A 124,153-nucleotide genomic window follows, 5' to 3' on the forward strand; every position below is an offset into this window, starting at 1 on the left:
GGGACAAAAAATGACTTAGAATAAAAAAACTCAACTACAAAGTTGTAGATCGAGTCGAGGGCTACAAGTTTGATATAAAGTTTTTCTTCATTAGAGTTCACATGAAAAAGTTATGAATTATTTTTAAATATAAAGTCTTTAGACTGTCTTATTTGACCCAGATGATATTCAAATCCAAGTTTAGGGACCGGGGTAACACAACTGAACAAGTTGGAGGACCTAAACGAGTGATCTGCAAGTTTAGGGACCGGGGTGACACAGTCGAATAAGTTTGAGGACCTGAACGGTCGATTTGCGAGTTTAGGAACCGGGATGACACAACGGTACAAGTTTAGGGACCGGTGATGGACTTTACTCTAACTAAAATTATATTTGTAAATTCAATTGATATGACATGTAAGCGCACTGAAATTTCGATAACAATGTTGTGTGAGTAAATATCTATTTGTTATTTTCTTTAATATATATAATTACAATCCTATATAACTAAAATTACATTTGTAAATTCAGTTGATATGACATGTAAGTGCATTGTAATTATGATAAAAGTATTGTGTAACTAAATATGTATTTTTATTTTCTTTTGTAGTCTGTTGGATGTAAATTTAAGGGTAGAAAAAATCTAGGTGATTTTTTCAAAGAAATCACCCGACAAATAGATCATGTTGTGCATATCCCCGCAGTCTGGACATGATCCAATTATCACAGTGAGCTCGGCCCAACTAAACTTGGGCTGACTTGGGCAGCTATCCATATTTTCATGGGCTGACTTGGGCTTACAAAAATCTCCAAAAACGATGCCCAAAGCTTTAATGGACCATAAAGTGGCGATCCAGTTGAGCACGAATAAATCGCGTGGTTGAGGTTCGGAGTTTAATTCTCCGACCCCTGTCTATGCAAAACATTTCCATTGTTTGTTTCAAAAAAAAAAAACATTTCCATTGTTTGGAGGCAATAAGAAGAGCTCCATGATACAAATGATTTCTTTTTTTTTTGAGAAACACAGTATAAACGCAGGCGCTCACAACGTGCCGGCATATCTTGAGATTGACGAAGTCACCACAGCGAGCACCCGTGTCAAATCTAGGAGGCTGTCGACGGGTACGTCGCCTAACTAGGAGGCTGTCGACGGGTACGTCGTCTACCACTGAAAGAATAATTAGCCGTAAATGCGAGCACCCGTGTCAAATCTAGGATTTGAACCCAGGTGGGCTGGTTCCACCACAAGGAACCTAACCAGTTGAGCTATACTCACTTCGCATGATACAAATGATTTCATCTGAGCACGTAAGGTTGCTTCTACATAAGGTTTTGTGTTACCATCACACTATATCTCACGAAAGCAAATTCAAGTTGATATAAAACTTCATTTGCTGAAAACATCTGAAAAATGTAAGCGTGGTACTGCAGGTCTGCACCTGCCATCGGCCATATTCGAATGAACACATTGCAGTTGTAATCCTCGGCGATGTTGTTGTATGTATGATCTGCCGTGGTGATATTAATGGTTTCTTCTGTTGAGATTATAGACATATAATGATTTAATCTATTCCATAAATAAATCATGACATTACAGATGAAAACTAGCATGAACACACCATTAGATCTACACATGTAAACTACACAGTATAACATGAACAGATCAAATATGCGCAACATATTGAACACGTACCGAGGTGACGGAAAGACCGGCTGCTTGGTCGAAACTTTTCGCAGGTGTCTACGAAGGCACGAAACACGCGAGCGAAGAGGAAGGCGAGCCGTCGCGAACGAACAAGGAGCAGTCGCGCGAAGCGCTTCCCAAAAACCTTATTGCCGCCTTCTCCCGGTGCAGGACGTCGAAGGCAGAGGTTCCAGAGACCTGCTCTCCCGATCGCCGGTGCACGCCGGCAAGCGGGATGGAGTAGTCTACGAGCGACGGCGCAGTACAGAGTAGGAGGCAAACCCTAGATTGATTTCGCGTGTGTTGCGTGAAGACGGCAGGTCGGTTTATATAGAGAAGGGTCGCTTGATCAGGGCGCCTGCACGATCTCTACTGCGCGTAACCGAACCGGATAAGTCGCGCGTAACTTATCCGGACTCCACGCCGTTTGCACGCACCGGATTTTTCGGAACGTTTCCAAAACAAAAACGAATCCGAATTTGCAGCAAAACAAAACTGCAAAAGGAGGCTGCATCTGCGTAAGGGTGAGGAGCCAATTTTTCGGACCATTCGACGCGTACGTCGTGCACGCGCGCCGCCTGCCCGGCCAGGCGAGGCGAGCGAGCGCGCGCGTGTGTTTCCCCTCTTCTCTCCACCACACATGCTTCAAGTGACTAGGAGGGCATCCTCCCTTTTAAGGAGGTCCCCCTCTCCTAGAATAAGCAAGGTGGTACTAAACTCCACATGCATGCCATCCCATGAGGTGGGCTTTTGTGATTTTCCAAAGAATTAATCTTCGAGTGGGCTAAGGCCCATTCATTAATTCCAACAATCCCCCACCAAATCTCAAAATCCCACTGAGATTTGCCTTTTCCAATATACTGTTTATATACCAGCGGTTCGATGGAGACCAATTAAGGTTGAGCATCCACCTAGAACTCCAAGCTACACTTACTCACAACTTGAACAATGGACTACGCCTTGAATTGCAAGTCTTGTGCAAGCAAGTTTCACTCAAAGTCTTACCTGGTACTAGACCGTCTGTAGACTACCCCTCGGGTGGAGCGTATAAGTCATACTCCTAGGTCTTTAGTAAGCTTCCTAGAAGATTCACCCAAAATCTTTATAGACTGCGACCAACAGTCAAGCTCACAAAGGTGAGTTCTTTCAAGAATGCTCTGCAGGACAACATCTTCGCTAATTAAAACCAACAGAACTCATTAAGGCATAGCCAACCTGCCTTGCAGCTCACGAGAGTATATGCATCTTCACTTGGAGAGGGTATATATATTGGTACTCTCCTCTAGTTTATTAATGGTTTGTTCTTCCCAGGATCTAATTCACGGGATCTCCGATCACATAGACTGGGTTACCACCATAGTATAACTCACATGGGTCTCAAACCCATCTCCTTCGATGCATTGTCTATCACATTTCGTGATAGTCCCTTCGTGAAGGGATCTGCCAGATTTCTCGCTGTTTGGATGTAATCCAACGTTATAACTCCTGAGTTTCTTAATTTCCTGACAGACTTCAATCGTCTTTTCACATGTCTAGACGATTTCATATTATCCTTAGAACTATTCACTTTGACAATTACCGTTTGATTGTCACAGTTCATAAGGATAGCCGGCACCGGTTTTTCAACAACAGGCAGATCCATTAATAGATCACGCAGCCATTCTGCCTCAACAGTAGCAGTATCCAGTGCCGTTAGCTTTGCTTCCATGGTTGACCTCGTCAAAATGGTCTGTTTGCAAGACCTCCATGAAACAGCACCACCACCCAGTGTGAAAACATATCCACTAGTGGCTTTGATCTCATCCACATCAGAGATCCAGTTAGAATCACTATAACCCTCCAGTACCGCAGGATACCCAGTATAGTGAAGCCCCAATTCCACAGTACCTTTCAGATAGCGCATTACTCGCTCAAGCGCACGCCAGTGATCATCTCCCGGATTAGAGGTAAATCGGCTCAACTTGCTTACAGCAAAGGAGATATCAGGCCTAGTTGCACTAGCCAGGTACATCAACGAGCCAATGATTTGGGAGTATTCCAGTTGATTCCTAGCAATTCTCTTGTTCTTGCGAAGCAACAAGCTAGGATCATAAGGTGTTGGAGAAGGCTTACTATCAATGTAGCCAAAGCGATTCAAGATCTTCTCCACATAATGGGACTGCAAGAGTGTAATCCCATTCTCACCTCTAATTAGCTTAATGTTTAAGATAACATCAGCTACTCCCAAATCCTTCATATCAAAATTTTGAGACAAGAATGATTTAACCTCATTTATCACCTCAAGATTTGTCCCAAATATCAGTATGTCGTCAACATACAAGCACAAAATAACTCCCTCACCCCCACCATGGCGATAGTACACACATTTATCTGCCTCATTGACTGCAAAGCCTGCAGATGTCAATGTTTTGTCAAATTTCTCATGCCATTGCTTAGGAGCTTGTTTCAGACCATACAAAGACTTCAACAATTTGCACACTTTGCCTTCTTGACCTTCAACTACAAACCCATCAGGTTGATCCATATAGATCTCCTCATCCAGCTCTCCATTAAGAAAAGCTGTCTTAACGTCCATTTGATGAACGAGAAGACCATGTGAGGCTGCTAGGGAAAGTAGCACACGAATTGTGGTCAATCTAGCAACAGGTGAGTAAGTATCAAAGAAATCTTCGCCTTCTTTCTGAGTATAGCCCTTAGCAACAAGCCGAGCCTTGTACTTTTCAATAGTACCGTCAGGCCTAAGCTTCTTCTTGAACACCCACTTGCACCCCACAGGTTTACACCCATAGGGTCGCTCTGTCACCTCCCAAGTCCCGTTAGCGATAATGGAATCCATTTCACTACGGACAGCCTCCTTCCAGTAGTTTGCATCAGGAGATGCATATGCTTCTGAAATTGACTTAGGAGTGTCATCCACGAGGTACACAGTGAAATCATCACCAAAAGACTTAGCCGTCCTTTGTCTCTTACTCCTTCGAGGAGCTTCACTGACATCCTCCTCAGAGACAAGTTCATGTGTATGTTCAGTTTGTTCTGGTGGTGTGATTGAACTGGGAATTATTTCAGAGGGTTGGTTCGAACCACTATGTGTATCCTTCATTGGGAAAAAGCTCTCAAAGAAGGTAGCATCACGAGACTCCATAATTGTACCAACATGCATGTCCGGTACCTCGGATTTAACTATTAAAAATCTATAGGCAATGCTATGATGAGCATATCCCAGAAAAACACAGTCCACAGTTTTAGGTCCAAGTTTGCGCTTCTTCGTTATTGGTACATTGACTTTCGCCAAGCACCCCCATGTGCGCAAATAAGAAAGTGATGGTTTTCTACCAATCCATATCTCATATGGTGTTTTGTCCTTATTTCTGTTAGGAACTCTATTTAACACATGATTTGAGGTCAACAATGCCTCCCCCCACCATGCCTTAGGCAGTCCCGCGGTGTCCAACATGGCATTCACCAAGTCAGTCAGTGTGCGATTCTTCCTTTCAGCAATCCCATTAGACTCGGGAGAATAGGGAGGCGTCCTCTCATGTATGATGCCATGTTCCTCACAGAATAAGTCAAACTCGTTCGAGAAAAACTCTCCACCACGATCAGACCTAAGCCTTTTTATCTTTCTGTCAAGTTGATTTTCAACTTCTGCCTTATAAATTTTAAAATAGTCTAGAGCCTCGTCTTTCGTTTTCAACAAGTAAACATAGCAAAATCTAGTAGCATCATCAATCAATGTCATGAAATATCGTTTTCCACCCTTCGTCAACATCCCATTCATTTCACAAAGATCTGAATGTAGGAGTTCTAATGGTGCTAAGTTTCTCTCCTCGGCAGCCTTGTGAGGCTTGCGAGGTTGCTTCGATTGCACACAACTATGGCACTTAGAACCTTTGACAATGGAAAACTTAGGAATTAAACACATGCTGGAAAGCCGAGACATCAAGCCAAAATTAATATGACATAAACGTGAATGCCAAACATTAGCCTCATTATCCATACTGCCACAAATATGGTTCACAGACTTATTGCAGAAATCAGAAAGGGAAAAGCGGAACAGGCCTCCGCACTCATAACCTTTACCAATAAAATATCCATGTTTAGACACGACTACTTTATTAGACTCAAAAACCAACTTAAATCCGTCTCTAGTCAGACGGGAGCCACTAACAAGATTCCTGTCGATAGAAGGGACATGCTGCACGTTCTTCAGCTGCACGATCTTTCCCGAAGTAAACTTCAGATCTACCATGCCAACACCATGAACAGAAGCATGTGACCCATTCCCCATTAGGACGGTGGAACCCCGTGCGACCTGATAAGAAGAAAACAATGAGATGTCAGCACAAACATGTACATTGGCCCCAGTATCAACCCACCAATTAGTAGATTGATTAACTGAGAAAACAGTAGGTAAATTACCATACCCGCTTCCATCTCCAGTGTTGCCAATGGTCACATTAGCAGACTTAGAAGTCTGCCCTGCAGGTGCCTTCATCCCCTTGCGCTGTGGACACTTCCTAGCCAGATGACCAACTTGGCCACACACAAAGCAAGTCCTCTCATCCTGATTAGGATTGTTGTTGTTCTTCTTCTGCTTCTTGAAGTTGGTGGTCTGCTGAGCTTTGTATTTCCCCTTGCTCTTGTTCTGGGCCTTGTGCACAACATTGGCACTGGACTGCCCACCATCGCCCTTAGACGCGGCATCTTTTTCCCGAGCTTTCTCCTCAACATCAAGAGACGCTATCAACCCCTCAACGGAGTATTCCTGTCTCTTGTGTTTGAGTGCAGTACCGAAACTTCTCCAAGATGGAGGTAGTTTTGCAATAATGCACCCGGCCACAAATTTGTCGGGTAAGACACACTTAAGGAGTTCGAGTTCCTTAGCCATGGTTTGTATCTCATGAGCCTGTTCGACTACAGAACGGTTGTCAGCCATTTTGTAGTCATGAAACTGCTCCATGATATACAGATCATTGCTAGCATCAGTAGCACCGAATTTAGTATTCAGTGCATCCCACAACTCCTTAGCGTCGGTCATATGCATATACACCTCGACCAGACGATCGCCAAGAACGCTAAGAATGCATCCCACAAAGAGAGTAGTGGCTTCCTCGAATTGCTTCTGCTGTTCAGCAGTAAGAACTCCTTCAGGTTTGCCAGTACTCACCCAGAAGCATTTCATAGCTGTCAGCCACAGAGTGACCCTGATCTGCCATCTCTTAAAATGCACACCGGTGAATTTATCCGGCCTCAGTGCATCGGCAAAACCAGCCATAGTAAAATCACAGTACCTATAATAAGGTTTTTGGATTGTTGAGATTATAGACATATAATGATTTAATCTATTCCATAAATAAATCATGACATTACAGATGAAAACTAGCATGAACGCACCATTAGATCTACACATGTAAACTACACAGTATAACAAGAACAGATCAAATATGCGCAACATATTGAACACGTACCGAGGTGACGGAAAGACCGGCTGCTTGGTCGAAACTTTTCGCAGGTGTCTACGAAGGCACGAAACACGCGAGCGAAGAGGAAGGCGAGCCGTCGCGAACGAACAGGGAGCAGTCGCGCGAAGCGCTTCCCAAAAACCTTATTGCCGCCTTCTCCCGGTGCAGGACGTCGAAGGCAGAGGTTCCGGAGACCTGCTCTCCCGATCGCCGGTGCACGCCGGCGAGCGGGATGGAGTAGTCTACGAGCGACGGCGCAGTACAGAGTAGGAGGCAAACCCTAGATTGATTTCGCGTGTGTTGCGTGAAGACGGCAGGTCGGTTTATATAGAGAAGGGTCGCTTGATCAGGGCGCCCGCACGATCTCTACTGCGCGTAACCGAACCGGATAAGTCGCGCGTAACTTATCCGGACTCCACGCCGTTTGCACGCACCGGATTTTTCGGAACGTTTCCAAAACAAAAACGAATCTGCGCAAGGGTGAGGAGCCAATTTTTCGGACCATTCGACGCGTACGTCATGCACGCGCGCCGCCTGCCCGGCCCGGCGAGGCGAGCGAGCGCGTGTGTTTCCCCTCTTCTCTCCACCACACATGCTTCAAGTGACTAGGAGGGCATCCTCCCTTTTAAGGAGGTCCCCCTCTCCTAGAATAAGCAAGGTGGTACTAAACTCCACATGCATGCCATCCCATGAGGTGGGCTTTTGTGATTTTCCAAAGAATTAATCTTCGAGTGGGCTAAGGCCGATTCATTAATTCCAACATCTTCTACCTTAGCTATGATGTTCAGACAACTTTGAATAGCAGACTCGCTGATAAGCACAGCAGCAGTCAACAGTTGATGACGGAGATAATGAAGCCTCACCTAGCCGTCGTCACCCACTAGAGCTCAGCTATCTCGGGGCCTTACAGGAGAGAGGGAAACTGTGGTGGCGGCCGTGTTTTTTTTTTACCTTTTCCACATGACTTTTTTTTATTTTTTTAGAGAAGGGTATTTTTTACCCGGCCTCTACATCCAACCGGATATATGCGGTCGTACCTTTTCCACATGACTAATATGAGAGCCCTACTGTTTTTCTTTTTTTTTTTAACGGAAAACAGCACTAGATGCCTTTTCACTTAATAGAGTAGGAGAAAATACAACCCCTAGGAGCAAAGAAAAAAGGAGTATGGTTTTTCTGATTTTTTATTAGAATATATGATTGCTACATAAACGTCACATAGTATGTGTGTAGACAAAGTCAAAATAATAAGTTAAATGAGACCGCTCAAAAGAACCACCGAGAGAGAGTTAATTTGCACTGATTTTGATAATTAGTGTGTTATACCTAGTTTTATAATTGAGGGATACTAATCGATCTCAGCTTATAGGTTGAGGGACGCAAACACTTATGCCAATAGTTGTTGCCATATCGCGCACTTGATACTTAATAAACATATTAGTTTTTTAATCATTTGTTATGAATTAAATAAAACCCACTAAGAGCATATATGCTCTTGAAACTTGAAAGAAAGAATACTACTTAGCTCTTTTCCTCTTTTTAGGATTTTTATGGTACATTGTACTGCAAGTATATACTGCCATTATATTTGATCTAACGGTGTAAATTAATCTGATCTTCTTCCTAATTATCCTGCAGTATAAAATTGAATAGGGTATATTTGTCTTTTCATCTATTTATATAGGGGGTAATTTTGTAAATTCGCATTTTCTCAGTTAGATCCGGTCGATAGGCGTCCAGTCAAAGCAGCCGCTGCCGGCGCGCAGCTGCGGCAGCTCGCAGCGGCAAGGGCAGCCGGCAGGTGGCCGAAGCAGCAGTGCGGCATGCAGCAGCAGCAGGGCAGGGAAGCCCCGCGGCGGCATGCGACAACAGCAATTTTAAAAAAGTGAAGAAGAATTTTATAAAAAAAACATATGTACCGATTCACAAGTGTTTGTAGAGAATTAGACTTGTTAATTAACTTAATTATTGCTTGTATCCATTGTTATTGAAGCGGATGAAGCCTGAATCATCAAACAAGTCTGATGCAAACATGCAGTAGTTATATATTATCACGGGCTCAGGCTTTTAATACTCAAGAACTTATATCGCTAGAGAGACTGACGGAAGCAAGTTCCTGGAAGCGGACGGCTGCTGCTGGGCCCGACGGCGGCGATAGTGCTGCGCACGAGAATGGCAGTATGTTGGCTTTGCTCCCGGCGGAGGCTGTATCGCTTCCGGCGATCGGCAGCGGCGGCGGCGGTGACGGCATCATTGCGTACGACAGCGGCTGGGCGGCGCTTGTGGGACTGTGGGAGCCACACGCGAGACAACGTACGGCTGCCGGCGACCCGACGTACCGCGTACGAGGTAGACTGAATTGGTATCACGAACGGATGACGAGATCCGAAAAAATACCACCGATGGAAAAAATGATCTCAATTAAAAATGGCTAAGCAATCCTTTTTAGATTTTTAACAAATACCAAATCTACCCTTTCATATACTGCAAGTATATACTTTAAGTAGAATGTACTGTAAAAGTCCTCTTTTTTTCGCCCCCCATGTAGTTAAGCTGGCAATTAATCGTTTTTTTGTTCATACTTCATTTGAAATGTGTAGGATCAACAAAACACACACACTTGTGAATCGACAAACGCAACCTGCAGGTGCTAGGCATGCACCGTGAATTATTGTATATTAATCTGTCAAAGACTCAAAGAGCAGCAAAGGAAATGTCTCATAGCCTTGTTAAACATAACTTTGCCAGGAGATCTGTATGTTTTGATGCACACAAGCTGTTATGAGGGTTGCTAGTTGCTACTCACTTGCTCTTACATGCACTTCTGCTGGCATAAGATGATAGTCTGGTAGAGGTTCTGTTGTTGAGCCCTGGAAGTCTGGAACACAGCCGGTGCTCAGAAGAATTTCATATCACTACGGCGTATCAGGATTTGATAGAGCAATTTGGTATGTTCGGTGAAAGTCATACACATTTGAGCGATTGTACAGTACTCAGAAATTGGTGTTTTATATCCTCTGGTAGTTGTGGATCACTGTATTGAGGAATCAACCTGACGTATAATTGCCGGGTCTGTAATTTTGTATATGTGGAGACTGGTGTGTATACCAATTTTCTGCTGGAATGTCATGCAATGAGGCATGGGCAAATTCTCTTGTAGGGCTTTCATCGTTCATTGAGTTTAACATAGCTATAACAGTACTGTTTTATATGACAAAATAACAGTACTATTTTCTATGACAAAATTTGTGATTAAACTGTGTTCACGATTTCTTTTGGTTGTGCAGAAAACAATGAACTGATAAAACATCCTAGAGTTAGTGAATTTTGTGCTGGTGTAACTGATTCTGAAAGCTTGGCAGCAAGAGTTGTCAATTTTGCTAATCAAGTTAAACTTGTGCTCGGGTGTACAAACCTGACAAGCATTATGCTTGTGATTAACTGATAAGTAATGTAGGCATGTAGCTATGCATATAGTTTTTCGGGTGAGTTGGTGGTGGTATGTTTGGTTTAGAACTGACTCGGTGGAACATTTTCAGACGTCGCATCAGCTGTGCGTTTGTTGGGCCGTACATTGACGTACTTGGGCCGTGGGCCGTGGGCTGATCTGTGGAGAGAACATCCTGGTCACGTCTATCTCTTCCCCCTCGGCCAACACCGAGTTTTTTTAAAGAGAAGGGTATTTTTTATCCGGTCTCTACATCTAACCGGATATATACGACCATTGAAATAGGAAACTTATCCCCACAAACAACCCAATCTGAAATTCGCGGGAGCTAACAACGAGATGCAGGGGCCGGGGTTGGAGCTCGGTGGTGACGGGGTACACGTCCATGGCGCAAGCTCAAATTCAGCGGCAAGCAACTCGTCGTTGATGATCTGGTACGTACGCCACACCGCCTCCTTTGAGATTGACTGCTCCGGTATCCGGGAGGGAGGTGCGGACGTAGCAGGGGGAGAGGCGAAGAAGGTGGAGTGGACTGAGTCGTCATTGCAGCCCGATTGAGCCGCCGTGGTAGAGCAGCCATGGCGATCGATCGCCGGCCGGGAGCGATACATGCATGATAGTCCCTCCGTTTCTAAATATTCGACCCCGTTGATTTTTTTTGAAGTATGTTTGACCGTTCGTCTTATTTAAAAAATTTAAGTAAGTATTAATTCTTTTCTGGAAAGCTATGTTACTTCCTTGCTGGAAATTAAACAGTGCCCCCGAGCGAATACAGAGAAAGGAAAACATGTGGTCCACTTAGTTTCTAATAAGTCCAAACTAGCTAAGAAGAATCAAGGGTGCAGCCCTCGTCGCTGGGAGAAACCACACGCGGGGTGGATGAAGCTGAATGTGGATGGATCCTTTGACTTGAATTCAGGTTCAGGTGGTTTAGGTGTGATGCTAAGGAATAGTTCTGTCAAATCTATTTTTTCTGCTTCCGGATTCATTGAGCGCTGCAGCAGCCCATTGGAAGCTGAACTGATAGCCTGCAAAGAGGGCATTATTATGGCCCTTCAGTGGACCTTGTTGCCCATCATTGTGGAGTCTGGTTGCTTGGTGGCGGTGAATATGATCCAGGCTGCGAAAGAGGAGAGGTCTCAGTTTGCTCATCTGATCCGGGACATAGGGAATTTGATCTCAGGAGACAGGGAAGTCTTAATCCAGAAAATTTATCGCACTCAGAACTGCATTAGCCATTTCCTAGCAAATAAGGCCCGTGCTAAACTCTGTACAGAGTTTTGGCCGGATGAAACTTGTAATATCATCTCACAATTTGTTTGTGAGGAGGCTGCTTCTGAGTAATATATTTCCCTTTCCCTGCAAAAAAAAATATACTTATATGTATACATATAGTTTTACATATTTCACAAAAAAAATTTGAATAAGACGAACGGTCAAACATGTGCTAAAAAGTCAATGGTGTCAAATATTTAGAAACGGAGGAAGTATGTCATATGTGTGCCGCTATTAACACCTGTTGTTGCAATCGATCGCATACACTGTTACTATCGCGTAGGTTGGTTGGATCATATTCCTACGTCGGCGCAGACATGGGCGCCGCGCGACTGTTAGGGTGTGTTTGGTTCCCGGTCAAGGTTGGATGGGATATGGCGGTCCATATTTTGCTGGATATGGCGATCTAGTTTTTTGTTTAGTGGAGTGAATATGACGATCTAGTTTTTTGTTTGGTTGTAGGGATGAAAGTGGATATGGTGATCCATTTTTTTGTTTGGTTGGGGGAGTGGGATGGATAAGTGGTTGCAATCACCCTTTCATTAGAGGTGGTGAGTATACCCCTCCAAATTCTCACCAAAAAAATATCAATATACTAAAAAATCTAAATAGAAATAAAAAAGCAGAAAGGAATAAAAGGGAAAGGAGACAAAAAAAAAAGAAAAGGTCGCCGCCGCCTGAAGGTCTCCGCCCTCGCCTGAAGGTCTCTGCCGCCGCCCCTCGCCTCCTCTCTCGCCGGCAACCCTGTCGCCGCGCCTCCTCTCTCTCACCTCGCCACCTCGTATCCTCTCTCCCCGGCCGCCGTCGCTCGCTCTCGCCGGTGCCCTCCCAGATCCGGTCGTCGCCGGCTCATCTCCTTTCTCGTCGCCGAGCTCGTCTCCTCTCCCGTCGCCGAGCTCGTCTCCTCTCTCGTCGCCGGCTTGCCCTAGCCGCCGAGCTCGCGTCACCCTAGCCGCCGCCGTCGAGCTCGCCTCCATGGCGTCGCCTTGCCTGGCCGCCGAGCTCGCCTCGTGGTGAGAGGGGTGACGCGACCCACATGTCGTTCGCCCCTGCTCGCCCGAGCGCTCGGGCGGCTGCATCCGGCCGAATCGGCCGGATCCCCCCATCCGGCATCTAGGGGGAATATTCCCCTCCGGGCCGCCCTATCCCACCTCCGCTCAGGAACCAAACACCCAAAAAAAAATGGGCTGCCAAGTTGAGGATTGCGGATTGCGGTCAGGAGATGGGACCCACCATCCAAACACAGTTGAGGATTGCGGTCGGCGGCCTCGAGATGGGACCCATATGCAAGTGAGCGCCACCTTCTTCCTCCACACCCACCCCTCTCTCTCTCTCTCTAGTCTCTAGGTGTGTGATTAATAAAGTCATTAAACCGACATGCTAAGGGGCCATCTGGGAATTGGGACACAGGACTACTATCAAATGGTCCAATTTGGCCTTATTCTATATATACTCTTCTCACTAAACAAACGCGAGTACTGTATACAAAAGAAGACTAAAAATGATGTTTTTCTTATTTAATTTTGTCTACCAATTTGTGCTCTGCTGACCTGGCCTGAGTGTGACGTTGAAGCTTGTTTGACAACGACCATGCATTCTGATCGATCTCTTTGTGATGGGGTAACATTAATGTGATGCTTCTAATGTCCCTTAATTTACCAATCGTGGGCGCCGCGCGACTGTTAGGGTGTGTTTGGTTCCCGGTCAAGGTTGGATGGGATATGGCGGTCCATATTTTGCTGGATATGGCGATCTAGTTTTTTGTTTAGTGGAGTGAATATGACGATCTAGTTTTTTGTTTGGTTGTAGGGATGAAAGTGGATATGGTGATCCATTTTTTTGTTTGGTTGGGGGAGTGGGATGGATAAGTGGTTGCAATCACCCTTTCATTAGAGGTGGTGAGTATACCCCTCCAAATTCTCACCAAAAAAATATCAATATACTAAAAAATCTAAATAGAAATAAAAAAGCAGAAAGGAATAAAAGGGAAAGGAGACAAAAAAAAAAGAAAAGGTCGCCGCCGCCTGAAGGTCTCCGCCCTCGCCTGAAGGTCTCTGCCGCCGCCCCTCGCCTCCTCTCTCGCCGGCAACCCTGTCGCCGCGCCTCCTCTCTCTCACCTCGCCACCTCGTATCCTCTCTCCCCGGCCGCCGTCGCTCGCTCTCGCCGGTGCCCTCCCAGATCCGGTCGTCGCCGGCTCATCTCCTTTCTCGTCGCCGAGCTCGTCTCCTCTCCCGTCGCCGAGCTCGTCTCCTCTCTCGTCGCCGGCTTGCCCTAGCCGCCGAGCTCGCGTCACCCTAGCCGCCGCCGTCGAGCTCGCCTCCATGGCGTCGCCTTGCCTGGCCGCCGAGCTCGCCTCGTGGTGAGAGGGGTGACGCGACCCACATGTCGTTCGCCCCTGCTCGCCCGAGCGCTCGGGCGGCTGCATCCGGCCGAATCGGCCGGATCCCCCCATCCGGCATCTAGGGGGAATATTCCCCTCCGGGCCGCCCTATCCCACCTCCGCTCAGGAACCAAACACCCAAAAAAAAATGGGCTGCCAAGTTGAGGATTGCGGATTGCGGTCAGGAGATGGGACCCACCATCCAAACACAGTTGAGGATTGCGGTCGGCGGCCTCGAGATGGGACCCATATGCAAGTGAGCGCCACCTTCTTCCTCCACACCCACCCCTCTCTCTCTCTCTAGTCTCTAGGTGTGTGATTAATAAAGTCATTAAACCGACATGCTAAGGGGCCATCTGGGAATTGGGACACAGGACTACTATCAAATGGTCCAATTTGGCCTTATTCTATATATACTCTTCTCACTAAACAAACGCGAGTACTGTATACAAAAGAAGACTAAAAATGATGTTTTTCTTATTTAATTTTGTCTACCAATTTGTGCTCTGCTGACCTGGCCTGAGTGTGACGTTGAAGCTTGTTTGACAACGACCATGCATTCTGATCGATCTCTTTGTGATGGGGTAACATTAATGTGATGCTTCTAATGTCCCTTAATTTACCAATCGTGATAGCGCTCGGCCGCTGGCAACAGTATTCCTGAAGTTTTTCGCCAATCAGGTGGTGATGACCTTGATCTGGTGTCCCTTGTGTTGGTCTAACAATCCATTTGTCGTATACAAAGGCTCGTTTGTCAACTCGGCTTTGCATATCTTTATGCGTGGGATGTTTCCAGGAGTGCATGCATTTGCATCGTACTTGACGTAATAGATCTCCCTGATGATTATTGTACTGCTAATATAGTGGTAGTTGCAATGTCCCGTGGTGTCATGGTGAGACCGTGAGAGAGAAAGATCTACGGATTTTTTATGTTTAAGTCTTTTAAGAAAATATATTTTATAAATTGACCATTACAAAACTTATACTAGTAGATATGGGATATCCCAGGCCAAATATGCTGGCGCCGAACCTCATCGCTAGTCATTTTTGGTGTCAACCTCTCCCACATAAGAAAAACTCGTTTTTCCTTCAAAATCTTCAGTCCTAATTCATTTCCGGTAGATTTTATTTTTAAAATATCTAGATGAGGATATGATGTGGGTCCCTAGCTCTTTCCCATCGCAATTTTATTGATTTTTTTAATCAGATTTTGATTTAGAAAAGATAATTGAATTAGGACACATGATTTGTAATTCTTTTCAAAAAGTTTGACAGAATTTGGGTGCAAGGAGTGAGAGGGGGATCGTACACCGTTATCCCAGATTAAGATTTTATAAATATTACTCCCTCTGTTTCATATTATAAGTTGTTTGACTTTTTTTCTAGTCAAATTTTGTTAAATTTGATTAAGTTTATAGAAAATTTTAGCAACATATAAAATATTAATTTATTTTCATTAAATCTAACATTGAATATATTTTGATATATGTTTGTTTTGTGTTGATAATACTACTATATTTTTTCTATAAATTTGATCAAACTTGAATAGTTTAAGTAGAAAAAAAGTCGAACAACTTATAATATGTAACGAAGGGAGTACAATATATTGATTTACCAGTTTTTCTAAAATTTGACATCAAATCAATAGGAGGGGTTGGCACTAAACCGATTGGCGCCTCGGCACGAAGCATATTTGGCGCGTCGTAGACATCCCACCTCCGTGCCAACGTCCTTAGCGCTGGGTACATATTTGCAATAAGTTTTCTAGATAATTTCTTTGTAAAATATGTTTCTTAAAAGGGCTAAAATGTGAAGAAAATCAGACAAGATCTAGCTAGAGAGCTGATACGTGAGTAATGCATTACAGTTGCAATTGCGAAATCGCAAGTTGTAATATGTTTCGTTGCGGCCCTAAAACGTGTACCTAAAACGCTTAGATAAACAATTAGATAAACGCTAGATAATCGACGTAATAATGAGGGTTCAACTGGATGGAACTGGGCAGTGGGCACTTAAAAAATTGTTTGATTAGGACGGTGGGCCCTGTTCAAACTAGTATCATGTGTAGTACAAGTAGGAAGCTTCCTAGTACTCCGATGCATTGATGATTTTTTAGATAACGGCATTGATGATTTGATGTGATAGTGGCAGTCTAAATGCCTAAAAATCATTCTTTTTTTTAAAAAAATAGCTTTGCATATCATATTCGAGTTGGATTGTCGTTGAAAAGCTGAGATAAACCGGTGTTGCACATCTCTGGTTGCCTATATATACCCCAGTAACCCAGTTGGTGTTTCGTCATGAGCAACGAAAACCCCAATTAAACAAGTGCAAACCTGTCTTCTGTCCTCCACCTTAGATTTTCCGGCCAGATTCGACGAACTGATCGATGGACGCCGCCGCCGCTGCCGAGATCGCAGCCAAGCTGCGCGTACTCGGCGTCTGCGCAGCCTCGACGGCGATCACCTTGGCCGCCGCAGCCGCCGCCGCCGCCACATGCGAGCCGCCGCGCTGTGCCCTCGGCAACAGCATGTGGTACTACTACTACCTCGTGCTCTCGGGGACATTCCTCGCAGGGATGATCCTGATCGGCGCTTCCGTCTGGGTGTCCGACGACGACCCACGACGGCGGCGGGGTTGCGCCGGCAGCAAGTTGCTGTACGCCGCCGCCCCGCCGCTCATCGTCGCCGTCGTCGGCCTATCCTTGTGGCAGCTCTACACTGCCGCTGCTGGTAACTTCTGATCCCGTACGTCTCGTCGGCCCGCGCCCTACATCACTGCCGCGCCCGCCGCTTCCTCCATCAGCCCATCGGAGACAACACAAATAGCTAGCCTAGTAGTTTGTTTCGTGCTGATTGGAATGTTTTCTTTGCTAGTTGGCCTACGTTGTTTTTTTTAATGAATCGGTGAGCCGCCATTTTCATTGCATAGAGGAGAAGTAAATTTTACAAGTATGAAGGAAAACTTTACTTCTTCTCTATTCAATGTAGAAATTGATGGCTTGTTCATTCGTTAAAAAAAAACAGCATCTACGTTGTGCTAGAGTATACGAATAGAATAGAATCGAATTGTATCCGGTTTGTTATGTTAAGATAGTATTAGTTTTCTTATCTATCTCTCTGAGTTTGCTAGAGATCCGATGTATGTAACCTATATAAATTGGTCCCTGAGGCTCAATATAATGTGTGTAAATATATATTTACAGTATTTTCTCTCTTCCTATACTACTCAAACGTGTTGCGCTTGTGTGTATCACCATATATCCATTTGAATATTTGGCTATATTAATTCCAGCTGCTCAAGCACATTTGGGAAGAATTAAAGGGAGTTTTTTTTTTTGTTTTTTCTGATTCAGCCGGCCGGGTGATAGGTTTTCATTATTTTGTTTCTATGAGAGAGAAGCAAATTAAAGGGAGGTTACCTTACCATTTCATGGCGGCAGAAGCAGAAGTATTGGTCGTTGCAGCACGCCCGGAAGCGTGGGCCGGCGCTCCGGCGGCCAATCGGCGACGGCGGCTGCGGAAAGTCGCGTCCCACGGGACAACACCTCCGAAGAATGTGTTTTCCGGGGCAGAAGATGGTGGACATGACTGGAACGTGGCTGCTAGTGTTTCGGCCTTGGAGAAGAGAGAAGACTGGGCGGCGAGCTCCGGTGGCGAACGTGATAAGGTGAGCGCGTCAAAACGTGTTCCCGGATGAGAAGGTTCCATTTTTGTGGTTAGTTGATAGAGACGAAGCACGATAGGAGCTCGACACAGGTACGGGGAGAAGGGGAAAAAATAAGGGGTAGCCTCACTGTCTGGAAGAGGCTGGGTGGCGCGAGGAGACGACGAGCGATAACCAACGGCGGCGACGGATCGGCTTCACAGTCGGCCTTGGCTGCGGCTAGAGAAATTCTTGGGATGGAAACGAGTTTAGCGTTTGGATGTCTTGCAGAGAAATAGAGAAGGTGATTTATTTAGGCTCCTCTGCTCATTCACTTTGAAGGGGAGGAGGACTAGAGGTGGGGAAACAAATGGCACTGTTTGGTGGAGCTTGTCCCAGCTACAGCTTTTCCCAAAAGCTGCTTCTACTAGAAGCTGCCCCAAACAGTCCACAGCTTCTGAGAATCTGTAGTTATATATTCTGAAAAATGAACTAAGAAGCCAGAAGCTGAAGAAGCTGGGTTTCAGAGCTTTTCCAGATTCTCAGAAGCTGAACCCAGAGCTTTTCCAGATTCTCAGAAGCTGTCTATCAAACAACTGCTTCTCAGAATCTAAAACTCCCCAAACAGGCGGGATGGCTATGAGTAAATGCATGGCTGTTTCGGAGGCGGCTCGGGTGGGCACATGGATGGAGCAGCGCAGCGAGGCAACACGCGGCTATCGCGCGGCTGCCTCAGCTGGGCCAACAACAGCTGTGGGCCGGCACGGCCCAAACAGAGGGAGATGGTTGGAGGAAGTGAAAAGAAAGGGTGATGGGCTGGGTTGAGGTAGATTTCAGCCAAGGGAGAGAGAGTGATCCATTTGAATTTTTCACGAAATTTTTGAATAGATCTTTGGTAGGATATTTTCAAATAGTAATGGATGGGATTTGGTATCTTGGAATATTTGCATGATGACTCTGGGCTAACTTCAAATAAACACAAACTCTTCTGATGGTTTTGAAAATTTAATCTGTGATATCTCGGATTTGGTTTGGAGAGGGAAACTAAAAGAAGTTATGCGCAGGGTGGAAACTTAGAGGGAACAAAAGGAATATAAGAATTGGGAGGCTCCAATTCGGAAGAATGAAGAACAACGAATTTAAAGAATTTCGCAAAAAAATTACCCTGAAAATTCTAGTATGTTACAGTATTCTAGTTTTTTTATTTTATATTGGTATGTCTGGGATAAATTAAAAATGAATTCATCTTGCAACGGAGGGAATATTATGCTATTTTCTTTTAAAAAAAGTTGCAAAAGGATAAATCATATTAAAAATAAGTGGTGGTTAGGGGAAATAAACTAGTACGGAAGATATGTGAAGGGCGTCCACCAAAGTGGAGCTCAAGGCGTCGGCGACCTGCAACACAAGGTCTCCTTGCTTAGCTCTCCAATGGTGGCGTAGGTCGCAAGGACATCGAGCGGTGGCAAGGTTGCTTGGAGGCATGTAGAGAAAAAGAGAAGGAAGATGTGATGTTATTGATATATCAACTACGCGGAGCTTGTCAGCGAGAGAGTGAGCCATGCGGAGGCATGCGCATAGGGCGGAGAGGCACGTGAACTCCACCGCCAGTACCGAGTCGCCGTCACCGTGCGATTGCTCGCGGGAGGTGGCCAGCGTGGGCTCGGCCACGGACCCAACCCCTTACTCGAGCACGAGGCCAGGGAAGCAGAGCAGCGGGAGGCCTTGCAGTCATGGTGGGTCACCGTGCAATGTCCAAGATGGCAACGACGCTCTTGGACTTCCTTCGAGCCCTGGGCGGATCTAGAATATAACAAGTGGGGGGCCTTGGTCCCCGTTCAATTTTGCAGTAAGCGAGGGCAACACTTTTTACTTCCTTAATCCACCTGATCGGTAGATCCTTGGCCTCCACTCATGCTACTTTCTGCCTCCGCCGGCCGTTTCGCCACTTTCGACCGCGTCATCCAGCGGTCCATCATATCTCGCTAGTCGCATACGTTGCCGCCTGTGAGGAGAGAGAGGGAGAGGTGGGAATGTAGGACCCACCACGTATTTCTTTTCATATCTCACTGACATGCAGGTTTTATTTGTGGAAACCACTTACCAGACCACTAAAAGAGTCTATTTGCACCGGTTTTCGAAGAGGGAAAGCGCTATATGGAGGAAACTATGGATCGGTCGCCCGATCCCTCTAAACAAATTTGAGTGGTCAAATATTGCAGTTGACCAACAAATGAAACATTAAGTTATATACGGTAAACAAAAACAAAATCAACAACTGAAATATTTTAAAAAAATGTGAAACACGGTAAAAATACACGTTGAAACATGTCGCTATCACGTATAAAACAAAATATAGTCATGCGTTTTTCTTTCATCAAAATATAGTCATGCGATATCTTATTGTAAATATTTAATTATAATGAATACAACGATGTGATCGGATCATAGATTGGGTAAGTAGTTTAAGAGAAAAATCATTTCGAAGATTACTAAAATGCATAACTGATGGAGTGTAGATAGATGAGAAAGAGTAGTGTCATGTACTTCTATGAATTTTGTGGAACACACTGAAAACACTCCCTGAAACATATGATTATAATGTATGAAACATTCTGTTTTAACGGTTTGAAACAAATATCTTTATTTTATGAGAATATAATTATATGATATCTTGTTGGAAAGATTTAATTATAGCAAATGCAACCGTGTGATCGAATATAAATAGTTTAGGAGAAAAAATATTTAAAGAGAGGAGAAAAGAAGAAAAAGAAACTACTTCTTTCGTTTCACAATATAAGTCATTCTAACATTTCCCACATTCATATTGATGCTAATGAATCTAGATAGATATATATGTATAGTACCGGTTGTTAAAATTAGGTCCGCTTGCCTAGGACTTGATCTTGGTTTGGTACCAATCCATAACGATCAAAGTCGAATCGCGAGCCTGAAGCAAATTCAATGAAACAACAACCATATAGAAAGGGCCATAAACAGGATAGTCTTGACCAATTTGAAAAATCATTTGGTGTAGTTGAAATAACAGAATTGGAAGTTGTTCGGTCAAGTATAGGAAATTAATATAAGAATGGATAACTTTCTCAATGGTTTATTTTCTTTCTTTTATTTATCTTAATATTCATTCCATTTAGGCCATTCCAATGCTCGCAAGCAAGCACGAAAAAGCTTATATTTCTAAACGGAAACGCCCAATACATCGAAACTCATTACCCATGGCCAGTCGAGAAAAAAAATAAAACAAACATGGTTTAGCGTATTCGGATTGTAACCAAGCATCCTGGGTTCTATACCATATTCAACACTAGAGCATGTAGCCGATCCTGGATACAGAACTATATAAAGTGTGCAGTGAGGGATCTTTATTGGTAGCCAGTCTTTCACTTCCGCCTCTCCACTCCCATGTCTTTCTTGGTCGGACCAACCCAACCGGCGATTTTTGAGCATCAATATAAATGTGGGAAATGCTAAAATGACTTACATTGTGAAACGGAGGGAGTAGCTATCCTATACTTGCATGCATAGGGGAGTAGGTAGAGGGGCGGTTTTTATTTAGCCAATCGGGCGACTGAGCCTGAGCCATCTCTGCGTTATACGTGGTTTTAATGTTGAGGGATACGATTAAAATCAGGAGCAATATATAAGGGATAAATTCTCTTATCTTTAGAGATAGCCAAACAGGTTCGCTCTAGCAGAGGGTGAACCATCGTGTGGGCTGCGGCCCAATATAGACGTCGTCGGGTGGCCCAATATAGGCATGTTAGCTAAATAAAGCTTCAGTTTTATATGCGGTTAAACATTGGCCTTTGGTCTGCGGTGCGCACGCACCAGCATCACAAATCCTCTGCCTATGCCTTTCGTTTTCGATCACATAGCTTGTCTTATGCTCATCAGCTGATCATGATCATGGCTTTGAGATTTGAGGTGCGTCTTTTTTCTTATATATGGCTTTCCATTAATTAATTCCCCTGTTCCTATTGTTCCAACCGTGCTCTCTTTCACAGAGCGACACCTGGTCTTAAGCTGAATCACCGAATTGTCCATCACAAATGTCCAGCCTCGCTTTGACAACGTGACAATACAGGCATCAAGCGTCCTGATTTGTTAATATAAGCTTTTTTTGACGTGCGGCTTCTAATTAAGTCGAGGCGTATCATCTAAGCAACGGAAATCATCTAAAGTGAATTTTAGTTGACTAATCCCTCATTTACTATTAGCACACTTTTTAAACTGCTAATTTAAACAAATATTTTATATTAAGGACGTGTTTGATCCCTGTCGAGGAAACGAAAAAATTGAAGAAAAAAAAAAGGAGTAATCAAGTCACCATGCTGATGTGGACTTGTGGAGTAGCTATATGTTCTTTTCAGCAGAAGTTCCCTAGCTAGGAATACTTATTTCCTTTGAGTTTTCAATTTGCGTCCTATATATGGATACTTTTGGTTTCCCTTGATTGCTTAATTAAGGTCTTGTTTAGTTCCTAAATTTTTTTTTTCCAAAAACTTCACATCAAATCTTTGAACACATGCATAGAGCATTAAATATAGATAAAATAAAAAACTAATTGCACAGTTTGCATGGAAATCGCGAGATGAATCATTTGAGCCTAATTAGTCCATGATTAGCTATAAGTGTTACAGTAACCCATATGTGCTAATGACGGATTAATTAGGCTTAATAAATTCGTCTCGCGGTTTCCAGGTGAGTTATGAAATTAGTTTTTTCATTTGTGTCCGAAAACCTCTTTCGACATTCGGTCAAACGTTTGATGTGACACCTAAAAATTTTCTTTTCTCGAACTAAACAAGGCCTAAATAACCTAGGGAACATTTTAAACTCTATGGAACCCGTTGAATTCTAGTAGTGTTGGCTGACGTGCCTCCTCATCACCTAAAATGACACGATAGTTAATTAAGTTTATGACCTAGCTTACAGCAGCTTGCCTTTTGATATATGATGCCTTGCTCCAAAGAAAAGGAAACGTGTTAGTGGAAACTGATCGAAAAGATTGGAAGGAAAGCAACACGTACGATCGATCGAGCATCCATTCCCACCATGAAAGGCCTGAATAATTCCATAACGCATATGCAATGCAATGTACGTAGCTACAGCATCCAAATTAAATGAACATAATCCTAATTAGCATCACCTTGTGCATAAAGCAGGTTCAGTCCATTAATATATATATATATATATATATATATATATATATATATATATATATATATATATATATATATATATATATATATATATATATATATATATATATATATATATATATATATATATATATATATATATATATATATATATATATATATATATATATATATATATATATATATATATATATATATATATATATATATATATATATATATATATATATATATATATTAATCATCTCCACGCCATCGAGTTCATGGGAACGTTTGAGATCTACCGGGAGAGTGTTTTAAACTCTTGGGGGAATGAGTTCTCTCGTTTAATTTGTTCAAACGTCATCTAAATAATCGTTAAAAATCTCCAAAATAATGATAACGTTTATACAAAAACTACTTAATTAAGAAATCAAGTCAAAACTCAACTCACACACTAAAAAAATAAAAAAAAAACCAGAAGTGAACAGTATTGGTACTATCCACGTATGAATTGGTCTTTTTCATGTCTGAATGTGCAAATCAAATTTAGACATGATTTTTGGCGGAGTAGTAGAAGTTGATATACTCTATATTGCCAAATTTGTTTAGATTTTTTTACATCTATTTGCATTAAATTTGAAAGAGAAAGTTACACGATAGTCCACCTCAAGTGATCAGAATCGTCCCCTGAGATCTACCCATTGTATATATCACGGGTCTGGATCCCCTAGAGTTGGGTATTATTCTATGGGGAGGAGTTGGCCGAATCTATGCCATGTGTTATTTCCTACGGTTGAGATCATGCCTCGTCAATTTTACCTAATAAATTAACTCCTTAAATTAATGGTTAAGTCTTCAGAGAAAAAAAAGTTTTTTCATGTGTTTCCTTTATAATAGTGATTTGATTAAGTTCTAAAAGAAATTAACACAACAGTTTTTTTTGTTTTTAAGCAACACATACAGTCGATCAACTCTAAGCGACATTGTATACCAAGATAGTGCTTTCACATATATGCAACAGTGAACGATATATTAATGCATGATTTATATACAATAGATGAAGCATGAAATTTATGTGCTAATTCTTCTACAGTAAAAATTATCTTGTGACATTGTTGGTGCAAGTTTATTTATTGAATGTTTAGTTACTGGTTTTTAAGTAGTACAAATTAAGGTGGCTTAATCCCAACCCTTGAAGTATACTACGGAATGACACGGATCATGACAACTCCACCTGGTAGAGTTGTAGTCAACTCTAGGGGATCTGGACCCATATTTCACACACGAACAACTGTAGCTAAGCTTTTGTAAATTAAACAGTATTTCACATCAGAAAAATCTTTGGTGCATTCTAAAGTATTTCAAACATACTGATCCTGAAGAAAATGAAATGGTACAATTTTAGCATCTAGGTAGGTGGGTTTTTTTTTAAAAAAAAACACACGTCTAGGTAGGTTTACTTTACTCTTAATTAGAGGCTGTAAAATACTAATACTAGTTTTTAAAACGACGCAGTATAGTTAGATTAATATCAAATACATAAAAGGTTAAACCAGCGAGATTCGAGCCACCGGTAGTGGCCTGTGTGACAAAGCGGTGATAATGCTCAAGATGCATGTTGTCGTTGAAATTGGGGAAAGAAAAACACCCATAATGTAGCAGCACCAAAAAGAAACAGTAAAGCTGTATTAAGTTAATGCCTGCGTTAGGTATCTTCCTATAGTAGTATTCAGAGAAGATTGCCAAGTGACAACTTCATCTCTCAAGTTTTCAGAAAACCTCTCGGATGAGTAGAAACAGAGAGGGCACGAGATGACTTTAATAACTAAGATGGATATTCATCCGTTTATTACACGCCAACTAAATAGTTATAAAAAATATTTATGTAATATATATCACTTCACAAATTCAATTTCCATAAATTATAAATATTTAACAAATTTAACTGTGAATATATATACTATTAATTAGAGTTTGATATAAAATAAAAGGGTGGATGTTCACCTAGATAACTAGTGATTTGATAAAATAAAATATTTCCCCATTACTAGTGACTAATAGTACATCAGCTCTTGCATGCGGCCGCCGGGTACAAAAGAGGGGAACGGCCGATCCCGTGAATACGTATGGGGATTATTTAATGGTAGGACGCGCAAGCAGGGTGTTTAATTGGACATAGTGACTTGCATTACTAGAAAAAGTGTTTTTCTAGGCGACCCAATCACATTTTCGCAGGCGGGCAAGCCATCCCCTGCATCTCAACGCCTACGAAAATAGTTGATTTTCGCAGGCATGCAACAGGTCCGCTTGCGAAAATAGCTTGGAGCGCTAAAAAAACTGGCATCCACCGCCATTTCCGATGGTAGCTTCCCATTCCCAATCCAGTTCCCACCCATTCCCAATCCAATCCAGTGAATCTATATTCAACAGAGAAATCACCAGTTCATCCAAAATCACTTAATCAATTCTAGCAAAGAAAGCAAATAAAATCATTCCTAAAATCACGGCCGCCGCCCTGTTGTTGTCCGCCGCCGCACGGCCGCGCTGCGCCGTCGTCCGCCGCCGCCACCGCGCGCACGGCCGCGCCCCGCTGTCGTCCGCGCCGCCGCCGCACAGCCTTGCCCCGCTCCCCTTCGGCCAGATTTGGGAGGAAGGGGCCGGGAGCCGCCGCCACCCCTCAACCCCCCTCGCCGTCGTGGCCGGGAGCCGCGCCGCCTCAACCCCCGCCGCCACCCCTCAACCCCCCTCGCCGCCATGGCCGGGAGCCGCGCCGCCTCGACCCTCCTCGCCGCTGCCGCCATCCACCGCCACCGCCGGTATAGCCGCCGCCGCCTCCGGCCAGGGAGAGGAGTAGAGAGGAGAGGTGTAGAGGCGAGAGGTGTAGAGGGGAGAGGGGAGGGGAGGGGAGGGGAGGGGAGAGGCCGTGGTGAGGTGTGGAGAGGTGTAGAGGGGAGGAGTATGAGACTTATAAAAAATCTAGTTTTCGTAAGTCTATTTATATTCAAGTCTATTTTAGCAGGTGGACCACCTAAGCGGCGTCTGCATTCGTAGGCGCCGTTTAAGTGGTCCACCCGTGAAAATATATTTTCGCAGGCGAACAGCAAATTTCACCTTGATTTATATTTTTGTAGGCGGTCATTTGGCTCTAAAGGACATGTTCGCCTGCGAAAATAAGACACCCACATCAAGAAAAATGCTTAGTGAGGCATTCTATAATAATTCCCAGGTTCATTGACCGGTGAAGTCTTCTCGCGACCTATATATGGGTACGACATACATTTCCGCGTGAATGAACGTCGCCGCCTCGTCGGTCAGTATGGTTGGTATTATGACTAAGCAAATCCATCGATCGATTTCTTGGATAATGGATAGATCGGACCATATATATATTAACTCTTTTGCTTACGTAATGCTCCACTTTCAACCAAGGCTGATGATATATCGTTCCCAGCGCCTTTTGCAATGTTGATCCTTTTTTTTCTTCTTTCTAATATATATAGTGATCAATCAAGTAGCCAATTAACTCAGTACAGTAACTCACAGTCTCACACATGCATGTACATCTCGTATGAACCACCATTTCAGACAGATAAAATCTTACTAATTATGTATCATACCTTAAATATAAACCCTTCTTAATTAACTAAAAATAGTTGCAGTGCTATAGCACATATTCCAAGCACTGGATAAATTAAGATATCGATCCCAAGAGCACCGCATGAAGGCATGAGAATCAGATTTAGAATAGCACATGTGAGCACAGGTAGCTAGTTTGCACTTTGCAGTTTGCATGGACAGGGGTAAGTGAATTCATCCCTCAAGCGAATATCTCTTTGTTTCGTACATATCACACAAATAGTCACTAAAAAATATAAAAAAATTTTGGCAACATAGATTAATATGAAATATATCACTCCACAAACATGCAAGTTTAAATTTAACTTATACAAGTTGTAACAAAAATAATAAATATAGTTGTGAATGTGCGATAACTATTTTTAATTTAATTTATTATTATTGTTGCAACTTATAGAATTTGAATTTGGCCTTGCATGTTTGTAGAGTGATATATTTTGTATTAATCTATGTTGTCAATTTTTTTAAATTTTTTTGCTAACTATTTAGATGACATGCAAACAACGAGGGGATATCCCCTCTAAAGATGAAAATCCACATCCGGATGGACAGCAAAACGAGTGAGACAAAGTTCAGAAAAGTGGTAAGGGTTTGCCAAAGTTGCCCCTGCGCAAGAGCTAGTGGGAAGACTTCTATATAATAAGATTAATGGTTGTCTCAACCTCACAGTACCGAAGCATTTGAGATCAGGTGGTGATTAGTTCGGCCAGTACGTGAGCTGACTATGATGCAGGTCGGTAGAGACAATCTGGAGATGCTGCAGCAGGTCGGTAGCTACAGTCTTGAGATCGGCGCCGCCGAAGCCGCCGGAGTCGCTGGCGAAGAGTACCGCTCCGGCACGCCGCCGCCGGGGCAGTTCGTGAAGGAGCTCTTGGGAGTGGGCTCCCTCACCCTCGCCATGGCTGCAGGTACGCTTGTTTACAAGCCACCTCATGGCCTTCTCTTCCAGCGCCACGTGCTTGCCTACTACCTCACGCTCGTGGGGATCTTCCTCGCCGGAGTGGCGGAGGTCTGGACGGCGTTCTGGTTGTCCGAAGCGGCCGGTGACGGCCGCCGCCGCCGTCGCCGCGCGTTGGGGAGGGCCGTGCTCTGGGCCTCCGTCGTGCCGCTCGCTGCCATCGCCGGGATCGGCGGCTACACCGTCCTGGTAAATATGTTCAACTGATATGTTAGAGTATATGGTAGTTAGAGTCAGCCTACAACGACATTGTCCGACATCGCCGTCTGCCCGTCATCACCGAGGTCTTCGCGCCGTGGTCACCATAGTGTTTTTTTTTCAATTTCTTTTTTTTTCTTTTGGTCGTCGTGTTTGTTGGCTTCTCGCCTGCACCCGCGCACTCTCGCGCCTGGCGCCGCGATCTCTGCCACGAACCGCAACCGCACACTATTGGGTGACTTGTGCTGCATTGATATCGGCGACGACTGGCTGCTACGACTACGACAACTTCATCTCGACTACATCGACTACGGCACAAAGGGCTACCATCCGTATTGAGCACTCTTGCCGGTTTCTTCTCCAGTCCAAGTGTCCGCGTTGCTCACGCTTGGACTGCGGGGGGATGTTAGAGTATATGGTAGTTAGAGTCATATTAGGATAGGATTGGTTTGTTTGGATTCCTTCCATATCTGTAATCCTTCCTTATCTCCTCCCCATGTACTCCTATATATACCGCCCCCTGAGGCTTAATACAATGTGTCCCATGTTACGCAGTATATCTCTTCTATACTATCCAACATGATATATAGGAGGAGTTCTCTCTGCTCTATATCCGCCGGCCGCCGCCGTATATAAGAGGCATGGCGGCGCCGTACGTCGGCGGCACGGGGTATATATATTGAATATATTGATTAATGTGCTAGCTCTACCGCTTGGTCATCTTGTGTTGTTGTTGTGTGGCCATTATTTCTAAATATATAAAAGTTGGTGTACCCGTGATGTTAATCTCGCTCGCCATTATAACTTCGTTAGTTTGCTAATTAACCCATATATATGTTATATGGGCTGCTATCAGTTTGATTATCGATATTGTGAACATTATATGAAGATGTCTGATGTTTCTTGTTCGTCGTGAGTTGTTAATTTATCTTTACTTGATTACAAATTATTTGATGCAGTTTCACTCATGGAACCGAAGAAATATCTCCCTAACTAGCTTGGAAAGGACCACACAGAAATTCAAAGTAAAGCATGATGGCTACTTATAACATGGCCCGATTAATAAACCTACAGTGCAATATGATAATGGTTCAATTAATTAAGACTTAAGAGTTGATCATGCATGTGAGCATCTAATCTTAGTGCTAGCTGTGACGAAAATATATTTATAGCAGGAATATTGCTTCTGCTGGGTAACATACTAACATATGCCCGGATTCGATCGCTTAGAAAATGAAACTATATAAACGTCATCGTCCCAGTTTTTGGTCATGCACATCATCGACGGCAGTCAGCAAGACACTGGACATGCTCCTCCACATTTTGTCATGATTTAACTGATTCAAATTCGAATTAATTAACAAACATGACTTTGCACTCGCCTTGATCGAGCTCTTCAATTTAACATTTTATGTACACATATAAGTTTAATTAATTTGTAGATGATGCCGAATTGGCGAATTGCCGAAAGCAGAAGTGCAGAGAACACAATAGAGATCCTCCCCCCCCCCCCCCTTTTTTTTTGCGCTAAGAACATATAGATTAGTAATTGACGGAATATATACATACTTAATATTGCATGTGACGACCAGGTGAAATCGAAATTATAGCCCGTTTAATATACCTACTCCCTCCGTTTGAGGCTATAAGACGTTTTGATTTTGGTCAAAGTCTAACTGTTTTAAGTTTGACTAGTTTTATAGACAAATATAGTAATATTTTTAATACTAAATTAGTTTCATCAAATTAATAATTAAATATATTTTTCATAATAAATTTGTCTTGGGCTGATTGCAATTTTTTATACGCGTTTATGGAAAAAAAAGATATAAATCGAATCAAAGTCTATCCTTCCACCATTCTCTCTCTCGTCTCCATCTCCTCAGGTAGCTAGTAGGTTTGGTTTTCTCAAATATACCCTCCGTCGCCATGGCACAACTCTCTCGTGAGAATGATGACCTCGATCTCGTCGACGGCGGCGCTGACTGGAGCCACGGCCCAATTAATGGATATAAAAGAGGCCCAACTCCGCTCCTCGGCTCCGCCTCTCCGAAAGCCTGGCTAAAAACAGGGCCCATCTTTTGTTGATCGGCCCATTACGGGTGAAACTACGGGCCCCCGCCCAATCTGCATGCCATTGCAACTTTGCAAGGCTTCTGTCACATACGATCGTATCTCCCCGATATGCATGATTCAATTATTCACGAGTTAATTAATGTGTGTAGCTGTGATTAATCCATTATTAATTCCAATCTACCGCTCCGATCAGGTATGTGACGGTGCGAACTGCACGGCTCCCGTCCGTCAAGCCTTCAGCTGCGTTACACTAAAAAAACAAAATCAAAAAACACACATACAGATCAAAGAGAAAAAAAAAAACTCTACCAAAGAATAATAAATAAATAGCTTAAGAAAAGAGAGAAGTATCAAGTGGAGAAGAAGAAAGAATAGAATGTGCTTTTAGCGGTTGGTAGTAATTCACATCGGTAAAATCTGTGTGCTGTTAAAAAGGCTAGGTTAAATTAATTCGCAGTTATCATTGCCCATGTGCATGTGAGATGCATGAGCACAGAGGCAATGCCAGCCACCGATAGTGCTACCTCCTGGCCTTTGTTCAAAAGCAGTCATTAAGGTTTGGAGATACATACTACCTCCGTTTTTTAAATAGATAACGCCGTTAATTTTTTTATCACATGTTTGACCATTAGTTTTATTTAAAAAATTTACGTAATTATAATTTATTTTTTATGAGTTGTTTTATCACTCATAATACTTTAAGTGTAATTTATATCTTATACATTTGAATAAAATTTTTAAATAAGACGAATGGTAAACACGTGATAAAAGGTCAACGGCGTCATCTATTAAAAAAAACGGAGGGAGTACATGTCTAATTTCCTTGAAACTATATGGGAGCAAATAATTATTAAATCTCTAATGTGGTTCTCCTGTTGCTGGTGCTGAAAAGTAGAAGGTACTCCAACGAATAAAGTTTAGCTCACATATAGGTGGAAAGGAACTGATCCCGGCCGGTAATATAAGGATAGGAGTTGGACGGACATCGATCATATTCTGAATTCCAAAACTCAAACAACCGTTGAAATGAAATCATTCCATATGCTCGTGACCTGCCTGTACAGATACATCTGTGTGAACGGCCCAGCTGCAGCTGTCATTATGCCTGCCTATGTTATTAAAACTTTCATTGGACAATTTAATTACTTTGTGTAATGCTAATAAGTACTCCATATGAATTAGTACTACTTAATGGCCGAACAAATTAAACGAAAGGTCGTTACAGTACAGAGTACAGACATACAGAGAGATGGACAGTGCGGCATTGAACCTCGAACTCATAGTAGTTGGATGCTGTAGCACAAATCGGGAGCAGTGGACAAAATCTATCAAATAAAAGAGCATCGCATGCATGAGAATTGAGAATCAGGTCTAAAGCACAGGTAGTTTCTGCAGGGACGGCGAAACGAGGAAATTAAAAGGCACAATCTCGCAAAGGTGGGAACGCAGATTCGATACAACAAGCACAAGGGCATCGATTCAGAGCCAAACAAAAGAGTTCAGAAAAATGGAAGATTGGTTAATTAATTCGCTCAAATTGGCCCAGCAGAGGTGGCATTTGGATTCTCCTGAACCACAAGATCACCATATGTCTAATCGCGCGCCTATATATATATATATATATATATATATATATATATATATAATCCGTCTCTCTCTCTCGTTAACCTCACACTAAACTACTAGAGCATTAATTTGGAATTCCAAATAGATATCGAGAGTGATCGATCGACCACCAATTCGTCAGCTGCGACGATCGATGCTGCAGGTCGATAGAGCCAACCTGCAGGCGACGATGCAGGCCGACAGCAACAATCTTGAGATTGGCGCAGCGGACGAAGCCCAAGACGCCGGCGAAGAGGAGCTCGGCTCCGTGAGGAAGAAGCTCAATGGAGTGGGCTTCGTCACTCTCGCCATGGCTGTAAGTACACTTGTTCACAAGCCAGCTGATCATGGCGAGCTCTTCCAGGGCCACGCAATCGCCTACTACCTTACGCTCATGGTTATCTTCCTCGCCGGAGTGGTGGAGGTCTGGACCGCATTGTGGGTGTCCAACGCCGGCGAATCCGGCCGCCGCCGCCGGGCGTTTGGGAGGGTCGTGCTCTGCGCCTCCGTCGTGCCCCTCGCTGCTGTCGCCGGAATCGGCGGCTACACCGTAATAGTAAATATGTTCTGAAAGTGTGGGAATGATTGATTGTATTCCACAAGTGTCAAGGGATTACATATAGGGGCAGCTGGGGTGGCACTCAGGCCCACCGCACGGGCCCAATTACATCCACAATCAAGGCCTAATTACATTAGTCTAACACTCCCCCTCAGTCTAATCGGGAGCGTCGCTAATGGTTAGACTGGTCCTAAACTCCTGAAACAGCGAGGTGGGAAGACCCTTGGTGAAGACGTCGGCGTACTGTGAAGTCGTAGGAACGTGAAGTACCCGAACATGTCCCAAGGCAACCTTCTCCCGAACAAAGTGAAGATCGATCTCAACATGCTTCGTCCGTTGGTGCTGTACCGGGTTGCTGGAAAGATACATTGCACTGACATTGTCGCAATAGACAACTGTAGCTGTGCGAGGTGGTCGGTGAAGCTCCATCAGCAGCTGTCGCAGCCAAGTCGCCTCTGCAACGCCATTCGCCACGGCGCGGTACTCAGCTTCAGCACTGGAGCGTGATACCGTGTGCTGCCGCTTAGAGGACCAGGATACGAGGTTATCGCCAAGAAACACTGCGTACCCAGAAGTAGAGCGACGTGTGTCCGGACAGCCCGCCCAATCTGCATCGGTGTATACAACAAGATCTGTCGGTGGTGAGCGGCGCATGGTCAAACCGAGAGACAGGGTGCCTTGTATGTAGCGCAGAATCCTCTTGAGAGCAGCCAAATGGGGTTCCCTGGGATCATGCATATAAAGACACACTTGTTGAACAGCAAATGCAATATCGGGGCGAGTGAATGTCAAATACTGGAGAGCGCCAGCAAGACTGCGATACTGTGTGGAATCAGCAACTGGAGGTCCATCTGCAGACAATTTGGAGTGCACATCAACAGGAGTGCTGCAAGGTTTACACTCACCCATCCCGGCTCGCTCCAAAATGTCCTGAGAGTACTGACGTTGAGACAAAAATAATCCACTGGCAAAACGCGTGACGGTGATGCCCAAAAAGTGATGAAGGGGACCCATATCTGTCATAGCGAACTCACGCTGAAGAGCAGCGATCACCTGCTGCAGAAGACTGGCAGATGAAGCAGTGAGAACGATATCGTCAACATAGAGCAGCAACAAGACCGTGTCGTTCCCGCGCCGATGGATAAACAGGGAAGAATCTGATTGTGCTTCAATAAATCCAAGGGAGATGAGGTGAGAAGCAAACCGATGATGCCAGGCACGTGGAGCTTGCTTCAGGCCATATAGCGACTTGTTGAGGCGACAGACAAGATCAGCATGAGATGGGTCCGCAAAGCCAGTTGGCTGAATGCAATAAACTGTCTCCGAGAGAGTACCGTGAAGAAAAGCATTCTTGACGTCAAGCTGATGGATGGGCCAGTCCTGAGAGAGTGCCAGTGAGAGAACAACTCGAACAGTTGCTGGTTTGACCACTGGGCTGAAGGTCTCATCATAATCAACACCAGGTCGCTGAGTAAAACCCCGGAGAACCCAACGAGCCTTGTACCTGTCAAGAGACCCATCAGAGTGAAGCTTGTGACGAAAAATCCACTTCCCGGTGACCAGGTTAACACCGCGGGGGCGAGGAACGAGGCTCCAGGTGTCATTGGCGAGCAGTGCATCAAACTCAGCTTGCATAGCAGCACGCCAATTGGGATCTGACAAGGCTTCACGGACAGAGCGAGGCACGGGGGACAGGGGCGCCGCGTGGAGATTGAGACGATCCACGGGCTGCGCCATGCCAGCCTTGCCACGTGTGCGCATAGAGTGCGCGTTGTCGACGGGGGCGATGGAGACCGGCCGGGTGGCCAGTGTACGCCCGGTGGCCGCGGTACTACTGGCAGCTACCTCCGCTCGGGGCGGAGGGGCAGCAGTACCGGCCAGAGGAGAGAGCGACGGGGTCGTGCCGCTGGTCGCAGCACGAGGCGCGCTGGTCACAGCGCGAGTAGTGCTGGTCGCAGCGCTGGGCGCGGCCGTGCGAGCAGGACTGATCGCGCCAGGCTGGCTGGTCGCAGCTCCAGCCGGAGACCCGCCGTGTGGCCCGGCCTCTGGTCCAGCAAGGGTAGCCGGGGACCGAGGCCCGATGCTCGACGGCGCGGGAGGGGGCGTGGAGGGCTCAACAGCCCCACGCGCGGCGGAGGAGGTACCTGCATGCACAAACTTTGCTCGAGGGGGTTGAGCGGTGAGTTCATTATCATCAAGAAAAATATCCAAGGCGGAGGATGCCATGGGTGATGTAGACATGTCGGCGAAGGGAAAAAAGGACTCATCAAAAACGACATGTCGGGAGGTGATGATGCGGTTCGACCCAAGCTCAAGGCACCGGTAGCCCTTGTGTTCCGAAGAATACCCGAGGAAAACACATAGGGATGACCGAGGAGCGAGTTTGTGGGGGGCAGTGGATGACATATTAGGATAGCAAGCACACCCAAACACGCGTAGATGGTCATAGGTGGGCTGGGTCGAATATAGGTGGAAGTAGGGGGTGGAAGAGGACAGTGTCTTGGTGGGGATCCGGTTAACAAGGAGGGTGGCGGTGTGAAGGGCCTCGACCCAGTAGACCGGAGGAAGACATGCTTGAAATAAGAGAGAGCGCAAGATATTGTTGAGTGTGCGGAGAGAGCGCTCGGCCCTGCCATTTTGCTGGGACGTGTAGGGACACGACATGCGAAACGCAACACCGTGAGAGAGGAAGAACGTGCGGGCAGGGGAATTGTCAAACTCCCGGCCGTTATCGCACTGAACGCTCTTAATGGTGGTGCCGAATTGCGTTTTAACATGGGCAAAGAAATTGGCAATGGTGGAAAAAGTATCGGATTTTAGGCGTAGTGGAAACGTCCAAATGTAGTGTGAGCAATCATCTAAAATGACAAGATAATATTTATAGCCTGACACACTGACAATGGGAGATGTCCACAGATCACAGTGTATTAAATCAAAATTATTGGAAGCTCGAGAACTAGAAGAACTGAAAGGAAGTCTAGTGTGATGACCGAGCTGACAAGCATGACATAAATGAGGCAAATCATCTTTAGTACATGAAATGACACTGGATCTAATGAGCTTGGACAAAGCTTCACGCCCAAGATGACCGAGACGACGATGCCAAAGCGAGGTGGGTGCGGCGAGGAGGGCATGAGTGCTGGTGGCTGGTGGGTAGAACGGGTAGAGGTCGCCAGAGCTATTGCACCTGGCGATCACGTTCCTGGTTTCCAAATCCTTCACAGAAAGACCAAACGGATCAAACTCAATAGAGGCTCAAGTGAAAGTGTGGGAATGATTGATTGTATTCCACAAGTGTCAAGGGATTACATATAGGGGCAGCTGGGGTGGCACTCAGGCCCACCGCACGGGCCCAATTACATCCACAATCAAGGCCTAATTACATTAGTCTAACATGTTCAGCTGAGCAGAGATTTGCTTGCACTACTGTTCGCCTTGGTCTTCGTCATAATGTTGTATAATTATGCTGTGTAGTGGCCATTCTGAGTATAATTCGATGTATACGTGGGCATTATGCTTTGAGTATGGTCACTAGTCGTTTACCCATACTATGTACAGTACAGGCTATATATCATTATTGATACTGTGAACATACTTTACGAAAAGCAGTGACTTTTTGTTTCTTATATATCTGTAAATTCGTAGCTTTTGTAAGCATACCTGATTAATAGCAGATTAGACTACTTGATTAGAAACTATTTGAAGCTATTTAATCTCAAGCATGGAACCAAAGAAATCCTGATTCTCTCGTTTAGTTACCTGGTATCCACTATCCAGCACTCGTGCAAGCAAACCACCACTTTATAAGCCCAGCTACGCTCCTGGGCCCAATCAGCCCAGTAGATATTTGGATCGTAGGCCTACTTGGGCTCCACCCTCTGATCCGAGTGCACGGCTCAGTAAATCTGAGGCCCAATCTGTGGAAGGTCCTGGTTAAGTAGCCCACTGCAGCTCCCTTCTCTTTAATCACTGCGGCCATCACCACGGCATGAAACCAGTCACAGTTTCATGCTTCCGAACTCTCCACGAAATGTAATTAATTGAACTGAAAATTAATGCTACCAAGGCCATTCCCAACCCAAGACACTAGACATAGTTTCCATAATCTCCACATCATTAAGAAACTAGCACTAGACACTACTCTTCCAATGCAAACACTACTATTCCATACTTAAATTTAATGATACTTGTCTAACATAATGTCTTGGATGTTGTGTAGAAACCATGTCTCATGCAAGACATGGTTTTCTTCTCTTTTTTCATTTATTCACTTGCCACATCATTTTTCATTCTAGGTGGCAGCTTATTTAATGCTATGGACACCATCCTATTTATTGCGTTGGGAATGGCCTAAGCACAATGTACTAGTATAAAACACTCGTCGATTAAACCGGCCAATAATCGAACAACATGACAGCCATAAAAACAGTAAACGTACGTATTTGATAGTGATACACACACAATTAATGTACTACTATAAGAATTAAGGAGTACTAGTACATACTCCAAGACACGACAACGACGCAGCAAGCGAACAACAGAATCGAACATGCGATCGATCCAAATGGAAGAAAAGGGTACATATATCTTCATTGATGAGAACACAAACAGCAGCAAGCTAGGGACGCCGGCAATATATATTATTATCGTTGGCTCCGATCATATATAGGTTTTGATGCGACCGGCCATTATTGGGCACAACGAAGCTTGTGATGAGACTTACCAGAGCAGCGCCGCCACCGATAGACCGACGACGGTGGCGAGTGGCGACTAGCGGCGGGATGGCGGCGTAGAGGAGCTTCTTCCCGGCGGCACGGCGGCGGGCAGCCGGTTTGTCGGACACCCACACTAAAGCGCCGATCAGGGTCACCCCGGCAAGGAAGGTCACTGCCAGGGCGAGGTTGTAGTAGGTGTTGGCGGCGAATCCACCCGTCACCGCCGGCTCGAACGCTGCAGCCAAAGCGGTGGCCGTGGAGACGGCGGCCAGGCCGAGTGTTCCCAACGCCGCCGCGATCTTCGACTCGGCGGCGCCGTCGCCGGCCTCCGCTTCCCGGGGAGCAGCGGCACCCACCAGTAGTAGATTATTTGCGGCCATTAATGTATCTCCCTTTTGGTGATCTCTATATCTCTCACTTCGATGATCGTCCTCTCTTTCAAAGAGAGATCAGAGCCGATAAAAAAAAAAGGAAGGATTATTAGAGAGATCGTCGAGGAGTGGGGGACTGGCCGGTGACCCGGTGTACAGTGCGAGTCTTCACTTCCGTCGGAGCACAACTGCGTAAGTATATATAAGGGGCTTTATGACGTCATATGAATTAATTCGAATGAGATGTTGGAGTAAAAATTAAATAAATCAAGGAGGGAGTGGTCGTCGTCATATGAGCTAGCTGAGGAAGCCATACGCTGGGTGCACCGTTCACACTGTACACTGCAGGGTGCAGAAATTGTGGAACCATATATGTCAGGTAGAAACGTAGGGTCAGGCGTCAGCACGGGTACGTAACCCTAATTTAACTGGGCCCCGCATGTCATTGGCGTGCTGGAAATTCAGGGGATGACGTCTTTGGTCAGGAAATTTCATTCACTAAAAGGACACTAAAAAGGAAGCTAAGCTAGTGCCGCGTGTGCAGCTTACGTCATCCATTCTGTTATGTCTCGGGTAGCCAAAGAAGTGGAGTACTTGTCATCTGCGTGGAGTACTTGTCACTGTCAACGTGGAGTACTTTATCACGCGTTACTTAACTTGTCCCCACTGCAGTAATTTCCTGTTTATGATATCCAATTACTCCTAATGTTGTCGTTCATGGAGTATTTACCTGTATTTTTGCACTTCTCCCGCACCCTAAATTCGCCAAAATAATTTGGTTTGGATTGACTTTTGGGTTACAAATACACACTCACACTTAGGGGTGAAAACGGTACGGAAACGGACGGAAACAACCTTTATCGTTTTTGTTTTCATATTTTTTTCGGAATCGGAATCGAAATCGGAAACCCCGGAAATGAAAACGAAAACGAATATTATCGAAACCGAAAACGGAGCGAAAACGAACCGGTGCGGATACGGTAACGAAAAATTATCGGAACACAGAAACCCCTCAAACTGAGCTTCACAGCAAAATATAGTCTTCTATAACTTCATATAATTTGCATAACAAATATTTAAAAAACTTACAGCAAGACACTGGTACAAGGTATAGACTTATTCAGTGCTTTCACTCCATCATCAGTACATACTACATAGTTCATCAATTATCACAGAACAACAACACATATCAATCCATCAATATTTCAGTACTTAGTTCAATCTCATAACACATCACTCCATCAGTATTCATCAGTCATCACAAAACAAAGTTCAAATCACAAATCTGTATGATAAAAGAAATCAAATCAACGGTTTAGGCTCAAGAACACCGTCTGTCTTTAGCTGGACATACTAGCAGTCTGTCTTTATTGGAGTGCTTGGTGAATGGCAATAGAACATATTAATAATACAGTTCTCTTCTACAAAATTAACAGAACATAATATAAGCAGAAGCAGGAACACCTGCTGCCACTGGGCTACTGGCTGCTGCTGCCTGCAAGGCGAGGCGTCGTCGGCATCGGCGGTGTGGCCAGTGGCCGGCGTCATCCGCGTCGGCGGCGGCGTCGTCGGTCCTGTGGCTGTGGCCGGCATCGGCAGTGTGGTGTTGTGGCCGGCGTCGGCGGTGTGGCCAGTGGCCGGCGTCGTCGGCGTCATCCGCGTCGACGGCGTCATCGTCGGTGGTGGCGGCGGCGAAAATGAGCGAGAGAGGAAGGGCGACGAGACGGCGGGGGCGAGGTCGCGACTCGCGAGGAGTCGACTAGCCAAGGACGGCGGCCAGCGGTGGCGTGCTCGACTCAACCCCCTGGTTGCGCTGCCTCTCTCCTAGGGTTAGCCTCTCTCCTCGGTTAGTAGGGACTTGGGTTGGGCTGGGAACTTGGGAAGGAATTATGGACTATTTGGATGGGCCTTTTTAACTTCGGAAATTCCGACAAACTTTCCGGAATTTTTCCGACCGATTCCGAGTTCCGACGGAAACTGCTATTATCATATTCGATTCCGTTTCCGAAAAAATATTTCCGTTTTCGATTCCGTTTCCGAGAAATTCCGAAAAAATTCCGACCGGCTGATTCCGTTTCCGAAAACAGGTCCGGAATCCGGAAAAATTCCGAACCGTTTTCACCCCTACTCACACTAGCTAGGGCACCACATGCATGCACTTCTTTAATTTATTTTCGAAACGAGACCTATGTTATGTGCATATAATAATAAAAAATGACAAGAGAACAAATTTAAAGCATAATAGCTAACCCAAAAGGAAATATATCTTATTTCGGTAGAAATTTTATTATTAAAGTGGATGCAAGCCATGAACCCAGGGCATGTTTAGATTACTACCAAAATCAATCTTACCAAAATTTGTCAATGCCAAACTTTTAACTTTTAGCAAGTTGGCAGAATTGCCAAATTTTAATTTTCCTAACCATATATTTGTCAATTTCACCAAATAATGGTACGATTTAAAATGACACGAATCTAAACACGCGCCCCCACTTATAAACTAATTAGTAAGTAAACCGTATATCAATCCACGATTTAGTTACTAATTTTATCAATAAGTGAGTTTCCGAGTCAACCCACTTACATCCCCACGTGCCGTGCTATTGTTGCGCTTGTGTATTGCGGGCCCAACAGCAACTTCGCCCACTGGCCCATCAATGGTGCTCGCGGTCCATACCAGCCCATTAATTGCTTGGCTCACTTAAACAGGCCCATTTGTGGATATCGTAATTCTTTTCGGCCTATTGAGCTGTGAGAGCAGCAGATCCGTCCTGCCCTCTCGCCCGCTTTACCGGAAAGTTGAAAATAACAATGTCTATCAAAGTGAAAAATAACCAGAACGCTAGTGCTCTCTCCGTTCCAAAAAAAAAAAACAATGGTTTCCGTATCCAACGTTTGACCGTCCGTCTTATTTGAAAAAAATATAAAAAAAATTAAAAAGATAAGTCACGCATAAAATATTAATCATGTTTTATCATCTAACAAGAATGAAAATACGAATTATAAAAAAAATTCATATAAGATGGACAGTTAAAGTTGGACACGGAAACCAGGGTTTGTTTTTTTTTTTGACGGAGGGAGTAGACTTTATCGTCTTCGACCTTGCATGTACACCTCTGACCCTGAGCCTGAGGAAGCTTCCTGTAATCGTAGGAGGAGCACGCATGGAGGGAGAGTCACATCGATCCATCTGAGTCACATCGATAATCCATCTGCTCATGGATCGATTCCGGCCGTCCATTTGCTAACACGCCTCGTCATTACCTAATCTGCATAACCGAAATGCACGCGCGCGTCACTCTCGATAGCCACGATCCTGAATCCTCCTAATGTTAGCATCCTAGCGCAATCCAGCGTTTAGCTCATTGTCGCGTCCAACTGTTGATGATTATATATGAATTTATGATGCATGCTTGCTAAAAATGGGAAAAAGAAAATAACACAGTTTATGTCTTTATCGTATGGATATTTGTCCCTGACGTGTGTTAGTGTAAGGGTGGAAAATTCCCTTGTTGCTCGTGCACGCTTTCCGCACTGATAAATGGTGCATTTTTTTTAAAAAAATATAGAAATGTTACTTTTAAAAGTATATAATCTATTTTTCAATTTAAAATAATTAATATTCAATTAAAAATACGCTAACGACTCATCTCGTTTTTATGTATATTGTCGATAATTTATTTTCCCACACTGGGTCGATCCGCGAACTCACTTATCCCTTATTTATATAAAGCTAATGTCCACTGAATATCTAAAGCTCAACATGTAAACATAGTATTTATTAGCACTGTGAGCGAATTTTTCAAGATTTATCGGCGTTGTGCTTTCAGTGGTAGGCGACGTACCCGTCGATAGCGAGACGCCTGTGGTGACTTCGTTAATCTCTCCAGGATTTGCCGGCTCAGTTTTCAAAGATGCTCATAGAGGTAGGGTTTGCGTGTGTGTTCATTGGGGTGTGTGCGCGTGCATTGTGAGTGTCTGCGTTCTACTGCGTATTCTCAAAAAAAAAACCTACATACAAGCATGTCACATCAATTCATTAAGCACACAAAGCTCAACATGCAAGCATATAGTAATTATATCTATAATTTATTTAATTCTAAAACTAAATATACATATGCTAAATGTTCATTCTCAAATCATTTTCATAATATTTCTTGTCTAAATCATTTCATCATTTCTCCAATATCAAACATATATCCCGCAGTAAAGCGTGGGGCATCATCTCTAGTTTATACTATAAGTAGGTTCAAGACCCACTTACACCTTTACATGCATGAGATCAGTGTTTCATTTCCACCATCACGTACCAGGTATGTTTTTTTTAATAAAAAGAATGGCTCAGAGAGTCCGGCTTTTTACTGAATGCGTAAAGAGTTTTTGGTTCGATACAAAATGCTGGGGTGTAACTCTCCAGCTTTTCCAAGACCGCTCACAGCCCACACCGAGACTCAGGCCGCAGGCCAACAGACAGGAAAACACACTACAAAGAAGGCAAAACACACACACACACACACAGATAGGTTATCCTGCTTGCAACCAATCGTTCGTCTTGTGTGAGCCCCGCAGCAAGACCCCACTCTTCATCCAATCCCGTCCTCTGATTGAAGTAGACGAATTCTTGCATCGAGCAAGCCTCTGCAGTTTTCCATTTGCTCCACCATCTTCCCCGGCACCAACGTCTTCCACTGTAGCAAAAACAGCAACATCTTGTGAGGTGATATTGATCGAATCACATTACTTAAAAGTTCAGTTCCTAGTTTACCAAATAGCTAGCCCAGGCATCCACCACAAAAACTGTGAGGTTGATTAGGTTAGATTTATCGCCCACCACTCCTAACACTTCCATTAGGTCGTTACAAGAACCCTTTCATCACTAGCCATCCAAAAATCTTTATCTTTAAAGACGCAGGGACCTTCCACATCTCCATCTGTCTCAGCCTCTCAGGTCAATGACACCTCTAAATGTTAGTTATTGGTACATGGATCTCGGAGTATACTGACCGCTCTTTTCAAGTTTCCAAGTCATTATGTACATCTCTCCCCTCAGTTAGTTGCACTTCTCCCAACCTCTCCATGAGCTCATCCCACTCCACTTCCTCTATGGAGAGGGTCCTTCTTAAGGGTATCTCTCCCATTCTCCATTCCTAAAGCTCCTCCTTACTGTCACCGGCCCAGGGTTGAGAGTGATATGCTAAAGATGTAAGGATAAATCACTCACCAGATATGATTCAGTTTCTATGGAGTCATTAGTGAGATCTATCTACGTACCCAATGTAGCACTTTTGTAGTGTTGGAAGTACTCAATTACTTCTCACTTCACTCAAGCATTGATTTCACCCTCTGAGTCTTGACTTATGGCCCCTTATATTCTTTTCTCTCAGTGACACCAACTATTAGGGCACCCACAATGGTTATCTATAGGCTCTCTACAAGAGATCCATGTCAGCATATTTTCCTACATGGAAGATATTAAATGAAGAGAAAGAACAAAGCTATCTACTAACTTAGAGATAGTCTATAGAGAAAAACAAGGCAATGCATGAGAGAGCTATAGATACCTATGTAGACATACTATTGAGGCGGTTTACTATTAATCTAGTCTATTGCTGAGATGTACATGTTTTATATATAGCACCTTACTTTACCATTGCGGGTGCTCTTAGTGGATGGGATAGGGGTTCGGAACAATAAAGTGGTGCCACTGGGACCGACGAGAAGCCTGGAAGAAATTCTTGTACAAACAAAATGATGACTGATAGTTTGATCAGGAATTGGGACCAGAGAGCATGATTTTGTGAAATCATGTGATGATTTAATCGATGTGATGAATAATTGTCAAAGGTAAATGTTTGTTGAGAAAATAATGAATAGTGTTTTCGGTCGGTGAACAGTGCAGTTGGCACTGGGTGACTAGTCAGACCAAAGGTATCCGGGCAATTTGACCAGGTATCCACGGCGGCGCCGGATCTGCCGCCTCCGGGGTCGCCGCCGCCACCTTCCACGGGAGAGAGAGGGAGAGGGAGAGAGCGGCCAGATCTGCCGCCTCCAGCCACCGGACGATGACGACGACTGCCGTCTCCGCCCCGTGCGCGCTCGCCGTCGGTTGCCTCTGCCCCGGATCTACCGCTCCGGCCACCAGACGACGACGACGACGACAACTGCCGCCTCCGCCCCGTGCACTCGATTCGGGGGCGGTGGCGGCGGCGGGAGAGAGAGGGAGAGGGGGGGCGAGCAGAGGCGGAAGGCAACGGCGAGAGAGAGAGGGAAGCAAGCGGCGGCGGGAGCGGCGGGGAGAGAGAGGGAAGCAGGCGGCAAGTGGAACAACGGGCGGAGGGAGAGAGGAACGCCAGTGCGGTCGTGCGGAGGGAGAAAGAGAGAGAGAGAGAGGGGGAAGAGAGGGGTAGGATAGGAAAGAAAGGAAGAGAAGAGAAATGAGCTTTTTTGGGTTGGAACATTCATTAGGCTATTCAAACATGGTCTGCATTGTAGAGGTGAGTACCCCTAGAGTCCCTCAGTTATTGAGGGCATCCTAGGAATGGCTCACATTGCTATGCCCTAATGGAAGAAGAAAGTAGCTGCGTATCGTGTTTCTCTTTTATGTACCCTGTTCATTTTTTCCCCTACGAAAGAGGTGTGATGTTAGCTGTAGTCCTTTTCTAGGAGGAGATGCTTTGTATACCTAGCAGGCTAGCACTCTGGATCGAACCTTTTTAGTAAATCCTGTTTTTTAGAAAAAAGGGACTTCATATAACCTAAACAAAAGCATGGGAGCTTCCAAATCGAGGCTACTGTTTTATTACAGTTACGCAGATGCATACTATATACTTTATAATACATCCCTTTACTTATATATATAGTACATATATATACTACCAGGCTGCTAGCTCTTGCTCGCTCAAAATAAAACTGCAACTTCAGTGTGAGCTAGGGCCCATTTAATTAGGTACAAGTAGATCAGTAGATGGCGATACCACCGGCACTGGCTCGGCGAGAATCGGAGCACGACGGTGCTGCGTCGTCCAACATCCCGGCGGTGCTGTTGGTGCTCGGCGTCGCCACCGTCTCCGTGGCTATTAATAACACCGCCGCGGCTGCCACCAACTACCACTGCTCCCTCGCCTTCGCCATCTCTCTCGCTGGGGGCATTCCTCTCCGGCATGGCCATGATCGGCGCTTCCGTCTGGGTGTCCGGCGACCCACGGGGCCGCACTGCCGCTGGTAAGAAGATCATCTACGCGTCCATGGCACCGCTCGTGCTGGCCGCCGCCGGCCTAGCGGTGGTGATGGCGCACTCTTCTGCAGGTAACTAGCTCTAATATGTACTCCCTCCGTCATTAAAAAAAAGACAATCAATTTTCTTATAGTGCAATGAATCTGGATATATGGTTGTCTAGATTCGTTGTATTTTTGAGGGATCATATCCTTTTTAGATTGTTCTTTTTTTAGAATGGAGGGAGTATGGTCTTGACGCTGACGACGCACTAGCTAGGTTTACGTATGTCGCCTCTGCCGTCGGGCCGGCCAACCGCGAGCGCCGATGAAATAAATGAATAAACAGATCATGTAGTACGCACCTAGATCTAGCTGCGCGCGTGTGTGTATATATATATATATATATATATATATATAACATTGTAAATTAATGGATATTTGTACTTTTTATTGGAGATCTCCATTTACAAGTCTATTGCTTGTAATTAATCTTTCATGGCGCAATTTGGAAAAGGAAAAGAAAAGATACGAAAAGGGAAGCTTGACGGGATGGGGAGAAGTGCGTGTAGGCGTGGCGCTGCTGCCGACCTGCGGCGAGCGTACTGACCATCGTGAGCTGCGGCACTGCGGCTGCGCCCCCCACCGGCTGTCCGGTGACCGAAATGATGATACTGGTTTGATTGGGGCTAACTCATGCATGCACCGTATGCTCGATCGGGACAACTACAGAGTTAGTGAATTTTCTAAAGTTAAGAGAGATTTCATTAATGACTAAACATTAGATTACATTCTTGGTTCAGAAGTTCAAGGATTTCTGCACGAGCACATAATCTCCACTCCGTATCAATTCGTGAACCCATTACCATTTGAGACAAAGCATGAGCTATCTCATTTGAATCTCTCCTTATCTTATGTAGTGTCAAACACTACATGGCCGCTTTAATTTCTGAAATTATGCCACCCCATTCTGCTCTTGAGGCCGAGTTATATTAGTGATATTTGATATGCGTTCATTAGTACTCTCTTACCGTGTTCTCAAATTTTAACTGTGCACTTGTTTACTGTGTACTCCGTATAATATACTCCAATGCGTATCGGTCGCCAGCTAGGCAAATCGAGTAGCACCTAGCTAGCGCGTGGGGCTAGAAAGACTCTGTGCTTTTTATAACGTCAGTGCTCCCGTCTACCGCTGGTCCGCTGCGTAGCCTGCGGTTATCAGCTAAAGCGATGACGTGGAGAGCCGAGAGCGACGTCGCCGCCGGTGCGCTACGTACGCCGATGCCGACCGAACCGCGCTCCTGATGACTCAGCTTACATCCTCTTCTTTTCGTTTATGTTATACTCCCTCTATCTCTAAATTTCTTATTAAAAAATTTTTATAAAATATGTAAAACCATATATATATATATACACACACACCAATTGCTTAAATTTTTTAGAATAAGACAAACGGACAAACATGTTTAAAAAAATCAACGGCGTCAAATATTTAGGGACGCAGGGAGTACTTATTAGTCAAAACTTAAATTTTCAACCTAAAATTTAAAGTTAATTTTGATTTTATTTATAAAAGTTTATTTTTCATCATTTGCTTTTAGATCGTTAAGAACACGTATATAAAAGTTTTATTCGTAAATTATTTTTGGTTTGCAAATAAAACGTAAGCAATGGGACCATTAATTAGCTCAACCAAACGAACAATGAGCCTCGCAAGACGTTTAGAGCCATCGATCGTTCGATTGCCTAACGAGCCGATCAAAATTTTAATTTTAGAACTTAATTTTGAAATTTATTTTAAGATACTATTTTTAACGCGCGCTACTCCTCGCCCGCGACCCATATATGCAGCATTCCGAGTCTCCGACGATCTTAAGGACGACCTCGTGGACGGCGGCGCTGGCATTTGGATCGTAGGCCCAGGAAGCGATCGTAGGCCTGCTTGGGCTCCGCCCTCTCTCCCAAGGAAAAAGTCCACTTAGACTCCTTAAATGTTCACCGAATCTAATTCGCAACCCTTAACTAGAAAACCGGGTAGGACGACTCCCCGAATTATTGAAACTAGTGCAATTTGACTCCTCTAGCGGTTTTGGAGGGCGGTTTTGCTGACGTGGCGCTGACGTGGCGGTGCTAACCTGGTCTTCATCCCACGTGGCGCTTATGTGGCATTAGAATTAAAAAAAATATTTGTGGACCCATCTGTCATTCGCACACTCTTTCTCCATCCCTTCTCCTTCCTCTCTCTCTCTCCCTTCTCTCTCTTTTCTCTCCTCCTTCGGACGCACGCGAGGAGGAGCCGGATCGGCGACGGCGGCGTGCAGGCGAGGGCTGGAGCGACGTCATGCTCCTTGAGATGCTCAGGGGGCAGACTACAGAGGGTGTGCGACTGGGTGGCGACGGCGGCGGCCGACGGGGCCTGGGATCTCCAGCGGCTGGCCGCGTGGCTCAAGGAGAAGATGAAGCGCAACGATGACAACGACGAGGTGTCAACGTGGCTGGAGGAGTCGTGGATGCACCGCTACGCAGTGATTTCAACCATGTGCAAGCGGCCGCGATGCTGGAGCTGTCCGTTTCTTGCGTGGACGGTGAACCAAACAGGAGGCCAAGCATGAACGCTGTTGCGCAGAAGCTCGAGGGTCAGCCTTCTCGAGGGGCTTGGAGCAGGGCTTGCCGCACGAGTGCGGCGTGAGGAAAGATCGTTGGGTGGCTCGCGGCGGTGCCCGCAGAAGCAGGTGTAGGCGAGCTCGCGCGCGGGGACGGCGTGCACGGACTGGCACCCGGGGCAGCGCCAGGAGGAGTCCAGGTCAGGCGCGTCGGCGACGGACGCCGGGGAGCACGCCCACGCCCAACGTAACGACTACCAACACGACGACGACCACTACCACGACGACCACCACGGTGGCCGCCGAGATCGGGGCCCACCAGCACCACCCACCACGGCCCGGTGTTCGTCGGACGCCACTCGATCCGCGTCCGACCATGGCCACACCCGGACCCGACGAGCTGCTCAAGTCGCACCACATCCTCGCCAAACGCAGGGAGATACGGAAGCGGGAGATGGAGGGTGTCGTGGTGTTCGCCGACGAGAACAGCATCCTCCGGACGGAGCTGTTCGACGAGGTGCAGAAGGTGAAGTCAGTGGGCGCCATGCCTGTCGGCGTCCTTGGCGAGGACGAAGGCACCAACGAGATGTTCCTCCAGGCGCCGCCGGGCTGCTTGCCCTTGACAGCGGGCTGCTACGCGTCATCGCCGGTGATCGCCTCCGGCGAACCCGAGTTCGCTCCGGCCCCCTTCTGCCGCTGCCCCTCCGACCCCCGCCCGCCACCGCCACCGTCGCCGTCAATCCGGTCTCTGCTCCCCCGCGCAGGTCTGAAGGGGAACAGAAAGGGGGAGAAAAGCGAGAGAAGGGAGAGAGAGAGAGAGGGAGGAGGAAGAAGGGAAAGGAGATATGACACGTGGGACCCATATGTCAGTGGGTCCCATAATTCCATGTAAGGGACATGTCGACGCCACGTGGAACGAAGACCGAGTCAACACCGCCACGTCAGCCAAAACCGCTTACAAAACCACTCAGGGAGTCAAATTGTACCGGTTTTAATAGTTCCGGGAGCCATCTTATCCAATTTTCTTATTAAGGGGTACGAATTATCTGCGACCCAATCTGTATGACTAGTTAAGCCCACTGCAGCTCCGTTCTGTTTAATCACCGCGGTCATCGCACGAAATCAGTCACAGTTTCATGCTTCCGAATTCTGATCAGTCCAGACAGAGAAAACGATCGGTGACGAAGATTCAATTCAATAATAGATAAATTCAAATATAACATGAATCTACAAGTACAAATGCATGAATGGCAGGGGAAATAAAGAAAGAAAGAAGGTAGATTAATTGCTAGAACACAGCTAAGTAAATTGGAGCAAGCAGGCTTTGACTATTGACTCAGCTCAGTTCTTTTTTTTTTTTGGGCACTATCAGCTCAATTCTTGAGATGGCGACGGCTACCAGGAAGGCAACACCTGGCTATCCTCCTCCCTCTGTCGAATTGAATCGTTGGAGAGTTTGTCGACACCACTGAAAAATGAGAATGACGATTCCATCTTCTCCCTGCCGACAAATATAGCTGTTTGGGCATATGACGAAGGCCTGCTTTGGTGATCACGCCTCTTGATTTGTTCAGGCCCCTCTTTTAATTTGGTCGTGCGATTAAAAAAAAAAGAGCGGGTAGCAGAACATAATTTGGTCGTGCGATTAAAAAAGAAGAACGGGTTGCGGAACAGAGTGAATGTAAGGCGGTTCTGAGCTCTGATCCTTGTGGAGTTTGTGGGTGCTGTGTGACTCTGACTGACTGTGTGATCTGTCTTGCTTCCAAATTAAGTGTTGTTATTATTCCCTAGGGGATGCGTCTGGCAATCAACAACTTTATAAAAGTTGATTTTTCAAATATAACTAATAAAATTAACCGAAAATCCATCTTATTCATAAATTTTATCCCCCCAAGTTAGCATTGGCTCTAAGGATAAATTAATTCATAACAACATAAATGATAATTACATAATTTTTTAATAAGACGAATGGCCAGACACATTTTAAAAAGTTAACGTCATCATATATTTTTAGAAAAAAAAGTAGTATACTAATTTATTAATATAATAGATAATTGTTCTTCCACATGATCACATGTTTTCATCCAATTCTAACCCCAGCAGCAAAGATAAGCATGGCATGAAAAATCAAAGCCAGGGATAGAGAAAAATATGCTAGGGGGCAAACAAAAGAATAACTATCAATCGGGTCAATTTTGGCTGCTACTCCCTTCGTTTCATATTATATGTTTATTTTTTAAAAAAGTTATTTATGTTTGATCAAATTTATAGAAAAAACTTAGCAACATCTACATCACTATATCAGTTTCATTAAATTAATGAACATTAATTATATTTTGATAATATGTTTTTTATACTGTAAATGTTAATATATTTTACTATAAACTTTATTAAAAATAAAAAGTTTGATAAGAAAATAGTCAATCGATTTATATTATGGAATGGAGGGAGTTTTTTTTAAGAGTAAATTTCACAAAACTACATGTAACATCTGGTCCAAATTGCAGAAAACCACACGCACTTTGACACTTGGCACTTGAGTAAATATATTTTGGTTGTTTAGTTTCACAAAACTACACTATCGATGTATAGATTCACCCGCGAGATGATGTGGCTGTTTCACCTAGGACGAGGACATGGCATCCTGTTACCAGCCATCGCACGAAATTAATATGATGTCACGTCCTCATACTAGAGAAACAACCACGTCATATCACGGGTAAATCCATTCATCGATAGTGTGGTTTTGTGAAACTAAACTACCAAAATATATGTACTTAAGTGCCAAGTGTTAAAATGTGTGTGGTTTTTTGCAACTTGAAAGTTTTGTGAAATTTACTCTTTTTTTAATGTAACAAGGCATGATGATCTAAACAAAGGGAGGATGGCAGTTGGTTACGCACTGAGGTGTTTGCCTCCACTTACAAGGCAACTCTGGGCCACCCCAAAACACCCTGACCTATAAATCGGCAAACCGGCCCCAAGTTAGATTCTGACAGAGCTTGAATTTTTTTATAGGAGTGAATTTAGTAAGCATACAAGAACACGAGATGTCTCAGGCCGGAATCGACAATCTTAATCTTGAGCTAGGCATGGTGGGAGCGCAAGTCGCCGGCGGCGAGGCTCCCGCCGCCGGCACATCGCCGGAGACGACTGTGAAGGCGCTGCGGGGAGTGGGGTTCCTCACCCTCGTCATTTCAGTGGGCACGCTCGTTTACAAGCCACCTCATGGCCTTCTCTTCCAGCTTCACGTGCTTGCCTACTACCTCACGCTCGTGGGGATCTTCTTCGCCGGAGTGGTGGAGGTGTGGACGGCGTTCTGGGTGTCCGAAGCCGGTGTCGGCGGTGGCCGTCGCGCGTTCGGGAGAGCCGTGCTCTGGGCCTCCGTCGTGCCGCTCGCCGCCGCCCTCGGAATCGGCGGCTACACCGTCCTGGCCAACGTGCCCAGTTGAGAGGGCTATGATCACTCGCTACCGTTCAGCTTGTTCGCCTCTTCGCTGTAATTTGTGAATGTACTAATGCAGCTATGCTCAATTAGTTCAAAAGGTATTAGTATTAGGATATTCTTTTACCTCTTCCGAAGGTACTGATAAGATTTTCTTCAGATTGCAATGCAGTACTTGGGGAAAGCGATTTTATCTCTCGAGGAAATATCCACTCGTTCCGTGCATGTCAACTAAATAGTCATAAAAAAAATTGAAATATATATCACTCCACAAACATGTAAGTTAAAATTTAACTTCTATAAGTTGTAACAAAAATAACAAATATAGATGCGAATGTACGATAATTATTTTCAGTCTAATTTGTTATTTTTGTTGTAATTTGTAAAAGTTAAATTTGGTCTTGTATGTTTATGTAATAATATATTTTATATTAATCTACGTTGTTATTTTTTAAAAAAAAATTTGATAACTACTCCTTTAGATGGCATATAAATAACGGGGGATATTCTCTCGAGGGATGAAAATCTATATCCCAGTACTTCAATCAATTAAAATAATGAAACAAGCAAAAAAAATTATGTGTTTCAGATTAAAAATGAAATGTAGCAAAAAACTTTTTGCCCGTTAGACATGCATTCAATCACCGTTGCGGTTGACGGTGGTGTGTTTCAGAGGAGAGGAAAAGAGGAGATTGAGAACATATGTAAAATGAACTCATATATGATTAATTAAGTATTAATTACTTTAAATTTGACAATTGAATCAATATGATTTTTCTAAAACAACTTTTCTATTGATAATTTTCACAACAAATACGTCGTATCATCTAGCAGTTTAGGAAGTATGTGTGGAGAACAAGAGAGTTTATCTCCCAATCAGCAGTTGCCAAACGCACAAACTTGAATCAAGATTTTGTTGCATACATGCATCAACATTCATCATAGATATTCACCCATTGAATTTTGAATCTTAAAACTTTTAAAGTTTTCTAACTTTTTTCACGAAAGTTTATTTTACAGTATTTGCTTTTGAATCATCAAGAACATGTATAATTATATATATATATATATAAGTTTTACCTATAGATTATTTTTTATATGTTGGTAATAGGCTGTTCTATATGCATAAGTAAGAAGATGGGGACACGTACAAACAATATAGCAAACATTGAAAAATTCCTAAAATCTTGAGCAAGAAATTTTTTTTGGCAGAGCACCAAAATGGTGAAGTTTCGTGAATCGTGATCATGACGGCCGCCACCGCCTGCACCGTAACGGGAGGCCGTGCGGCTCGCCGCCGTTGTCGGTATCGGCCACTACACCATGTGGGTCCTGGTCAACGTGCTTAATGGAGAGGGTTTCGCTGTCGATCGGTCTCTCGTTCCACTATCTTCCCTCCTCTTTTCTGCAAGGGTTTGAGTGCGCTTCTTGCCATCATCTCCATTGACACTCTCCTTCCCAGCCTCGATACCTTTCTCTCCTAACCTACGGTTTCCGCGCCTGACCCTTTTTCCGCGCTTGCAGTTGCAGCTACATCCCCAAGGACGGCGAGCAGGCGAGCAGCAGTACGATGATCTTGACTCGAGAACCGACCTCCGCCTCCGCAACGAAGATGCAGCCTCCCCCACCAATTCTTACACAAATCTTGGCGCACATATCGTGCGGCTAAAAAAACGTAAATACCTGGGAAATCCAGTACATAATCTCTCGTATATCTTAAACTAGGGGTAAAAATGTCATTTCAAATTTCTCTTGCTGACATGACAATCTAATTAGGAAAAATATCTCACTTATGTGGTATTTATGTAAAAAAAGAAGGAAGAGTGGCATCTCAGTAGTGCCACTCCGTAAGAGTTGCAAGTAGTAGAGAACCCCTCTAGCAAACAACAGAGCAGATCTGGCAAAGTAAGGAGCTGTTTGGCACAGCTCCAACTCCAGCTCCACCCCTCCTGGAGCTGGAGCTCAGCCAAACAGTTTCAGCTCCACCAAAATTAGGAGTGAAGCTGAGTGGAGCTCTCTCATAAAATGAACTAGAGTTGTGGAGTTGGGTTTAGACAGTTCCACAACTCCACTCCAGACCCAACTCCTGGAGTTAAATTTAGGAGTTGGAGCTGTACCAAACAAGCCCTAAGTATTTCACTATTATAGGATCTAAACGCTTCTTCGTAGAAACTACCTCCATTATCCAGCGTTGGTGACTTTTGGCAGGTAGTTGGATTGATGAAGATAGTTTAAGTGTTGAGCTCAATTTGTTATTTTCTTATTGCATGTCAACTCACCAAAATTGCCAGCAAGGTATGCAATTTGCTATAAAATGTGCGACTTGAGGTGCTTAACAAGACATAGTTTGCCAATTGCCAGCATTCAAACAGCCACGGGGAATGCGATGTTCCGATTCCTAATTGCACTGCTATTGGTCCGGCGCAGCTGCAGCAGAGCAGTCCCGCGCCACATGTCTTTATCACACCAGCGCATCCAGCACCATCGTCGCTAGCGCCAGGGTGTCCGCCTCTGCCACCGCCAGTCGAACAAGATAATGGGGTACTTTCACACTAAAGAATTTGGGTATAAATTTTGCCGGCTATTTCATAGGCACCATCTCTGCTTGTCTTGCGATCTGGGCCTATTACATCGTGATTCTTTAGAGCTGTCGGGCGGTGACCGACGCTATTCGGATGGCACTTCAAGTGGAGCGACGGTTGAGGGTGCCGCCGTCCATCCCGCCCACGAGTTCAGGCAGCTCGACGACGGAGCGCGAAATCGAGATGACTGCGCAACGCGACAATGGTAGGGGGCTTGAGCCCCCTCCCACAGTTGGATCTGTCCTTGAAAGTATCCAACTTTTTCACAAAAGCAAAAAGAAGTACACTATATAGAGCAACCAGAGCGACTTGGTGTAGCTAGCATCGTAGTATCCCAACAACATGATCGCGTTTATTAACAGCTGCAGTCCAACATCTCCGATAGAGAAGCTATAGCTAACATTGCCACCATAGACGTCACCGCAGTTGCAGTGTCTTTCGGTTGCATGGGAGTCAAATTCAACGAGGAGGATCATGGCGGCGCCAGAGCCGGCGGCGGCATCTCCGTTCGAGGACAGCATTGCAATGGAGCTCTGACCGTGTTGTCGATCTCCATAGGAATGCGATGTTCCGCTTCCTAATTGCACTACTATTGCTACGTCCGGTGCAGCCGCAGCAGAGTAACCCCGCGCCACATGTCCTTATCAGGCCTGCACATAAAGCACCGTTGTCGCTAGCGCCAGCGTGTTCGCCTCTGCCGCCGCCAGCCGAACAAGATAATGGGGGTACTTGTCACACTTAAGAATTTGGGTACCAATTTTGCTAGTTATTTTGCAGGTACCATCTCTGCTTATCTTGCGATCTGGGCCTATTACGTCGCGATTCGTCAGAACCGTTGGGCGGTGACCGGCGTTGTTCGAATGACACTTCAAGTGGAGCGACGGTTGAGGGCGCCGCCATCCATCCCGCCCACGAGTTCAGTCAGCTCGACAATGGAGCACGGAATTGAGATGACTGCACAATGCGATAATAGTAGGGGGCTTGAGCCCCCTCCCCGGTTGGATATGTCCTTGAAAGTATCCAACTTTTTCACAAAAGCAAAAGAAGTACACTATATAGAGCAGCGAGAGCGACTTGGTGTAGCTAGCCTCGTAGTATCCCAACAAAATGATTGTGTTTATTAACTGCTGCAGTCCAACATCTCCGACAGGGAAGCTATAGCTATCATGGGCACCATAGACCTCACCGCAGCTGCAGTGTCTTTCGGTTGCATGGGAGTCAAATTCAACGAGGAGGATCATGGCGATGTCGGAGCCGGCGGCATTTCCGTTCGAGGACAGCATTGCAATGGAGCTCTGATCGTGTTGTCGATCTCCATGGGAATGTGATGTTCCCTTCCTAATTCCACTGCTATTGCTAGGTTCGACGCATCAGTAGCAGAGTAACCCCGCACCACATGTCCTTATCACGCTTGTGCATAAAGCACCGTCGCCGCTAGCGCCAGCGTGTCCACCTCTGCCGCCACCAGTCGAACAAGATAATGTGTTACTTGTCACACTTAAAAATTTGGGTATCAACTTTGCCAATTATTTCGCAGGCGCCATCTCTACTTGTCTTGCGATATGGGCCTATTACGTCGCGATTCGTCAGAACCGTTGGGTGGTGACCGGCACTGTTCGGATGGCACTTCAAGTGGAGCGACGGTCGAGGGCGTCGCTGTCCATACTACCCACGAGTTCAGGCAGCTCGACAACGGAGCGCGAAATCGAGATGACTGCGCAGCACGACAATGGTAAGGGGCTTGAGCCCCCTCCGCCGGTTGGATCTGTCCTTGGAAGTGCCCAACTTTTTCACAAAAGTAAAAAAGTACACTATATAGAGCAGCGAGAGCGCCTTGGTGTAGCTAGCCTCGTAGTATCCCAACAACACATGATCACGTTTATTAACAGCTGCAATCCAACATATCCGACAGAGAAGCTATAGCTAACTATTGCCACCATAGACCTCATCGCAGCTGCAGTGTCTTTTGGTTGCATGGGATTCAAATTCAATGATGAGGATCATGGAGGCGCCGGAGCCGACGGTGGCATCTCCGTTCGAGGACTGCATTGCAATGGAGCTCTGACCGTGTTGTCGATCTCCATAGGTGCAGTGCTTGGCCTACTGGCACATCGAGCGCTTCATCAAAGGAAGCTCTACCTAAGGCTTTGTTCATTTAATCCTGTCCAAAGGGTTGAGAGGAATTTAGAGGTGATTAATTCCACACCTCTCAATACCTAAGACTCTGTTCATTTAATCCCCACGCAAGGGGTGAGAGGAATTTGGAGGTGATTAATTCCAGACCTCTCAATCCCCTCCAACCCCTTTCTCATGGGGACAAGCTCTAAAGTGAAGCATCAACTTCTCTTTCTCGAAGACGTCATCACCGAGCTAGCACTGACTTGCGTCGTCGACTGCGATGCCCACGATTTGTTAAAGCAACAAGAAGCTGGTTATTCTCGGCGCACACATCGGAGTTTGATCAGCACGGGACGACTATACGTCGATGGGAGCTCAACCAGTACCTGATAAAGTTAATTGCCTACATACACATATGCACGCTATCGATTTTATGTTACTAATATGTACTACTGTTTGGGAGCGAGATCACTTATAGGTTAAGCATGTGCGTATAGGATCGAGTTAAATAATTTGAGTGTGATATGATCGAGCTTGCTAGTTGCGCTTTCTCCATCGAGAAAATTACATATCTACCATCGCATAACAACATAGCATTTGATTAGTTGAAATGCAATTGTTTAAATGGGAATCACTAGAATACCACTCTCAAGTCTCAACAGAGTACCATCTGACACAATACCATTTTCATCCTTTTTTCCACTTTAAGCTTAGTTTATTGTCTTTGTAGTTGTTTTTTAATGGAAATACCCTGGTCAAAAGGTTGAACCTGATAAAGTTTTCTTTTCCCCAATGCTAAAACTTTGTCATGTGAAGCATATAAAATGTGATGTTTTTTTCATATAAATTAAATAATTTAGCAAGTCATTAGTAATTTAAATTGTCAGAAGTAAATCTATTACATGGAAGATAATCCAAAATGTTAGAAATGCATCAATTACAACTCAGATCTAAAACATGCAAATAAATCAATAACAATTGGAGAGATAAATAACCCAGAATAGCATCATCACATTCTAGGTCCAAGGGCATTTCCGACAAACAAATTTTAAAAGAGAGTAAAATCTTTTCTAAGTGACAAAAAAGATGAAAATGGCATTGTGTTAAATGGTACTCGGTTGAGAATGATATTACAGCAAAACCTATTTAAGTGATGATATTCTAGCGAATTCAGTCTTATGCTATGGTAGATATGCATGTATTCCTATGTAGACATGTATTGTACTCCTTTTGTTTTAGGTTACGAGACTTTTTGACATGGTCAAAGTCAAACCACTCTAAGTTTGACTAACTCTATAGAAAAAAGTAGTGATATTTACAATACCAACATAGTTTCATTAAATCTATAGTTGAATAAATTTTTATAATATATTAGTGTTGGGTTAAAAATATTACTAAATTTTTCTACAAAATTAGTCAAACTTGTAGTAGTTTGATTTTTACCAAAGTCAAAACGTTTTATAACCTGAAACGGATAGAGTATCAACTACGTCATGCACATTGGACTATACAAACATACGCATGCGACAGACCATCACCGACACACGTGTGGTGGGGTAGCGGACCCATGCCTTAATTCGTTACAACTTATCAAGTCCATATAATTCCATAATGTACTGTAGGTTGATTTTATGATTTGCGTTACATACATCCTTATTATGTTGTTCATGTTTATAAAACCATATAGGTATATACTAGTTGATACCTCGCGCTTTATTGTTGGATATGTGGATGGATGCATTATAGAAATGATATATGTATATGTTTAAATAACGTGAAAATGATGTGGAGATAATGATTTGACATTGCTTACATATTGAGTTATAAAAATAGAACAAAATTGTAAATGATATATATCATGTTTATATGATATTTAAAATACTCTAGATAATAATTATTAATGTGTAATGATATGATGTTAAGCTTTAGGAGTTAGTCGATATCAATTTTATAGTAAGATATGATTAAGCTATGATCCTTTCCTTTATTAGCTCAGCAAGAGCAGCTCTAGCGTGGCACAAGACGCACAACTACATGCTCCAGTCCAATCAGCCCACCATAATTTGGGCCGGAATAAGGAGGCAGCAAGAGGGCTCAGGGCCCGGCCCATCACCTGATCACCTCTGTCTCCGTGTCCCTTCCCATCCCCATCTCCGAATCGAATCGATCTCCTCGTTTCGACGACTCGTCTCCTTCCTCGTCATCTCCAAGTTCACCAGCTCCCCCTCCTCGCCTGCTCGCCTAGGGTTTCGATTCGGATCTCGCCGCCGTCGCCATGGATGACCCGTAAGTACCTACCCCCTCCTTCCCCACCGCCCTCTCTCTCCCCACCCTAGGGTTTCCCCGTCTGACCTCGATTCCGCCTTCGATCCGTCCGCGCCTTGCAGCTACATCGACGAGGACGGCGAGCCGCTCATGGACCCCTACGACACGCGCGACCCCTCCCCCGAGCCCCAGCAGCAGCCCTACGACGACCTCGAGGACGACCTCGGCGACGACTGGAACCGCGGCCGCTCCCCGACCCCCGTGCACGGCGACGACGGGGCCGGCTCCTCCTCCAAGCCTCGGAAGCGCCTCCTGAAGAAGGGCGGCGGGGGAGGTGGAGGCGGCGGCGGCCATGGGATGCCCAGCGACGGGCTGGATGACTGGGGCGAGGAGGCGGCGGGGTTGGCGGATGACGATGTGGACCCCGAGGCGGATGCCGCGAAGAAGAGGAAGGGGTCGTCGGCGCTCAGGGACCTCGCGAGGGGCGGCGGGAAGGAGAAGAAGGAGAAGAAGAGGAGGAAGGAGGATGGGAGGGAGAGGGAGGGCGGCAGGGGAATGGGGATGGCAAGGGAGAAGAGAGGCGGCTCTGGTGGGAAGGGCTTTGGCGGCGGTGGTGGCGGCGGGCATGGGGACCAGGATGAAGGGGAGAGGGAGATCCAGGAGCTATGGGATACCATCGCCGGGGGTGACTCCGAGGTAATAATTGATCATGTTCTTCTAAATCTTATTATGCTTGCTTTGTTCCAATGTATTTCAGATGTTTGTTACGGAGTACTCACTATTAGCTGCGTGTTTGCTGCTCGTAATCTTAGCTTGCAATTGTGTTAGTATGTTAGATAATTGGGATTCTGCTGACTGTTGTAATGACTAATTAGGATTCCGTCTGTTAGACCTAAATTTACTTCATTCTGCTGATTGATGTAGCTTTTCTGCTTGATGGGGCTGTTAAATATTTGCTGGGTAATCTTTTATGTTGCAACTGTTGGTTCATTCACATGCTACTTGTTATTTTCCTAAGGGCTGCTAAATATTTGCTGGGTTATCTTTTATGTTGCATTTGCTGGTTCATTCACATGCTACTTGTTATTTTCCTAAGGATTCCAGATTATTCTTGAGGTATTTTGTTAGTGGTCTTTGTTGCAGCCTGTGCTTTGCAATTAGGATGTCTAGCGGATATCACTTACCGAACTTATGTACTCGTGGTTACATTTGCTCTCTAGTATCAGTTTACGGATTTGTTAAATATGTTTTGTTGCTTAATATTGAGTCACTAGGCTCCTTGTGACTTAACATCTAGATGCCCTTGGATTAATTTTTCAAGGCAGATTTTGCCTCTTGAGAACCATGATAACTTTTAGATTTTCCTGCCAGAATTTCAAATTGTTGATGTTATGCAATATTTAATCTATCGTTGCGATTCCTTATTTCCGAGTGTAATACTTAGGAATAATTGAATAATTATTATCTTGGAAACATCATTAGGATGATACTTTGCTAATCTTCATGATATTTGAGTTTGCCTGCCTACCTCTCTGTTTCAGAGATTTATCTTTGGATGATGTGTGGGAATATCAATTCAAGTTTGACAATATATTCTACTAGCCTTGGACAAAAAAAACACTCTCCTAACATTTTGTTTTCATGTAACAGGATGACCAAGAAGGTGTCAGAACCTTAGATGATGATAACTTCATTGATGATACTGGGGTTGATCCAGCTGACCGTTATGGCAGCGATAATGATGGCCACTCACCTCGGCATTACCCTCAGGTATCCATCCTAACATCCTTAACTTCTCAGATGCTTTTCAGGTTATTATTGCATTTCAAGTTTACATGAAAATTATATGGAGAAGGAAAAGAAAGGAAATGGGCTCTATGACAAAAATATTTGACACTAAGTTATATGCTGTGGCTGCTTATATTTATGTCACATACCAATGATTGATTATAGTGACTAATGCCCATATCATAGTAGGTAAGGTTATGGACTTTCTCAACTAGTATTTAGTTACACACATGCTGATATTTGCATCTTCCAGAAGTTTTACATAGCATAATTACCCTGCAGGAATCATAGGGTATAATATCCTTGTTGATGAAGCTCTAATGCCTTGCTGTCTCATAGATTTCCAATTCAAAATAGTCGGTTTACACTAGAATTGCATAATATTTTGTCTGTCCTGCTTTATTTTTTGTCTTGTGGCTACCATTCTACATTGCAAACTAATTCTCTTTATCATAGGCAGAGGAAGGGGAAGAGGATGATGAAATTGAGCGGCTCTTTAAGGGTGGGAAGAAGAAGAAAAAGAACGATCGACCTCGTGCTGATATTGGTCTTATAGTGGAACAATTCATTGCTGAGTTTGAAGTGGCAGCTGAAGAAGATGCCAACTTAAATAGGCAATCAAAACCAGCTATTAATAAACTTATGAAGCTTCCACTACTCATAGATGTACTCTCAAAGTAAGAAGTTTTGAATGCAGATAGTAGCATTAGATTGTTGCCTCTGGTTCCAGTCCAAGTTGCTATTTCGTAGCTAGTCATAAGTCATAACTATTTTCTTCTATATCACTATTTTGCAGGAAGAATCTCCAGCAGGAATTCCTTGATCATGGAGTTCTCACTCTTCTAAAAAATTGGCTTGAACCTTTGCCTGATGGTAGCTTGCCAAATATGAATATTCGAACAGCTGTTCTGAAATTATTAACTGATGTAGGCTATCTTGCTCTTGTTTCGTTCTTATTGCACCATAAAAGCCCACTAGCTTTAGCATATGCACACACTTTTAGTTCATATGGCTTTATTTTCATTCCTCAGGACTACTTTCTCATGGAAGGTTTTTGATCTATTTACACAGTTTCCAATTGATTTGGAGCAATACGATAGAAGGGAGCAGCTTAAAAAAAGTGGTCTTGGGAAGGTATAAGCATCTTTTGATGGTCCCCACATATTATGTTCTGCGTACTGAATACTGAGTTACTGACCATCAATTCTTTTCCCATGTCACATGTATAGGTCATTATGTTTTTGTCAAAATCTGATGAGGAGACTACTTCTAATAGAAAGCTGGCCAAGGAACTTGTTGATAAATGGGTAATTTCATGTTCTTTCTAGTAATTTCTAATTGTATGGTTGATTGATGCTGAAGATTCCTGGTCTCTGTGAGACTGACTCTGAGAAAAACAAACATGTAGAGTCGACCAATATTCAACAAGAGCACACGATTCGAGGATATGAGGAGATATGATGATGAAAGAGCTCCTTACAGGCGACCACAAATGAAGAAGTGAGTCCTCTGTTTCTCGTTTATTCATCAACCATCATAAGAATTACTATATAAACAATATCTAATCTTAAGTTTCTCTATATTTGTTCTATTTTCCACTTTGATGTAGGCCTTCATCAAGTAGTTCTGGAATGGAATCCAGGGACGATGATCTTGATGCTGACTTCTCTCAGTAAGTCCGATAATGTGTCCTTCAGTGCAGGTTGAATCTTCACTCCATCATGTACTTATTTTTTTTGTTTTGTGCTATGAATTCCAGGCGCAAGTCTGGGCAAGGTGGTGCAAGGCAGCATGCTTCTAGGCCAGAAGCATCACCCTTGGACTTTGTTATTCGCCCGCAGTCCAAAATTGATCCCGAACAAATTAGGGCTCGTGCTAAGCAGGTTGTCCAAGACCAGCGCCGGCTAAAGGTTCTGTCCCTGCCTACAAGACTTGCTGTTTTTGCTAGCATGTTACATTGCTGGACGGTTTTGCCATGCCATGTGAGTTACGCAATTAATCATTCTTGTCTGTCATGCAGATGAACAAGAAATTGCAGCAGCTGAAAGCACCAAAGAAGAAAAACCTTCAGGCGTCAAAACTCAGTGTTGAAGGGCGTGGAATGATCAAGTACTTGTAAAATATCCACTTCGAAGCACTTCGAAGTTCTTGCATGGTTGCATCCACAGCGCCACTGCAAAGCAGTGTCTGCATTGGGCCACGGAAGCAGTATCAAGTACCCTACCTCTATCGGGGAGCGAATGGTTTAGCCTTGAATAATTTCTTGGATAATCTTGGACTGTTGATCCAAGCTCTTTCCATTCTGGTAGGGTGCTATATGTGAGCTTGAGAGACATGGTGATTCGGGCACTATTTATAACAAAGGTTTATACTATTGTTGGTCATGATGGATATATTGTGTTTAAAGAAGAATGATGGTGCCTCTACTGTATACATGTTTATCATGCTTTACAGCAAAATCTGATCGGGCTGTAACTTTTATTTGATTGAAGTTCCTGACCTTTGTACTAAGACTAAAGACATGAAAGTCTTGCTGTGGAATAAACATATTGCGACAACAGAATTGTGCTTACGGCACCCAAGAGAGTTGAATACGTGTTGTTCTACTATAAGACTTTGTTGACTTGTTGGCTGATTCACTATAACTTTTTGTTGTCTTGTTGGCTGATACTAGGATTCACTATAAGCAGTTTGAGGCCTTGAATAGCCTCTGCTACAGCTCTACAAAGGTTGTCAAATGTCATCCTAGAGTTGCATCTTGTATGGTTTGTTGATCACGCAGACACCCCGTTATATTTTCAACGCTATACGCCGGCACACGGATATCTTTGGCATTATTTTTTTTTCTAGAAAAAATAAAATAAGGCGTCAGTATACCTTTGTGTACGAATTTTGAAGAATTTCACGACTTCACCTAAGTGATCATATGCTGATCTTTTCTGGTGGAAGATAAATTACGATGCCGGTAGGCAAAAGGCGAAATCTGAAACATAGGTAGAGCGAAACATGGCGTAAATCTGAAACGTAGATAACGGACTAACGGCTGCTGCTGCCTGGAACGTAAAATTGTTGCTAAGCAAAGCACTTCACCGACCATGGCGTAAATTGCGCGAGACGGCTTGGCTGTTTCGCCAGCGACGTTATTGCGAATTCACTTCGTCAAAAAGGATCAATGGCTGATGCTTGTATTTTTCATTCCTGTGTATAGATTACAGTACCAAAAAAAATTACAGATTAAAGTCAGGCCAAATAAAAAAAAATGAAGCCTGCAACCAGCAGGAACGAAATAAGCTGCTGCTGCTGCCAAATGGAACAAAGAAACAGCCAAAGAGCACAGGACAAGGCGACTGATTACCTGAAAGGGACACAACAAAAGAAAACCTGAACAACAAAATCCATTCTCCTCTCTCCGTTCAATATATATATATATAAAATCTAGATTCGTAGTATTAAATGATTTATTTTTCATGAGATGATGAAAGAGGTGTGTAAAGGCACTTCTTCACTCTGGCAATGATCTCCGTAGCCTGTTCATAGTGTATTTAAAACCTTGCTCTTTTCTAATATAGTGACGTGTAATTTCCTTTAAAAAAAGACACTTGCATCAAGAACACACAAAAGAAAACTAGCACTCCAGCTTGTAAGGAAACTAAAAGAAAATAAAAGACAGAGAAAAAAGAAACTAAAAATAGAGGTCGGCGTTCGTCTCCCTCCTGTCCCCCGTTTCCACCTCTCCATTTCCAAAGTCCAAACTTTTCTCCCTCTCTCTCTCTCTTCTGAGGAGGCCAAGGCAGCACGCGTGGCCGACCAACCTCCCGAGCCCGCGTGATCCGGCAGCATCGATCGCGCGACGCGCTCGCATTCCTCCTCCCGCGGGGAGGAGCCGGCAGGATCCGGCAGCCGGCGCCGTCGCCGCCCCTCGCCGCCGCCGCCGCCATGCCGCGGCGGGGCGAGACGACGGTGGTCCCCATTGAAATGGGCGGCGGCGGCGGTGGCGGTGGCGGAGGAGGCCAGGAGCGGCCTAAGGCCCCGCGCCGCCACGGCAGCCACGGTCCAGGGCACTACGGCAATCACCACCACCACCGGAGCCGGCCCCCGCCGCCGCCGCCGCCGCCGTCGGAGTTCCGGCCGTTCCGGCGCTGGTTCCCGTTCCTCGTGCCGTTCTTCGTCGTCGTCAACGTCGCGCTCTTCGTCGTCACAATGTACATCAACGACTGCCCCGCGCATATGCAGGCCACCGGCGACGCGATCGGCGGTGACGTCGGGGAGGGCGCCGCGTCGCAGGGGTGCTGGCTGGAGCCGGAGCTCGGGAGGTTCGCGTTCCAGTCGTACAAGGAGAATCCCCTCATCGGGCCCTCCTCCGCAACGTAAGCCATCCACGCACCACCCCATAAAATTTGAGATCCTTCAGGTCTCTCATTCTCATGGTTGAGGAACAATGCAGCGGTTAGGGTGAAATTTCGCTCATTTCTGATTGGTGAGATGGGTGATTCGGTAGGCCATTGGGGTTTCGTTTCTTATCAAAACTTTGGAACTGGCACTATTAGCTTAGGTTTAGATCAAATGGAATGCCTTTTCATCCATGAATGGTTCAATCTTGGGGATTTTTTGGGGGAGTCAATTTTGTAGATTACATAAAGATAGTGACTGTTGCAATGTTGTCTGTTGACGCTATTTGTTTGTGCATCTAATTTTGTTGTGGATGTAAATCTTGTGCCTTCTTAAAATAAACAATTTAATGAGGAAAGATTGCTGGGTATAATACTTTATTTAGCTGTATTTGCCTTAGCAAGGGTGGAATAAATAATGTTGATACATAAGACAAAATTTTCAGTGAATACTCAAGCTTTATTTCTGTTTATTGAAGATGGTGCTAATTTGAGAGTTCAACTGACATATCTACCAATTCGTCAGGCTGTTGAAAATGGGGGCACTAGAAACCAGTAAAGTTACCAATGACCATGAAGGCTGGCGCCTCATTACATGCATTTGGTTGCACGCTGGTGTTGTCCACATACTTGCTAATATGTTGAGTCTCCTATTGATTGGAATCAGACTTGAGAAGGAATTTGGTTTCAGTAAGTATTGAAATAATTTAACATTGAACTTCTTGTGATTCTTCACAAATATTACATGTTTTACTTCTGCAGTCTGTATAATTTCTTCAACAGCTACTTGGCATATAACTAAGACCATAGATTTTAATTATTGTCTATTGCAGTGAGGATTGGCACGCTATATGTCATCTCTGGGGTTGGTGGTAGCTTGCTGTCTGCTCTGTTTATGGTGTCAAATATCTCTGTTGGTGCCTCAGGTGCACTGTTTGGATTGCTGGGGTCCATGCTGTCAGAGCTGATAACAAATTGGACAATATATGAGAATAAGGTTTGATCTCAGATCTATGCATTTATTTTACACAAATCCTACTGCATTTCTTGTTGCTAATTGCATTCTTGTTTAATAATCCAGTTTGCAGCATTATTAACTCTAGTCATAATCATTCTCATCAACTTGGCTGTTGGGATTCTTCCACATGTTGACAACTTTGCTCATCTTGGAGGATTTACATCGGGGTTCTTTCTTGGTTTTGTTCTTCTAGTTCGCCCACAGTTTGGATACATTAACCAAAAGAACTCTCCTCTTGGACTTCCCATGGGTACAACTAAAAGCAAGTACAAGACATACCAAATCATACTTTGGGTTATTGCTACATTAATATTGATTTCTGGGTAAATTTCTTCTCCATCAGCAAAAGAGCAATGATAAATATATTTAGCCGCGCATTTGAACCTCATGCCTGCATTTGCTAAACTTCACTCTTGGCAGGTTCACCATTGGATTCATATTGGTACTGAAAGGGTTCAATGCCAGCGAGCACTGTTCTTGGTGCCATTACCTGAGCTGTGTACCTACTTCAAAGTGGAGTTGCAACACGCCAAACAACTATTGCATGGTAAGTTCTTTCTATGGGTATGCTTCTTACTAAAGGTGATCTTCAGTCTTCACCAACAAAATCTGATATTTTTGCAATCACTAATTGGTATTTATTTCCCTTTTTGTTATCAGGCTTTATGGGTGTATTTTATTTAACAGAACAAAAATGATCCATATAAAATGGATACAAGAATCTTGCAATTAGATGAAAGCCGTTTGAACTTTATTATAAAAGGTTGCCTTGATTGGTTTTGACCTATCATTTCGTTAACAATTTTGCAGTTCTGTTTCCTTTCTACTTAGGGTTATGTCCTGAAGCTATTTTACTGTATAATGGCCCAGTACTTTTTGCTACTTTTGCTAACATTTTGTGACCTTTCTCAACCCGTAATGATAACCATAGAGCTCCCTTCCAGAGGTTATTTATCTTTCAGTATGGTCATCTTTGTAGTGCCTACATTAATATTTCACTTTTGCTATATGTTCTTATTGTAAACTTACTAATGGGGAGCTTCTCCTGCAGTCTTCGCAGCTTGGAAATCAATTAAATCTGACATGCGAAAGCAATGGAAAGACTGAGGCATATACTCTCAACAACCCAAATAGCACGGAAGCAATTAAACACCTGTGTGTTCACCTTTGCAGTTAACGATGAATGTTTGTACTTTGATGACAAGTACTTCTCACGCAATGCACATTTCTGGAAGAGAGAGAGAAGCCAATGTGGTTACAATGAGATGCTCTGGTAATGCAATACGTTTGGCTTCTATGGTTTCATTCTGTTGTATGTACTATGTGATGTAAATGTCAGTGGGCGGTTGTGGAAGATGGCTAACTTGCGGCACTAGTTCTGATTTCAGAAATGCCAATGCACAACTTGCATTCTAACCTTTTCTTGTGAAGATACAAAGATTGTCTTGGGTATAAGCTGTTGTATCAAGAGAAGGAAGCTTGGTGAATCTCTCCAGTAGATGGTGTGTTGCATACCATGTATAATTATTATCCAGAATATTAGATACTGAGTTGTTGGATGGAGGGCAACCATGGCTAACAAGTTTAGGAAGTAGAACTATATCCTGGTTGTCAAATAAAGTTAGATCAATCCAACACACAAGGTCAAGGATGGCTATGCGGCCCCATGTAAATGTCAAACCATGTAATCGCATATATTCTCCACTGTTGAGCTTCTCCAATGTATAACTATGATCTAGGTCAGTTCATTTATGCTTCTCTACCACTGGTCAGACATGAATCATGCAAACATGTATGCTCAGTGAGTTGACATGAGAAGATGAGCAAACAAGACAACTGTGAATTTGTGACAGACCAACATTTCTATTGTTGTGTATGTTGTGTGTGAAGTGTTCATGTCAATTGTCAGACTGAGAACTGTTCGTCTTCAGCTGGTCTGAGATGTACTTCACCACCTCCTTCGTCGTCGCCTTCCTGCCCTCCCTGAAGTTCCAGAGCTCATTCATGGTGTGCCGTCCACGAGGATTGTACTCGTTGAGCTCAGCCATGGCGGCTTTCACTGCATTGCAGACACTATCACCGTAATCTTTGCATAACTGCCTCAGTTTTTGATCATCTTCATCTACAACTCCCTGCAATCGTCAAGAAATGCAGCAGATTGGAGGGCAATAATTCTTAGATTTACAAGTTCAGAAAATGCAACCTCAGAATTCAGAAATGGATGCGGAGAAATTGACCAGTCACCTTATCTTCTCCATCAACCTGAATAATCTTAAACGGATGCCATGATGGATTCTTCAGTTCTTCCTGCCAGTATGAGATCAGCATTGCAGCTTTGCCCCTAGGATCATCCTCCCTGTGCTTCCTCTTGCATGCAAGGTGAAATGGCCTCTCATCAAGTTCTCCCATCCTTTTTATCCCAATAATCGTGCTCGTGGTGATCGTCATGTTCTCGACACCCTGAGAATTGTGGCCATTTTCATGGATGAAAAATGTACTATTTTGCTACAATCTAAGTCCCAGTTCGAGCAGTGAGAACTTCTTGTCAATGGATGGGTGTTTACCTTAATCAACTCCTGTCGATATTCTTTAAGTTCATCGCTGTTCGTCCGCAATCTTTTCATGATTTCAGCACATGAGTCAACCAGCATTTCTTTTTCTTCATCTACAATCGTTCTCAAACATATCATGATGCTGTAAATGTGTTCATGATCTTCCTTTCTGAGGCTCCCCCCTGCTTGTAAATTCATGTTCATCTGCCGTATTATGGACTCTAGTGACTGCCTCTGCTCCAGCTGCTTCTCAAGCTGATTTAATTTTGCATAAATGGCTTCCATGTCTTGCTACAATAATAAACATATACAAATAAGTTTAGGCAAGAAGTGTCTAATGATGATCGCAATTGGTACAGATGAACCTTGCTAATAATTGTTCTAGTGTTGAAGATAAGAGAAGAAACCTTATGAATTTTATGCAGCATTTGAGCATGGACATCACGATTCATCTCCGGGATGATAATTTCAGCGATTTTTCTTAGCTCTGCTTATTATCAACACCAAACAATCTCTGAACAAATCAATTTCTGACGAAGATATTGACGAATTCGACATGAATTTCGTGCAAACCGTTCACAAATTCGGACAGAGATATCAACGATTTCGCCATGAAATTTCTCACAAACCTTTGAGCTCGTCGTGCAGCGAGGTGTTGCCCGCCTCCGCATTCTGCACCGCCCCGGCCATCTCCTCGCACTTGCGCTACAAGAACACGGCCCGCCTCTCGTGCTCGCCGGCGATGGCCGCGAGCTTCGCCGCCACCCTCCCTTCGTCCCTCTCGACGTCCTCCGCGCTCCTCGCCGCGCCGCCGGCATCCCTCAGGAACCTCCCGACCAAGCCGTCGCCGTCGTGCAGGTCGTCCTCCCCGGCGGGCCAGCCGTACACCGCGCCGGAGGTGGCATCCTCCCCTGCGAGCCACCCGTACACGGCGCCGGCGGTGGCGCCCTCACCTCGCCGTCGACGCCGCCACTCCCTCCTCCCGGCGCCGGGGAAGCGGCCGGGGAGCGACATGGCGTCCCGGAGCCCGGCCCAGCTCTTGCCGAAGTGGAGCACCAAGAAGTGGTGGTGGTGGCCGTCGCCGGCCGTCGCTTCTTGGAGCGCGGTGGTTGGGACGCCGGCGAAGTGCTGATGAGCGTGGAAGGCTAGCGTGCTCGCGGCGTCGGCGGTAGCGTCGTCGTCGTCGGTGGTCGTGGCGAGAATGCCGGTCCACGGCCAGACGAGGAGCTCGCCGCCGCCGGCATTGTGCGTCTCGGCCTCGGCGTCGGCCATCGTGACGTCACTCGACATGGATCGTTCAGTAGGTTGGGTAGCTAAGTACTCAACTCTGCTCTTTTTATAGGTTGGTTTGTAATTAATTTGGCATATATTGTTTTGTGTAAAAACTCAAAAAATATTTTGCATTTTGCATGTCGGATTTTCTCTTAGGGCAATTGCGATAGTCGTAAGTCGTACGTTCCTTGCAATATCTGCACAATCTTAAAGCTCTGAGTGGCTTTGCCTGCACACATAAGGCTCTAGTGAGTTCAAAGACATAGCTGCTTGGTAAACGTCTTGCTGAACATATCGACAAACCAAAATAGTATGAGGATGTTTTCAAAAAAAAAAAAATAGTATGAGGATTCTAAGGTTTTTCGGCTATAAGTATATGGTAATTATTTATACCAAAGTTTTGGATATGTCAATTAGAGGATTAAAAAACAAGGTTGCTTGTTCGAAGCATATGTAGCATTTCACAAATAATAAGAAGACAATGAAAAACAATTGGCAAGATATAATGGAGCAGCCCATTCCAATACTCAAGTAAAATTTCATCACCTTCGGTTGACCCGTAGAAAATGAAAACTGACTTATTGATCATCCTATGGAAATTCAGGACCGAGCATGATCAAAAGTAGTATTAGTTTTAATTTTAATCTCCCCAGCAAATCTCATCATCTACTAGGTTTTAGTTTCTTCACCGAACCCTATGAAATTGTTCTGAATGATCCAACTGTTGTTTCTTATGACACAAAATAGAATAAAGTAATCACTAAAACAGGAAGCAGGCCTTTTAGATAGTAGCAGTTGGCTGCTGATAGTACACTAAATAGATGTAGCTTGCTAGTTGCTACTTCATTTTTTCACACCAAGAGAAGTACATATCCTATTCCAAAAAAAGAAAAAGAAAAAGAGAAGTACATATGGCCAGTTTCCTTGAACAGTTAAAATTCTTAATAATCTAGGTGAATGATAAAAATGAGAATAGAAAACTCACATTCTTCTTGTAGTTCTCATTCTCAGTTTTCAACTCATTGTTCTCCTTTTTCAGGACCTCGATCTCCTAGTTCTTCCACTCAACCGTTTGCACTGCATGCTCAAGATCCTTGGTCTTGAATTTGAGTTCCCACCTCAGATTCTCATTCTCTTGAGAGAGCCGTTCAGCTTCCTTAGCCAAGTCACTCAGATACTGAGCTGAACACAGAGAAGCCACACATTTCCAGGATCTCAGATTGCTGTGTGAACAAGAACAGGTGATGCAATTTAGTATGAAAGATTGAAATTCTATGTGTACCTTGAACCTTTTTGTTCTTGATCCCAACTTTGGAAGTCTGCACCTTCTGAGGTGTCACGGTTGCTTTCCTTTTCCTTCTTTCCAGCCCTCCTCCAGCCTGAACATAATCATCTTCAGAAACCTCCTCTGCATTAGAACATATTTCCAGTTAAATCTTTGTTACAATAAGCACATATTCTAGGAAAATTATAGGGGAAAAAATATTGGCTCTTGCAATTTGAGAACAGCATCAATGGCAGGGCAGTACTAGATTGGAAAAAAAAAAAGTTTCGCCACGTTTTTGGGTTTGGGAATTTTAGGGGTTTCACCCCCCCCCCCCCCTTCTAAAAAAAGGCTATTGCGTTTCCATCAAATTATTGCAAGAGTATTGGAATATATGGTGGAATAAATGTGTGGAGAACGTAAATAAGCTGCCTAATCTGTTGAATGATCGTTGATTAGGCTGGAATTAACTGCTGAAATGTAGCAATTGGCAAAACCCTAATTGTTTTTATCAAAGATTAGGCCCAGTGATGCGCTGGATGATCAATCCCCTATGCTATTAACCCATCTAAAAAGCATCCATGAACTCCAAAAACTCTAAAAATGGAGAGGCGATTACACTTGCGATTTCGAGAGGAGATGATCATGGCTGAAGTAAAACGAAATGTAATAAATGGAGATGATCTTCCTCTTACCACCACGGGAACGACGAGGCCTCTCCTTCTCGACGCACGAGTCCTTCTCCGTCTCGCCGCCGCCGGGGCCCTTCCCCTCCTCGCCACCCTCCTCCTCACCATCATCATCAACATCGTCGTCGTCGTCGCCGCCGTCATCGACGGCAGCATTCTTGAAGCGCACGGACCACGCATTGGCTTCGTCAGACACCGCGGCGGAGAGGTCCCCGCGTCCGCCGCCGCCGGCGGCGGCGGCGGCGGTCATGTCGGCGTGTCCCCGTAATCGGCGGGAGGAAGTGGGTTTTGCGTTGTGGCGATCTTTGTTTTTTCTCTCCTCGATTTCCTCCTCTCAAGTCTCAACTTTATGTGATGCTCTCTAGAAAATCTTCTGTGTAATTTTTTTTTTTCATTTGCCGCTCTGCTGGTGTCTCTCCCGCGCCACTTACAAATTGTAAAATCTAGTAGAAGAATAGATAATGCTCCTAAACGGATGTCTAATGTGATTGGAAAAAATCTTACTCCCTTCCCTTCCCGGGTCCACAAGTTGAATGAATCAAAAGTGACGCTGACATGTGAGCCCGGGTGACAAATAAAAATGAAAATTTAGGAGTGGTATTTTGGGCATGTGCATTTTGGGAGGATGCTAGCCTCATTTTTCATCCATTGAGCTGGTGGACACGTGTGAACCTGAAGGAGACTTATATGTGGGTCTGGGTGCTAATGAGAATGAAAATTTGGGAGAGTGACATTTGAGCATATGCACATTGGGAGGGTGGTAAATAGTAAATTCTCCCACGGCTCGTAGGCCCATTCTAACTGGAGTACTTCACAACGGGATTGTAGACTTCACAACTACCCAATGTGTCATCGTTCAATGTCTACAGTAGTAGTATCGATTTGTTGGTTAGTAGATTGTCTGATAGCAGAAGAAAAGAGAAGATTGATAAGATACGTAATATTAGGTGAGCTATTGGCGTGTGATTAGTTGAGTATTAATTATTTCAAACTTGAAAAATAGATTAATATAACTTTTTAAAGTAACTTTCCTATATATATATTTTTTTTATAAAAAATACATTGTTTAGCAGTTTGAAAAACGTGTACGTGAAAACAATGCACTTTCTCTCTCACATATGAATTAACTTGGCATGTCTCATGTGACAAAACTGAAAAGAATTTTGCCTTTTGTATGTTGGATTCATGACCAAAATTCAAAACATGAAGGACAAGAAAAGGAACAAAGGTACATAAAAATGAATAACTTGATCAACGATCGATTGATCACAGACAATGAGACAAGTATTCCTAGTTCTTGTTCATGTCCCAAAAGAACTTGTTTTAGGGGACATCCCATTTCCCTCACTGAGTACGCAGAAACTAACACTTCCACTACTGCTAGGACTACTAGATAACACATAAGTTCACATCATATGAAGATTAATTAAAGTGCAGAAATCCTCATGTTCTGAAGCAGATTTATGATTATTAATTAACTAACATAGACTGGCACCTAAAAGCGTCACTAGCAAGAAGCAAAATGAGGCATTGCTATAACCATCTTTCTGAATCCTAGCTCCAGGGCGTAAAGGCGTAAATTTGAAGATTTCTGAATCCTAATGTTAGTTGGAGTCGTCTCCTTCCTGTTCTTAATAAGACCTTCTTTGAGGGCAATTACGGTAGTCGTGGGTCGTATATTCCTCGCACCATCTGCAGCGCCTTGCAACTCTGGGTGGTTTTGTCTGCACACATGAAGATCATAAGTCAAAAGACATAGCTGCAGCAACTTGGTGGTTGACAGATTTACACTAAATAAATAAGGGTGGTACTAGAATGGCCATATATGGCATGAAAATGGTAGATTTACTTGCTGAATATTAAAGATCATTCAGTTACAAGTAGGTGCTACTTATAACAAATAAGAAGATTGCTTGCTCAAAGCAAAATGTGATGTTTATGAGAGACTAGACTAAAAAAATGGGACCAATCTAGGAAGGACTAGATTGATTTTGAATTAAGGAGGGGGTGAGGCTCGAACCCAGCCCGGCTAGCTCACAGCTTGCGTTGCTAGCCGGGAAGACCCCGGGCCTTTCTCGAGAGACTAGACTACACTGAAGAGAGTCAGTATCATATTCAGGGTATCGCATTACTACCTAAGATTGTTTAAGAAAACCATGTGATAGGTTAATACACAGATTGTTTCCATATGTTACTCTGTTTCCATGCTCTCAACTGATAGGTTCCTCAAATAATAAGAAAACAATCAATCATCAATAAGATATAATGGAGCAGTCCACTCCAACACTGTAAAATTTTGTCACCCGGTTGACCAGTAGGGAAAAAAGAAAACAGTTGTGAGTACAGCAAATTGAATTCTGCCTTCACCATATTGGTCAAGTATGATCAAAAGCAGTGTTAGTTTTCATGTTAATCATCCTGACATATTTCATCACCTATGGACTATGGTTTAATATCCTCACCTTATCAATCTTCCTATGAAATTGTTATGGATGACGCGAAATAGAAGAAATAACCATAACACAAAGAACGCCTTTTAGTAGTACTAGCATTTAGTTGAGAATACAAGAGATATCTAGCATGATACTCGAAAGAATCTAAAATGATTTCCTCCTCAGCTTATAGATCATCAGAACAAGGGGAGTTGGGGTTTGTCCCATCACCCTAGGCTTCTCTCTTTTTTCTTTTGTTATTATTATTTTAGCAACAAATTTGTCAGTTGTGTGTGCCTAACAGTAGAGATTGGATATGTAAACCACGTCTATTGTGTAAGAAATATGTAGCATGCGACGTGATATCCTCACACCATGAAAATCATGTATTGCCAGTTTTTTCGCAGTGTTAAAAGTCTAGGTACATGATACTATGAAAGAAATGGGAAGAACATCATATAAAACTTACAGTCTTCTTGTAGTACTCGATCTCAGCTTTCAGTTCATCATTCTGCTTTTTCAGGGATTCAATGTCCTTGTTCTTCAGCTCCAACTGTAACCTGAGCTTCTGATTCTCTTCATGCTCGAGCTCCTTTGTCTTGAGAGCGAGCTGCAACCTCAGATTCTCATTCTCTTGAGAGATCCTTTGAGAATCCTGAGCCAGCACAAGAGCTGAATGCAGAGAAATCACAATTTCAGGGTATGCACCTCAATTTGCTGTGCAAATAAGAATAGATGACGCAGTTCAGCTTGTACCTTGAACTTCTTTGCTCTTGATTTCAACTTCAGAAATCTGCAGCTGATGAGGTGTCTCAACTTCAGAAATCTGCAGCTTATGAGGCGTCTGAACTTCAGAAATCTGCAGCTTATGAGGTGTCTCAATTTTAGAAATCTGCAGCTTGCCAGGTGTCACGGTTGCTTTCCTCTTCCTTCTTTCCAGCACTCCACCAACCTGAACATATTCATCTTCAGAAACTTCCTCTGCATTTGAACATATTTGCAGTTAATCTTGATGTTAAAAGAAGCACACATTCTCCACACAGCCAACGTCCAGGGGAAACAAAATGACAGAAAAAAAAAAGATATACTCTTGCTATGACAACAATGGCTGCACTGGATTAAAAAATTATATTCTTCCCCACATTTTTGGGGCTGGGATTTTCTGAGGCTTTCGGGGGAAAAAAGAGAATTTCCCCTAATCCTTACGTTCCATCAAATTACTGCAAGAGTAAAAGAATGACGCAATAAATGTGTGGAGCACGTAAATTAGCATCCTAATCTGTCAATCGATCATTGATTAGACTGGAATTAACGCCTGAAACAGCGAAATATAGCGGTTGACAAAACCCTAACTGTTCTTACCAAAGATCAGGGCTCTACGCTGTGCCGGATAATCGATCCCCACTGCTATTCACCCACCTAAAACTCTAAAAGCATCGATCGATGAACTCCAAAGACTAGAATGGAGAGGCAATTGCACTTGCGATTTCGAGAGGGGATGATCAATAACGAAACGTAAAGGCTGAGCTGAGAGGTCTTACCACCAGGAGAGGGAGAGCTACCACACGAACGCGGGCTACTCTGCCTCTCCTTCTCGCCGCATGAGCCCTTCCCCTCCGTCTCGCCGGCCGCGCCGCCCTCCCCTTCCCCTCCCTCCTCCTCCTCCTCCTCCACCACCACCTCCTCGTCGCTCTCTTCCTCCTCCACCTCCTCGTCATCGTCATCGTCATCATCAACGGCACCATTGTTGAAGCGCAGTCACCACAGCTTGGCTTCGTCGGTGACTCCGGCAGCGGCGGCGGCGGCGGCGTCCTCGCGTCCGGCCATGTCGGCGTCCCGGCCGGAGGAAGTGGGTGTTGCGCTGCGGCGAGGGCGAGCCCTCGCTCCTCTCTCCTTTTTTTTCTTTTTAATAATTATTATTTCTCGCTTTTTTACTGCTCGGTAGTAAAAAAAATTCAGCTTCCCGCTTTGCGAATCTCTCTCCCCGCCCAAATTAATCTTTTTTACTTCCACTCCAAAATTGTGCTAAAATGTTTCAAAATATATGTAGTAAAAATCTAAAAAGGTTTAGAAAACAAAAATTATGACCGTCAAAAAAAGGCCAAACGGAAAAAGATAGAGCAACTACTCCCTCCGTCCCAGAATATAAGTATTTCTAGCAATAAATTTAGACATATATATGCCATTTATAGATAGAAGTTTTTATATTTTGAGACGGAGATAGTATAACTTAAAATATCGTGGACTTTTTCGATCTAAAAAATCGTGGATTATTTCGTGACTGGATGAAAATGAATCATCACGAGGCATTTGTTTGGTAGAAAAATATGTAAAGATGTGCCAAAACTGGGAAGTTAATGTTATATAATACCGGAGAAGTCTAGAAATATATTTTATATTTAAAAGCAATTTTTATATAAAAAGTTTTTTTTACCGAACGCACCGTGTGTAAGTTTGAAAAACATGCGAACGAAAACCAAGACAAAATCTAAATCTTAACTAGAGTTTAAATCACATCATGAAGCAACCACCAAACCCGGCCCATAGACACGAGAATGCCCACTCGCATTTGCGATTTCGAAACGAGCGGGCATTATCTTATGGGTAAATTGGAACTATGCCATTATAATTTTGTAAAGTTTGAGATATGCCATCGGTATCTCAATGGCATATAGAACCCAATGACATGTGGGTCAAGATGGCATATCTCAAATTTTACAAAATTATAATGGCATGGTTCCAATTTTCTCTTATCTTATATGAGCCGCTCGATGGCTATAACTGAGGAGACATAAAACGGCCCATAACCATCAAAACGCTTTGGAATAAGATGACTCGAATTTAATATGTGACCCTCAACCACAAAATCGGATAGCACGACTCCCCGAACTATTCAAATCAGTGCAATTTGACTCCCTCAGCGGTTTTGGAGAGCGGTTTTACTGATGTGACGCTTAGGTGGCATTAGAATTAAAAATATTTATTTACGAATAGAGGGACTATACAAGACTCTCTGATGAATGCATGACTCCAGCATGAACTGTAAACTCCTAAAAAAATAAAATAGGATAATCAAGAAATGCAAACAAGGATGCTATCAACACGCAGCCTGTCACTTGGTCACCTCTATCGGCTCTAGCCACAGCATGACTAACCACAACATCCAGATCACAGAAAAATTAGTAGCTAATCACTTAGATTTATGATGTCTTGGACCACGAAAGTATATCGAAATTATTACAGACGATTATTCTACAATTCAAAGGGACACAACACAGGATTATTTCTACAGCCTGACACTGACCATAACCATAATCATTATAACTAAGGATTGGCACAGCCTTATGGGCATCCATTGATCAATACACTAGTATTCATCAACTTAGACCCATCAATTGACCAGCGCCTCCAACCTGACCTGAGATGATAACAGAAGGCAGCAGCTCTTGATACCTAGCACCAATACCCAGCACCTCAAACCATCCTTCGCTTGCCTGTCAGCTTCTTCATCCATCGAAGGACGAACTTCACGGCCTCCTGCGCTTGCTGGTTGTCTCTATCTGTCCAAAGATGTACTTGAGCACCTCCTTCATTGTCGCCTTTCGGCCTTTCCTGAAGTTCCACAGCTCGGGCACAACATACCGTCCACTGGCATTGTACTCATTGACCTCGCTCAGGGCGGTCTTCACTGCATTGCACACATCGTCACCGTACTCGATCCACAAGTGCCGCAGCTTCGTGTCGTCATCATCTACAACTTCCTATAAAATTCGACGATGGTTACCACTTACGAAAAAAACCCTAGGGTCTAATGTCAGAGATGGTACAAGAGTAAAACATAGAACAGCAGAGCAAATACCTTATCTTCGCCATCAACCGTTATAATCTTATAAGGATGCCAGGATGGCTTCTTTATTTCCTCCTGCCAACTTGAGACCAGCTCCGCAGCTTTGGTCTCATAGTCATCGTTTCCGTACTTTCTCTTGCATGCATTTTGGAAAGGTTTCTCATCAAGTTCCCCCATCCTTTTTATCCCAATAGCAGTTCGCCCAGTTAGCATGTCCTCCAAACCCTGTCAATTGCAAATGATTATGATCATGTATGAAAACCTTTTCATGAATATCAATCATTAAAGAAATAAAGAACAGATAGGTATAAGGAATTTTGCCAATCATCATAGAGAAATGGAGTAATACCATTATCAGTTCTTTTCTGGCCTCTTGTAACTCATCGTTGCTTTCACGTTCTTTCTTCACCAGCTCTCCGCTCAATTCTTCCAAACGTTTCTTTTCATGTTCTAATCTTTCACTCAATTTCTCCATCTTATCATGAATATCCCCATCATCGTCTCCTTCCAAATGCTTCATCACTTGAAGTGTACCATTCAGCCGTGTTACTTCAAGCTCAAGCTGTTGTTTTTCATGCAGCTCTTTTTCCAGCTGAAGCATTCTTGCAAGGACATCTTCCTTTTCCCTCTGTTATTTTTAAGGTGTATCAGTGAGTCAATTCTCATCATAAGAGAATACAGTCCCGCTAAACAGGAAAAAATAACAGAAGTAAAAAAAAAAGTTTCAAACCTTCTGATCCTCAACTAGCTTCATTACATCTTCATCAGCCCTCTGCTGTTCTATGCTTGCTAGCTCAAGTTCACTATTATCATCCTTTGCCTATACATTACATTTCAGGAAGTAAGCATATATATTACATACAGTATTTGCAGTACACACTTGGGTTATCATAACAGAAACATTCAATACCTCAAAATAAGTGTATTGCAAATCATGTAAATTAACAGTATAGCCTAGGCATGATACTTCACCAGAGGTGCATATGATCGTAGCTTAGTATTTCACCTAGATAGTTCATTAGATTACCTTTTGCTTCTGATCATCAAGTTTTTTCCTGTCGCTTGCATTCTCAGCTGTTATCTTTTCAAGCTGCTTAGCACGTGAATTCAATTCTCTCCTCCTGCTATCTAATTCAAGCTTCAAGTTTTCATTATCCTGGAAAACTCTTAAAGCATAATCACGAGCTCTCCGGTGTAGATTGCGCATTTCTGAAATGGAAATATAAATGTTGTTACAACGTCGTACATTGATGTCTTAGACAGTTTTTATTTTATTTTATAACGAAATGAAAATACAATTACTAGCTAAGCGATGAAAGTTAATGATTAGGATTATTATTGTGTTTGTCCCTGTTACCAACATTTATCTAACCAGGTTGGTCTTGTGGTATATGGTAATAGCATACAACAAAACAAGAAAGGAATCACATAGATAATGGCAGACCTGACCACTATTTGTCTAACAGTCTAACCAACTAAGAGGATGCTATTTCTCTAAATAATCCATGTCTAATATAAAGGCTGAAGCTAAATAGCCCAACAGTTGCAGTGCAGAGGGCTCCTCCACAATCAATCATTTGAGTATTTGACATGTGCCTCTAGGACAAAGAGACAATCCATCATTTGCTGCTTCTGTGTAGATTCTATAGATAATTCATGTCCTTGAGGTATGGAGAGTTGGAGAAACTACCAGTAAGCGATGACAGGTTACAGGACCAGTGGTTACAGATCAGGCCTGATTGTGAACAGCGGATGGAAGCAGGAGCAAATTGCATTAGAGAACTACCTACAACCTAATCTAGTTCTGCTGTTAGTGATACTCTTAGATTTTTCTTGTTATCTTCACGCATGCTACAATGACTATGGGTTATGACAGTGGGCAAATGGGGATACTCATGTGCCACAGGTCCTTGTAGCAAATTTATTCTTTGCTTAATGCAAATGACATGCATATCTCCTGTACCTCTGACATTTAGGAATTTTAGCATCACAACAGCAAATTGATAGTGCAACCGTCAAACAGAAAAAGAAATATATCATGTCTTGATTTCCTCTAGTTCATACAAGCTCAGCTAACATGGCTAGGCATGTGACAACTACGCCTATAAGAAATGAAGCACAGTTGCACATCATACCTTCATTATATGCATCGTGTAGCTTCCTGTTGTCCTCCTCGAGCCGTGCAATGGAGAGTTCGGTTGCATTCTTTTTTGTCTCCAAGTCCTGCAAGAATCGATTTTTCGCCTCGATCTGAGTTGCCAGTATCGCTACCATCTTCCCCGACTTTTCCGATTCACTCTTGGAGACCTCATCTATGGTTGTCAGGTTCGTATGCTTCCTCAAATACCTGCCCACCACATTCCCGGCATTATAGTCCCCTTCTCGGGCAACCCAACCATAAACCTTAACATCTGTGTCCCCATCATCTCCCTTCACAGCATCTCCAGCACTACCCCTTGCATCCCATTCATTCTTCCCAAGCTTATTCTTGTTGAAATGGTTCTCGAGCGTGAGCGCATCGCCGAATCCACCCCAACCATTAGCGAACCTCACAATCGCAAAGCTATCAGCGCCTTCCGCATCATCGACAACTAAAGGCACAACATCATCCAAACCAAACATTGCGACCCTATCCGCGAAGTCCTCGGCATTGAACCCTGCACCAGCTGCAAGAACCCCACTCCATGGCCAAGCAAACCTCTCCTCCTCCCGTCTATTCCCCGCGGCCACAGCCGCCACCGAAGCGGATCCGTCTGTGTCGCCATTGGCATCCGCCTTCTCCTTGGCACCGGCAGCACTAGAATTAGAGATAGCATCAGCAGTGGTGGCGATCCCGTTGATGGCGGCGAGGTCTTGGGCGAAGGAAGGGTCGGTGCGGACGAATCGGGCGAAGGCGCGGTGGAAGGCGCGCTCGCGGCCGTGGCGGCGGCGCTTGCTGGAGGCGCCAATGCCGTCGGCGTGCTGGAGGAGGTCCTTGAGCTTGTAGTCCTGCTTCTTCTTGCCGGGGCAGAAGGGGCAGCGGAAGGTGCCGTCCGGGTTGCGCACGCGGTGGTTGCCGGAGCGGAGGAGGCCGTAGGACCTCTCCTCGTAGTCGCTCTCGGCCTCGGAGTCGTCCTCGGAGTCGCCCTCGTCGGAGGAGTCCTCCGCCGCTGCCGCGGACGTCAGCCCGGCGGCTTCCGCGGCGGCCTCCGCCTCGGCCTCCTCGTAGGGGTCGATGTAGTCGTCCATGTAGAGATCCATTCCGAGGAGGAGGAGGAGATCGAAGGGCGGCCGGCGGCGAGGCGCGGCGCGGCGGCGGTGGCGGAATCGGCGAGAGAAGGCAGGGGGGTTTTGGGGGTGTACGGTGGAAGGGGGAGGGAGGTGAGGGGGAGTGAGAGTTGAGTTGGTGCGGTCATGATGATGACGGGTGGGTCCCACCTGTCGGTGGTCTGTAGGGCCCACATGTCAGGGAGCTTTGACCTGACGAGCTGATGCTTCGTACTACTCCATGGGGGTTTATGATGGCCTGTGCTTATTCAGTGCGTTTGTCGTTTGTTCTTGTCTGTTGAGCGTTGCAACGTGTAGGAAATGTTCTGCCAGCATAAACGGGAGTTCAGAATCCAAGAGCCCACTCGAAATCGCATGGTTGGAAAAACTGAGAAATAAAAAAGAACGTAAAATTAGAATACAAGTGTAAAATAGAGAATTGTAAAACATAGGAATAGTCGTCTGATTGGATTGTAAGAAAAATAGAAATCGGTTGAGAGATTAATATAGACTAAAAAAATTTCTAAGCAGTTAGAACTCTTACTAAGTTTCCTCCAAAATCTACATGCAATGAGCCATTTCATATAAATTTCATAGGATTTGGAAAGCTTTAACCTTTGAATCAAATGATCACATAGGAAAAATTCCATTAAGATTTGAATACTATGAAATCATATATAAATTTTTCTGATTCAAATGGCCCTAAATTGAAAATTGCAAAACCATCATCTCATCTCAGTTTCAGATTCCCCTCTAAGCTATAAATACCTCCTCATTCATCTTAATTTTGAGATTTATCCCCAATCAATTTTGCTCCCGTGTTTTTTCTCCTCTTTCCACCTGTGTTATGTTCTTGATGGACATGGCCCTTGACACATCTTCATTCTTAGCGGCACAATGTCATACCAAAATCATCTACTGAATTTGAATGTGCCAAAGAAACCAGCCGCCACCGAATCCCATGAGCCAAGCACAACATCTCATCTTCCGGTATCCCATAGTGGAGACTTACGATCGCCGTGGCCCAACAACGTGGTGAGTGCAATGAGTGAGGATGCGCTAATCGTGTCATCTCAGGCTTGATGTGCGGGGAATTTCTTGTCTATCAGTATTCAAATATGAGTGTATCTGGTGGCCTTCGTCTAGGGCATGCTTGCCTGAGCATCTCCATCCCGGCTTCGATTCTCTGATCCTCCTGGCAACTGTGGAAGGAACGGAACTCCAAGGTTTTCAACTCTACACTATCTTCGGTCTCGGAGGTCCTACAATCCATCCTCTCAGAGGGCCATCTATGGTCGTTAGCTGGCATTGCTAATTTTAGGGTTTTTTGGGAGAGTAGTGGGCTCTGCCTTTCCCACTGTTTGGAGTCGTAGTAACTTGGTCTTTTGTTTCCCTCCCTTTCTTCACATAAGTTGGTCTGGCTGATTGCGTGTGTAACAAATATTCATTTCTTCTAATATATTGATGTGCAATCCTTTTGCGTATTCGAGAAAAGAGGAGGAAGTATCTGCAACAAATATTTTATAGGGGATCTTAACTCAGGATGATATTGAGGTACATTTTTGCAATTTTTCCTTCTAACAATTACTCCCCCAAAACATTTTGGGATGGATGGAGGGAGTATCAGTCATACTACAACTACTAACTTCTAAAATGGCTGCACATCGTTGGATTCAGTAGGGGGGAAAATTGAACTATATATACTTCACTAAATTTATTTGTTTGATTGACTAGATTAGTCACTTGCAACGATGTACACGTTGGTATACGCGGCGAAATAACAGAATATCTTCAAAGCCGTACGTAGCAATGCTGCATGCAAGGAGAAGAAACTCATCATCAGAGGTTCATCGCATCAGAGTGGCAGCAGGTAGTGGAATTCGGCGCTGTAAGGCTCCACCTCCACCGCCTTCGCCACCGCCGCCTTGCCACCGGCGCCGGAGGCGCCGAGGAGCTCCCTGATGGTGCGCTTGAGCTGCCCCGTCGACGACGACCGGCCGGGGAGCTGGCTGTAGATCCACTCGAGCAGCGACGCGACGTCGTCGGCGAAGTCCCGCATGTGCCAGTGCAGCAGCTTGGGGACGACCACCTTCTTCTTGCTCGCCGCGCGCACCGACGACTCCAGGTACTCCACCTTGGCTCGCTCCAGCTCGTTCGAGATGTCCTCCGCCGTGTAAACTCTCAGCTGCAAATCCAAACACACAAGAATTCTTAATCTGAATTCTGAACAATGAAAATATTTTGTTCAGGAAAGACTGTGTTTCGATCTGCCAATGAAACGATTCAAGATTGTACGTACTGCAGGCGAGGAGCGGCTGCCTCTGCACAGAGCGAACACGACGTTGGGTTCAGGGTATCCTAGCCCGTAGGAGAGCTGCAAATCTCTCTCCCTTTCGTCCATGATTCCCTTTTTGTTCATCAAGTTTATCATTGTTGAGTTTGAATCAAACTAATTGATGTATAAGAACTGTGAAAAATAATGGCATGTGGATTGTTGTGAATCTGCTTACTTGCTTGCCTTCAGGGGAGTGTCTCAGGATGAGATGCTCGATCGACAGAACATTCAGAACTGTTCCTCCCACGTTCACTGAAGCCTGGTGGTAAAGAAATACTTTGTTCAGCGTGTGGTTTAATATAACTGAGTTGAAAATTAAGTTGATTTCTCTGTCAGAAAGAACAGTCTACCTGATTCAGCAATCCAAGAAGCTTATCTGGAGATGGAGGTAAGCCATGCTGAAGACATGCCTAAAACCATTGTAAAGTACAGTTTCTTGCATTAGCAATGAATGAAGCAGTGCTTATTTCATCACCAGTGTGTTTTGTTGATCAGGGCAGCTTACTGTACATGCATTATGCAGAAGTTGTAGATGTTAATCCAGAACGCCAGCTTCTGCTTGTTCGTCAGAAAACTTGGATCAACATTGCAAAGCCTCTGCATCAAGATTCTGTGGAAGCAAAACAAGTGACATCAGAATCGAGTTTTACTTTGATTACTGTACTGCAACAAAAAAAGGGGTTATAGCTCACCTCAAGTTCTTGATGTCTACAAGACACGACGATATGCGGCTTACATCAAACGAGCTCTTCGTAAATTCAACAAATCTCTTGTGGCACCCAATCTCCTTCTCTGCTCCGTCGCCGCCCTGTGACATTCTGCGGTTCTTGAGAGTGCTAATGGCTGCGCCGGTGATCGCAGACGACTTAGGAACAAGACTTCTGGGGCCAATGCAGGAGATGTTGAGCTTTGATGTGCTGCTCATCTCCAGCTCTGCTGCATTCGTTGTTTTATTCAGCTTGTGGAAGATGTTCACTGTCAGTCTGATCAGCTCCTCAGAGAGCTTATTTGGGCCACTCAAGCAGATTTTCCTTTCAGGGAGCTTCAAATTCTCAAATGAGTGGCTGCTTCTTCGTATTTGCTCAACTTCCTCACCTACTCAACAAAAAAAGAATCATGAATCAAAATGTTTTCTATCCTTCTCTGATAGATAGATGCAGCAAGATGTTCGTTTGTGCTGTATAATATAAAAGAGGAATCTGCAAAGAAGCCTGTGTACTAAAATTCTCTCTGCGAAGATGAACAAAAAGTTGACAGACTGAATTTTATGTGTCCTGATGACTCTGAATACTTGAGCAAGAACTCAACAACCAACAGAACATTTTTAGACCTAGAACTTTGGAGTGCATATGAATGATGAAATTTGTGTACCTTTGCTAGAGACAGATCCAACAGAAGCCTTGCTTTCACATTCAAGAGCTTCATCACTGCCAGGACAAGGTAGCCTTGGTAGCAACTCAGCTCCTTGAAGCTCCCTCCTTCCACCAAGGCTGCAGATGGAGTGCCTCTGATGGCGATTTTGCGGCCAATTCTGCTGCTGCTGCTGAAAAATGCACTGATCAGTCCACTTGCGCTCCCGGTGAAGCCGCAGCCGTAAGTCGTCCACCTTCTTCTCCAGGTAGAATATCTCATCCTCCACAATTGCTAGCTCTGCAAGGAGGCCCCTGATCTGCAACAATGGAAAGAATGAATTATTGACTTACCAAAGTGTTTCAAGTGATATGATGGCTTATAGTGATATACTTTTCGCATTCTCTGATAATCGAAATGGACAGACATGCACCGATAATTGATCAGAGTAGTGTGCTGCTCACTTGCTCAGGTTACTCAGAAGAGTATGAAATACAGCAGAAATTTTACATTGGCTGTTACCACAAGGTGAATTAAAAAGGAATAAAATAGAAAGAATTACTATGAATCTATGGCTCCATCTTGCAAGCGATCGACAAGTTATAACGGGTACGAGTGGCCAGGATCCAAGGGGAGCAGATCTGGTAGATAAGGTGTGAGAGATTATCTGTAGACAAATCAAGATTGTGCAATGAAATGGGCAAACAGTACTTGTATTGTCCTCATGTCAGGAGTCAGAGATCCAGATAACATTGTACGTTGGGGGAAGGAATCCAAAGTGGGCACAGTTTTTCAACCTGAGATACAGTAAGAATCATTCACTGACTCTCTGAGTTTCTGAAATCCCTGACTACGAAAAATTCCCAAGAAGCAATCATCTGTCACAATTATCATAGGGGGATATCCTGGTGTGTCTACTCCATGCTCATTGCAGACAAGCAGCAGGCATAAACTGGACAGTATCAGTATCAGGTGTCAAATCTTATCATGACAACTCTCTCTTCGACTGTACGCCACTGATGAATCACTTGCAATCATGTTTTCATCAAACTTTCTCCAGTCTCAACAGCCTCGACAATGAAATGGAGACACGAAAGAGTCATTTATTGAGGTTTTTCGGGCTCGAAAAAAGAGTAATTTTACTATCCTTAACGAGGTAACAGAAGGAACCACATTTTCTAATGTAATTCTGGTACCTCGTCAGAGACAGTAAAAATTATCTGCAAAACAGTAACTTCTTTGAAATTTCAAGAAAAATAACTGCAAATCATTTCCAAAGAACCAGCAAATATCACAATGCGAAGAACCCAAGAAAATTCAGATGAACAGAGGCTGATCACTACTACTACTAATCAATCGATCACCTTGTTAGGAACGAGGGTGGAGAGGCAGCAATGGCAGACGACGCGGCCCTGGAGGGAGCAGTGGAGGATCCTGCCGAGGCGCGTCTCCTTGTCGAGCGCCGCCTCCAGCTCCGACACCTCCAGCTCCAGCTCCGCCCGCTTCCGATGCTTCTCCTCCTTGTCCATCAGGAAGTACATCAGCTTCATCCTGCACCGCCGCACCCGCGCCCTTCTTATTGTGCACCTCCCACGCCTCCGGTACGACGACGCGGCGGCGGCCCGTGATGGCGTCGGCGAGCTCATTTATACCTCTCCTTTTTCTTCTCACTTTCGGTGCCGGGAGAAACAAGAACAGGTGAGCTCTCGGTTGCTGGTTGGAGAGGGAGCAGGAGAGGAGGAGGAGGCGGCGGCGGCGGCGGCGGTGGAGCGCGGCGTGAGCGGGGTCACGCTTCCCGTGGGGGTGACGCGAAGCGCGCGGCGATGCAACGCATGAGCGGCTTGAATTCTCGCGAGGCGGTTGAGGGAGATGAGCTCGCGGGAACTCATTTATTTATGCTGCCCAGTAATGGCGGGAAGCGGCAGCGGACCGTCCAGTTAATTTCTTGAGTTAAAACTCGAGTTAAACACAGCTGAATCTAAATTTTACTAGTTTTTAAGCCGTTCTGAGATCCATCTCAAATTTGTGTTCATTTTTTTTGGTTCTGAGATCTACCTCCATAGTCCATAATCAATCCGTTCTGAAATCAAATTTGCCAAATTTGTGTTCATCTTTTGTAGTTCTGAGATCAAATACCCAAACTCTTGGTACACGATAACTTTGTTTATCTGACCAAATAATCAAATTATTCGATGGGCTAATAGTGGCCAAAGAATCAAATTACATATCGAGTACTATGCTATTAAGAGTTTTGCCAATTCTGGTTAAAATTTTGTTATGAAACCCATGGCCTTATAATAATGGCGGCCTAAAAGTTTGTATACTGCTCAAGAGAATATATCATCGTACGAAAGTGTGATGCAAGGTCCAGACATCTGACGAAAGATTGGTCCATTCTCAAATTGATTGGCAGCAACCGTGCAAAGTTTGCTCAACGGTTGCGTTCAGAGGATTGTGCCAACTGAGCAGATCAGCACACAACACAAGATATTCCAAAATTTGAGGTACTATGGCAGTTAGCCTGTTACTTGGAATCAATCATGGGGACCAAAAGATGCAAAAACCTTAAACCTCACTAGACATTGCAGACCATAACACAGAGAAACCAGAATTGATGCCTGATTCATCAGACTGATATGCCAGCAAGAATAGGTGAAGGGACCAGTGAAATCTGATCTGAAACTCACATGATAATAACTCACGACAAAAGGAGCTAAACATTATTGGTATGGTAGTATGTTCAGTGGTGTGCATTATTAGCATTGCTCAAGCTGCAGGTAGCTTCAGGGAAGTGAAGGGGAGGAAAAAGAGTAGCTGCTCCAGCACAAAACTACTAGCATTACATAAGCACAGAAAAAGGTATGATCCTCTTCAGACATCTTCCCACGCCGAAGGTGAATGGGGTGAAGATCTTAGGCGGACTTCACGGTGGCGGAGTTGATGATGTCGATGAATTCAGGCTACAGAACAAAGAAAGGGAGACGGTATTCAGTGAATCAGGCGGGTAATCATGTCTGTACAATCGTTCTACTGTGTTCGTATTATTCTTTACCTTCAATGAAGCACCACCGACGAGAAAACCATCAACATCAGGCTTTGCTGCCAGCTCCTTGCAGTTCGCACCAGTTACGGAACCTGTAGCAAAATCATGTAAACAATCATGTCCAGGCACCAGGACAGTTGTCGCCTAAGGTGCACTTGTGCAATCAATCGTAAAGTGTTTGTTCAAGAAAATATACTGTAGATTTATACCTCCATAGATGATCCTTGTTGATTCAGCAACCTCTGCACTGACATTAGCAGCGAGCCACTTCCTCAGGCCATCATGCACCTGATACAATAATACAAACCAGATGGTTGTTTAAACAAGATATTTTATCTAGAGCATAGGTAACAATTATGGAACGTGCAGAAGTTCATGAATGAACACTTTGTGTGCTTATCAATATAAGAAACTTACTTCTTGTGCTTGATCTGGTGTAGCAACTTTACCAGTTCCAATGGCCCACACAGGTTCATAGGCAACAACCACATTAGTCCAATCCTTGATCCTTTCTGTAAAACAGTCCATAGTCATTTCAGCCTGAATTCTCATGTGATGAGCTAATCTTTTATCAAATGATGCTAACTATGAGACATTACATTAAGGTCTAGATTAAACCATTAACCACTTGAACAAGTAATCACTTGAACTATTACATTACATTACTGCCTGTGGATTCATCTGATCACCAGATGTTCCCATTTTTAGAGTGCTCCCACATAGTGAATATGTGATAACCAAGTGGCTTATAAGACTTTTAGCAAGATTTTTTTTTTCTGATGTAGAATGTGTAGAATTTAGCCAAACAAGAAATGAGTAGTGCATCAAAAGAGATCTAACTAACTTTCGCAAGATAAAGCTTCAATGAATGGAAAATTATCCTAGATACCATTTGAACATATAGGCGAACAGCAAACCATTTAGATCAAACGAGTACACAAATGGATAAGGAATTCAACAGAGTCAAAAAGACCAAAAGTAGAGGTTAGATACCAGAAATTGCTTTTGTTTGTGCAGCAACAACATCCATGGTCGAACCAGATTCCCGCTGCTCGAGAGTCTCACCAACACATGCAATGACCTTCAAGCCCTGAGAGAGCGCATATGCCACTTTGTCTCCAACAAACTGCAATTCAGGAAAGAGCAGGAAACCATTAGATGATTATGATACGAAAACCTCACAGCAGATCATCCACCAATTTGTAGCGAACAAGATCACCTTTGTAAAATTAAGTTGGTGATATATTGGATTAGGATCAAATTTAGTGCCAGCTAAGTAGCTACAATATTGTCTCCAGTGACCGTTATCCCCAGGTTTGGCTTGTTGCACTATTTCCAGCTAAAACTATACAAAATTCATATCTGCACATTTCATAGAATGTAAACTAGATCATACCTCATTTGATTCACCCAACAAACTCCTCCTTTCAGAGTGTCCAAGAATAACCCAGGGAATACTAAGGTTGACAAGCATCTCAGCGCTGCATTAAAAATAATAGATTAACAACCAACTTAAACAAAAGATGAGTTCAATGGTGAATGGCTTATAACCTCGCCTAAAAGCGAAGACGGCTATTGAGACTGCCAATCATACAACACTAACTGTGACTGAGCAAATATAACAACATGCAACATGTAATACCAAGTGAAGGCAGGCTAGCTTGAAAAGATGGCATGCTAGCTTGAAAAGATGGCATTGTTTCTGGGTGATGTTAAATATGAGACCTAATCAAACAGCGTAATGGCGCATCTTTCTGCAAGTAGGTTTGTAGCTAACCTTCTGGTGATCATTACAGCATGTTGGGTGTACAACTGAAACAGAACTGATAACTAACCTGACCTCACCGGTGAAAGCCCCGCCCTTCTTCACCCAACAATTCTGAGCAGCAACTTGGATCTCCGGGCGCAGCTGACTCTTGACCACGGGAAGGAACACATAAGGTGGGCTGACAACCACCTCTGCAGCACAATGGTTCCAGATTGATAAGCATGTCCTACCATGCAGTTTTTTTGTATACAGATTTCGTGGGAATGATAAAAACAGAAAATATCGCACTTAAAAGGAATCAATCTGCAACGTAGTCCCACATACCAACAACATCTGTAGAAGCAATCTGTCCCTCATTCAGAATTTTCACAATTTTGTCCACCTGATCAGTGGTCCCGTTCTGTTACATCAAAATGAATCATGTCAGTCTTTAGCAAGCAAATATTTGAAGATTGATACAGACCACACTACGACATTGAAATCACACAAAATACCCGTGCTTTTCTTTCGCATTTCTCAGCATATATGCATACGAGAAATTCGACAAGAAGCATCAATACCACTACCGTTCTCCAAGTGCATGACGCGTTTCTTGTGTAAGTTAACAACAGTTCAAAGCTAGAAATCACGATTGACAAAAGCTAATATGCACCATTTGATTAATAAATCTCCGGGTGTTGGCTCCTTGATCTGACTTAAATTCTAGACACTTGATAATTCACGTCAGAGACAAATTCTAGACACTGGATAATACACGCATGCACCTCATAAAAGTTTCAGACTCTGAAGTCTGAACCGAGCTAAACATACCCGACATCACACTTTGCGCAAGATGGAACACCTGAAGATCAGTGAACTCCAAATTTCCCACTAAGAGTGTCTCGCGTTGAAACGCCAAAAAACGCGGCTAATCGTGTAGGAGTAGCATATGTAGCAGCTAATCGCATCTGGTTCCTAGGATTAGGACCGGACTGAAAACGAAGACCAAATCTTCAGATATATTATCCGGATCTCAAAAACCCCGCCATCCATCCATTCTTCTCAACCAACCAGGGTGGTTTCTACACCGATCTGGATCAGCGTGGAAAAATCTCTCCTAATGTTTCAAGAAAAAAAAAAGATCCATCCCCTTCATGGCAATCTCCACCCTTAAATCACTAAGGGAGTGTTTGAAGAGAAGGGGATTGAGGAGATTGGGAAGATACGCAAAACGAGGTAAGCCATTAGCTCATGATTAATTGAGTATTAACTATTTTAAATTTCAAAAATGGATTAATATGATTTTTTAAAGCAACTTTCCTATTGAAATTTTTTGCAAAAAACGCACCGTTTAGTAGTTTGAAAAGCGTGCGCGCGGAAAACGAGAGACAATCTCTCCTATCTCCACCTAACGAACACTCCCTAAATCGCGTTCCAGAACAGAAAAAAAAATCAAAAATTCTCCTGAGTCACCGAGACACAAGAACATGCGACTAGAGATTTCAAGCAGGAAGAGAAAAAAATTACGCATTTCCAGTTGCCACCAACGAAGAACTTGCGGCCCATCTCGACGAGAAGCTGATTAGATGGAACTGGACGCGGGGGGGGGGGGGGGGGGGGGGAAGAGAGCTGGAGATTGGATTTTGGTTTTTGTGGAGGAGGAAGAAAAACACCATGGACAGGATAATATAGGGGGAGCAGAGGTGTGGCCTCCGATGGGATCACATGAGGCGAGGCAGGCTCCTCCGACAATGACAGGTGGGTCCCACTCCCACCACCAATCTTTTTATTCTCTGGACTTCTCTAGAAATTATCTGCTTCTTTTATTTTTTCAAGCAAAAGAAACTAGTACATGGGAGCTACTACATGGATATAATATTCCGCATCAATTTTGTAAATCCATATCTACTTTTTTGTTTAACTGTACATCTCAATTGATCCTATACTAAGGCCATCTTTTTCCTCCATATTCTGATGCATTGTTTAGAACTAAATAAACTATACTCAGGTCTATTGTCCGGGCAAATTATTGCACCTGTAGCAAAGAGTAAGATGACCTATTGCTTTTTTCCTAAAAAGATATTCTCTTCCAGAACCAAAGTATGACTCGTTAACTACCCTGTTTTATTTATACACATAAAAAAAACTGCTTAAGTCATCCATAGCAGCGACGGCCACTGGTAAGGCGGACGCAGATGATCCCGGCGGCGTCGTGGTTTTCGTGGCCGCGGCGCGGAGCGGAACAGAGGGCGCCGCGGCATCGTGCTGCATCGGGATGCGCATCTCTCGCTGGTCCGGTGGTCCCCACCTCATCGATCCCTTTCGCCTTTTCGGCCTCTTTTCTGTTTCTCCTTTTTCCCGAGTTGGGCCTCCTCTCCGCCCGATGGTAGGCCCGAGCCGAGCCCAACGGTGGGTGGGCCGAGAAAACGTAGGGGGAATAGGGGCCCAACCAGGCCTATGTTCTTGCTGGGCCCGTCTCACCGAAACACTGTCCCATTTTCAGCCCAACTCGTTTGGACCATCAGGTTTTTACTCACTGAAATAGGAGAACGATTATTTTTTGTTGGATATCTCGATAAGCTGTTCTTAGATTATATGGCCATGTTTGACATACTTCTAGCTCCAATTTCACCTCTTATGGAGGTTAGGGATGAAGTCCAACCAAACGATTTCAATTCCATCTAAAAGGGAGTAGAGCAGTGCTATTAAAACAAATTAGAGAGATGAATCTGGATTCAAGGTGCTCCATAATTCCACTCTAAACTTAATTATTTGAGTTAAGTTGAGAAGTTAGAGACCTACCAAACCTGCCATATCTCGACAATTGTACTTAGACTTTTTTCCTTTCAATCATAGATATAAGGGATATTTAAATATTTGTTACTTTTAGGTTAGACGTTTAACTATCTGACACCTATGTGTTAACATTTGGATCCTTACGTGTCTATGACATGTGGGTATACATGGTAAATGGTTACTTACCACATTTAAGAGTGGCAAAATAATTAAATGTCTCTAGTCTAGAAATAAATGCATGCTTCATTGTATTAGGGAATAAATATAAATGGGTAGAGAATTTGGGTGGTTCAATCTTCAACATCATATAGTCTTAAATTAATCAATCATTAGTGTCACATCAGGAAGCACATGCAGATCGACATTCATTAGTACTAGTAGCTGTTGAGTGCTTAGGTTGACCGCTTAGTCGTCGGGAAGATGACCAACTAGGGATATTTATTAATTATTAGTGGAATACTACTATAAAACATCATTATTCAAGCCAGGAAAGACCATCGTCTAGAAGAAACAATCATGTGTACATATGCGTTCTGTGTCATCTGCTCTTTACTCACCAACTCTCTCGCCATTGGAGGCTTTAGCTCTATAGGTAAGGTCGTGATGCTTTTGATCGATGGGTTCACCTAATTAATTACATATCTCTTGTATAATTAGTTGTCTAAAAGGAAGGCCGTTTGAGACCGATGTGTATTGTGCACCTGCTATATATTAATCCTGGAATGATCGGGATTAACTCGTGAAAGTAATTGGACAAACTAATTGGACCATCGCTGGTTATTTATAACCGCGATATGCCCGTCTGGGATGATATGCTACTAGCTACAAACTACAAATTGGAGATTAGTGAACATCTTTGTCGTTACCTATTTAGATGCTACTGCGTTTACATTGCTTCGCGGTTGTGAGTTGTCGTCGCTGATGTATAGCCACGTTGGTCCATGCGCACCATTGTCGTCGATTCCTTCCCGCGTAAGGGCATGTACAAAGGTATTAATCAATGGGCTCTATTTATTGTTAAGTAAATAAATTTGATGATGTGGAAGAGAAAGAAACAAAGAAGGAAGATGCGCTCTATTTATTATTATGTAAACAAATTTGATGATGTGGAAGAGAAAGAACCAAGAAGGAAGATGCATGCAGGGATGTTTTGCATGCCATCAGCCTGACACCGGCTCACAACGAGAAAAACAAGAGCAGACGAGATAAGCAACGGCCGTTGTATAGTCCATCTACAAGAAAAGTCACGTATTTAGATCCAAAATGTAGAAAATCATGGCACTTGCTACAAGAATTTAATTATTGCGTATTACTAGTAGAGAGACGATCAGAAAGCCGGCCTTTACAGAACTATCGTTTTTCTCTAACATGGCCTATTTAAGAGTCTATAGTGGACTCAACAACTAGCCCGTTCTTTTCTAATGAATATGCAGATTCTACGTCGGAAAAAAAATTAAACTACTAAACCGTATGTTCCGTACGAAAAATTTAATATAAAAGTTACTTTAAAATAAGAAATAAATTTATTTATTTAAAATTTGTAATATTAAAGCTTAATTAATTATATCCTAATAGCTTTTTTATTTAGCGTGCCCTTGCTTAATCTTAATCTTCATTACCTTTAAACAACACCAACATGTCGTGATAATTACTTCATTGACAGCTAGATTTTGGTCGGCAACCTGTGACTGTGATCAGTTGTGAGGACTCTTGAATAACTTAAATTCCAAGTAGTACATATATACCTATCATAAGTATGTCACAATCAAAATTTCATTATCTTTATTAGATAGAATATGTCACATTCAATCTTACATTATCTTATAAAAAAATCTTACATTTCTATATGTTTATGTGTTAGAACAGAGGAAATAATTTTAATTGTATTTAGTTATCCAGATCTATAGTTCTAGTTGGTGTCAAATCGTCATCTAGGTTGGCTTTTTTTTAACAGAGAGAGTATAGCTAAGTAGCTAGCCACCTATGTGTTTTAGGCGCATATTAATCCCCTCGTAATGTAATACTCGCTCCATCCCAAATTGATCGTCATATATGTTTATACACCAAGGATAAGAATAATTTAAATCGCATTAATTAAGACACCATGTACACACTCTCTCACAGTACATGCACCAATTAAAACATCATGCCAATTATACACCTTAGCATGCGCTTATTCTTCCTTGTTATATTAATTGTATTATGATGAAATCCGTATCCATGCGGTTATATGATGGTTAATTTGAGAAATTTTAGATTTTATTATATGATGATAATTTGGGAACGAGGAAGTACTAATGAATTTCCTGGATATCATTGGCTAATCCTCCCAATTATCTAGATGAATCTTCTGGAGATCATTGGTTAAGCTAGATCGGCCACTATTTCGGACAGGCACGTCGTGTGTGAATCGTGACAGGGATAGGTTAATAGTATGTTGTTACCTGTGTCATTATCGAGCAGTAAAATACCGTATTAAAATCTTAATTATCGCCGAGCACATTGTCGTCCATGGTGTGTCCACAATGTGATAGCGTCGTCGTTACCTGAGTATGTCCACGTCGTGACATACTGACCCGATGGTCTTGTTATTTCTTAGGCTGTGTTTAGTTGAATCCAAAGTTTGGATTTTGGTTAAAATTGGAGATGGTGTGACTGAAAAGTTATGTATGTATGACAGGTTGATGTGATGAGAAATGACTTAAGTTTGGATCTAAATTTTGAATCTACACACAACCTTAATCAAAAATTGTCATGGTCAGGATAAACAAGTCAAGAACCGGTTTTCGGAAGCTTGGTCTCTGCTTCTTCTTCTTCTCATAAATCCTCCAAACCAGTAGTACAAACTTTGAAAGCAACATCTGAATATTTCTCTCTTTGATCTCTCTCTCCTTTTCCTTTCTGGATGAAGAAGTCAACATCTTCTTTTTTTGGAGCCAAGGATTTGATACTTGTGAATAAACGAAACTATATTCAGTTGGAGAGGACGTGAGGTTATCTGAAATTCAAAATAATTTACCGAAATTTTGAGAACATGGGTCTCTGACACTGTTTCCCTCCATTTAATTTGTTTTGTGTACCATTTATTCATTTACATCGACAAGATATGCCATTTTTATCGACATCATTAACATTTATACGTTGTATGAGTGTTTTTACTACCTTCCTTTTTTTCTAAGCTAAGAAAGTACATTTGTGAATTGACAGTAAGTAATTAAGTACCCCAACAGAATCGCTCGTATCACTAAAATAAGTCGGATGGTTGCCTTTTTCCACCACCGGATGTATGATAATTCATTCAGATCATTTTCACTCGCACAACGTATCTTAAGATGGTTATGGCGATTTTTAACACATATCTACAGGCCATAAGTTGCTTATATTGAAAATGGGCAGAAAGTCCACGATATGCTTCCATCATTTCGACAAAATAACACTTATTTCAGCAAAAGATAAGAAAGCATTTTTTTCTCATATTCTGCTCACATTATATATATCAACAGAAAAATAACCATATATTTATGTTTGTTTTGACATAGAAATAGAACACAACAATATTATCTGTTTTGCTACTATAACATTGACTAATAGAATACGACAACATTATCGACTCGAGAACATATAACCTAATTCTTGACAAAATGATACTGTCAACTACACCTTATTTTTGTCAATGCTTTGTCACTGCTATGTTGCGCATAATTTTGACAAAATGAAAATGGACAAAGCTATATGTACATCCAATTCTTCTCCCAGTAGATTAAATTAAATGATGAGAAACTTTGTTTGTGCGAGTCCTATAAGTTTTCTTGGCAAAGCTATTTTAAGTATGTGTAAGAATGCTCCAAAGAAAACTACTCTACATAGTCGAATAGCACTTAAAGCCTTTAACTGGTAAATGGGCCCAAAGCATAAGAATACCAATGCCAATCGACACTCCCTTCATCCTAAAATAAACGAATATAGAATAGGATGTGATAGACCCAACCGTTCAGGGTTCAGATTCATTCTAATAGGTACTGTAATATCGTATCCTAAGTTAGGGTCTGTTTGGTAGAGTTCCAACTCCTAATTTTAGCTTCAAGAGTTTGGTTTGGAGTGGAGTTGTGGAGCTGACTAATCCAACTCCACATCTTAGCTCATTTTTGTGAGAGAGCTCCACCCAGTTCCGCTCCCATTTAAACTGATAATTTGGCTCAAAGCATAAAAATACCAATGCCAGTCGACACTCCTTTCATCTAAAATAAATGAATATAGAATAGGATATGATAAGCCTAGTTATTCAAAGAGCTGAAACTGTTTGGCCGAGCTCCAACTCGAGGAGAGGTGGAGCTGAAGCGGGAGCGAGAGACCTAGAGTTGTGGGACGGAGCCATGGAGAGAGTACTTGGGTCACTTCCATGTGGGCCCGATCTCCCAGGCAGCCCCCTCTCCATCTCCTTCGAGTCACACAAAAGAAACCCGCACGCACGCATTATACGTAGTGTCGCCGCCATCCCGGGACCACCTACCCGAGGTCGTGGGGCCCACCGTCCAGCGAGAGAGCGACCTCCTCCCTCCCGCCGAAGATAAACACGGTGTCCATCCATCCCACCATCTCCCCTCCTCCCCATTCGCGATTAGCCAGACCACCACGGCCGCCTCCCCTCCCAAAAATAAAAAAATAAAAAAAACGAGAGAAGAAGAAAAGCCGAATCATCGAGCCTCTTCCTCCTCCTGCGGTGTCTCCCTCCCTGCGTGTTGGCCGTGGTGTGATTTCCCCCGATCCCTCGAAGCATATAAATACCCAAGTTAACCCCACCCATTAACCCGCATCGAGTTGTCGCCGCTAGGGTTAAACTTTTTCTTCCTCTTCTTCTTCCTCCCCACTCATCCCGTGAGAGATTTGAGGGGCGCGGGAGAGGAGGATATAGGTGGCGCGCGGGCGAATCGAACCCCGGATTGATCGAGATTTCTGGTGGGATTTGGGGGTGATTTTGGGGGGAGGGGAGGGGGGGGGGGTTTATTTGGGGGTTGGGGTGGTGGTGGTGATTCGATTCAGCGAGGCTGGGGCGTGGGGGCGGGCGATCGGGTCACTGGAGTTGTCCCAGCTGGCTTCGGGCCATGGCTGGGATGGATGGCGGCGGGGGCCCCTCCGACGCGCCGCCGGAGTTGTCCACGCAGGAGCTCATCGAGCAGGTCCGTCTCTTTCCTCTTGATCCGTTCCGTGCTCGATCCCCCGCAACCCGTGCCGGTGGTTATGTCGTGCTGTTTTTTTATATGTTTGTGACTGTGAATTGTTTTGGTTTGTACCAATCATGGATTGGTGTTAGGAGTTGCTATGCATAACACCTGCAGGAGTTGATACGTAGAGCGCATTTATGGTAGAATTCAGAATACGCGAAATCAGAAAACTCTCGTAACACACTTTTTGTAACCAAGCATGGATTGGTGTTAGGAGTTGCTATGTAGAACACCTGCAGGAGTTGATATGTAGAGCACATTTATGGTGGAATTCAGAATACATGACTCTCGTATGTAGTAGGACACACTTGTTTGTACCAAGCATGGATAGGTGTTAGGACTTAGGAGTTGCTGTGCAAAACACACTTTTGGTAGAATTCATAATACACGACATCAGAAAACTCTCGTATGTAGTAGAACACACTTTTGGTAGAATTCAGAATACACAAAATCAGAAAACTCTCCTACGTAGAACACACTTTTGGTGGAATTCAGGATATACGAAATAGCGGTTGTTTCGCAGCTAGTAAATTATTGTTTTAGCTGTGCGTGTGTCAATTGTTTTTTTTTTTTTTAAAAAAAAATAGAAGTATTGTCCTTTCATAATGCGAGGAGCAAGAATCTCCAGCATTGCGCGTGTTGAATAAGTTGGACGGAATCATACATCTTTTTGTAATGATTAGAGATTTGCTTCATAAGGAGTTTCGGTGGTCATTAGGGTAAGTAGACTTTTTGCTGAAATCTTTGAACTTCTCTAATGTACCTGGCATTGTTGTCCCACTGCAGAAACTGATTCTCTTTGGAGTTCCACAAGAACAGCTTCAGGAACACCAAGAAGGCTTACTCATTTACTTGGAGGAACACAAGGAGCTGATTCCTGAAATCGCCAAGCTCGTCTTGTCAGTTGGTGCTGATTTATTGGAGGCCCGGAAAGCATCGAATAAGGATGGTGACAGCAGCAACAGTGAAGCATGTGACGAGATTTTGTCTTGGTTACAGTGGTTAATGTTCAACAATGAGCCACACGCGATGCTTGATGACTTGGAACGTAGCACTGCAGGGGAGCGTGCTGTCTGTGGATCTGTTTGGGGACAGAATGATCTTGCTTATCGCTGCCGGACCTGTGAGCATGATCCCACATGTGCAATCTGTGTACCATGTTTCCAGAATGGCAATCACAAGGACCATGATTACTCCATCATGTATACTGGTGGTGGATGTTGTGACTGTGGGGATACAACTGCCTGGAAGCGTGAAGGGTTTTGCTCAAGGCACAAGGGGGCCGAGCAGATTAAACCACTTCCAGAGGAGCTTGCAAGTTCTGTAGGGCCTGTGCTGGATGTGCTCTTGCAGTTTTGGAAGGAGAGAATATGCCTGGTTGAAGGTCCGCCACACGCAGAGGGTGATGGTGGTAACTCGTGCAAGAGGGTCGCTGAAGAATTGACAACTTGTGTTGCTAATATGCTGCTTGAATTCTGCAGCTGCAGTGAAAGTCTTCTTAGTTTTGTCGCCCAAAGAATCTGTGAATGTCCAGACCTATTAGATGCATTGACGAAGGCAGAAAGGTTGCTGGACAAGAAGGCTGTTAAAAAATTGCATGAGTTGCTTTTGAAACTTATCAGTGAACCAGCTTTTAAGTATGATTTTGCCAAAGTTTTTATACACTACTATCCTGTTACATTTGGGGAAGTTATTAAAGGGTGCAACGATTCTCTGTTGGAGGAGTATCCTCTGATGCCTACCTTTTCTGTGCAAATATTCACCGTGCCTACGCTGACTCCTAGGCTTGTGCGTGAGGTGAATTTGTTGGGAGTTCTTCTTGGATGCCTGACAGATCTATTTCTTTCTTGCATTGGTGAGGATGGCCATTTACAGGTATGCTTGATTCATCCTATGGCTTGAAACTATGTTGACCCAGTTAGCGTGTACTATTGGTATTTTCTTTCAAGTATAAGATGACTACTGTTGGTACATTTTGTGCCAAGCATGTTTGTTCGTCTGCTTTTGATATAATGTTAATGACTCAATGTTAATCATGTGCCATCAATCCTGAGTCTGTTTTATTCCATCAATAATTAGTTATACTAGCATCTCGCAAGCTTATGCATAAAGGAAATAAAGACGAGTTACTTGGATAACTGGGAATGGGTTTGACAATAGGCACTAGCATTATTGGCTTTTAATAAATTTATATTGACATAGCCAATGAGTCTCTGAAATATTTGTAGATATCTCTGATGCCTTATAGTTCTTGTGAACCTGATTAAGGTTTTATTTGTTGGGCCTTCTATCATTATTCATTGATCAACTTTGCACTGTGATTCATATAGTATAATGTGATTTCATACGGTCATGAAAGTCTTTGTACGTTGTTATTTGCAGACAAACAAATGGACAAACTTATATGATGCTACTGTCAGACTATTGGAAGATACACGTTATGTCCTTAGTCATGAGGAAGTTTCTAAATATGTTGCTTATGAGAGGCCTGATTTAACAAGGTCATGGATTAAGCTCCTGTCACTTGTACAAGGGATGGATCCTCAGAAGAGAGTGACAAGTATTCATGGTGAAGATGAGAATGAGAACCTATCTGCACCCTTTGTGCTGGGACACTATCTTGGAGTTTGTCATGGTTCTTTGGTGAAAGGAGCATTTGCTCCTCCTGAGCAACATGAGTCAACTGATGTTACTATTTGCTCCACTGCAACAAAAAGCATAGAAAGTTCTGAGAATCAGCGGCTTGCAAAAGTGGGAAGGGTCTCCCAAAATAGCTCAGTGTGCAATTTAGGCAGCAAAGACAGTTCTTCAGTCGGTGGATTGCCACCACCTGCTGCCTGGTTAATTCTTCAGTGCCTGAAAGCTATTGAAGGTTGGCTGGCACCAGGTATAGCTCTGAGGGGCAAGTTATCTTTCCTTGATGCGAGCAGTAGTGATCCTCACAATTTTATGGCTTTGCTTGAGGAGCCTTTGACTTCTAACAAAGGCAAACCAAATATAAATATTGCTGAAGTGAATGCCAAGATAAATGAAGAACCCCGACCAGGTGATATTGCAGATATTCCTGAGTCATTTAGTTCCTCTGTTCAAGATCCGGACAATCTGATGCTAATTGATCAAATAGGGTTGCCTCATCCTAGTAACATGGCAGGCAAAAGAAAGATGCACGAAAGTAGCAATGCAGCAGATACACAATTGCACCCTGAGAATGCCATTTCTTATACTATGACTGACGGCAGCCTTTTGTATGCCCACCCTGATTCTAGAATTGAGGAACTAGGTATAATCAACACAGTAGGCTGGCCTCATGTTGTTTTCGATGTCAGCTCACAAGAAACATCATTTCATATCCCTTTGCATCGTATGCTTTCTTTCCTATTGCGGAAGGCAATGGGGAAATGTTTTGGAGAGGATGTCAAACCTGGGCATTGTTCAGTTGTCCAGACCAATGAGTTTTTTTCTCAGGTACTTAGAGGCTGTGAACCCTATGGGTTTGCGTCAATTGTGATGGAGCATCCATTACGACTAAGAGTATTTTGCGCACAAGTGCGTGCTGGAATGTGGCGTAAGAATGGTGATGCAGCTATACTGAGTGCTGAGTGGTACCGCTCTGTGCAATGGTAATTTCATCGTGACCTTAAGTGAGTTTGTTGTGTTCAATTAATAGTCCTGAAGGTAATAATGTTACTCGTCTTTCCAGGCTTGAACAGGGTTTGGAGTCTGATCTGTTTCTTCTTCAATGCTGTGCTGCACTATCTTCTCCTGAGCTTTTTGTTAAGACCATTCAGGAGAGATTTGGACTGTCAAATTATACGTCTTTGGATCTTGCGGAACAGAATGAGTAAGTCACAGGTTGCTTTATCATGACAGATAAACTTCTATTTCTGTCATGTGTTGTTTTTCGTACCACATGTAGCTACAATTTAGTTTTTGGGGTTATTACAATCACCTTTATTTGTGTCGCAATCAAGCACAGCTATAATGATCACAGAAGTTGAAAATGAACCTGCACCTATAGTTACTTTCTTGTTCTCCCTCTTGTTTTCTCTTTTGATTTTGCAGAATGTTATATCTGTCTTTACAATTAAGGAAAAAACCGCAACCATTTTCTTTTGTTTGTGGTTTTATGGTGAATGAAAGTAGTTGGCCTCATTTTGCTAAACGTGCTTTGATATTTGAAAACCATTTTGCACTGACTGGCCCCACGCCGTTTATTTACTTGAATACTTGAGTGATGCTCAGATTCTCAGTTTGAAAGGAGGTTTATGATTTCTTTGTAGATTGCTTGTTCCTTTTCTAATATTGTGTCATACTATGCCCCGTGGCATTGCTGGCATGACCCTGTGTGGCATGTTATCACGAGTGAAATGTAACAGCACCTTGGATTAAGCAGCGGTTGTTATAAGGAGATCTAACTGTAGGTTATTTTGGTATCTTATTTCGTAGTTAGACAATTGATTTTTTAGATTAATCTTATACACGGCATTGAACCAGAATAAAAGGGGGTTCCTTTTAGTTTGTCTGTCTCCCTGCCATTGTGGTCTGGTTGCCTCCATGATGTCATTTGAGCTGCTTGGGTCCAGGGACATGGTGATCAGGCACATACATTATATTATCATACATCAGCTTTTAGTGAAATGCCATTGTCTTGCTGTGACTTTTCATCTCATTGCTGTGACATTCATCTCATTGTTTTCCTCAGCTGTCCAAATTAGTTATGTACTTGAACTTTTGTCAATTGAAGAAATTTGTGATGTCAAATTAGGCTGACAGCATACCCTTTTACAGGTATGAATCAGTTCTTATGCAAGAAATGCTAACTTTTCTCATACAATTAGTCAAAGAACGTAGATTTTGTGGGCTTTCCACATCAGACAATTTGAAAAGAGAATTGATTTATAAGTTAGCTGTTGTGGATTCCACACACAGCCAGATTGTGAAGTCTCTTCCCCGTGCCCTTTCGTCAAGTGACCAGCTTCAGAATGTTCTGGATTCACTTGCAGTTTATTCTAATCCATCTGGCATGAAGCAGGTTTGAATCCTTCAAATTATATTACATGCTTATGAAAATCTAATTTTATTTTTGAACGTATGTTTTATAACAAAGGTTATCACAGGGTAAGTATGTACTTCGCAAAACATTCTGGAAGGAGCTGGACTTGTATCATCCCCGCTGGAATTCCAGGGAACTACAAATTGCCGAGGAGAGATATTACCGTTTTTGCAAAGTATCTGCTCTCAATGCTCAGCTACCTCAATGGACACATGTTTTTAGGCCCCTGCATAATATTTCTAAAATTGCAACATCGAAAGCTGTCCTTCAAATTGTTCGCGCTGTTCTGTTCTATGCTGTTTACAGTGATCCATTATCTGTATCACGTGCCCCTGACAACGTCCTTGTGACTGGTTTGCACTTGCTTTGGTTGGCACTTGATATATGTGAATCGGAGAGCAAAAGGTATGCCAACCAATATGGTATGGATATAGTGCAGCATGATGATGAATCATGGGTTGTCCTGTCATCTTATGCAGAAGAGGCTTTTCCCATATTGACCTATTCTACTGAACTAGTACCTCCAGTTTCTGGCAAAGTGAAGAATGAGAGCATGCTTACCTTGCTGGTTTCATTAATGCACAAATACAAGGAAGAGAATGATATCTCCTTTTCTGGATCCAAGTACTGCAATATTCCATCACTAATTGAGAGCTTGTTAAAGAAATTTGCCAACTTAAGTAAGGAATGCTTTTCTGCAATAAGACAAATGGCGCCGCATATAGTCCCGTCCATGCCACAGGATACCAGTTGCAAACAAAATCCAGGATCTTCAGATTCTATGGACAAGAAGGCAAAGGCGCGCCAACGCCAAGCTGCAATCATGGTACAATCTAATTATATTCTCAAGCCATCTCATATTCAAGTTCAATTATGTTTGTTGGATGGGTTTGCTAAGCTATTACGTTGATTTTCTTTATTATAGAAATGCTAGGTCTGCAGTTCCCTTGATTGCCTATTATTTTTTTTCTCCTTTTTTAGGCTTTGATCCATAAATAGTTTACTTGTCTTGATTGCAAATTTACTTGATGTTGGCATTTCTTCATTTGCGTTATTATATATTGTTATATATTAGGCAAAAATGAAAGCAGAACAGTCGAAGTTTGCTGAAAGTATGAAGTCATCAGGAAGTGAGGGGCAGGATGTTCCAATGTCTGAGCCAGATGTGTCCTGTTCAACTGGTGTAGTCTCAGAGGAGTCGCTGCCAGTTTGCTCCCTGTGCAGGGATTCAGATTCTAAAAGTCCATTGTGCTATCTGATTCTTCTTCAGGTAACCGTAGTTTGCTTGGCAAATGGATTGCTCTATCAATTATGTTCACATCTACATGAAATAGTGATTGCCATTTTGTATTTTTTACCCATTTCTGTTTTGTGTTCAAAACACAAGCGGATAGGATTAATTATAACTTTGCTAGTATGCTGTATGTGTGCTGGTGCTTTTATACATGCTTGCTTACATGTTATATATTCCAGAGATCTCGACTTGCAACCTTTGTTGAGATGGGTCATCCCTCCTGGGAAAATCCAACTAAATCAAACAAGATATCTGGGTCCATCAGAAGGGAAGAATCAGCTGATCCCTCAGGTGCTTCTTCTTTTAGTTCGGAGGAATTCATTGCTGATACAGCAGTAGAGCCTTCATTTGATTCAGATGCTATGGAAGTTGATGCGTTCCTTGATTTCTCAAATGAGCAACATCCACTCATTCGATATATATCATCTTTGCCTGGTGTGTACTCTAACAGCAATGCTGGTGATACCACCTCTCTTGAGACAATTGAGGATGATGTCTGTAAGACTATTTTAGATCATATGTTTGGGCCCAACAATGTAGAAACTAAAGATGATGAACAAACAGTGAATACTTCGAACCTGTCAATTGGCTCCAAGAAAAACAGAAGCCCCAGAAGTTCTGTGCTGGGAACATATGTTAATTGTCTTTCAACAAAACACCTTCATCCGTCCAAATCTTCTGGTTCAGTTACAAGGAACAGATTTGGTCCTGTTGATTGTGATGGCATCCACATATCCTCTTGTGGACATGCTGTACACCAGGAATGCCATGATCGATATTTATTCTCCTTGAAACAAAGGTAAGCTGCACTCAAAATTTATTTAGTTCAAGTAAGAAATTCTTTATATTGCATCGTGTGCGTATTGTGTGGTACCATATTTGGATGAGAATCTCGCACTTTTAGCAGTGCACAACTCGACAATTGGTAGCTTCTTGATTTAACAATTATTCATCTGTTCAATTTGACAGGTCACCTTCTCACAGCTTGAAATGAGAATATGTACTACTACCTTACACTTTTAGACTTTTAGGAACAATTGTTGACTGAAAAAGAGTGGTGTCTCATATTTTATGCCAAGCTGCTTACACTTCTGTTGATTGAACATTTGCAGATATGTCAGGAGACTTGGTTTTGAAACTGGTCATATTGTTGATCCGGATCTGGTATTTTCTATCTATACATTTCATAACTCTCTCTCTCTCTCTCTCTCTCTCTCTCTAACTCAGTACCTTTTTTCCAGGGAGAGTTGCTGTGTCCAGTCTGTCGCAGATTTGCAAATTCTATTCTTCCAGCATCACCTGATTTCTCTAGTAAATCTTTGAGGAAGACGATGCCATCTGTTCAGATACCGTCTGAAGCTCCTCCTGCGTCATCATGGACGACGACAAGTAACTTACAGTTCCCTCATGCACTCTGGCTTCTTGAAACTGCTGGAAAAATTGTTGGACAAAGCAAGTTTTTAAAAGCTTTAAGTGGGAAGGTCAATGATACTACAGAGCCAGCTCTAGATCCTTCCCTACGAAGATTGTGTATGCTTTACTACCGTCGTAGCCACAACAGTTTTTCAGCATCTGAAAGGCTAAACCCGTCCCTATTTCTCTGGGATACACTAAGATACTCTGTGGTATCTACAGAAATTGCTTCTCGTGGTAGAATTGCAAGCTATTCTGAATCGAAGTCATGCATAGAATCTTTACGCCATGAACTGAATTCATCAAATGGATTTATACTGTCTCTGTTATTTCGTGTTGCTCACTCTGCGAGAAATTTGAGTCGCCTTGAGGTTCTTTTGAGATTCGAAGGTCTACAACTGTTAGCGAGCTCTATTTGCTCTGGCACTTCTGGTGATAAAGATCTTCTGAATGCCACTAAGCGGAAAGGTATATAGTGCACACTTAATTTCCCATCTCTGCCTCTAAATATTATTCCCTGTATATGTTTCAATATCAATGTCATACTCTTGTTTCTGATAATTATAATGGCAAATGTTAATATATTAATGCAAGAAGTGTTTGATAAATGTAATCTGACAGCCTTAAGAAACCAAAATGTCATAACAAGGTAGTTTGATGCACTTCTAGAATCGGTGTTCTTTTACTCGGGCTCTTGTTTCACAGGAAACTCAAATACCTCTATATTTTGTACTGTTACCCAGATACGGGGATACAGATACGTGATACGGGGATATGGCATTTTCTAAGAAACACGGATACGGGGATACGTCTATACATACACACAGACACACAGAGAGAGAGAGAGGGAGAGGGAGAGGGAATAAAAAATACAGAAAACTGAATAATAAGTGTAGAATACTAAAACACCCAAATTGGTTCTCTCTTCCATCGCCCCGCTGCATCAGCAGCCACACTAGCAGTTGGAATGCTAGATGCATTACCATTCAAGCTTCCATCAATATCCATCGCATCTAACAAGATATGTCACTTGTAGTCTTGTACTAAGAAAGTAAGATCTGCAGTGGACTGGAAGAACCAAGTACTAGGCAGCACAGGCTGTGCGGCTATGCCTGGTTGCGGAGCTGTGGCAGCCGGCTGCCAGTAGAGACCCTGTTTCAGATGGTGGCACCACAATGGCCGGCGGATGGCGGAGGCACTGTGGCATATGGCGGCACCATGACGGCCGGTGGATGGCGGAGGCGCTGCGGCATACAGCTGCACCATGACGGCCGGCAGATGGCGAAGGTGCTGCGGCATAATGGCAGTCCTTGGTGTCCAGCATCATCGTTGCTGCGCTTTGTGAGATGGGCGTCGTCATGTCGAGGCCAGGAGATGGCGGCGGCACATTGATCGTATCGAGAGCATATCCTGAATTATTCTGTTTATTTGAAAACCTTGTTAATCAAGAATATGTATGGGATATGTATCGGAGGGTATCCGATCTGTATCCTTATCCGAGAATGTATCTGATACGGATACGTGAGCTGTGTGCCGTATCTTGCATCCTAGATTCTGCATGTGCATTTTTAATTGCATATACATTATGCACGATATCATACTTGAATATCCCCTCACATTTTTTCATTTTCAACAGGCATTATGCCACCGATGGGTGACCCCACTAGTGAGGGTGGAGTCTTCCCTGATATCCAATTTTGGAAACAATGTGCAGATCCAGTCCTTGCTCAAGATCCTTTTTCATCATTGTTGTCAACTCTTTTCTGTTTACCTGTTCAGTTTCTAATGTCCACTGAATTCTTCATCCCTTTCGTCCACCTATTCTATGTTGTTTGTGTTGTTCAGGTATGCTGTTTTGCCATCTCCTGGAATGTGCATATTATCCTTTTTTATTACTTCATTACGTTTTATGGCATGCATTGTGTTGTAGGCATTGATAACATGCTATGGAGAAGAAACATTTGACAGATCAAGTTTCAGCAACTGCCTCCTTAATGATGTTTGCCAGACTATGTCAACAATTGATATTGCTAGAGAATATTTTGTATCCAAACACATTGATCCTTCTTGTCACCCAAAAGATATGGTCCGGAGATTGACTTATCCGTATCTTCGGAGGTGTGCGTTACTATGGGAGCTTCTAAGATCGTCTTCCTCAGCACCTTTGTATGACAGTTCTAATATCTGGGAAGGATCATCACATCTTTACTTGAATAATAGCGCGGCAGACTCACTGGCAGTGGAGCTGAATGGGATAAGGGAATTGGAAGACCTGTTTCAGATTCAGTCACTGGATCCAATTCTCCAAGATGAATCTGTACATATGCTTGCGTTAAAATGGACACAACATTTCTGCGAGGATTACAAAACCCGTAAATATAGAGGCGTTCATTTCTCTACCCCAGCAGTGCCATTTAGGCTGATGGAGTTGCCTCCTGTCTATCAAGTTCTCCTGGAAAGGTTTAATCTGAACCTAATTTTGATTGATTCCCTCCCTTTCTGGTTCTGGGTCTTCAGGAACCATATATTGCTTTTAAGGCTGAAGGCTAACACTTACTGTTTTTCCCATTAGATATGTCAAGATGCAATGCCCTGATTGCGGTTCAGTGCCTGATGAACCAGCATTATGTTTACTTTGTGGCAAGCTATGTTCGCCTAGTTGGAAACCATGCTGCAGGTGATGGTGTTCATTTAGTTCTTGTTTCACTCTTGCTGGTTGTGTTTTAATTATGAAGTGAGGGTAAACTTTTATTTTGTATATTGTGTGTAGGACTGGAAAGTGCCTTAATCATGCGTCTCAATGTGGTGCTGGCGTTGGCATATTTCTTTTGGTTAGGGTATGTATTAAGTTGTGACTGCATATCATTCTTGTTATCGGTGTTGAGATTGCTTTCTTCAATTTTGTTGTCTGTTTTGTGCAGAAAACAACAATACTGTTGCAGCGATCTATTCGTCTCGCCTTTTGGCCATCTCCCTACCTTGACGCCTTCGGTGAGGAGGTACTGGATTAATTTAAATACTGAATAGCTTTTTGCTGGCACTAAAGCATGTTTATTTGCCTCACTATCCCCGCTTGCCTTGCTATCCTTGCATTCTTGCGCCAGCATGCTTCTATGCTAGTGTGCCTCATGAAATTATGCTCTTGAATGGACCTTGGCTGAGCAATCTTCTCCACCCATAATTCGATGAGCAATTGTAAGATCGAACACTAACTGCCTTGATGTAAAATACCATCATCAAATGAACTGAAGAATTATCCTGTCAATACCGTGAAGATCCCATTGACTGAAACCAGACGTAACTTCTCTTTACTGCCACTGTTGAGTATACATACACGGAACCAGGGCAGGGTGCTGTGAAGATTTTTTACCTGTATGCATATCGTTTAAAACATTGCACCTAGGACGGATTGATGGCATATGATTTGATTTCTAGATGGGATGAATTAGAGTATAGGATGCATGCCTTGTAGATTATTGAGATATTTCCTTGCAATGCAAAGAAGCTATAAAGGTTAGGGTAATGCTACAAGGATGAGGCTTGTTCTCACCTGAGGTTGGGGCATATGCTACCAAGGATGTGTGAGCCAAACGACCCCTTGATGGCCTTGGGCAATGCTATGGGTAATTTCATTATATGTGATCCTATGCCTTTTTTCTTCTCATGTATTGCTATTTGGTTGCAGGATCATGACATGCACAGAGGAAAGCCTTTGTATCTAAGCCAAGAAAGATACGCAGCCCTCACATATCTGGTAGTAGGCTCACCCGCCTTTATTAACGGCTCCATTTCAATCATCAGGAATTTTCGAATAACATGCCCTCCTTTTGACATGATAGGTGGCATCTCACAGCCTTGACAGGACTTCTGAAGTACTTAGGCAGACAACCATCAGCATTTATGGATCTGATTGAGTGCAGTGTGCTGTGGGACAATATCCAAAGGTCTGTATCATCTATATTTTGTTAGTGTTTGATTCTGGAATACCAAAAGCTGGTTTCTTCCCTTTTTATCAAATGATGTTAATCAGTATTTAAATCAATGAGGCCTTATATCCTCCCCAGGATTGAGATAACCGGCAGATTGCCCTGCCCAAGCAGCTACTGCTATTACTACTCATTTATGCATTCTACCCTATTCTGGCTGGGTGTCGTAAAGGGGATGAAAAAGTAACACATCTCCATGGTAGTCAGTGGTGACCACCCAACTAAAAAGTTATGTCCCAGCCATCCAGATTATTCTAATTTACTTAGTCACATTATTTGTCAGTATTACTCACCCCAGGCTGATACCATAGTAGCAATCCATAACTCTCACCAATTACCATCTTCTACCAAGGCAACTATTGTTAGAAGTAGAAACTATAACGAGAGATGAACTGACTGACAACTACTGTAAAAAGTAGAAACTATAACGAGAGACGAATTGACATAGCTGAATGGTCTGCAAGGCTTCTTATTTACAGAAGATTATGAACATCTTCCTTCACTCTTGTTTATCAGTTATGGATAATCACCACAACCTAGTCTATAAACAATATTGCCATATTGCAATGTGAGTGCTTTTTTTCTTAATATCAGTTTATTGTGTTTTGTCGATAGGATCTTGTGATGTGAATATTTTCTGGAGCTGTGCGGATGCAATTTGGGATCAATGCTTTTTAATGGTAACAACGCTTCCTCACACAAGGTATAACCACTATGCTCTGCTCATGCATGTAAATGCCGTTGTGTTGTACTGCGTTGTTTCTGTCGTCTGATTCTTCTGCTCATCCAGATGGCACTGTTCTTCAGCTCTCTTGTCCAGGCGTGCCATGGTTATGCAATGGTGGTTGCGCAAACTGTACAGTGATCAGATACTTTTCTTTTTGTTGATGACTTGGATAAATAATCTACTTTTCGCATTCGATGTCTGGATGGATGGTTGGAGTCGTTGGACTGCTGACCTTGTAAACATTCAACAATTTACCGCATGGTCGGTCTGTACAGTTTACAATTCCCCTAATCGATAGTTTGTCTTTATAGTAGTAACTATATTTTGTTTAATCATTGAGCGTTCCCACAGAGGTACTTATTCGTTGTAGATATCACAGATTTATTAAACTTGTAAAATGATGATGCACGATAAGTTCACATAGTACACGGCAACTATCTCAAGGACAGTAAAAAACCTGTAGCTTGTAGAAGTTACGTCGAAGCCATGGGTACCAAGGTCTTACAATCTCCATGGCCGACACAAATGACGTCCCAACAATTCACGAGCTGGGTCTGTTGGGTCTTGGAGGGGAGAGGCTGATCTAAATTGTATGCGCTGATGTCTTTCTTGGCTCGGGTGAGTGCGAGTGCAAAGAAGAGGGGGGCTCGGCTCCGATGAAGGAAAGGTTCTTGCTAATCATTATGGTTGTGGGCCAGATGCGGTAGAGGACCGGAGAAAGGATGTCAGTGGGCAATTCCACTCCGCTTATTAGTTCATGGACCTCATGGTAACATAAATTTTAGAAGAAAAAATAAATTAGAAGAAAAAATAAATTAGAAGTGGGATGAACAGGAAAAAATCCCATTTGTCCACCCCACTTACGTCCCTAGTAGGATGGTATCTCCACGTACAACAGATGGTATCTCCTGCCACTGACTTGCTTAGCTTTAGTTTCTTTGTTTCCGCCGCTAAGCACCTTACCATCATCGTAATTTCCACACAGGACCTAACAGAGGCCGTGTATCAATATCCCGTGTAATAACAGAGAACTTTTTCACGGTCATGTCTTTATACAACTAAGACGTCGGGCGGTTGAAGACCTACACGAGATTTTGTGCATATATGATATGAAGTCTTTGTAAAATAGTTTTCCACGTGTCAATTTTTCCAAGGAGCAAAAAACAATTCAGAAAACGTAAGAGCCAAAAACAATTCAGAGTACGGAGAGAAGTGGAACACGAGGTTTTCAAGTTTGATAATCGCTCGTTCGTCCGTTGTGAAGCCATATATAACAAGTGTCCCGGCATCCAGCCATTAACAACACGGAGAAAAGACTGATCATACAATAAAAGTTATGAACAGTTCGCGCAGCAACAGAACCGCGAAACCTTGCAGGGAATCTGAACGCGTGAGACAGGAGTCAGAACGTTTATAAACATACATGAGCACAAAGCGCACAGTGGTTAATTTATACTCCTACATTAGGCTTCGGGTGACAAAGCATTTTGTTCTCATTGGAAAATTACACGTGGGTCTCAGGTCTCGTTGACAGCTCCAGAAATATTTCACATCAAAAAAGCCTGTCGACACAACACAACAGTTAGCCCACATCAGCACCGAGTGCAAACTAGCCAACTTGGATGGCATGTATTTGGGGAAAAGACAATATATTTGGCAAATTGACGACGACAAGGTGAAATCGTACAGACAAAGAGTAGCAGCAGCAGTATACATTTACATTACGTTCGATCAAAGGTGGGAGTCAAAACGTTAGATAGGACACAAACTTTGCAGAATTCAACACGTCACCGAGTTACAAAATAAGTTATATGCAAACAGTTTTGAAATATTTTCCTTTCCAAGGGACGCAAATTCAACATGATATGATTCGTAGGTTACCTTGCACCAGATAGGTCCATCACCGAGAATCGCCACAGTAGGTAACTGTATCTGGCACATATGGCACAATCGTCATCTCTGGTTCTCTCTTTGCAGTGAGTGCCTTAGACGCACGATACTCTGGATCATCTGTATTAACAACAAATTAAAGCAAACATCAAAGTTCTGCAAATCTAAACTGAACATTGTCCTACGTTAAAAAGATGAACAGAGGTAAACCTGATATTTTGACTGTGCAAAGAAGACTGGGACATGAGATAGGCAGCTCTACAGAGTAGAAAATTTAGTACAGAGAGCAAGAGAGCAGATGAAATATTAAAAGAAGGTTGCGTACCTCTATATTCAAACGAAGTTCCATCATCATATAGAAGTTAAGTAAACAGAGTGTGATTATATCAATGTAAACAAATAATAATATTGTGCCAGCCTAGCATTCATTGACGTGGTACCGTTAAGCACAAATGGACTTGGAATTGCAATGGACCAACAGGTATACAATGGAACTGTTTACAAGTGCAGAAAGCGCCCTGTAAATACACAGCTAGCTATGTAATACATCTAACACCCCTGCCCCCTCCTCTTGCTCTCTCAAACCCATGGTGGGTCAATCGCACTGAGTTTCCACAGACCATAGCTATGTTGAATTGTAGCCTAAGCCTTCATGAATAAATCTGTAACTACAAATATTATGATAATAAAGGTAAAAGAAAGGATATTGTACGTGACGAAGTGTGTATCCATAGAATACCACATCCTCTTCTTGTGAAGTATGTGATAGAGTAAACTGGTCTTCAAAGTCCAATTTACAGGAGAATGAAGTGTCATAAGATGAAATAACCCCAAGCCTTTTAACTTCCTTGTTAGATCGAACATGTACATCAATTTCTTCTTTAGGAATCGCAGTTGAAAAGACCTGCAACCCAAAACAAGCATAAACAGAAGTAAGAAAAAATATGCAAAAGCAACAAGAAGATTGAAGAGGTGATGTGTGAATCTCAAACCTTCAATAGATAATATTTCCTCTCATCCTCTACAGGATTAAAAGAAGCATCTTCAAATGGTTTCACTTCCACAACTAGAAAGGGAAAAAATGTAACTAGTTTAATGTCATCACCACAGCAAAATATAGTCAAGGAGGGGGACATGATAAAAGACACAACCACTAGAACCATAAGTAGCAATCATGATCACCAGAAATAATCAAGTACTCCCTCCGTCCCAGAATATAAGAAGTTTTAGAGTTGGACATCGGTTATTAAGAAAATAAGTAGAACTAAATAGGAAGAGTTTGTGATTGGTTGAGAAGTGGAGCTTGGTAGGAAAAGTGATTGGTTGGGAAGTGAATGTTAGTGGAGAAGTTGCTATATTTTGGGACAAACCTTGTTAGCTAGGTTGTTATATTTTGGGACGGCGGGAGTAGCATTCATGTTCATAATTGCTGGATTTTAGAAGTCATTTAATACAAGTATGATTAAAGGCAGGTGGAGCAGTATGCAGAACATAAATGTGTAAATTGTTTCTACACGTTTGATATTATCTCTAATTAAATTTAGAGATGAGTGCCATAACTGTCTGCAATTAGTTGTTAGATTTTGTTTGTACAATGTAAGACAAGAAATTCACATATCATCTAATACTACTACAATTAAAATTCAGGTTTAATAGGAGCAAGAAGGCAGGATGAACGAGGAGTGCCCTAGCGAATACACCCCTTACCACTCCCCCTTCTCCTTTTCTAGCCTCCCACCCTCATCAATGTTGGCTCAATGGTGTACCTGCTGCCTCAGCGAACACAACCCTCGGTGTTGTCATAGTTTCCCAGTAGTTGCCTGAAGCTGCACTGATGCCTGCCTGACACAGCTACCCCACCTGTTGGGGCTTGCTGACCTAACCAGTGAACCACAAATCCACAACTCTATAAAGGTGGATAATTGGCTGATAACCTGTGCAATTGCAACTTCACTGCCACCCTAGAATCGTGCAACTTCAAGGTGACCAGCATGAGCATCTTGTCTTCTCTACTCCCTCCATCCCAAAATAAATCAACTTTTATACATGAAATCTAAACATAGGCTATGTCTAGATTCGTGTACAAAAGTTGACTTAGTTTGGGACAGAGGAGTACCCTCCTATAGCCAATAAGGGCTCACACACTTCATCCTTACTGTCAGCAGTTTCAGGTTTGGACATCACTCCCTTTCTCTGCTCTCTTGGACCTGTGACATCTCCACAACCACAACCTGCACACTGACGTGTGAGAATATCGGCTCCATTTTCTATCAGCGTGCCTTGCCCCCATCTCTTTACTGATTGGGGAATCCTTCTTTAGCTTGATCTGCCTTTTTTTCTAGGAAATGTTAACTTTGCGTAACAAAAAGAAAAGGTTTTAACAAGTAGTGTACTCCCCAGTCCCCACTCTAAAAGAATCATCAACCAACAAAAAACTAAAGTGGTAGATGAAAATTTAACAAACTTCTAAATATTAAAGAAAGGTCAGAAAATAAGATATGTGTAGAATGTACCCCATAGTTTTCTGTATGTCTCCAATGGATGCAAGCGCTTATACATAGGATAAAACTCATATCCATTGAAGTACACCGACCTCCTCTCAGAATTGTGAAATAGCTTCATTTCTTCTGATAGCATCAACCAGAGCCGTGCCCTGGGTTGCGCCTTGGTTATGGAGCCAATGCACATTGTCTCATTTTTGTCCTTCAAATATATACCAATAGGGTCTCTGATGGCACTAGCATGCAGTTCATCCACAACTCCAGCCTACAACACAAGACCAATATACAATGTGTGACAAATAACCAAATCAAGACAATGAAAATGATATGGATGAAAGATTGAACCTCAAATAAGAACATGATTCGGCCTCCTTCTGGCTTATAATCAAGTGTTTCTCCTGACATCACTTTAATGCCTACAAAGATTAATTCATCATATAAACCATATTACTATATAGATGCGTTAGCGTTCCCACAACTCCTATACCACGTGATAGTCAAGCTGCAGGTTTGTCCCTTAGTTAGGTTGTGCTTCTATAAGTATTTTATAGGTCAATGCTTGTATATAAGTTAGCTAGTTTGATTTAGATTAATCCATTCTACAGCAGCCAAGATACTGTTTATATAAGTATTACCAGTAATTATTGAACGTGAAAACTGGGTCAAACTGGTTTGAACAGGCCTACCCAGCAATATTAACAATGTATTTCAGGGAAAATCTAAGCAGTTCGATATCAAGCATTAGTAGCAAAGTAAAGAAAGCAATTTTAAATACATCATAACTAGAATGTTGTATTTGACTTGGTCTAAAAGAACGTCTAATGAATATACGTATCATAAAGTTCCATCTCTCCAACCTGAAACTTCAATGGGCAGATCCGCAGAAGGGATTGTAGTTAAATTTAGACCTTATGGGATAATGATGATTTAGAAATTGCACACTAAAACACACAAAAAAGGCTACAATTTCTTTTAGAACCTTTCTTACTGCTGATCATTTCAAACGTATGTTTGACAAGGATAATAAATGAAGTATTTAATTACCTTTAGTCACAATCATGGCCTTCCTACGAAGACCCAAAAATGGTCCAAAAGACAAATCATTGCATTGTGGTGCAACCTTGGTAGGGTAGAGCTTATAGTGACGATGGCATATCATATGTTTCTCATGTGATGACATTGGATCATCGGCCATCAGTTTTGGCTCAGCTGCAATTCAAAACAACAAACAAAATCAACAACATATGGAGCCAGACCAGCACCAAACTTTTTTTTTCTACCAACTCACAGAAAGAGAGCCTGCGGTAAAAAGGAAAAGAAAAGAAACTGATCCTTGCCAAATATGCACACAAGCAAAGCAACAAATGTCCGCGACAAGAATGAAAACTGCAGGGGCTATAAAATTATTCTCCAGTTCTCCTACAAAACCTAAAAGAGTTAGCAAATGAAGCATGGAAGGATCACTAAAGCTTTTCCGGTGTAACAATTGTGCACCATATGCCAGTAACGCATTGCTTCTACCTAGAGCATAACATGGATACTTTCTAGCTTGACGAAATATCGTGAGTTCTTAAGTATACGAAAAATCTTGTAGTAAATAGCTTACAAGTAGGTGTAAAATCAACAATATGAATCCCTGAAAACAAGAGCAAAAGAACAAGCCTTAGCTCATACAAAAACCAACACAACAGACTGCAGCTTCCACTAAGCCCCTTTTTTTTTCTTTGGGTAAGAACAAACAAATCTCTTAGCAAGACGCCCGACCAAATTAACTGAAACGTCTGAGCCCCGCTCCTCTCCCAAATTCCCCAATTCATGTCACAGCTAGCAGAAGCAAGCTATCCAATATTGCAAATTAGTTTACAGAAACCACCGTAATCTAGTGTTGGTTTCTAACAAGTCATCAGGAGGCAACCAGTAAAATCAACATAAGCTGCAACTGCTGCAAACCCCTTGTTTAAGGAAACTATAACATAGGGTAGTGGACAATCAAAGCAAGGAGGGAAATAAGCAAGCAAAGATGAGATCTATACCTGAAATTTCCTTAGCTTTCGCCGAGCATCCTTGCTCAGAAGAGCCTTCGTGCACCACCTTGTCTCCTCCTCCTCCCCGACCTGTATACATACAGCGCACGCAAAGGCATCGCCGTAAAAACCCAAGAACTCGAAACCATCAATATCCCAAAGAAATCCCGAGCAAAGAACCACACTCACTGGCGTTCTCCACGGCCAAGCCACGCCGCCGCTTGTGCACAGCCACGCCAGCCTCCTCGGCCACCACGGGCATCTTCATCTTTCGGCGGCAGTTCTTGCTGTGGGATCGGCGGAGCCTAGGGTTGGGGTTGGCGTTGGGGTACTCGTACCCGCACTCAGGGCAGAGCTGACCCCCGCCGGCGCCAAGCGCCTCCTCCTTCCCCCTCCGCACCCTGTCGCCCTTCATGGCAGCTGCTGCTCGACTCGCCACCGCCAGTGGCCGCCGCTGCTCACCAAAACGAGAGAGATGCGTTAATGCGCGTCGGGATTTGGTTTTTTTTTTTTTTTACTTTCTACATCCACACAAAATCTTATACTACTATTATGAGAAGAAGAGTATATGCTACTTGTATACATAGGGTTAGGGATGTAGAAAGGCAGAAATAAAAATGGCATAAAAAAATCAGAAACGGGACTGTACGGCGTAAGCACTCAAATACTGATAATAAAGGTAAAAAACACTGAACTGTAAAGTCTTACATTTAATTTTGCATAATAACTATATAATGTGACAAAATAAATTCAAGATTACACTATATAAACTGTAAATTGTCTCCATTCAAACCAAGTGCTCGACAACTCAAATTAGAGATTTTGTTGAGGAATTGGTGGGACTCTAAACTATGAGTCAAATAAAGAAACAAATAGAAACACGGTAAATACTACTCCCTATGTCCCATAATATAAGGGATTTTGACTTTTTGCTCGTACGGTTCGACCACTCGTCTTATTTAGAAAATTTGTGCAAATATAAAAAATGAAAAGTTGTGCTTAAAGTACTTTGGATAATAAGTAAGTCACAAATAAAATAAATGATAATTCCAAAAAAATTTTAATAACATGAATGGTCAAACAAAACAAGCAAAAAATCAAAATCCCTTATATTCAAAATCCCTTATATTATGGGACAGAGGGAGTATACTATAAAAGAGGTAATTTGCATAAGAATACAACAAAATTTGGAAACGGACGGTATATAGCAAAATTGTTTACGTTTTTTTTTACCGTTTTAGTATTCGTCAGTAACCATTTTCACATTGCTTGGCTAGTTAAAGTAGAAAACGAGCGTCAATCGGTTGGAAATTTCTATGACTGTTTTCACCCCTAGTTGTAGTAATTAGCAGTGTGCCAGCATATATACCCCACTAGCTTTGCCAATTGAAAAGATCTTCTCTTCTATCATCCATCAGCTTCATCAACTACTTCAGCATGATATATCATTACTACTCTCTCCGTTCCAAAATATTGTATTCAGGACAGGATTAGACGCATACTAAGGTGTGTTCTTTACTACATCTTCCCAACTTCTATTCCCTTGTTTTTTCACGTGCAAGTTTCTCGAACTGTTAAATTGTGTTTTTTATAAAAAGAAAGATCTATAGGAAGGTTGCTTTTTTAAAAAAAATCATATTAATCCAATTTTTAAGTTATTTTAAGCTAATACTTAATTAATCATACGCTAATCCATGCTTCGTTTTACATGTTGAAGGGTTGGGTTCCTAACCCCTCCTTTTGAACTCAGCAGCCTAGAACTGTGAACCTAGACTGGCAATCCAGATTTGTATTAGTAGGATGTGTTTAATCCGGTCCTAAGTTGCTATATTTTGGGACGGATGTAGTACATGCTAGGCAATGCCACTGCAATAATATGTAAATTCAATATTGTTTGTGGGTGTTTTGGAACATGGGAATTCGAATAAAACACACGAATTATTATATAGTATGTTGAATCCCACATAAATGAAATACGACACGAATTATTGAATTCATTCATTTGGACACGAATAGCTTATAGAAAAAAATAGGAATTTTGACGTCAGTGTATATAGATGAAGTTCGAGGTCAGTTCTAAAATATTATATAATATGTTGAATCCCACATAAATGAAATACAACAGGAATTTTGAGGTCAGTTCTAAAATAGATAAAGTTTTTATAATGAGTGTAGTCAAACCTAGAAATCTGAACTCACAAACAATATAAAAATATGTTAATATTTAATATCTGAAAATGGTATCGGTAATTTGTTATGAAAATTACTTTCATGTAGTTGTTTTTTAATGATTTTGATGAAAAAAAGGTAATAATGCACAAACATGTAGAAAGAATGGAGATAATTATTTATCTGTACTACTTGAAAAGTGAAGTCATCGTCCTTCTCCCCGCCATTGTAGTTCCTCACTTGTAAAAACTACCCCTCCTAAAAATCCAGCCCAGTATTTAAAAAAAGAAACAATATTTCCAAAGGAGCCTATGCTTATAATCCTATGGAATTGAGGAATACGATAAATTAATTGTGTAAGAATTTGAAAACTCAAAATCTTATGTCCCAAACAAAATTCATGAGTATAATTCTTCATTGTTCCTATGAAAATCCTATAATCCAAAGGAGCCCTAAATTATATATTCACCCTACTTTCTCATTGCCCCGCTTGGCATAACCGCAAACAAACTCGCTAGGTTATTGCTAGTTTTATATTTCATTTATATTGTTCAAATATATTTAAAAAATAATAAATGTGAACTTTAGTTGATCTAAACTACTATTAATAATCCTCTATTAAATCATGCTCGGTTCATATGGAGCCACATAAGAAATCCTCACAAATTATGTTTCATTTAGTAAAACTAGAATAACAATTGTAAGTGTTTGTTTCAAATTGCACTAGTATTTCCTTAACTTAATAGTTCTGTACACCTGGCTCAAGAGGATCTATCCTTTTTTTTTAAAAAAAAAAGAAAAACCAACATACTATCTCTTTGGGGTAAACTGTTTCACAACCCTAGATTTATGCAAAATCCTCATGTGTACAATGATATATGGTATTTTCAAGCGTATATTTACATTCGTTGAGATGGTGATTAATGCATGTGTGAATAGCAGAGATAGCTATGATATGGGATGGAGATAGTATATGATATACTTTTGGGAAAAAGCAAAGTGCCCTTGCCATCCAAATTGGACTTGGGTATTGTAATGATGAGGGAAAAAAGTTGAAGACCAAAATAATGTATGGTATATTATATTATTGGGAACTTCTAAAGAAAAGCTTTGAATGCAATGTGTTCTTATCATAGAGCCCGGACAAATGGATTTAAAAGAAAATTGGTAATAACCTAATTAGGTACAAATAAAATGCTATAGTTTGGTTAACCCAACATCGATGATATGCTTGTACTAGATGTCGGTGACACATATTTTTAGATAATGAAAGTTTTTATTAAACTCAACCAATTATACAAAGGTGATACAACCGTCTAAGAACATTCCCTGTATGTGCATAACTAGTACGCGCACAACCAAACCAGTAACACTTATATCACGAAAACTACTCTTACAACGGCAAAATCCAAATGAAGCGCACAACCAATATACAAGGTTAAGGTGGTTAGCATCTTTTGCCGACCAAATGACCACTTAAACGAACCACTTCTTTTGGGTGCAGGGGAGCTAGTACTGTTGGATATTATATACCGGAACTTCTGAGCTTTCTTTCTAGCTAACCCATGAGATCGATCTTCATCATTAGTTGCTTGGGTACTGCTACTTGATTCCAGTCAAGAGGCTCAAGAGCATACTAATGGGAATTGGGAGGTCATCGCTAATGAATTAAGAATCGATAAGTAAATTTCTTTTCATCAACTTAATTAATTGGCAAACCAAACCCCTCATTAATCTGATATGATAATAAGTGCAGCACTAATTAAGGAGAGAGATCTAGTCGGTGATATTAGCTAGGTATGCAACCCGGCCTCGATGCGAAGTTGATTTGGTCATCAAATATACAGGAGTACATATGTATCTAGTACTGCATGAAATAAATGAAATCAAATTGCAGCTTAGCGCGCGCCTCTGCATCGATTAAAGGGGGGTAGCTAGGTCGATCGGGAGTTCGGAGTTCCTCACCTCTAGCTAGACTCATATTCTCATCTTTGCATTATTTACTTCGGCGAAGAAGAGGAGGGCGGCCCGAATCGCAGATGCGCGTCGCAGCTCAGCTCCATGGCGGCCAGCCGGCTCGCCCGGCGGCGGCGGCGGCGGCACATCTGATCTGCTCGCGTCGAGAGAGAGAGAGAGAGAGAAAGTGAGGGGAGAGGGGAATCGAGGGGATGCGTCCGTACCTGACCTGACCTAACCTGCCTACTGGAGCCTCTACTGGGAAAGCGGATCCTCGCACCTGACGTGGTCACTGACAGGTGGGCCCGTGAGCGGTGGGGCTCACATGTCAGCCACCACGTTCCTCTGACTTGACGTATGCAGTATATGTAAAGAGAAGATAATTACACCAATGCCATTTTTGATGCATCTTTAACCTTATCGAGTAACGTACGAGGTACCAACTACTGCCTTTTCTTTTTACGGCTCATTTTTTTTATTATTATTCAAGGGTACATGAAGTTAATTAGGTATTGTAAAGTTAATAAATAAATAAAAATAAACTAATTTCCTAAGAAATTTATTTATATATAAGTATCTCTCTAAATACATGTACTCTTTGTTTCAAAACGTTTTGATTTTGATTAAAGTCAAACTACTTTAAGTTTGGCTAAGTTTATAAACAAATATAGTAATATTTATAGTACTAAATTAGTTTTATCAAATCAATAATTGAATATATTTTCATAATTATCGACGGGGGATACCCGTAGACCGGATATAGAGGGTATTGGAGTACGCTGGTACGAGGATCTACGTAATACGACATCGAGGAAACAGAAAACAGAGATTATACTGGTTCAGGCCCCCTGATGGGTAATAGCCCCAATTCAGTTGATATGAGATTATATAGTGAAAACCACATATTACAAAGGGAATAACAGAATTCGATGATACCGACGAGACCGTAGTCGAGTTGGTTCGACTAGATCACCCGGCGACTTGGCTTCTGTAGACTCCGGACTCGTAGGCTGTGGTAGGTGTGTTGATAGTAAGATTCGATGTCTTAGGTCTTCCCGGGGATCCTTTTTATACTGCAGGTCAACTGACCTCCAAGTAGGACTCGGAGACATCGGACCCGCATGATACAATGACGACCCGGTTCTATCCGAGTAGGAATCTTTCCATATGTGGATTCCGTGGTGAATTTCCTTAGTGTGTACAGAGAACGTCCATATACGCGCAGATATACCATATCGATGCATGACATATACCCAAGGGTAAAGGGTATACCTTATCCGTAACCCTGGCAATAATAAATTTGTATAGGGTTGAAAATGTTACTACTCTCTCTGTTTCAGGTTATAAGTCAAAAATTGCTTTAAGTTTGAAGTTTGTAGAAAAAGTAGTAACATTTTTAACCCATGACAAATTTATTATGAAAATATATTCAAGAATTTATTTGATGAAACTAATTTATTATTATAAATATTATTGTATTTGTCTATAAACTTAGTCAAACTTAAAACAATTTGACTTTAACCAAAGTCAAAACATCTTATAATCTAAAACGGATGGAGTATTTTTTTTCTACAGACTTTGATCAAACTTAAAACAGTTTGACTTTGACTAAAGTCAAAACGTCTTGTAACCTGAAACGGAGGGAGTACTACATACATATAGAGAGAGTGAGAAACGTACTCCCTCCATCTCAAAATAAGTGCAGTTCTGCATTGTTCGTATTCAACGTTTGGCCGTTCATCTTAATTGATTTTTTTTAATGATTAGCATTTTTGTTGTTATTAGATGATAAAACATGAACAATACTTTATGTGTGACTTTTTTTTATTTTCTCATAAATTTTTTAAATAAGACGGATAGTCAAACGTTGGATACGTATATTCACGGCTGCACTTATTTTGGAACGGAGGTAGTATTCATTCTTTTGCATATCCTCAAATATGGCGTTAATAAAGAAATTACTGACCTGAATCCTAAGAATCATCAGCGATTTGACGGACAAGACCGTAAGTGCCATCATTTTGCTTTTGACGGTTAAACTATATGAATAAAATTCTTTGTCTATAGTTTTTTTTCCAATGTCTTTGTCTAGTTTTTTTTGATGTGAAAATGAAAATGATGACAGATAAATGTTTCAAAATTTGTCTCTATATCCAAAAGTAATTAAGCTGTAGAGGTTTTTTCGCACAAATTTTGATCTCTAGCCTAGGATTTGCCTTCCATAGGTCCTGGGCGGTGACTCATTTTGAGTCTTCTTTTTTTCTTTTCCTTTTTTTTGAAAAAAAATCATCGTAGAATTAAAAGTTTCTCATTTTTATTTTTTACTTAAAAAATACCATGCATTACAAAGATGAAAATAAAATATATTGAATATTAATATGCGTTTGATGCCATTCCCTGTATAACCATATCAATGACAATAACTATTAATTACAATTGAGCAGACAAAAATTTACAACCAACATTTTTATATCCATTGTTGTAACTAAGAAATAATGAAAATTATAACACACTACTCCCTCCTTCCCAAATTGATCATCATATACGTTTATACACCAAGATTAAGGATAATTTCAATCACATCAATTAAGACACCGTACACACATTCTCCCACAATGCATGCATCGATTAAAACATCATAACAATTACACATTAGCATGCACACATTCTGTCATGCTGTATTAATTGTATTCTGATGAAATCCGTGTCTATACGGTTATATGATGATCAATTTGATAAATTTTAAATTTCATTATATGATGATAAATTTGGGAAGGAGGGAGTATCTCGATTGGCAATCTCTACTAAAAAACTTTTTTTTAGCGACGTTGTCCTTTTATTTTTCCAGACGGATATGACCCTCGGAGTCAAATATTGGCCTACGAAAATATAAACCGAGGTGGATTTTTGTCATCCGCTTGGGAAAATCAATTTTTCCAGGCGGATCACTGAAGAGGTCCGCCTGCGAAAATCACCTTAAAAAATGATTTTTGCATGCGGAACCTTATGCGGTCCGCCTGCAAAAATCATACCTACCTAAAATAAATCTTAAGTCATCCTTATCTTCTCCACCACCACTCCCCACCGACCACCACTGATTTTCCTCTCAACTCTCTATCTCTCCCTCAACACTTCTCTTCTCCTCTCCACCCCTCCCCACCGGCTCACTCTCCTCCCCTCCCCTCCCCTCCCTCCCTCCCAATCCGAGCGGCGGCGGTGGCTCCCCGTCTCTCCCTCCCCGTTGGAGGAGGGGGAGCGACGACGACGGCAGCGGCGCGAACGCGCGGACGGTGACGTGGCGAGGACGGGCCGACGGTAGCGGCGGCGGCTCCCCCTCTCTCTCTCTCCCCGCTCCTAGATCTGGCTGGAGAAGAGGGAGCAACGGCGGCGGCGCAGAAGGGGCGATGGCGGCGGCGGCTCCCCCTCTCTCCCCCCGCTCCTAGCTCTGGCCGGAGGATGGGGAGCGACGGTGGCGGCGCGGACGAGGTGACCGCGGCGCAGAAGGGGCGACGGCAGCTCCCCCTCTCTCCCTCCCGCTCCTAGATCTGGCCGAAGGAGGGGGAGCGACGGCGGTGGCGCGGATGCGGCTCCCCTCCCCTCCCTCTCCCAGATCTGGCCCCTACGAGGAGAAGGGAGGGTGGTGGCGGCGGTGGACACCTCCCTCCCTCCCAGATCTGGCCTGACGGGAGAGGGGGGCGGCGGCAGCCACCGCATGCAAAGGAGTTCGCCGGCGAAGATGATTTTTTTTATAAGTTTACATGTTGATTGATGTTAACTTGCAAGTTGATGCTGTGGATTTGAATCCAATTCTTTTGTGTTGATGTATGGATGTTAGTGATTGGATTTTGTTTCCTGGATGAGATTTGTGATTTGAAACTTAGGGAGGGGTGGGGCTGACGGGAATGTTTTTTATGGTGCCGCGAGTATTTTCGCAGGCGGGGCTACTATAGCGTCTGAAAAGATCCCAACTGTTGCCTGTGAAAATCATAGTCCGCCTGTAAAAATAGGAGATTTTTACCATCGTTTAGATGCAGGCAGAAGGTTTGTCCGTCTGTCAAAACGTGTTTTGACCGCCTGGGAAAACGTCTTTTCTGGTAGTGAATGTTAAGGCCAAACCCTCGATGATGCAGTGTTACCAACATCTGTTTCGGCCAAAAGAATTGGATTGTTCGTGACATATGAACTACTCTTTTTCAGTTAGCTATGGCCCCCCGTGACTGTAATAAGGTGGCTCATGCCTTTGCTGCTGAATGTCCGCCTGGTTGGAATGTTTGGTTGCCAGCGATTTAGTTGGGTCATTAATCTAAAGTCATCGGTTCATCTTAAAAATAAAAAACCATCCTCACCACCAAAAAGATGATCAATCAATCATCCACCGGCCGACTCTCGTGGCTAAGTCTAAACAAAATAGAACCACCTTGACAGTTAAAAACAAAAGTATTATCTTTCTTTATTATTAATAAACTAATGTGAAACCAAACATTTAGTTTGTTTAGAGTATTTTTACATAACTGCAGGCTCCCACACCTCTTGGACTAAATTTCTCACGCACTTTGAAATGAGACGGTTGGCTCTCTCCCATCCTTCACGAGCTCCTCTTAGATTGGGTAAGCGCTAGATTTGCTAGCTGACTTTGATATACTCCTAAGCTACAACGAAAATCATCGTAAAAATAAATAAAAACATTTTTATTGATTATTGAGAGGGAGGGAAAGAAGAAGATAGGGAAGATATATATGTAAAACGAGATGATCTATTAGTGTGTGATT

General features: G+C 43.0%; 10 protein-coding genes across 14 annotated transcripts; 4 read left to right on the plus strand and 6 right to left on the minus strand.

Moving 5' to 3' along the window:
* Nucleotides 1-49,887: 49,887 nt before the first annotated feature.
* LOC107276625 (uncharacterized) lies at nucleotides 49,888-50,620 on the plus strand. Its single transcript, XM_015791917.3, has one exon. It carries the CDS (start codon nucleotides 50,023-50,025, stop codon nucleotides 50,422-50,424), a length of 402 nt encoding a protein of 133 aa, XP_015647403.1. The 5' UTR covers nucleotides 49,888-50,022; the 3' UTR covers nucleotides 50,425-50,620.
* Nucleotides 50,621-57,296: 6,676 nt separating this feature from the next.
* Nucleotides 57,297-61,752, plus strand: LOC4325206 (protein IWS1 homolog 1). Its single transcript, XM_015765920.3, has 11 exons — nucleotides 57,297-57,403; nucleotides 57,505-58,078; nucleotides 59,033-59,152; nucleotides 59,627-59,847; nucleotides 59,967-60,096; nucleotides 60,242-60,304; nucleotides 60,400-60,477; nucleotides 60,579-60,670; nucleotides 60,780-60,842; nucleotides 60,930-61,080; nucleotides 61,191-61,752. Exons 1-11 carry the CDS (start codon nucleotides 57,393-57,395, stop codon nucleotides 61,287-61,289), a joined length of 1,602 nt encoding a protein of 533 aa, XP_015621406.1. The 5' UTR covers nucleotides 57,297-57,392; the 3' UTR covers nucleotides 61,290-61,752.
* Nucleotides 61,753-62,885: 1,133 nt separating this feature from the next.
* LOC9266563 (RHOMBOID-like protein 1) lies at nucleotides 62,886-66,328 on the plus strand. Its single transcript, XM_015765921.3, has 6 exons — nucleotides 62,886-63,537; nucleotides 64,085-64,248; nucleotides 64,392-64,555; nucleotides 64,640-64,899; nucleotides 64,997-65,123; nucleotides 65,628-66,328. The coding sequence occupies exons 1-6, from the start codon at nucleotides 63,107-63,109 to the stop codon at nucleotides 65,751-65,753; spliced, it is 1,272 nt and encodes a 423-aa protein (XP_015621407.1). The 5' UTR covers nucleotides 62,886-63,106; the 3' UTR covers nucleotides 65,754-66,328.
* A 78-nt stretch (nucleotides 66,329-66,406) lies between these two features.
* On the minus strand, nucleotides 66,407-70,675 carry LOC4325208 (factor of DNA methylation 2). Of its 4 annotated transcripts, XM_026022760.2 has the most exons (5): nucleotides 67,758-67,899; nucleotides 67,536-67,615; nucleotides 67,141-67,419; nucleotides 66,821-67,036; nucleotides 66,407-66,708 (listed from the first exon to the last, which is right to left on the minus strand). In XM_026022760.2, exons 1-5 carry the CDS (start codon nucleotides 67,816-67,818, stop codon nucleotides 66,475-66,477), a joined length of 870 nt encoding a protein of 289 aa, XP_025878545.1. In that variant the 5' UTR covers nucleotides 67,819-67,899; the 3' UTR covers nucleotides 66,407-66,474. The 4 variants fall into 4 exon arrangements, 2 of the variants coding, with proteins under 2 accessions (XP_025878545.1, XP_066165748.1); XM_066309651.1 differs by lacking the exons at nucleotides 67,536-67,615; nucleotides 67,758-67,899 and adding an exon at nucleotides 69,386-69,524; XR_001542470.3 differs by lacking the exons at nucleotides 66,407-66,708; nucleotides 66,821-67,036; nucleotides 67,536-67,615; nucleotides 67,758-67,899 and adding exons at nucleotides 69,386-69,582; nucleotides 69,683-69,808; nucleotides 70,360-70,675 and having other exon boundaries at nucleotides 67,284-67,419.
* Nucleotides 70,676-71,568: 893 nt separating this feature from the next.
* LOC9271871 (centromere-binding protein 1) lies at nucleotides 71,569-74,543 on the minus strand (the record flags this gene model as incomplete). The annotated part of the gene is made up of 4 exons (XM_015780944.3): nucleotides 71,569-72,077; nucleotides 73,255-73,457; nucleotides 73,542-73,766; nucleotides 74,327-74,543. Coding segments are annotated over 4 exons (738 nt in total), but the record flags the coding sequence as incomplete, so codon positions are not given.
* Nucleotides 74,544-75,964: 1,421 nt separating this feature from the next.
* On the minus strand, nucleotides 75,965-79,977 carry LOC4325209 (factor of DNA methylation 1). The gene is made up of 6 exons (XM_015766573.3): nucleotides 78,768-79,977; nucleotides 77,660-77,841; nucleotides 77,363-77,452; nucleotides 76,982-77,260; nucleotides 76,645-76,857; nucleotides 75,965-76,546 (listed from the first exon to the last, which is right to left on the minus strand). The coding sequence occupies exons 1-6, from the start codon at nucleotides 79,870-79,872 to the stop codon at nucleotides 76,313-76,315; spliced, it is 2,103 nt and encodes a 700-aa protein (XP_015622059.1). The 5' UTR covers nucleotides 79,873-79,977; the 3' UTR covers nucleotides 75,965-76,312.
* Nucleotides 79,978-81,382: 1,405 nt separating this feature from the next.
* Nucleotides 81,383-85,425, minus strand: LOC4325210 (uncharacterized). Of its 2 annotated transcripts, none has more exons than XM_015766019.3 (8): nucleotides 84,928-85,425; nucleotides 83,585-83,882; nucleotides 82,906-83,308; nucleotides 82,724-82,823; nucleotides 82,564-82,623; nucleotides 82,389-82,472; nucleotides 82,178-82,285; nucleotides 81,383-82,063 (listed from the first exon to the last, which is right to left on the minus strand). In XM_015766019.3, the coding sequence occupies exons 1-8, from the start codon at nucleotides 85,207-85,209 to the stop codon at nucleotides 81,734-81,736; spliced, it is 1,665 nt and encodes a 554-aa protein (XP_015621505.1). In that variant the 5' UTR covers nucleotides 85,210-85,425; the 3' UTR covers nucleotides 81,383-81,733. The 2 variants fall into 2 exon arrangements, with proteins under 2 accessions (XP_015621505.1, XP_015621506.1); XM_015766020.3 differs by lacking the exon at nucleotides 84,928-85,425 and adding an exon at nucleotides 83,957-84,170.
* Nucleotides 85,426-86,053: 628 nt separating this feature from the next.
* LOC4325211 (triosephosphate isomerase, cytosolic-like) lies at nucleotides 86,054-90,043 on the minus strand. The gene is made up of 9 exons (NM_001406228.1): nucleotides 89,881-90,043; nucleotides 88,699-88,774; nucleotides 88,442-88,565; nucleotides 88,003-88,087; nucleotides 87,600-87,732; nucleotides 87,024-87,118; nucleotides 86,816-86,894; nucleotides 86,616-86,698; nucleotides 86,054-86,523 (listed from the first exon to the last, which is right to left on the minus strand). The coding sequence occupies exons 1-9, from the start codon at nucleotides 89,917-89,919 to the stop codon at nucleotides 86,476-86,478; spliced, it is 762 nt and encodes a 253-aa protein (NP_001393157.1). The 5' UTR covers nucleotides 89,920-90,043; the 3' UTR covers nucleotides 86,054-86,475.
* Nucleotides 90,044-95,747: 5,704 nt separating this feature from the next.
* On the plus strand, nucleotides 95,748-109,176 carry LOC4325212 (E3 ubiquitin-protein ligase PRT6). The gene is made up of 19 exons (XM_015795317.3): nucleotides 95,748-96,326; nucleotides 97,158-98,246; nucleotides 98,754-99,991; nucleotides 100,072-100,212; nucleotides 101,160-101,403; nucleotides 101,489-102,250; nucleotides 102,500-102,694; nucleotides 102,898-103,517; nucleotides 103,831-103,882; nucleotides 103,960-104,599; nucleotides 105,768-105,976; nucleotides 106,062-106,591; nucleotides 106,704-106,808; nucleotides 106,902-106,968; nucleotides 107,053-107,130; nucleotides 107,817-107,885; nucleotides 107,971-108,075; nucleotides 108,733-108,820; nucleotides 108,908-109,176. The coding sequence occupies exons 1-17, from the start codon at nucleotides 96,252-96,254 to the stop codon at nucleotides 108,043-108,045; spliced, it is 6,189 nt and encodes a 2,062-aa protein (XP_015650803.1). The 5' UTR covers nucleotides 95,748-96,251; the 3' UTR covers nucleotides 108,046-108,075; nucleotides 108,733-108,820; nucleotides 108,908-109,176.
* An 873-nt stretch (nucleotides 109,177-110,049) lies between these two features.
* On the minus strand, nucleotides 110,050-119,620 carry LOC4325213 (uncharacterized). The gene is made up of 12 exons (XM_015768140.3): nucleotides 119,394-119,620; nucleotides 115,449-115,713; nucleotides 115,269-115,349; nucleotides 114,280-114,444; nucleotides 113,581-113,651; nucleotides 113,248-113,500; nucleotides 111,727-111,800; nucleotides 111,442-111,638; nucleotides 111,060-111,076; nucleotides 110,945-110,992; nucleotides 110,726-110,854; nucleotides 110,050-110,406 (listed from the first exon to the last, which is right to left on the minus strand). Exons 2-11 carry the CDS (start codon nucleotides 115,672-115,674, stop codon nucleotides 110,745-110,747), a joined length of 1,242 nt encoding a protein of 413 aa, XP_015623626.1. The 5' UTR covers nucleotides 115,675-115,713; nucleotides 119,394-119,620; the 3' UTR covers nucleotides 110,050-110,406; nucleotides 110,726-110,744.
* Between the last annotated feature and the right edge of the window lie 4,533 nt (nucleotides 119,621-124,153).

This window comes from Oryza sativa, chromosome 1, assembly GCF_034140825.1.
Source record: "Oryza sativa Japonica Group chromosome 1, ASM3414082v1".
In the NCBI taxonomy this organism is placed as follows: Eukaryota; Viridiplantae; Streptophyta; class Magnoliopsida; order Poales; family Poaceae; genus Oryza; species Oryza sativa.

Excerpts from the sequence above, each read along its gene's own strand:
- LOC4325206 (XM_015765920.3), top strand. Across the intron at positions 59,153-59,626 it reads CACCTCGGCATTACCCTCAG|GCAGAGGAAGGGGAAGAGGA; the intron begins GTATCCATCCTA and ends TCTTTATCATAG. Across the intron at positions 60,478-60,578 it reads AGGAACTTGTTGATAAATGG|AGTCGACCAATATTCAACAA; the intron begins GTAATTTCATGT and ends ACAAACATGTAG.
- LOC4325211 (NM_001406228.1), bottom strand. The coding sequence starts at position 89,919 with ATGGGCCGCAAGTTCTTCGTTGGTGGCAACTGGAAATGC. Across the intron at positions 88,566-88,698 it reads TGCTTCTACAGATGTTGTTG|AGGTGGTTGTCAGCCCACCT; the intron begins GTATGTGGGACT and ends ATTGTGCTGCAG. Across the intron at positions 88,088-88,441 it reads GCTTTCACCGGTGAGGTCAG|CGCTGAGATGCTTGTCAACC; the intron begins GTTAGTTATCAG and ends TTTTTAATGCAG.
- LOC4325210 (XM_015766019.3), bottom strand. The coding sequence starts at position 85,209 with ATGAGCTCGCCGACGCCATCACGGGCCGCCGCCGCGTCGTCGTACCGG. Across the intron at positions 82,824-82,905 it reads GTAGACATCAAGAACTTGAG|AATCTTGATGCAGAGGCTTT; the intron begins GTGAGCTATAAC and ends TTGCTTCCACAG. Across the intron at positions 82,286-82,388 it reads ACTCCCCTGAAGGCAAGCAA|GGAATCATGGACGAAAGGGA; the intron begins GTAAGCAGATTC and ends ATGAACAAAAAG.
- LOC4325208 (XM_026022760.2), bottom strand. The coding sequence starts at position 67,818 with ATGGCCGGGGCGGTGCAGAATGCGGAGGCGGGCAACACCTCGCTGCAC. Across the intron at positions 67,616-67,757 it reads GCTGCACGACGAGCTCAAAG|AGCTAAGAAAAATCGCTGAA; the intron begins GTTTGTGAGAAA and ends GATAATAAGCAG. Across the intron at positions 67,420-67,535 it reads TGCTGCATAAAATTCATAAG|CAAGACATGGAAGCCATTTA; the intron begins GTTTCTTCTCTT and ends TTATTATTGTAG.
- LOC4325213 (XM_015768140.3), bottom strand. The coding sequence starts at position 115,674 with ATGAAGGGCGACAGGGTGCGGAGGGGGAAGGAGGAGGCGCTTGGCGCC. Across the intron at positions 113,501-113,580 it reads GAATCATGTTCTTATTTGAG|GCTGGAGTTGTGGATGAACT; the intron begins GTTCAATCTTTC and ends CTTGTGTTGTAG. Across the intron at positions 111,639-111,726 it reads GGAAATATTATCTATTGAAG|GTCTTTTCAACTGCGATTCC; the intron begins GTTTGAGATTCA and ends TTTGGGTTGCAG.
- LOC107276625 (XM_015791917.3), top strand. The coding sequence starts at position 50,023 with ATGTCTCAGGCCGGAATCGACAATCTTAATCTTGAGCTAGGCATGGTG.
- LOC9266563 (XM_015765921.3), top strand. The coding sequence starts at position 63,107 with ATGCCGCGGCGGGGCGAGACGACGGTGGTCCCCATTGAAATGGGCGGC. Across the intron at positions 63,538-64,084 it reads ATCGGGCCCTCCTCCGCAAC|GCTGTTGAAAATGGGGGCAC; the intron begins GTAAGCCATCCA and ends CCAATTCGTCAG. Across the intron at positions 64,556-64,639 it reads GGACAATATATGAGAATAAG|TTTGCAGCATTATTAACTCT; the intron begins GTTTGATCTCAG and ends TTAATAATCCAG.
- LOC4325209 (XM_015766573.3), bottom strand. The coding sequence starts at position 79,872 with ATGGATCTCTACATGGACGACTACATCGACCCCTACGAGGAGGCCGAG. Across the intron at positions 77,842-78,767 it reads ACACGATGCATATAATGAAG|AAATGCGCAATCTACACCGG; the intron begins GTATGATGTGCA and ends TTTCCATTTCAG. Across the intron at positions 77,453-77,659 it reads TTGATGATCAGAAGCAAAAG|GCAAAGGATGATAATAGTGA; the intron begins GTAATCTAATGA and ends TGTAATGTATAG.
- LOC4325212 (XM_015795317.3), top strand. The coding sequence starts at position 96,252 with ATGGCTGGGATGGATGGCGGCGGGGGCCCCTCCGACGCGCCGCCGGAG. Across the intron at positions 100,213-101,159 it reads GATCTTGCGGAACAGAATGA|GTATGAATCAGTTCTTATGC; the intron begins GTAAGTCACAGG and ends ACCCTTTTACAG. Across the intron at positions 102,251-102,499 it reads AACGCCAAGCTGCAATCATG|GCAAAAATGAAAGCAGAACA; the intron begins GTACAATCTAAT and ends GTTATATATTAG.